Source organism: Arachis hypogaea, chromosome 17, assembly GCF_003086295.3.
Source record: "Arachis hypogaea cultivar Tifrunner chromosome 17, arahy.Tifrunner.gnm2.J5K5, whole genome shotgun sequence".
In the NCBI taxonomy this organism is placed as follows: domain Eukaryota; kingdom Viridiplantae; phylum Streptophyta; class Magnoliopsida; order Fabales; family Fabaceae; genus Arachis; species Arachis hypogaea.
Window position 1 is genome coordinate 125,465,384 of NC_092052.1, and position 144,179 is coordinate 125,609,562.

Genomic DNA, 144,179 nt, shown 5'->3' on the forward strand with positions numbered 1-144,179 from the left:
GTATATGAACTTTTGGGTTTTGGATATGTATGTATATATGCGTAAATATTCTCCAGCCAGTCTTGACTTCGCGGGCTGAGTTAGGAGCTTGTTATTTTGTATCTTTGGCACTCTATTCCTACTTCTATTATCTTATGTTTAATAAGTTAAGGTTTTCTTAGTACGCAAGTTAACTCGTTCCTTGAGCGTTGCGCTTTTATTTCGCAATTTTTATTTCCTCTATTCTTCAAGGCTCCTAGCATATTATAATTCTTCTGTTATTATATAAACTCATTTTATTTTAGAGGTCGTAATATCACACCACCTCTGTTTTACGACTTAAGCGTAAAGCTTAGTGTGGTAGGATGTTACATGTAGGCTACACGTTAGATCTGATATTCTGTTAGGACACACAAGAGGAAAGGCTACCCATAGAGGTGGAGCCGCCCAAGTGTGGACTTTTGATTTGATTTCTGTATGAGAACTCCCTTATTGATTCACTTATTTATATAAATTATTATCTTCTAACTAAAATTATGTTTATATGGTCTCATGTGAATTATAGATGTACTGTCTAGTCACTGAGTTGCAAAACTTACTCCGTTTTTCTAAAAATATTTTTCAGGAATAAATATTTGATTATGTGAGCCTTTCTATTCAAGAGTAATGATCTGCAATAGGTACCTATTCGTTGTTGAGTTTTTAGATGTTATTTGCTCCATATGTCACAGGCAGGATCCACTCATATCTATTTTATTTTATTTTTTGTTAAAAATATGTAATTATTCATTTTAGACATTGTAAATTTATTTAAAATATTTGTAATTTTCTTATTCAACTTATATTTGAGTCGGTTAGGCTTGCTTGGAGATTATTTTCCTGAGCGCCGATCATGGCTCATTTTGGGCCGTGACAATATTATTACTATTGCGGATATGAATCAATGTATCAAGTAAAAATAATAATTAAAAATAAATATTTTAATAGTCTAAGATTATTCTCACATTTTTTGTGTCAAGATTATTCTTACATAAAAGTTATGTATTATTTCTCTATATTTATATCTTTTTGCTATTTAGTATATCCAAACTAGAGTTAAGGACTATTTATAGATATAAAAATAGTATTATGCCAACTGTTAAATCATATTTCCAGAAAAAAAAAGTAACAACATGAAAATCAATCCACTATTGATGAAAATTTAAGTCATCTAACATTAAATTTGAATGGTTTGAAACCATAGATTATTATTTCTTATCGTTATGATAATTCTTATATACTTAATTAAGGGTATATAGTAGAGATGTTTACTGAAAGTCTGAAACTACCTAAACACGTTTTGAAAGGATAGGTACTATTCTGCTATTCTTGGCACCACATTATTCCTACTAAGTTTTATTATTTTGTGATTAATGTATAAGTACGGAGCAATGCAAGATGCATTACGCATCAAGTTGCATTCAGACGTGAGATTTGACTATTCAAGTATTCATAGTGAAACCTGATGTATCAAATGCTAGAGGAGGAATCATTAAGGTAGCGTTTGTTTTGAAGTATTGAGACAGAGACTGAGAGATTGTGATTCAGCATTATGTTTGTTAGTTCAGAAACTGGTACTAAAATTTCTGTCTCTGTCTCTAAAATTTTAGTATTTTAGTACCTTCAAAAAGTAGGGACACAAAGGACTAAAATTTTTAGAGATGGAGACTGAAACTTTAATAACATTTTATACTTAAAATACTCTCATTTCAATTAATTAATTCTAATTTTATCCTTTGTGCAAATTAAATTAGAATTTTATTCTTATTTCAATTTTTGTCTCCCATTTTGTACCAAACAGAATACTGAAATTTATTTTAATCTCTGTCTCTTAGTCATTGTCTCTCCGTCTCAGTCTTTCCGTCTTTGTCTCTCCACCAAATACTACCTGATAGCTGTCTTGTTTCCTACATTCTAGTCTTGTGGTGAGGTATGCTTCGATGTTGTGTTCAGTACTATACATAAATATATTTTTTCTCATTGATTGTATTACTTTCAGTTAAGATGTTAGTTTTAACAACACCATAAATAACTTTTAACTGATGTGTATCATTTGTAATATTATTAGGTAATTAAATAAGACTCAAAATTTATCTTAATGTGATATAAATAATTAATATGTGACTGATAAAATTGTTAGTAAAAAAATTTTGGTAATTAACCAAAGAATTGATGTAGAGGCAAAAGTGCTTACTTGAACTAGGTGTTACAGATATATTAAATTCTCTTTAAATTCTCCCCTATTTTTACAAACTAAATCAATACTGTGAGGGGTGGGGTTCGGTTTTTCGAGTCACGCACAAAGGATCTCGGGTTTGGAATAGAGAAGAGTACCATCGCCTGGAACAAGAATCTGTTTCTGTGTTTGTAGATAATTTACCAGAAGATATTTCAAAAAAGGAACTGTATCATTTGTTCTGTTGGACGGGACATATTAACGACATATATCTGGCACGTAAACGTAAGCTAGGCGCGATTTATCTCTTTGCTTTTGTACGATACACCACGAAAGGCGGCGCGTTAAAGGCGATTACGGAGATGAATAATATGAGCCTATGAGGGAAGATCGTATCTGTAGGTGCAGCTAGGTTTCGCACGCAATATCAGGAGAGGGAACTGCGGGTGCAGGTGGAGCAAAGACTCCAACATGAGGGGGGGCCTACGGAATGTGGCAATGGAAAAGAGGTGACGCTGACACAACAGGTGGAGGTGAAGAAGGACGGTAAGCAAGCCACTGACCAACATGTGAATGGGCAGATGAAAAAGGTTGAAGTGTCGCTAGCGACAGAAAATATGGATTGGTTAGTGCGGAGTTTAGTAGGAAGCACTTTAAAACCTTTTGACCTTCAGTCGTTGAGAAGGGTGATTTGTAAAAATGTGCCTCATGTGGTGGACGTAAGCGAGCTAGGTGCTTGTAAGGTTTTAATCCCGTTTGAGTCTGTGGAACACGCAGACGAGACGTTTACTTTCAAGTTGGGTAGGCTACTACAATTTGTTCATAAAGTTTGGAGATGGGAGGAGTCGGAACGGAGTGAGACCAGAAGAGCTTGGTTGGAATGCTATGGGGTGCCTTTACATGTATGGTCATCAGAAAAGTTTAAAACCATAGGAGGCATCTGGGGTGATGTGATTAATTGTGATATAAGCACAGGAGCAGAATCGTCCTTTAGAGCTGGATGGATTCAAATTGACACGAGAACTTTTGACATCATAAGAGATTGGATCCACATTTCAATCGGTGATAGTGGTTTTGAGGTTTATGTTAAAGAAGTGGGGTATGAGGCTTGTGGTGCAGAGAGTACGGTACGGGACCAAGTTGAGTAGTCTGTGAGCAAGAACTCTGGTGCTGGCGGCAGTAGCCATACGCAGGACGGAGTGCCGTGGGATCCGGCTGCAGACATGCAGATTTTCAATGATAAGTTCATCGACGGGGAGGAGGGTAGAAGGGTAATTGATGATGTGCTTATTAATGATTTAAATTTCAAATATCATAATTTGAATCAAGCTGTTATGGTAATTGATTTGGACAGCTGTACGGAGTGTAATGGAAAGGAGGTTTATGCAGGATATGAATTGAATGGGGAGGAAGGTTCGGAGAGAACGGTTACGCAGGAAATTCAGTTGCGTGATGGAGGGTTCCTGCACGAGGCTGGAAGGGTCGGTGGAGTGAAGGGTTTGGGCCTCACTTATAAGGATCTAACGCAGGACGTCAAGGCTGATGGGGGTTTGGGCTTGGTATTAAGTGGCCCAAGTACAAAGGAGCAAGCAAGGGGGCTGAAGCAAAAGGGGATTTGGGTGAATGAAGTTTGGGCTACTAAGGATAGGTTAATGGGCTCTGAGTCTGATGGAGTGTCCAAGGGAATGAGGCTGGCTGGGTTGGGCGCAGAACCGGGTCGGGTAGCAGGAGAGCGAGTCAACACTAATGATGGGGAGGGCACGCTGCAGGTGACGAGGCCGTTGTCTCTTGCCATGCGAAGATGCCCAGGAACGTGCGACTTAGACGCTGATGCTTTGGGAAGGGATGCGGCACGCAAACCGAAACGTTGGACGGCTGATGCCCGTGACTCCATGACCGAGCGGGTAGCTGCAGCCCAGGGAGTGGTAACGCCGGCAAAGGAGGCCAGGCGGTGGTGCGTTTCGAGGAGAGGACAGTCGAGCGGAGGGAACCAGCCGAAGATGGTGAGGCCTATCTCTCTTATGCCAACCATTCTTCGAACCCGATTCAGGAGTTTGAGGAACCGGTTGCAAGGAAGACAGAGGGGCAAGATATGGTTAATGGAGTGACAAGTGTGGTGGCTAACGTGGAATACGAGGCAGTGACAGAGACTAGGCAGGGGATAGTGGAAGGCAAAATTATGGTACAAGATCAGATGAAAGAAAATGAGGAAACATGGGCTATGGCAGTAGAATCGGGTGCTGTTTTATATGATGAAGAGGTGGATATTATGGCGATCTTACAAGAGCAGAATAAAGAATTGGCGGTGAAGAGAAAGATGGCAAAACAAAAAGAAAAGGCACGAAAAAGTCGGCCAAAGAATCTCAATAAGGTGAGTAAAAATGTTGTTAAATGATTTTTAGCTGTTGAAATATTCGGGGGTTGAGGGGAGATGGCAAATTGAGTATGATAAAATTCCTGAAGAACTGTTATAAGCTAAACATGTTAGGTTTGATTGAAACTAAGAGGCAGGTTTTTACTAAATTTGATGTTGCAAGAATCTAGGGTTATAGTTCTGTGGGATGGGAGTATGTGGAGTCGGTAGGGGCCTCGGGGGGGTTTGTTGCTAATGTGGGATGAGGAGGTGTTCAAAGCCAACAACTGTTATAAAGGGGAGAGATGGTTGTGCGTTGAGGGAGTGATGATGAAGAACAATTTTAATTGTGCTTTTTGTTTGGTGTATGGGGCGCATGAGAGGGACGCGAAACAGGTTGTATGGGAGGAGTTGAGTTATGTTGCAGGTCTGTGTCAGGTGCCTTTCTGCTTCTTCGGGGATTTCAATGAGATTCTACATATCGAAGAGCGCAAAGGAGCAAGTAGTTTACTGATGTCAGCAGAAGAGTTTAGAGATTGGGTACATGATATGCAGTTGGTGGACTTGCAACTGAATGATAGGAAGTTCACTTGGTTCAGGGGTCGGTCTTACAGTCGGATTGATAGGGTCTTGGTTAATATCGAGTGGGTTGAGGAATTGCCTGATGTTCGACTAAAAGGTGGGCCTAGAGGGTTGTCTGACCACTGTCCGTTGATTGTGGAGGATAAGAGAATTGATGCTGGACCCCGACCTTTCAGAAGTCTGGATTTCTGGTTTACGCATGAGGGTTTCCTGAGCATGGTTACAAGTGAATGAAGAAATTTGGGAGATGCTCAGTTCACTAGTAAGTTGAAGGCTTTGACGGGTCCTCTACGACTATGGCACAAGAAAAATTTCGGGGACATGGATAAGAGACTGAAGACGTTGGAGGAGGAGATTAAGAAACTGGATGATATGGTTAGTGAGAGAATCTATGATGGTACGACAGAGGCTAGAAGGAAGGCGTTGGTGAGCTATTGCCAGAAGTGGTATGTTAGGAAGGAGCTACACTGGAAGCATATGTCCAGGTCTCAGCATAGTAAGTACATGGATAAGAATATTAGATATTTCCATAACATTGCCTCGGCTAGAAGACGGAACAATAGAATTGATACTCTGATGATTCATGGACGGCTAGTGCGGAATCAAACAAGAATAAAGGTTGCAATTAGAGGGATTTATAAGGAACTGTATCGGCAGGAATCTCTTCCGAGGATTGGCTTTCGGGATGGGTTGGTAAGACAGATTGATGAAGCAGAGGCTGTAGCTTTGGAGATGATGTCGTCTGTGGAGGAAATTAGGGAGGCAGTGTGGGACTGTGAATCCTCTAAAGTCCCGGGTAGTGATGGATACAATCTGAACTTTATCAAACGGTGCTGGGAGGATATTGGCCAGGAATTCACTGCAGTGGTAATGGATTTCTTCCAACGGGCTAAGTTACCAAACGATGCAAATGTCACATGGGTGACGTTAGCTCCAAAGTTTGTGGGTGCTAAAGAGATCAAGGACTTCAGACCGATTAGTATGGTGGGATGTGTGTATAAGGTGATCTCCAAGGTCTTAGTGAGGAGAATGAGAACAATCATGCCAGAGTTGGTAGGCGAGACACAGAGTGCTTTTATTAAGGGTAGGAAGATACATGACGGCGCCCTCATTGCCTGTGAGACAGTTCAATGACTTAAATCCAGGAGAAAGAAGGCGGCAATCATAAAGCTAGACTTTCAGAAATCCAACGATAGAGTTAGATGGAGCTTTGTGGACATTGTGCTTCAGAATATGGGTTTCGGTCAAAGGTGGAGAAATTGGGTGAAAGAGTGTGTCAGTACGACCTCTATGTCGGTCCTGGTGAATGGCTCACCTACCAAGGCGTTTAAAATGGAGAGGGGATTAAGACAAGGGGATCCACTCTCTCCTCTGCTGTTTGTACTCGTGGTTGATGTATTGCATAGAATGGTGGGGGAAGCTGTAAGAAATGAGTGCATTGCTCCGTTGTTGGTCGGGAGAGATCATATTGAATTGTCTCATCTCTAGTTCGCAGATGATACTATCTTGTTTTGCCCTTCAGAGACAGAAACAATTACGAACTACAAGAGGCTATTGCGCTGCTTTGAGTTGATGTCTAGGCTGAGCATCAATTTTGATAAGTCAAATTTGATCCCAGTCAATTGTAAGCAGGAGTGGGTGGAGCAGGTGTGTGGTCTTCTGGGGTGTAAAAAAGCGGCACTACCTATTAGATACCTCGGTATCTCTCTAGGAGCGAATCCTCGATTGGTGAAGACGTAAAAGTCGATCATAGACAAGGTGGAAGAGAAGCTCAGCTTGTGAAAAGCAAAGGTTTTAAACAAATCAGGTAAGCTTGTTCTCATCAAATCGGTCTTGAATAGCTTACCGATTTATTACCTTAGCCTGTACAAGATGCCGAAGGCGGTTACTAACAAGCTAATTGCACTTCAGAGAAGTTTTTTGTGGTGCAAGGAGGATGGCACCTGTGGTATGCCCCTAGTGAAGTGGGAAGTGGTTCAGGCTCCAAAAAAGGTTGGAGGATTGGGGGTGGGAGATGCAGTACTAAGAAACACAGCGCTGTTATTCAAATGGTGGTGGCGTTTCTCAAAGGAGGAGTGCCCGCTGTGGAAGAAAGTTGTGTGTTCGTGTAATAATCTGATTCCTAATGTTATGCTATCTAGTCAGACTCTCCCTGTGAGGGGGGGGCCATGGAAAGACATATGTCAGTTGAATAAAGCAGAACAACAGGTAAAAGAAAAACTTATTAGTGGCCTGGCGATGGAAGTAGGGAATGGAAGAAGGACGCAGTTTTGGGAAGATAATTAGGTGCAAGGTGGTCCTTTGAAAGCCAGCTTTCCAAGGCTCTTCTCTATTTCAAACCAACAAGGATCAGTGATTAGGAACTGTGGATTCTGGGATGGGATAGAGTGGATTTGGAATTTTCATTGGAGGAGAGAGTTGTTCCAATGGGAGTTGGAATTGGTTCATCAACTTCATGAGAGGTTAAGGCAAGTGAAACTATCAACTGCTAGAGAGGATAATATTGTGTGGAAATATGATAATAAAGGTATTTTTTCTACTAACTCATTCCTGCAGGTGTTGTAATCGGAGACTATCTTGGAAGAGATTACAAGCTACAGTTTCACTAGATCAATTTGGGGAGGGTTGGTACCTTCGAGAATTGAGCTTTTTGGCTAGTTCGTTCTGATTAGCAGGGTGTGGTGCGCTTGGCTCATACGATTAGATAGACCGTGGGTGGTCCCAGGAACAATGAAAGGACCGTATGAGAGTTGGCTTGGCATACATAAAAGAAAGAAAGAGGAGCGATTGTTATTGGTTGGTTTTTTTGCAGTGATTTAGAACATCTAGATGGAGAGAAATGACAGAATCTTCAACAGAAGAGAAGCAAGTGTTGAGGACATACAGGGACGGGCATTTTTGAGCTACAAGGAGTGGTCTGGTATTGATCCTTTTGGTTGTTGATGGCTATGCTGGAGATGACCGGGGTCCCTCCATTTGGATTTTTTTTTGTTTTATTTTATTTTTTCTTGCTGCTCCACTACAATGTGTTGAGCTTTCTTTGTTTCAAAAAAAAAAAAATCAACATACCTCATGCCTATTCGTTTAACCTTGCTTATGCTTAGTGCTTGATGATGATAAAATATTGGATAAAATTGTCAATTTTTATCTATTCTCTGCAATATTGGGTTTTAAATGTAATAATTTTTTTTATGATATAGATTTTCAATTTAGTTTTCTGATTAGCCGAAAAAGAGATTAGCAAAAGTGCAAAAAATTGTTCGAACAGCATAGCCGAAAAAAACATTCCACCAAATGTAGCTAATGAGATTTACGCTAGTTTAGAAGGGAATGATAAGCAGCATGTTGGCATATGTCTGAAGAAGGGTGATACAGTACAGGATTCAAATTTAGAGGATGAGAATAGGGACGGATGTATGTATATAATTGTGGGAGCAATCACCCTCACTACAATTTGAAAATTTTTTTAGTAGTATATGATAATAATATTTATTTGCCCCCACTAAATTATTGAATTTGACCCCACAATAATTTTTTATTCAATTTTTGGTACTTCATAGTCAATTTAAAAATTTCATATTAGATGTCATTAGAATGATCAATTCTCAATTTAAATGAAATTTGTGTTTTTTCTTAGAAATCGACTCAAAAGAGTATTCTTTATATTTTTTTTATATTAGTTTTAATTTTTTTCTATAACAATTGCATTAATTGAAAGAACTTTTTCAACTATGAATATCAATAAGAATTAGCTTATAATTATATGAGAAGTAAATTTCTAAATAAGTATTTACTTATATATATATGTAAGAATAATACTACACATCCAAGTCTTTTTATGAACTAAGTATAACCAAGTTAAACAATAATACTTGAAATAATGTTAGTGATAACTGATTTTTGTTATCTTAGAATAACTTAGGCGGACTTGGTTAACACAAGAACATGAATATGTAGCATTATCCTATATAAAAAGAGATATTTCGATTGTATTGTTAAGAAAAAGATTACTTAATTTTTTTAAAATATGAAACCTAAATAATAAAATTCTAAATTATATGTTATTATTTAAATTACTATTTTAGTATTTTAATTTATAAATTAGATATTTTAAAAACTAACCATGTTATATGTACATAGAAAATAACCACCTGTATATATATATTGAAATAAAAAATATACATTAAAAATAAATTAAACAATACATATATTTATATACAAACACATAATGATTAATGAATAATTTGATAATTAATTTTTATGTGCACATAATATTTTTATTATAAAAATTATTATATATATTGCCCCCACTATTAAAATTTTCTGGATCTGTCACTGGATGAGAATACAGTGGTGGAGGAAATTGGGTTGGAGGATGAAAGAGCTATAAGAACTTAGAAGCTATTTGCCTGCTTCCTTCATCTTTCCTTGGACGAAAGAATACCCCAGAGCTACTGCTTCAACAATCAACTGAGCTCAGGAAGTCAGGTTAGATATCCTCGGGTTCCTTCTCTCTCTTGAAAGTGAAAGCCCTTAGATAGCTTAGAGATTTGATTGGGAAGGCCAGGTGGTAGAACCTGTTTGTTACAAAGATACCTCCGTCTATCCTAATCGTGTTTTCAAGCGTTCTCCTAGGTGAATAAAATTTCACAGCGGAAGAAGTTGGGACTACCTCAAATGGTGCCTATCCCGAAAAAAATGGGATGAAATAGAAAGAACGCGAAGCTTTTTCGGATCCAAACTTCTTTATTCTTTCTAAGTATTCTTCTTGCATAGAATAACGCAACTGTTGTTGCAAAAACCGGCTAAGCCGGAAAGAAAGAGTTAGATCCTCTTTGAGATGTGATTTTGGGAAACTAAAGGAAATGGAGGTTTTTTAGATTCGGCCGGGCTGTCAAACGGGCTAGCCCGTTTAAGTCCGCTTTATTCACGGGCCAAAATTTTCTAGCCCGAACTGTTTATGGTCAGCTCGATGGGTTAAACGGGCCAGCCCATTTATCATTTTATTTTATTTTTTGAAAAATATTTTGACAAAAATACCACTTTTAGGTCAAAAACTATTAAAAAATAAATTTTTTTTAGTTGTTGGGTCAAATTTCGGGTCGGATAGGGAGAAATATTAGTTAAAAGTGCTATTTTTTTAAAAAAATGTAAAAAAAAATTAAACGGGCCACCCGTTTAACCCGTCATTTTTTTCGGGTTAATCGGGCTCAGCCCGTTTAACCCGAAATTTAAACGGGCTTAATTTTAGAGGCAAAGCCCGCCTATTTGAACGGGTAAACGGGATGACCCGATGGGTTTAGCCCATTTTGACGGCCCTAGATTCGGGGGACTCAGAGCAGGATGTAGACCATGAAACTAATCAAGATGAGTACAGAAAAAGTTGGGATAAAGATATAGCTGAAAATAGGGCTGCTTGAGATCTGGCGGTCGAATCAGGAGTTGTTTTATATGACGAGGATGAAGACATTATGGCTATTCTTCAAGTTCAAAATGAAATATTGGCACAAAAAAGAAGGCAAGCAAAATAAAAAGAGAAAGCAAGAAAGAGTCGCCCAAAAATCGGAATAAAGTGTGTAATAAAATTTTTAAATGATTTTAGTTCGTGGAATATGAGGGGTTTATGGGGTGTTGGAAAGTGGAAAATGGTAAAAAAAATTTAAGCGTAAAAATAATGTGAATATGTTAGTATTGATAGAGACAAAGAAGGAGGTGATTACTAAGTTTGATGTAGTGCAATTTTGGGATAATGATGCGGTAGGTTTGGAATTTGTGGGATCGGTAGGTGCTTCTGGAGGTTTATTAATAATGTGGGATGATATGATGTTTAGGTTAAGTAATTGTTACAAAGAAGAGAGATAGTTGTGTATAACAGGGAAATTGACAAACAATAATTTTCATTTCTGCGATTTGCTTGGTGTATGATGCTTATATAAGGGAAGAGAAACTTGCTGTATGGAAAGAGTTGAATTTTTTTATCGGGAATATGTCAAGTTCCTCTTTGTTACATGGGTGTCTTCAATGAGGTTGTGCAGTAGGAAGAAAGGAAAGGCGCTAGTGTGTTAAGAGCAATATAGAACTGGTGGATATAGAGCTGAATGATCATAGGAGTCAATCGTGCAGTCGAATTGATAGAATGTTGGTGAGTTTGATTTTATTGTTATCATTTGGAACACTTGGGTGAAAAGAAATAACAGAATCTTCAGGAATCAAGAAACAGGTGTTGCAGGAATAGTCAACAGGTCGATTAGAAGTTACAAATAGTGGAGTAATTTTTAATTTTTTGAGTTGTTGATGGCTTTTGTCGAAGATGATTAAGAGTTAGTTTATTTTATCTGTTTAATACTTTTTCGTTGATGTTCTACCTTATTGTGTTGAACCTTTTGTTTCAAAAAGAAAAAAGTTTTCTAATTGATTTTTTGATATGCTAAGAGTGTGCAATGAGAGTTCAAATACACACTTAGTATTGTGTATTTAGGGTTCAAATATCTGCACATAAAGTATAAAAATTTAACTGTCTTGAGTATATGCTTTTACAACTTTTAGAATTATTATAAATTCTACATTGTAAACTATGTTGTGGACACTAATACCAATCTTGTGTCTCATAATTTTTTTCTATTTTTTCTAAGTCTCTATCTAAGTATCGTAATAGAAAAGACTACTTAATTTGCTTGCTCCTATATTTTTTGCATTTGATTGTTTTAATGACTAAAGATGAGATAATAAATATACAAGTAAATTTGACAATTGTATAATACAAAAGACTACTTAAAATATTTTATTTTATCAATTATATAGACAAAATATATATTTTTTTAATCTTCTTGTTAGCATAGTTGATTTTAGGTAGTTTCTTAGGCAAATTATGGTAGATTTAGACAAAAATAAATTAATATTAATCACTTTGTATGTCAAACCACATAAATTTATAATGAAAAATGTAACATAATTTTTTAAAGTAATTTTTTGTAGTGAAATAAAAGACATTTAAAAAAAAACAAGAGAAAATAAATCTATCGTTATTGAGGAATTGATAATTACAAAATTGTTTATTCAAATATTTTTATTTGATTAATTTATTATAGTATAAATATTTTAATATTAACTGTACAATATTTTGTGAAAGATAAAAATAGAAAATATTAAATAAATAATTAGAATGTGAAAGTAAAAAATGTATTGAATAAAAAAATTTAATTTAAAATGATATGTTACTGAACTAAATAAAAATATTGAATTATTTTTAGAGATCTTTAGTTGAAATTTTTTCAACTAAAATTCTTAAAAAAACTAATTTTTTTTTTCTTGAGTGTGGGAAAAGAGTTGCATATTCTGATGCAAGAGTCACGCATTTTATTTGTGGGTTTAAGAACTATATATGAGATAGTAAATTTAGAAATGTTACAGAAAAATAACATTTGTGTATAAAGATTAAAGAGGTAAAATTCGTTCTGTTTTTTGCATGGTTGTGAAAATCGGACCGGACCGGCCAGTTTAACCGGAAAAACTGGGAATCGGTCACCTTACCGGTCCGGATAACGCTAATAACCGCCTGGCAAAAAATCGGTCGAACCGGCGGTTAACCGGCGAACCGGAAGAACCGTCCGGTATTTTAGCGGTTCAATAGTTTGCAAATTCATATGCCAAACAACGTCGTTTTGGCATTTAAAAAAAAAAAGAAAAAAGAATAACGTTCGTGAAATGTATCCCTAACCCTAATCTGATACTCCCCCCCCTTTCTTCCCCTTTCTTCCCCAGTTCCCTTTCTTCCCCAGATTCAGCGCCAGCGTCCATAGCCACCGGCCACCCACAGTGCGCCAGCGTCCATAGCCACCCACAGCCATCAAGGCCACCAAGGCCACCATAGCCGAGCCCGCGACCACCACTGGCCGAGCCCGCCTCCTCGTCGCCACCCACAACCATCGAGAGCAACAGCTACCACCACCGGCCGAGCCCGCCTCCTCGTCGCCACCCACAACCATCGACAGCAGCCGACGACCACCGGCCGAGCTCGCCTCCTTCCGAATTAGGTAAGACTCTGTTTTTTCACCTATGCTTCTTGAGTTTGATTTTCTGAGGTTCTGATCTTGTTCTGTGCTCGCCTGTTCTATGCTTGATTTTGGATTTTGATTTTCTGAGCCCCCCTTGATTTTCAGGATTGATGTTTTTTATTTTGAATATGTTTTGCATTGCTGCTTCTGTTAGCTCGCTGCTTCATGAATCATGATGAATATTTTTTGCTGCTTCTGGTAGCTGCTTCTGTTTTGCTGCTTCTGTTACCTGCTTCTATTTTGCATTGCTGCTTGTGTTACCTGCTTCTGTTTGCTGCTTCATTATTTTCATCATTGCTGTTATTGACTTTGAATATGTTTTGTTGTTTCTGTTTGTTGCTTCATGATGAATATTTTGATTATTTTCATGGTTGTCTGAAGTTTTCTGGTCTTTGGTTTTCTGATTGTTATAGATGGAACAATCACAAAGTAACCCACAACCACAAGATTCTCAAACTGGTTCATCCAGAGGTAAATCTGATCCAGCTTGGCAGTATTTTACAGTGAAGTATGACAAAAATAACAAGGCTCAATATACATGTATTTTCTGCTTGAATACTTACAATGGAAGGGGGATATATAGAATGAAATATCATCTTGCAAAGATCCCTGGACAAATTAAAGTTTGTAACAAAGTAACTGAAGATGTTGAACTTCAATTCAAAAGGTTTTTGGAGGAAAACAAAAAAAATAGGGCAGAAAAAAGAAAATATACAGCTGATTGTTATGATGTGGAAAGTGAAACACAAGCGGAAGAAGAGGGTGAAGCACCTAATCCTGTACAACCTCCGGCTCCTGCAACAATGGGAGACAAAGGAAAGAGAAGAGCGATTGCTGCTACTCCAATTGGAAGTTATTTTAAGGAAAGGACTACGCCAGGCTCTCAACCAGCTTTGAAAAGTGTCTTGGCCAGTAAACAAGTTAAACACAATGTTAAGTTGGGGCTTGCAAGATGGATCATTGATGCACGGATTCCATTCAATGCAATTCAATCGCCTTACTTTCAACCTGCCTTGGACGGCGTTGCTGCAATTGGACCTGGTTTCAAGGGACCGTCGTATGATGAAATGAGAGTTCATTTGCTGGCCGATCTTAAGAAGGAGTGTCAGTTGCTTGTTGAAGGTTATAGAAGCTCGTGGAAAAGGACTGGTTGTACACTGATGGCAGATGGCTGGACTGATCAAAGGCAGCGTACGTTAATTAATTTTCTAGTTTATTGTCCTGCTGGTATGTCATTTGTTAAGTCTGTTGATGCTTCTGATATGATAAAAACTGCCGATACCTTGTTTAAATTGTTTGCTGAGGTTATTGAGTGGGTTGGGTCTAGTAACATTGTGCATGTGGTTACTGATAATGCTGCGAATTATGTATCTTCTGGAAAACTCATTCATGAAAAGTATCCAAATATTTTTTGGTCTCCTTGTGCTGCTCATTGCATCAATCTTATCTTGAAAGACATAGCAAGTCTTCCTCACATAGCTGACCTTGCCTCTCGTGCTTCAAAAGTGACTGTCTTTGTTTACAATCATATGATTTTCTTGTCATGGCTTAGAAAAAGAAAAGATTGGAAAGAAATTGTTCGACCAGGAGTAACACGTTTTGCTACTGTTTTCATTACTTTGAAAAGTATGTATGATCATAAACAAGACTTGCAAGCATTGGTGATTGACAAATATTTCACTTCTCATAAATTATCCAAGAGTGTCAATGGGAAGATGGTTAGTTCAATTATCTTGGATAGTAAGTTTTGGGAGGATTGTTTTACTACTGTTATGCTTGTTGGTCCTCTAATTAAGTTATTGAGGCTTGTTGATGCTGATGAGAAACCTTCTCTGGGTATCGTGTATGCGGGCATGCAAAGAGCCAAAATTAATATCAAGACAATGTTTAGAAATAGGAAATCTGCATACACACCTTATACAAGTATCTTGAAAATGCGGTGGGATAAGCATTTGAAGCGTGACCTCCATGCAGCAGCATACTTTTTGAATCCAGATTACTTCTATAGTGAGGGGTTTGTTGAGAAGGCAAATATCTTGAGGTCTTTGCTTGATTTATTTGATATTGAAACTCTTTGCGATGACTCGGTTGCCGCAATGCAAGAGATACAGTTGTATCGAGATCGAAAAGGAAGTTTTGGAAGGGAAAGTGCATTGAAAGCAATTAAGAGACTTGAACCTGGTAAGCATTTATATTTCTATGTTTAATTTACTTTGAATGTTTTTTAAATATTGAATGAGAATTGATGGTTGAATTACATATTCTGGTAGGTGAATTGTGGAGGCTACATGGTGGGAGTGCTCCTAACTTGCAAAAAATGGTAATTCGTCTTCTTCATCAAACATCTTCATCATCCGGCTGCGAGAGGAACTGGAGCCTCTTTGAACAAATCCATTCAAAGAGGAGGAACCGATTAGAGCATCAAAGGCTAAGTGACATTGTTTATGTCACTTATAATCTACGCCTTCAATCTAGAATGCATCGCAAGAAGAAGAATTATGATCCAATTGACATTCAAAGCATTGACACAGTAGATTTTTGGGTAATGCCGGATGAAGGTGATCCTGAATTCACTAATGGAGATATCGAAGGCATTGAAAATTTAATTTATACGGATAATGCTATGCCTTCATATCCTACAGGTGATTGAAATAGCAAAACTTGTTTCATTTCCTCTCAATATCTGATGTAAAGTTGTAACTTTAATTTTTTCTTGGTTTTCTATTTTATTTTATTAGATGGAGGAGATGTGGAACTTGATGTGGATTTCCCTAATGTTGCTGATTCTTCAAATACAGCTTCTTTTGGTGGTACTTCTGATGATGGTGGCTTTGGATTACCTGTTTATGATGGAGATGTTGGAACACTTAATGATAATTATGATTTTTGATGAGTTGCACCTTTGATTAGTTGAAAACTTGCTAGTAATTGTATCTTTTGAATGTAGAACATTATGGGTTTGTCATTATGTACTTTTATTTTTTGTTTACTTATAAACTTTGATGTCTGAAGTTGTTTGTGAACCTCTAATATTAAGTAATGGATAATTTATTATGTGAAATATTAAATTTTATTAAGTTAGAGATCATTGAATTTATATACTTAAAGATTATTTTAAGTTTTTTAATAATTTTATTTAATATTTAATTAAACCGATTGAACCCCGGTCGAACCAGTAAACCATTGAACTAGTGACCTCACCGGTTTATTGACCGGTCTGGTTCTCGCAACCTTGGTTTTTTGACAGAAAACTTTAAAAGACCTTATGTATATACATCTCACCTTGCTTATACTTATGACTTATCGTTGAGAAAATGAATGTTCAAGAATTATTTTATACATTAAAAAAAAAACTTTACCATTTTATATAATTTAAATAGAAAAATATATTTTTTTATTTAATAACTCTAATACTATATTTAACTTTGAAAAATATTAGAGGATCATTATAATTTATTATTTTTGGCTATTACTTTTAGCCAATAACTCAATTTTTTTTACTTTAGTAATCCAACAATATATTTTAACTTATATTTTTAAACATTGATGGTTAACTAATAGTAAAAACTAATAAATTTTAATAATTTTTTATTTTTTTATTAACTTTTTAAAATAATTTTTTTATTCTTTAAAAAAAGGGTTAACCACAAAAAATATTTCCGAATTATTCAAACGCTGAAAATAATGACCTCCACTTTTCTTATCAACAAAAATATTGAATAATTTAAAAACGTGCACGAAATGCACCACCATCAAATGATGCGTTCTCTATAAATGGAAGTGTCTGAACTCTGAAGTGACAAACAGAAAAACTTATGTGGCAAACGAAGATGCCTACCTGGACCATTCCCGAATTTCCCAATTCATTAACCTTAATTCCAATTTCAAATCAGAACGTGATGCATTTGAAGAGAGGTTTAACCATGGATGGAGATGGAATGAAGCGAAGGTTTGCATCAATGGCAGAAAAATGCAACGATAGGTGCGAAGAGTATGCTTCGAAGCGGTATGATGGTACATGTCTCTGCTCTGTTGCTGTTATTGCTCTGAAATCGAAGACAAATACTAATCCAGGGAGGTGATTCTTTCGGTGCCTACTATAAAAGGTAATCATGACTTAGTTTTTTCTCTCTAATGGGTATTCGTTGTTGTTCCTATTTTAATATTTTTTCGTACCTTTTGATTTATCACTGTCCTTCATCACTTTTTTGTTTGTGTTATTAGCAGAATAAAAACCAGAATTGTAAATATTTTCAATTGATTGATGGATTGGAAGAGCAATATATGGTTGAAGAGGAGGAATGTTCTTGGAACAACAAATTCATGCTCTCTTCACGTAGAAAACTAAAAAAGAAGAGTATCAGAAAGCTGTCTGAATCAATGGAGTATAAAGACATAGTCCCCATGGTACTACATGTTTTTACTAAAGAATTGAAAAAGAAATTGAAGAGGATTGAAATTCTTCTAATCATGATGTGCATTGGAGTTGTAGTTGGTATTTTTATCAATTTCATTGCTCTGTTTAAGAACTAATTTGTACTAATGCTAAATAGTGAATGAAGAATAAATATCAATTATTAGAGTGTATTTTGATAACTGTGGATGTATCAAATTCGGTTGAAACATTGAATGACAACTCTTGTATTGTGTTACCTGATGTGTATTAAAAATGTACTATTTATTAGAGTGTAGTTTGATGAGAACCTAATGTGTGTTGTGTTTTTCAGAGTGTAGTATAAACTTTGTAATTAACATTTAAATATAGTGTAGGTTACATTGATCATATAACAAGTTACATGACAGTTATTAGTAATTCCCAAAAAGTAAATTAACATTCCTTGTAATTCAAACATAACCTATGATCAAGTGACACTATCTAAATGATATACCCTAAATAAGTAATGTACCATAATAAGTACTAAACAGAGTCAAACACAACATAGTCCAATAACTTCCAAAACAACTTAAACAATTTATCTAAAAAATTCATTAACATAAAAAAAAAAATGCTAAAACAGTTCCACAATATCAAAAGGCTCATTAACACCTTGTCAATGTTGCTCACAGTATCCCTCAGAATATTGCATTCTACTTTTTTAATTTCTCTCTAACCTACCCATATGGTGCATCAAGAATATTATGAGTGTTGACATCTGAAATTTCAAGCAAAAAAAGACACATTTTAATACTAACAGAATTTTAATTAACTATTAAAATTATTCTTCTAAAATAGAAAAAAAAATGAAACTAACTAAACCCTAACCAATGCAATGCATCAAACAACTCATATAGCAAAAAGCAAAATTTTAACGAACAAAAATCAACATTATCATATACTTAGTTGCGATTTTTTTCATCAAAGACCATATAACAACAATAATATGAACTACACAAAGTTTCTAAATCCTAATGGAGAAGATAATATGTGTACCTTGTCAGATAAACAACTACCAAGATACGACAATGCCTCTTTAAACCATCGATGCAGTGACGGTGGATAGATGATGATCTTTGATGGTGACTCGATAAGAAGGAGAAGATAGAGAGACAACAATGATTACAGTATTAACTCTTTTATTCCTTTTGACCCTCTTTTATAGTGTTAGAATGTTTTAACTTCTCAATATATTATTGGAAATTAGATTATTAATTGAAGATTAGAGTTAATGAATTGGAGAATTTGAAAATGGGTCCAACTAGGCATATTTGTTTGTCATATAAACTTTTCTGTTTGTCAGCTCAGACACTTTTTGTTAATACTAATAGAGAATGAGAATACATCATTTGATGGCATTTTGTGTACATTTTTAAATTATTTAAGATTATTTTTGTCAATAATAAAAATGAAAGTCATTATTATAAGCGTTTGAATAGTTTGGGAGGGATTTGAATCTTTTAAATTTTGAATTTTATTTTAGAGAATAAGGTGTGATCTCTCACCATTTATTTCATAGGTGAGACTAAGAATAAATATGAGAGAGAAACCATTCAAGAATAGAAGATGACACTTTATCCTTTAAATTACAAATTTAAAATTTAGAGAATCTAAATCCATTTGAGAGTATATTTGGAGAAATAAATCTTCTCAATTTTTTTTACAAAAATTATATTTGTACACCAAAATTAGCCACTAAAATTAACCATATATAAATATATGTGTGGTTTAATTATTTTCAATGTTATTTGTATTCCAACATGTATTTTATACTGGTAGCCAACTTTAGTGACTGATTTTAGTGTATATGTAGCATTACTTGTTTTTTAATAATTAATGGACTAAAGTGCGATATCTCACTATTAATTTTATAAATGAGATAAAAAATAAATATGAAAGAGATGATAATAAAAAATTAGAAATTACACTTTACACTCTCAATCTTTTTTAATAATGTATGATCCATTCGAATATTTGGTAGTTAACCCTATTTTTTTCCAATAGCCAATCCAAAAGTGACCTTTCCCTTCCCTTCCCTTAGTTTTATGTTTTCAAAACAATTTCAAGTCCCGGGATTGAGTGAAGAATTGCTATACTAATTGTGAAAAGCTCAGCAATCCAAGCATGGATAAGAAGAAGAAGCTGAAGCATATCGGGAACAAAGCAAAGGAGGAATCCACCATGGAGAAGAAGAAGAATCACAAGAGCAAGAACATTCACGAGATCCTCCCTGTTGAGCTTATTCACAGAATCCTACTGCAGGTGCCGATCAGACATCTCGCTCGCCTCAGGTGCGTTTCCAAGCTGTGGTGCTCTCTAATTTCTGATCCTGACTTTGCGGAGTTTCATTTTCACCACTCTCCCGCTGCCACCAACGCATGCTTCTTCATGAAAAACGACACTATGGCTTACTTCGTTTACTTAGACTGCATCCCAAAAAGAGATGTGTCCGCCTTTCAAAAAGAAACCACCTTCTGATTTTGCTGTCTTGGGATCCTGCAGAGGTTTTATTCTCTTGCATCGACACCCACATTTTCTTGTGGTATGGAACCCACTCACTGGATTCAGCAAAAGAATATCCTATTCTCATGGTGTTCATCGTCGTATGTTCTATGGCTTTAGGCTTCCCTATGGCTTTAGGCTTCCCTACAGTGCCCGCCTGTATGGATTTGGTTATGATGCATCCCGGGATGATTACTTAGTTGTTGTAGCTTGGATCGAGTGGGAAAGGCGAGATCACTTGGATTGCTTGTCCTTGAGAACCAATTCATGGATTAATCTTGATGTTGCACTTCCCGAATCCTTGCGTGTTTTTGAGTACCCGTCTTGTGGGTTGTTCTTGAATGGTGCTATTCATTGGGTGCCTTTCCCTGTTAAAGCTTACAGTGATGCTATTCTTATCTTTGATCTGAAGGAAAGGACCTTTTCAACCATATCTGCGCCGGAACACCTGCCATGCTCCTATCCAGGTCTCGCCCTACTAGGAGGCTGCCTAGCCTTATATTATTACAATAATGATAGCGATAAAACTGAGATATGGGTGATGAAAGAATATAAAGTGCATTCATCTTGGACTCTCTATCAGATTCCTTGTGGAAACTTCCGGCCTTTGTGCTTATCCAATAATGGTGATATTATTGGAGAACAATTTATTTTGGATAAAGAAGAAAAGAAAAAGTTTCTCATATATAATGTGGGAGGACAGCTGCTCCCACGTGTTAAATATCCTTGTTTTGTACATAACATCAGTGTAACCGATGCTATGTATACAGAGAGTCTCTTGACACTTCCAAGTGACATTAAGGATAACAAGAAGAAGAAAAGGAAAACGGTAGGTAACTATTCTCGTATGCTTTCTACCAAGCTATTCTCCTATGCATTATGCACCAAGCTATTTCTGTTAGTTTTCATTGCATTTTGACTCTTACCAGTTCTGTTTTTTTTGCAGAACATCAAGTTCACCATCAAGTTTAGCATCACCAAAGATCCAAACAAAGAAAGAAGATGAGGAGCCAACATACAACTGAACAACTTGGGGAGAACATTTGAGAAGTGCAAATGAAGTTTAGTCTCTTTTTAAATCCAGTATATCTTTTGAATCAAATCTAATAGTAATATTTCTTAGTTGGTTATGCAAAACTTTATAGGTTTTATTTTGCAGATTACATAATATACTTCTTTTAATCTTACCTTTATCGTGGTTGTTTTTAGAAGTTCACTAGCAAATGATGGCAAACCCAGAAACAGAAAATTACAGTATGAGAGTTGTTTTATTTTGAGTATATAAACTTGCTGCACCTTGTATGTCAAACCAGTAATCGACGGCATTTGGTGCCTCCAGAGGGGCTTACTTGAACATGTTTTGAAAGGATAAGTACTCTATAAATAGTTTCGCCTGCACTCTCTGTCTCTCTATTTGATATAAAGATGAAGTACCTTTTTCGGCATTTATTCATTTTGTTGTCTTATGTTACTTTAGCCTCAATTTTATCATTTCAAAATCTTATGAACCCAATCCAAAACTTTTTAAATATAGATTCTTTTATTGATAATACGTTTCTCGTACAGACTTAAGATGCAAAGTGTGGAGTTTCTTATAAAATCCCTGGTTGCCTCTTATTTATCAAGCAATATGTGCTTATTTCATTAATCTTGTATCTAATTTAGCTTTAAACTACTGGGAGTAAAATGAATAGTGAATAGCTTTTGAGGAGAAGCAGATTTAGCATCAATAATTTTAGCCATGAAAATCTTTCACACGCTATATTATTGTGTTGAACTGCCGATTACTATACATAAATGTACTTTTCTCATTGATTACTGCCTCCAGTTAACACCTAGATTTAGCAGCATGCACAAGGGATGCCATAAATATGAGAAAGAGAATTAGGAGCTAACATTCAATTGAGCAACTTAAACATGTGATTTTGCTGTAAATAAAATTAAGGGTTCGCAAGTTGAGTGGGAAGAAGCTTCAAGAAACTCAAGTTTTATTTTGTTTTGAATTATGATCTTCTTTCCAAATATGAAGGGAAAATAACTCAAGAACATCTGAAAATTGAAAATAGAGTTTAACATCTTGTTAATCCAATATATCTTGAGTTTAATCTGATAGTAATATTTCTTATATTATCTGTTTTATTTTTCCGTTTTTTCATCTTCTATATATGTTGAAAATTTTCGTTTGCTTTTTATGTTTTATCTGTGTAATTTTTTTTTCTTTTGCTGCATTATCATGATTCATGAGTTATCTATCATTAAGTTACTGGTTTTGTTTTCTTAGTACTAACCCGTCTGTTTAGATGATTATAAAGGGTTTACATAATTAATTGCCTTTTTATTCTATGTTGTGGTTGGTAGAAACAATGTAATAATTGATATATTTTCTAAACAGAATATCACATCTCCCTATGAGATTTGTGATGTGAACTGCACTTTAAAATAGTCAATTTGCATGTATTCTCTACAATATTCTTTCATTGATTTTTGAATGTATAAGTTGTAAATTTTTAATTCAGATTTCTATTTCAATTTTCTGGTTAATTTTCTATGTGCTAAAAGTGTGTAAGGAGAAATTTAGTATTGCCTTTTTAAAATTTTTCTGTACATAAATAAAGTTTAAAAATTTTTTACACATGAATTATAACTTCTAAAAAATAATATTTTTTATTTTTTAAATATTTTTATTTTTACTATTAAAATTTTTTTAAATATACTAAAAGATAAAAAATAATTTTTTAAATACTCATACAATTTCATAACAGATGTATTTACTAGAACTACTTAAACACACTTTAAAAAGATATGTTATAATATCATATTTTAAACATGATTTTAGAATATAAATAGAATAAAAAAAACAAAAATTAATCAACGTAATTTTAAAAAGATTAGAGACTAAATTTGTGTAACAAAAATGCTAATCAAATATAAAAAATAGTCACTAAATTAGTGATGATATATTTGTATATAAAATAAATACACGTGTTTTTTAACTTTTTTAATATTTATTTTATATTTTAATATGTATTATATTTAAATAATTAATTTAATAATTGATTTTTAGTATATACATACTTACTATTGTTTTACATTTTTGAAAAGCAATATATCTAATATAAAAATTTAAAAATGAGAAACTAATTTCTCCCTTTTATATCCTAAAAAACCAATTTTTTTTATTATTATCCATAAATTTACAAAATAACAATTTAGGGTTAATACCTTGAGTTTTATCTAATAATCCCGTGTTTTAAGTTTTAACCTAAATAGAAGAACAAAGCCAAAGAGGCGTCGAGCATAGAGAAGAAGCAGAAGAGCATTCACGACATCCTCCCTCATGACCTGATTCACACAATCTTAGTGCCGGCCAACCATCTCGTTCGCCTCAGGTGCGTTTCGAACCTCTGGTATTCTCTTATTTCCGATCCACACTTTGCGGAATTGCATTTTCAATATTCTCCTGCAGCCACCAACGCATTCATCTTCACAATAAACTACACTCAGGCTTACTTGGCACTATTTATTGACGAGTAGGGGTGTGCATGGGCCGGGTGAAACCGGGTTTAATGTGACCCAGACCCGGCCCGAAATATATACCGGGTCTATTTGTTAGACCCGAACCCGACCCTAGACCTGATAAAACCTATACATTTTCGGGCCACGATTATACCGGGTAAAAATCGGGTGAAAACCGGGCCGTTAACATTATATTACATTGATACCTTCTTGTAAGTTAGCATGTAAAAATATCCAAATTTCTAAGACTCCAACCATTATTTGACATGGTAAAATTTACTTAGAAAAATATAATAAGAAGTAACTCTTCTCTAAAATTAAAGTATAACCATAATCAATACTAATATTGCCTAATAACACCAAATATTTAAATCAATACAAATAACACAAAATTATGCATTAGTCTAAAGTCTTATGCATTTTAAACATAAAACATTAACTTATAGTCTTATATATAATGACTAATAACACAAAATATTAAGGTTTACAATACTTAAATTTCACATAATAATAGCCATCATCCATCACTAATAACACAAAATATTAATTGTGTATGATGACCGGGCCACCGGGCCGATTTCGGGTGACCCGAGCTATGACCCGGACCCGACCCGAAATAATGACCGGGTCTACTTTTGAGACCCATACCCGGTCCTAGACCCGATGAAATCACACCAAATTAGTCCCTAAAGTGTTCGGGACCGGGCCGGGTCTTCGGGTTGGGCCGGGCCATGCACACCCCTATTGACGACAATGATGCATCACGCATAAAAGTGGTGTATCCCCCTTTCAAGAATAAAAACTTAGTTTGTGATTTTAAGGTCCTGGGATCGTGCAGAGGCTATGTTCTCTTACATGGAAACCTACATTTTCTTGTGGTATGGAACCCACTGACTGGATCCAACAAAAGAATATCCTACTCTCATATTGTTTCTGGTTGTAAGCACAAGGGCGTTAGCCTTCCCAAGAAGTTCCATCTCTATGGATTTGGTTATGATGTTTCACAGGATGACTACTTAGTTGTTGTAGCTTGGCAGGATAAGGATGACCATTATCACTTTGATTGCTTTTCCTTGAGAACCAATTCATGGATTAATCTTGATGCTGCACTCCCCAAATCATTGGGTCTTATGGAGTGGCAACCTCATGGATTGCTCTTGAATGGTGCTATTCATTGGCTGCCTTTGTCTCAAAGCTTACAGGGATGCTATTCTTATCTTTGATCTGAAGGAGAGAACTTTCTCAATGATATCTGCCCCGGAACAACCTGTAATGAGTGCATGCTCCTATTCAAGGCTCGCCTTACTAGGAGGCTGCCTAGCCTTGTATTATCCCAATCATGATAGCTGTAACACTCACATATGGGTGATGAAAGAATATAAAGTGCATTCATCTTGGACTCTCTATCAGATTCCTTGTGTAAACTTCTGGCCTTTGTCCTTATCCAGGAATGGTGATATTATTGGAATAGGTTATATTTTCTCTCATAAAGTACGGTACTTCATATATAATGTCAGAGGAGACTTCCTCAAGCATATTAAAAATCTTCCTTGTCGGCTTCCCTTCCGTGAACCCGTTACTGTGTATACAGAGAGTCTCTTGCCACTCCCTACTGACGTTAAGGATAAGATAATCGGTATGTAACTATTCTCCTATGCTTTGCACCAAGCTATTCCTGTTAGTTTTCATTGCATTGTGACTAATGAATAAGTAATGAGTAATATGCATTATGCATCAAGTTCCAATCAAATGCCACTTTTGTCTATGGATGGTGAAATTGGAATTTATCAATACTTAGGAAATCATTGATCACACTGTCTTGCTTCCTAAAGCCTAGTCTTGTGGTGAGGGATTTTAACTTTTATTCTTTTTTCATGTGTAATGCAATGGTGATCTTTTCTGTAGGCCATCAGAATCAGAAAGATGTCAAACAAGGAAAGAGAATTAGAAGAGAATGACTGCATGACAAAGACACTTAATTCTGTTGTAAATAAAGTGTAGGATTGACAAATTGAGCTGGAAGAAGCTTCTAGAGAATTTTATTTTATTTTGGCTTTGCTTTAAATTATGATTTTCCTTCCAACTATGAATGTTAAAAACTGGAACATTTGAAAGTGCAAATATAGCTTCTTCTAGTTGAATCCAATCTGTTATATTAAATGCTTTATCTTTTTCAATATTTCTTTGGTTGCATTATCATGTCTACACAGAATATCACACATCAATATGAGATTTAACATGTAAACAAATTGTTAATTTGTCAATTCAGTTTGGTCTTAGTAGTAAGTATTTCAGTATTTTGTTTGTTGGGATTACAGTTAGGATCTTTGTGTTAGTCGCTTGAATTCTTAATTGTTCATAGAATATGTGCTCGTAGCTAGGACTTTCTATCATGGTAGGTTAATTGAACCACGTTAAGTTTTCTGTTTTCATCTTATATTTTGTTGTATTGGTAATGAAACGTTGTAGCATGTTGATATAGTTGCTATGGTGGTGTAAATTTTACATTTTTATGTATGACTTTCAACGTTATTTTGTTAGGTACTTCCTAGTTTTAGGATTAACTTTTAGATATATTTTTATTAAATGCAATTCTGAACTTTTAAGCTGGGGTGTGGACACTTAAAACAGTCTTGTGTCTCTTTGTTCTTCTTTGCCCTGTTTTTCGTAGATCTCTATAGAAGTATCATAGCAAAATGAAGACATAACTTGCTAGCTTCCGTCTTCTTTTAACCCGTTTCTGAATGTATAACAAAAGATGAAAGCTATTGCACTCTGAAATTAAAAGAAAAAAAAAGGAAATTTATGAGCAGATCTAGATACAAATAAATGTTTAAAACTGAAATGTTAAATATGCCTTTCTTAAGTAGGCATAATTTTATATTTGATTCTTCTTCAATTTTTTTCTTGGCCATTTAAGATTATATGGATCAACAGCATAGAGCTATCATTGTTATATCTAGTTTAAGGGCTCCATATTATGATGAAAAAGTCAAGCAAGTTATTCTGGTATTGAAGAGCTGGAGATGAGGTGATGAATGCTGAAATATTCGAGAAGAATAATATCTTGGACTATGCTGCTAAGTGCTTAACGTACACTTTATTGGCTTGTTTAATTTAACGTGCGTTTTATTTTCACCTTTCTTCTATAGAAAGCGACTAACAGAATTTTGGGGGTAAACATAAAGCACGGTCCCATTCATGTATTAAGTACTCAATGAATACGTTTTTGCTTGTTTTGTTTATTTGTTATTCATGTTTCTTCATTTCACTTTGAAACTTATGGTAGTGTCCAGAAAAAGCTAACCATATAGGAATGTCTTAAATTCACACTGTTTAATACTTTGTCCAAAATGCAAAATAGAGGAATCCTTTGAAACATAGGTGTATTTTATATATTTTAGAGTTTAGATTGATCAAGAGTACAAATTTTGATGACCTAATACTTTACTCGATGCAGCAAAAGACAGAGAAAAAACTTGCAGCAAGATAAAAAAAAAAAAAAAAAAAAAACAGCCACATCTACCACCATTACAAAATCACTTAACTGCAACATAACCAGAAATTTCATTATGAACAACTATAGTTATTCTCAAATGCACTTATTTTGGCTGGTAATTTTGCCTGCATCTCTCGGGAACCTAGACATAGGAGTATCTTATTTTTGGCTACTTCGGTAGTTTTTTAGAGAAAATGATAAATAGGTCCCTAACCTTTTGTCGCGCGGACATTTTCGTCTCTGACCATTGAAAATACTTTTAAGTCCCTGACCTTCACAAAATTTGGACAGATCCGTCCCTCCGTCTAAATGCCTCCGTCAGGGACTGATCCGTCCAAATCCCTCCGTCAGGGACTGATCCGTCCAAGTTTTGTGAAGGTCAAGGACTTAAAAGTATTTTTCAATGGTTAAGGACGAAAATGTCCGCGGGGCAAAAGGTCAAGGACCTATTTGTCCTTTTCTCTTTTTTATTTAGTTGTATAGGTCTAACACTAATAAGTAGTCATTGTATGGTATTGTTGCTGTGTCAATAACTCAATGCTACCATTAGGAGTAAAGACTCAATTCAGCCTTTGTCTACAATTACTCAACTTTTTTATTTTAGGATAATGCGCCTCTGATAAAATATCAGTTAAATAGTAACGAAAATTAGTTTTGTGAGAGTTTTATTTGTAATTTGTGGAGTTCTAAATCTCACAAAGTTCTTTTCAACAATATAACCAACTATGACCACTATCTTCTTCATCCTCATCATTATCACTTCTATCTCTATTTTTTTATTGTGTAACCAGATTTTATCACCATCGTTATCTTCTCTACTATTAACATCATCAATACAAATATCATCAACATTAATGTTATCTAATTTCATTTCTTGTTCGATGCTATTTTTTTCCTTTAAAAAGCTTTCATAGTGCAATTATTTTTTGTCTGCAATATCATTTCAAGTAATGGTCTTTCTCCATTTAACCACCACCGATGAAAGAATTTTTCAAAAATAAACTTATTAATAGTTTGTGCGAGTTTAAAACCTCCACAAAATAAAAATAAAATCTCCCACAAAACTAATTTTCGTTACTATTTAATATATTTTTTAATAGAAAAATTGTATTATCCTAAAATAAAAAAATTGAGGCCCGAAGTATCTCTTTTTTTTTTTAGCAAGGCTCTTGTCCTTCGTAAAAATGAACAAGGACCAAATTGAGTCTTTATTCCTACAATTAACTACTAAATCATTTATCATATAATGTATATTTTTATACATATTATTTTTATATTTTACACATTTTATTAATAAAAAATAATCTATTACAAAAATACAAAATGCATATAAAAAATTAATTACTATGTATATGTGTTTAAATACATATATTATTTAATTTATTTTTAATTTTTATTTTGTATTTTGACATATATTTTATACAATTAGCTGATTTGATAGTTAATTTTTTATTTACATGTAACATAATTATTGTTATTTTATTATTTTAAAAAATAATATATCTAATATAACAGTTTAAAAAAATTAGAGACTAATTTCTCACTTTTATATTCTTAAAAACAATCTTTTTATTATTAGATATCACACATAAATTTACAAAAATAACATTTTGGGGTTTAATTGCTAAGTTTAACTAATAAATTAGGGTAAACTGTAAAAAATGTACTCAAATAATTTTGTTGTTGACAAAATGTATCCTAATTTTTTTATTGACAAAAATGTTCTCATATAATTTTAAAACGCTACAAAAATATCGAATATTAAATATGTATTTCTCAAAAAATGCCTTAAAGATTGAATTTTGATGTGATTTTTTGCAAGCATGATTAGAAAAATGAGATATTCTTATTCTTAAAATTTGGTAATTTTTTGCTAATTCTATATTTTTTGTGATTTATTAAAATTATTGGTTGTTGACAAAAATATATATACTTAGTAAAATTCACCAAATTTTAAGGATAAAAATATATTATTTTTTAATCATGCTAGCAAAACATCAAAATTCAACCTCTAAAATATCTTTTGAGAATATGTATTTAATGTTAGTATTTTGTTGCATTTTTAAATTATTTGAGGACATTTTTATCAATAACAAAATTTGAGTGTATTTTTGTCAACGAATATATTTTTGGTGGTTTATCCAATTAATAATCCCTTGTGTTCAAAAGCAAATTCAAATCTCCTATTGTAACAAAAAAAAAATCAAATCTTCTATTTTTTCTTTAAAGACAAAATTGTCGTGTACATTTTAGCTTTATGTCACGGTCAATTTTAAAATGTTTTATTTAACTGTGTTTGTATAATATTTTAGAGTATTTGAGAATGTTTGGAATAGTTTAAAAAGTTTTGAAAGATTTTAAAAAATTCTAAAAGACTCTAAAAAGTTATAGATTATTTTAAAAGAGTGTGAATATATATAAAAATATGAAAAGTATGGTAAAATAATAAAAAAATATTTAAAAAAATGTTATAGATTAGATATTTATAATAAAATTTTAGATATTTAATCTAAACCCTTAATTAGATTTAATTCTAATTATTCATTGAAGATGTGAATGACTATAAATAAAGATAAAAATTATAAAGATTAGAATGGGTGTTTGTATGTGAGTCATTTATAACGTTTGAGTAAAAAAATATTTTTCCTACAAAAGTTTTCTTTCTCTAGTGTTTCTTAATTTTCTTGCTCAATATTGGAGTAAATTCCCATAGTCGTCTCTGAGATTCGCATAAATACCCAATGCAGTCCTCAAAACCCAAATTTTTCCATTGTAGTTCTCCAGATAAAGCTCCGAGCACTCATAGTGGTCCCTGGACATATTTCTGGTGATAAGTCATCACCGGAACGCTGACGTGGCGATGTTTTGCCACGCTGGAGGGCTCCAAAACGTCGTCGTTTTGGTTTGGCGCTCTTGAGTGCAAAAAACGACGCCGTTTAGATGTTATTTAACATGAAAAACAGTTTTCTCTCCAATACAAACACTTCATTCGTCTCTTCTTCCACCCTCTCACTTCATCTTTATCTCTTCATCAGTGGCATTACGGTAGAGTTGTATTTGCTGGGTTGAAAAAGTTGAGAGAAGAAGTAATCTGATTGAAGGTTCTTTTCGTTGTTCTCCTCCTCCATCAGAAACACAAGGTTTCGACATTGTGATCAGAATCAAGGTAACCTTCTTTTTTTTTCCTTGGATTTTCAATACAGTATTGATTGATGATATGCAAGTTATTAGTGTGGTTGAAGTTTACTCGTTTTGTTGTCATTGTAGTGTCTAGGGTTTGAAGGTTGGTTGAGATTTTGTGGGATTGCTCTATTTTACTCGAATGAAACAGGGATATGATAAATGATATATGTAGAAGTGAAAAAATATGTGTTGTTGTGGTGTTGATTTTGTTTTTTTTTTTTTATAATGCATTAATAGGCCAACAAAATCTGCTTGTATTAAGTGAAAATTTTGAATTTCTTGTAGAGGGAAGAGAGGTTGGACATCATGTTTCATCATGGGGGTGACTTCAAAAAAAAATGTAGAAGGGATTATGGTATATTCTCCGGACAACAAGGCATGTTTAGGTGATCTAGATATTGATACTCTAGATGTATTCTTCATACGGAACTACCATAAGGAGCTTGGGTACAATAACATAAAGCATTGCTGGTGGCATGTTCCTAGAAAATGCTTGGATAATGGGTTGAGAAACGTAAACAGTGACAAAGAGATAAGAGAGTTGGTGAATTATGCTAGGACAAATGACGGGGTGATTGATGTGTATTTCGAGCATGGAGTGTCAGTGCCAGAGGAATTAGAGGGAGATAACACAGTTGTATATCTGGATGATGATGGTGGAGAGGGTGTAATACTACTACAGATGCTGATGTGAGTCCTCCACTCAATGAGACTAGTGCACTCATAGTTGCTCCCACAGGAAATTCTGTACCCAATAGTTCTTGCAAATTCAGCCCCAACAAAAATAAGACATCCCCACGGCAAACACAACCATCACACTCCAAAACCAAAGTTCACACCACATCTAAAGTCACACAGCCACCACCAATGTCAAGAACTCTAAACCAAGACAAAACCTGAAAAACTCAAGATGAAGAGGAGGATGGATGCAGATGAGAAGAGTGGTTTAGAAACTAAAAAGCCTAAAGTTGATCCAAAATTGTTGAGTAACAGTGGAGACGGTGTACATCTAAAAAGGTAGTTGAAGACCTTTACCTGCAGCTTCTGTGGTGAAAAGGGGCATACAAAGAGGGGCTGCAAAAAGAAGAGGGTGGCTGATGCTGCCGAAGCGGCTGAGAAGAAGAAAAAAAATGAAGGACATCCTACGCTTGAGCAGCAAGTTGAGCAGCCCCAAAATGATGGTGACCAAGGTGATGGGAAAAGCAATCCCGTTTCACAACCTGTAGAGATCGAGATATCTCAGCCAACTGCTTCTGAGGCAGAAGATTCTCAACAGGTAGCTTAATATTTATATATTTATGCTTTCATGATTTAAGTGAACTACTCAATTATATTTAATGTCAACTTTTTTTCATATAGGATCCTAGTATGAAAAGGCCTTCGAAGCTGTCACCAAAAAGAAAATCCTCTCTACCGGCAACCTCTCCAACAGTGAATCCCTTGCAGGGTGCGTCTTTAGCAACATCAACAAAATTTGCCAATTTGATGAAGTTCATCCCAACTCTAGTGTTTAAGCCTCCAAGAAAGAAGAATTGAAGACTTTAGATAAATCTGTATAGGGTTCTGTTTTGTGTAATTAGGCTTTTTCAACAGACAATGACTAGATGATGAATTGTGATCCTTTATGCTTCTTTTGTGATGTTTTACTTTTGAGAAAATTACTCATAGCAGCTTCATGTTCTTTAGTTGCCTTTTATCTTTGTCATTTGCTGTTTTTTACCAAACAATAAAATTTATCTTAATACACTATGCTTTGTGATTTTTCAATCACTTTTATTGCCTTCTTCATCATTTATTGATTTTGGTTCATTCCATGAACAAACATAAATAACAATAATTTCATAGTAAACAACATTTTCATTTCATCAACAGGAGCTTTTTTTACATTTATTGTTCACAGAAAATCTACCACCAACTCTTTATCATTTACAATACAGAATAACCACCAAACACTATCAATATAGATACAACTAACACTAACAACTGGGTAATCACTTTTTGCATCCGGACATCTTCCTCCAACCTCCGAAACCTCCAATCAAAGTTCACCTTCACTTCATAATCAGCACCACAAGATTCTGTCTTATCAATCTGTTCATCATTTTCAGAATCTGCCCAAACAAAAAGTCCACACCATCTCTTCTCACTTGTCTGTAACGAAGAAACGATCAAACTTCAGACAAGAACAACAGAAGAACAATGAGGTAAGGACAATTATAACAACACAAGTAATTTTTCTAACCCACATTATAATTGGGGCAACCATAAAATGGTTTGTTTGGATTTAAATTTGTGCCAAACCATCTGAGAACCGGCCAGCTAAGGGTGTCCGCGGATCGGATCGGATCGGATATGGCCGAAAATTCGATCCGATCTGCACAATTTCCATCGGATCGGATCGGATATGATATCCGCGCTTTTTAGTGCCGGATCCGATCCGATCCGATCCGCAAATGTGCGGATCGGATATCGGATATATCCGCATGATTAAACCTTCTCATTTTAATCATATTTTTATGTAAAAAGATTCAATAAAAATATTTTTTTTATACTTTTAAACTTATTTATTCCTAAAATATTTTTAATCAAACTCTTTCTAAATAACAAAAATAAAATAATACAATATATGAATAATAATTACTAACTAAAACATACAAACAAGTAAATATAATACCAAACATATATATTTATTTATTTTTTAATTATTATTGTGCGAATCTGCGGATCCGCGGATCGGATACGCGGATATCCGCGATCCGATCCGCAAAGAGTGCGGATCGGATCGTATCCGCAATTTTCGGATCGGATGCGGATATTTACCGCGGATCTGCGGATACGATCCGATCCATGGACACCCCTACGGCCAGCAGCCATAACCGCACCATTCTGGCGGCCCCGATCTTCTACTCTTGCTTGGCATTCTCGTTCGGCTCCAATTAGATAAGGAACGAACAGAACTTTCACCTGCAGTGTTACCACCACCAACAAAAAATAGTTACTAAATTAATTGTTATATATTTGTCTATAAATACATGTATTTTTTTAAACCAAATTGAGTTGGTCGAGTGGTCAGCTCACTCGCTAGCAACTCATTGACCAGACCCTTAAATGAAACTCAGATTCGCGACAAATTATTTAGTATACACATAATATGATTATTGTTATTTTATATTTAAAAAAAAGTTTAATTACTCTGTTGGTCTTTATGTTTTATCGAATTCGCAATTTGGTTATTATATTTGTTTTCTTTCAATTGGATCTTTATATAGGACTTTTCTGTATCAAAAGCGTTAAAATTATTGGAATATTCCTTCTAAAAAATATGTGTTCAAAGATCTCATTAGATTCTTCCTTATGAGTATTTTCAATTCGTAAAAAAATATTTCGTTAACTTTACTATTTTTTCCTTCACAAATACATAATTACAAAATTAAAAGCAAAGATGAATAGAGTAATTAAATATTTAAAAATCAATGTTTTATTACTAGGCTATTTTTTTTACAATTCAACTAGGTATCCTTTAAAAGTTGTACAATATTTAGCCTTTTATTACAATAATTAAAAAAAAAGTAAAACAAACACATCTAAAAATTATAAATAGATTTAATGTCTTTTTAAAATTAAATACACCTTCAAAATACAAACTAAATAAAACTAAAATTTAAAATTTAAATTTCAATTTTAAATTTCTATTTTAGATTTAATATATTTAATTATTAATATATTACAATTTAAATACACATCTAAAAATAAAATTAGTTAGAATTCAAAATTTTGAATTTAAAATTTTAAAATAAATCTTAAATCATCTTAAATCAATAGTAAAATCTTCGCTCCGTAAAGATCTAGAGATGCAGCGCCTCCCCCTCCTCATCTGTGGCCACTTTCGTCTTCTCCCGCGTTGCGCACTCCTCTGCGACGATCTCTTCCTTCGACGACGCGCTCCTCCCCGCAAAGCGCACTTCCCTTGCGCATGCCCCGCGCCTCCTCCATCGATGGACTCCTCTCTGTCCCTGGTCTCCTCCCTCGCACCACGCACAACCGCCCCCTTCTCCCGCGCCTCCTTCTGTCTCTTCCCCCACGTCGCACTCCTTCTGTCTCTAATATTTCTGCTTGCAAAATTCTAAAAAATTTTGGTTGAGTTCATTCATGAAGATATGTTATCCTTTTTTTGCTTAATAAAAAGTTCTATTTTTTTAAATTTATGTATAATATTGCAAGTGTCTGTGTTTTTTTTTCTTTTTTTTTTAAATGTATTTGTGATTATAATTTTCTTTTGCACTCATATGTTTGATTTGGTAGTTGTAATAGTAACCTAATTTGGATGTGTCAATACTTAATTTTGGATGTGTTTATATTGTTCATTATATTCTTATGTACATATATAAGTTTTTTCACATGAGTTTTGGATGTGTTGATAAAATATTTAGAATGCATTCTTATAATTTTGGATGTGTATTTGAGTTTAATTTTTTCTGTATTCAATATGTAATTTAGAACTACAATGAGAATAATTTAGATGTGTTAATACATAAATTTAAATGTGTTTATGTTGTTTATTTAATTTTAGATGTGTTTTTGACATGAGTTTTAAATGTTTTGAATAAAAAAAATAATTGGAGTTTAATTAATTTTGAAAACTTCATTGATTTTTTAAAACTTAGTATACGAAAGTTGTTATGAGTTTTATGGTTTAGTTTGAAAAAAATTAATATATTACAAGTGGTTACAAATTTTACGGTGATAAGTATTCAAAATAAAAGTGGTTCCTTAAAAATAGGAAATATAATTAATTAAAAAATTAAAATAATAAAATATTAGATTTAAAGGCTAAATAAAGGATGAATTTTATTGTACAAGTAGCATTTTCCTTTTTTTATATGATTCACAAATGTGAGTTACACTGGAGTTATGGAGTTTTAGAGTGATATACAATATACCCTGTTTAGGGGGGAAGAAATCAAACCGTCCTTTTTCTTTAGGAAGTGAGGGGGTGACAATCAAATAGGATATAGATGCAACAAAGCCAACCACAAAAGTAGCTGCATGCGCACCAAGTGGAAGTAGTAAGAAAATGACACTCAAATAAGATATAAATGCAACGAAGCCAACCACAAAAGCTGCTGGATGTGCACCACGTAGAAGCAGTACGTGTGTACTGTCTGATTACTAAAATCGGACCGTCTGATTACCGTCATTCCAATTGGTCCATCCAATTTGTTCTGCATAGCCATCACAACCCTATAAAACACCATATACCTTCATAATCATATTATACTATATACACCAACAATCACTCCATATCAAAATTAAAAAACTCTTTATATCCCCATAAATTTACAAAGATGAGAACTAGGTGCATGCACCTGAGTTTCCACATAACAATTTGGGGTTAATGCTTTATAAGTTTATCTAATAATCCCGTGTTCAGAAGCAGATTCAAATCCCGTGTTGTACCAAGGCAGAAACCCTAACAAAAGAACAAAGCTGAAGAGTGATCGATCATGGAGGAGAACAAGCAGAAGAGCATTCACGACATCCTCCCTCTTGACCTGATTCACATAATCTTACTGAGGATTCCGGTCAAACACCTTGGTCGCCTCAGGTGCGTTTCGAAGCTTTGGCACTCTCTCATTTCCGATCCAGACTTTGCGGAATCGCATCTTCACCTCTCTCTCGCACCCACCCATGCGTGCATCTACAGAAAAGTCTCCACGAAGTCTTACCTTGTTCACGTTGAAGAAGTATTTAATGGCGACAATTACCAAGTAAAAGAGGTATCTTTCCCTTTCAAGAAGCAGCCACCTTCTAAGTTTCGTGTAATGGGATCCTGCAGAGGGTTTGTTCTCTTACACCAAGAGCCACACTTTTTTGTAGTATGGAACCCACTCACCGGATTCAGCAAAAGAGTATCTTACTCTTGGTTAAATATTCTTCATCGTAGTAAGGGCAGGTACTTTTATTTTCCCGGTAATGCGATTCTGTATGGATTTGGTTACGATGCAACACAGGATGACTACTTAGTTGTTGTAGCTTGGAAGGATAGTAACTGCCAACTCTTAGATTGCTTGTCCTTGAGAACCAATTCATGGATTAATCTTGATGCTGCACTCCCCAAACGATTCGGTTTTTGTTTGTGGGAATCTGAGGGGTTGTTCTTGAATGGCTCTATTCATTGGTTGCCTTACTCTCTCAAACATTACAGTGAAGGTCTTCTTATATTTGATTTGAAGGAAAGAAGTTTCTCAAAGATGTCTTTGCCTGAACAACTCATAATGGGTGGTCCTGCCACATTTGTCATACTAGGAGGGTGCCTAGCCTTGTATTTTCAGGACTATGTTGAAGGTAACACACACATATGGGTGATGAAACAATACAGAGTGCACTCATCTTGGACTTTGTATGTGATTCCTTGTTTAGAGTTTGAGCCTCTATGCTTATCCAATGGTTGTGACATTATTGCACTAGATTCTATTCTTGCTAGACCATTAAAGTTTGCCAAATATAATATCAGAGGAGAGCTGCTCCAACATTTTACATGTCCTGCTCATCTTCCACACGATATTTACAAATATGGCAGTTACCATGTATATACAGAGAGTCTCTTGCTGCTCCCTAGTGATAATAAGCATAAGGATAAGAAGAATAATGTTATTTAACTCTTCTGCTATGCGTTGCACCACATTATCCCTGCTAGTTTTTATTGTTTTGTGATTAATGTAAAGTGATGAGCAAGATGCATGTGCATCAAGTTGCATTCAGATGTGAATTTTGTCTATTCATGGTGAAACTTGATGTATCAGATGCTTGGGGGATTATTAATCAGTGTCTTGCTTTCTAAAGTCTAGTCTTGTGGTGAGGTTTTAGGGTTTAGCTCTTTTTCAGTTCTAAAGCTTGTGACCTTTACCATGAAAATCTTATATATGCTTCCTTATTGTGCTGATTGCTATAGATAAATATACTTTTCTCATTGATTGTATACTTGTATACTCTGTTCGATGTTAGCTTTGACAAATATGTGACTGATAAAACCCTTGGGCAAAAAAGTATTGGTAATTAACCAAGAACTGAAGTTATAGCTGCTATATGCCAAATGGAAGAAGTTCACGACAGTTTCTTATTTGGTGGTATAGGACATGACAGTAATCATAACTTTGATGAATTTACTTGATCTAGCAACAGCAATATAGGATGCTTTTCTTGTTAAATCAAAACCAATATCAAGATTATTGTTGATATATGCACCAGTAATATGTTCTCTAGTAATTAGACACAAAAGTAACCTTTTAACCTTTTCTTGCTCTATATGATGGCTTTGGGTCGACAACAAGCACATCTTGCAAGTTGGGCAAGGACCACAATCGCTCTAGAAGCTCACCCAAGCGACAATATTTGATCAAGCTCCAACAGTTTCTTGAGCCTCCATATTCCATGGGGGAGTTTATAACAGTGGAAATGTTCTTCAACAATTAGAGTTTCTAGGTTCGGAAGGGTGCAGATTGGATCAGGATGATCCTCTGTTGGGCAGTGTGCACCCCGATTTAGTCTCAAGTATCTTAAATGGATGAACATACTCAAATCCTGTGCCATTGATGATATAACATAATCATTACATCCAAAGTCCAAAATGCGAGCTGAATCGAAACCCATTTGATCAAGATTTTGCCGTCTTGGAATGCAATTCTCCCTAAAGGACATTAAAGAATGGATGCAGGAGTGATCACACTGCTTAAATGAATCCCAATCGGTGTCTCGAAGGGACAATCTACAGGATTTCACATTGCCAAGGGATCTAATGTCCTTCACCGTGCATATATCTATACCATTTTCAGCTCTACTCTCTGATATGCAAAGATCAAGAAGCGGGTCATGAATCCGGCAGCTTTTGACCCCTCCATCACTCCTTCTTTTTGCCACCATCACCAAGCTGCGATCCACCAACTCATTTAAGTACTCTTCAGCAATATCTTCTACTTCTGGTGCATCTAATATTCCTGTTTTTGGTGGCTGTATTAACCCTTCAACAGTCCATAATAGTATTAATCGTTTCACAGGAATTGCATAGTCTTCGGGAAACATCCCAAAGTATAGAAAACATGGTTTTAATCGATGAGGCAAGCTGTTATAACTAAGCTTCAACACCTCAGTGACTCTACTGTTATCTGTAGCAAGATACCAAATGACATTGCTCATGATTCTCATCCACTCAACTGTCAGTTGCTTCTTCTTCGCAACCACCCTGGCCAAGGTGATAATAGCAAGTGGTAAGCCTCTACATTTTTCAACCATTGATCTACCAATTGGTTCTAGAACAAATGGGCACTCTCCTCCCCTAAAGACCTTCTTGCAAAATAGTTTCCAACTTTCATCCTTATCTAGGAATGGAAGGGAGTGGGACTTTGATGCTGTATAATTCGCCACCTCTCCGGAAATAAACATTGTACCTCATCCCAAACTTTAGGTTCCCAGAAGTCATCAAGCACTATCAAATACTTCTTCTCCTTTAAGTATTCTTGCACCTTCCGCTTCTGTCCCTCCTCGCCCAAATGTTCAGTAGACTTGGACAAGTTGCAACCACTGAGAAGGCTTCGAAGAAATTCCCTGGCTTTGTAGTCCATAGAAACAGTGATACATACATAATAAGAGAACAACTTCTCCACCTCATTATCATTGTAAATTTTTTTAGCAAGGGTAGTCTTACCCAAACCACCCATGCCTATTATGGAGATAACATTAAGACATGACTCATTTTCTTTCAATTGCTTAGTTACATGGTTGAAGATATTCACAAAGCCCACCATATCTTCCTGGATGACCATATCTCGTTTCTGATTTGATCTAGCACCTTCCATTCCTTCAAATTCACCTTCATTAATGCAATATTTCTCAATCTTGAATCCATTTAACACTTGATTATTTAGGAAATTGGCATCCCTTGTTGTTATAATAATTCTACTACCAGGACAAAACCAATCACTTCACCCTGCCAGTGAATCCAACTGTTCTGTACTATCAACATCGTCGAGAATCAGAAGGACTCTTTTATTGTGAAGATTTTGTTTTATATCAGAAGATCCTGTTAATGTGCTTCCCAACTTTAGCTTTTTATGCACACCCATTTCATACAAAAGTGTTTCTTGGAGATTTTCTAGACCATCGGCACTTCTCACTGATTTTTCAGATACTTTGTCAAGAAAACTCGCAGCTTCAAATTGATGCCTGAACTTGTTAAACAACTCTCCAACAAGTGTGGTCTTGTTACCATCTCCATAAATGACCAGCATGCAAATGGTATTGTCAGATTCAATATTCCAAAGAGATTCCACTACTTCAAAGTGAGAATCAAAACCAATTGGATGCTTAATGTATAGTGGTTCAGGAGGAAGCTTCTCTGAGACCTCTTCAACAATTTTCTTTATAATCTCACTTTCATAGCTGCAAGAAATACATACCTCTTCAATATGTACTCAAATTTATATAAAGATATATATACATACACCATCAAAAAAATGAAGCAAAGTTGCTATGAACCACTATACATTAACTAAATCTTCATGCTTCATCATGTCTTTTTCATATTGGTTCCTCTGGCGCCTCACATCTGATGGTTCCACTTGATAAAAGATTGGCAAAACCGGTTGATTTTTTCCATTATTCCAGCACTTCATGATCTGTACTAGTTCATCCAAACACCATGTGGAAGAAGCATAGTCCTTACACAGCACAGCAATAGACATCCTGTTATTATGATCCATAAGTAAATTAATTAGTTAGTTAAACTTGTTAGTAGTTAGGTCATGATGATGTAAGCAGTTACTTATTTTCAGTTTTCAGTTAGGTGATACCTGGATCTTTCAATGGCTTCAAGAAGAGTATCTCTGATTCTATCACCAACTCTGACGTTCTCATCATCTCTGAAGGTGGTGATTCCTCTCTCATGCAGAGCATGATAGAGGCGATCCGTGAATCCGTATCGGGTGAAGCCTCTAAAGCTCAGAAAAACATCATATATGAAATGTGAGGAGGAAGATTCTGCATCATGATCTGCCATGAGACCAATTTTTAGTGGATCTTACAATTGTGATAGCATAGTTATTCAACCAGTGAGCTCTGACTCAATGAACCAAGAAAGCATAGGTGAAAAAACACAGTGCTTGATAGAAAAACTTTTGCCATTTGCCACTTCCAGTGTTGCCGCCAAGTCAAGAACAAGCGAGGGAGAGAGATCCGTCGCCGTCGATGCTGTTTAGTGAGGAAGGTAGAACTGCGACGAAGAAGGGGAGCAGGAGCCGTCACGGTGGTCGTCTTCATCGCTGTTGGGTAGCAGTGGTCAGAGCCACCGGTGATGGAGTGCGCCAGAGCTTCTGTATGAGAAAATGTGAAAAGAGGAAGAAGATGTGAGAAGAGAAAGAAGAGAACGATATTTATATAATTTACTATTTTATTTTATAATTTTTTTTTATACCACCAAAAATTTAAATATACTTTTCCCCGTCTAAAACAAAGCCTTTTTTTAACCTTTTTTTGAATGCGTTACAGAAGATGGAAGTTACTGCACTTTGAAATTAAAAGGAAAGAAAAACAAGGGATGGCTGGGATTCATGGACAGAACTATATAGGAATAAATGTTTAGGATCTGAACATTAAATATACCTTTTTTAATAGTAATGATAATTTTATATTTGATTTTTCTTCAATTTCTTCTTGACCATTTAAGATTATATGGATCAAGAGTATGGAGCTATCATTATTATATCTAGCTTAAGGGCTCCATTGTTATGATAAAAAAGTCAAGTATGCTATTCTACTGTTGAAGAGTTAGAGATGAGATGAGAGTTAATATCTAAAATGGTTTCTAAAATTTGATTTTCAATTTAATTTAGGTGTTTAATTTTTAATTGATCCAAATTGTATCTTTAAATTTTAAAACATGACTCAAGTTGGTTCTTTCGTCTATTTTTGTCATTTAAAAAATAACGTGACACATTTAGTTGAACAGAAAGTAGAGATATGTTCGTCAATGATAACTGAATGGTCAAAAGGTCAAACTATTCATGTTAACCTCCAAATGAATGACAAAGTCTCGTCTCAATAACTTCAACTTCTTCCCCAAAACACTCTTTTCCCCACTCTTTCTTCATCTTAAGTCACATTTTAAAATTTTAGATATATTAAATGCTAAATGAATACATTTTTGCTTGTTTTGTTTATTTGTTATGCATGTTCCTTCATTTCACTTTAAAACTGTTATGGCAGTGTCCAGAAATTAAAAAAACTAAGGATGCGAGAAAGAAGATCATGCTTTAAATCCACACTATAGGATAAATGGTTTAGTAGTTAATTATAAGGAAAAGTATATGGAACCAAAAGGTTACCAGCCAAAGACTAAACAAAATCACATTAATTTATATTAATAATTAATTTTAAATTTTTTAAATTCAAAATTTAAAATTGATTAAGTAAACCTAATTAAAACTTATAAAAACCTTCCTCTTTTTTCTCACATTAACCTACCCACCTCCAACAATCACACACAGACCCCTCTCTCTTTCTCTCACCGTTAGACCATCTCCACCTCCCCACTGCGACCCACTCCTCTTTTATCACCGACATCTAATTCGTCGGATTCGCCACCGTCGACAAGAATCCATACTCAACACGTGGATTAGACAAGTTTTGGGAACTTCTAGCTGAACTCAATGAGAGAAGGAAGAAGGTTTATTCCAAGTCGTTCGACTCGCGTATTCCAACAATGATGATTTCGTCCCCATCGTCATTATGATATTGATTTTGGTGTTCTTGACGGTGTTTGGTAGATCGGTGGCGACACTTTGTACGTGTGTTTTGTGGTATGTAATTCTAGTGATGAGTGATACCTCTTTTTCTTCTTCTTCAAGTTCAAAGCCAATAAGAAAAACTGTGAGGAATACAAATAAAAAGGAATATGTGAGAGGGTTGAGTGAAAAGAAGATGGTGGTGATGAATGAGGGTTTAAATTCTCCATCAAAGTACAATGGTTTACCGAAACAAGGCACGGTAGCAGCATCGTCACGATGTTACTCTTTGCGTTTTGGGATATTAGGTGTCGTTTTGATGATTAAAGAGACGACAAATTACATAATTACAGAAATAAAAAAAACATTCATTTAATATGAAAAAAAAAACATCCTAATATTTAACAAAAGAAACATCCAATTATATTTTAGTAAAAATAATTAAATATCTATAAAACTTAAAAAAATATGAAATTCTTAAAGAAATAGAGACATTCACATTTGCAATACAAAAAAAATTCAAAAAATATATAAAAGAACATCCATTTAGTATGAAAAAAAAACATTCTGATACTTAATAGAAGAAACATTCATATTTATTAACTCGTTGAGATTTTGAATTCACCAAAAGTATTTTGGCTGATTTTTGGCTAATACCCTTTTGGTTCCCTAGCATTGCTCTTATAATTAACTACTAAGGGCCGTTTGGATAGGTTCATAAGTGACTTTTTTTTAACTTTTAACTTATGAAAATGTGTAGTATTAATGTCTAGTACAATTTTTTCAAAGCAAAATTATAACTTTCTAAAAAGCTATTTTGGTGCTTAAGGAGAAGTTAAAAAAATGACTTCTCTCATAATAAATTTTTTTTTATCACTTTTATCATAAAATACGTACTTTTAGAATTAAAAAATCAAACACAAAATAACTTTTTTAATTTCTAGACACTGCCATAACAGTTTTAAAGTGAAATGAAGGAACATGCATAACAAATAAACAAATGGTTTTGTTTAGTTTTTGGCTGGTAACCTTTTGGTTTCATATACTTTTCCATTATAATTAGGAAAAGTATATGGAACCAAGAGGTTACCAGCCAAAAACTAAACAAAACCACATTAATTTATATTAATAATTAATTTTAAATTTATGAAATTCAAAATTTAAAAAATTTAAAATTAATTAAGTAAACCTAATTAAAACCTATAAAAACCTTCCTCTTCTTTCTCACATTAACCTACCCACCTCTAACAATCACACACACACTTCTCTCTCTCACCAATACTGCTGGAAGCGCCGGCGACTTCCATGCTCTCCAGGACGCCCTCAATAAGCGTATCCAAGACAACTGCTTCAACACGAAGTCCACCTTCGACTTCGTCACCGACAAAACCTTCTCCTCTTCCCTTCTCAACCACCTCCTTCAAACACTATCCACCCTCAACCGCAGCGTCACTTGCAAGAACGCGTTCGAAGCAGTTGAAAGCTCCATGAAACAAAGCTAGCTGTTGGGGCAGTGAGGATAAGGATTGGATTTGCCTAACACTCCTCTCATGATTGATTATTTGTTGCTGACATAGCTTATTCTCTTGAATCCACAGGCTCTTGAGGGTTATAGTGCGGTCCATGAGCCAAATTATCTGTGAGTGCAACTGCTTGTTGCTTATCATCACTACGGTAATATAAAATCTTGGGCAAATTTGTATATGTAATGTATATTATTTTATACTTTATAGATAGAAATGCTTCATTATGGTATAATATGGGACATGATTGTCTCAAGATTTTCTGTTGATCATGAGCCGTATAATCAAATTGATGCCTACAGGAAAGCCGATATCGATATGTTCTCAGAATATGATAAGTTTCGAGATAGTTATGGCAGCATTGAAAATTATGGTGATCGAGGATATGATAAACCTGCCAGGTTTAGAGGACATGACCGTGATGATTATGCATATGATGACTATGGCTACAAGTCCCGTACTTCTCATCATCATAGGGAGGATAGCCATGAGAGGAATTATAAAAAAAATATTTGTTTAATATAAAAAAAAAATTAATATATAAGGTATTCATATAAGGTATATATTTCTGTATAAAAAATTAATTATTAAATTAATTATTGTATATTTATTTATAAATATATATTTTTTATTTTTTAAATATATATTTTATATTTTAAATATGTATAAAATGTGAATAACTAATTAAATAATTAATTTTACATAGTAGTATCTAGTATGATTATTTTTATTTTATATTTAAAAATTAATATATTTAATAATATAACAGTTCAAAAAATTATACTAATTTCTCACTTTTATATTCTTAAAAATCAATCTTTTATTACTATCCATAAATTTACAAAATAACAATTTGGAGTTAATGCTTTATAAGTTTTAGAGTATATATCTAGAAAATCTTAAAAATCCTAAAAAATTCTAAAAATTCCTAAAAATTTTAGAAAATTCTAAAAAATTTAAAAAATCCTAAAAAACTATAAAAAATTCTTAAAAATTCTAGAAAATCCTAAAAAATCCTAAAATTCATAGAAAACTATAAATATCCTAGAAAACTTTTACCTAGAGTAAAGTGATAATTAGATTTTCGAAGATATTGACTTTAGACTAATTAATCCTTGAAAAAAGAAAAATATCAATTAGGTCTTCTAAAATAATAAATGGTAAACATGTATGTCTTTCTGTTTATAAACAATGTAAAACAAAACTGAATTTTCTATGTATTTTATTATTTACAGTGATGCATATCTCGTTATTGTTACATGAACAGAAAAATGATGAGTTCTAGATAATAAAACATTTATTATCTTTTCAGTTTTCATATACCTCTATTTATCACAAATTCTATCAAAACAGTGAAGTTTCATTTCAAAAATTATTATCTACATGACTATCCTTTATAGGTAGATATGCCAGAATAATTACCAGTACATATAAACACTATCATTAAGTTTTAATTGATGAATTAATAAAAAGATATCATGTGTTTACGATCCTAGAAGACTAAATTGGTTTTTTTTTTAGGAATTAATTAGTGCAAATTCAAAATCTTCAAAAAGACCTAATTGTTAGGTTACTCTTTTAAGTTTTAACTAATAATCCCTTGTGTTTTAAGTTTTAAGTTTTAACCCTAAAGAGAAGAACAAAGCCAAAGAGGCATGAGCATGGACAAGTAGCACGACTGCATGGATGACATCCTCCCTGTTGAGTTGATTCACAGAATCTTACTGAGAGTGCCGACCTAACATCTCGCTCGCCTCAGGTGCGTTTTGAAGCTCTGGTACTCTCTCACCGATCCACACTTTGCGGAACTACATTTTCACCACTCTCCCGCTTCCTCCAACGCACTCATCTTCATACCAAAAGGCAGTGTGCCATGCTTCGTTTACTTAGACGCACTATTTAGTGACAACAGTGATGCATTACAAGTGAAAAGGGTGTCTTCCCCTTTAAGATGAAATCCTGCAGAGGCTTTGTTCTCTTACGTCGACGGTAAAATTTTCTTATGCTATGGAATCCACTGACTGGATCCAGCAAAGAAATATCCTAGCCCCGTATTGTTTCTTGTTGTAAGGGCAAGGGCTATAGGATTCCTTGTGGAAACTTCCGGCCTTTGTGCTTATCCAATAATGGTGATATTATTGGAGAACAATTTATTTTGGATAAAGAAGAAAAGAAAAAGTTTCTCATATATAATGTGGGAGGACAGTTACTCCCACGTGTTAAATATCTTTGTTTTGCGCATTGTCTCAGTGTAACCGATGCTATGTATACAGAGAGTCTCTTGCCACTCCCAAGTGACATTAAGGATAAGAAGAAGAAGGAAAATGGTACGTAACTATTCTCTTATGCTTTGTACCAAGCTATTCCTGTTAGTTTTGATTGCATTGTGATTAATGAAAAACTAACAAGTAGTATGCATTATGCATCAGGTTCCAATCAACTGTGACTTTTGTCTATGGATGGTGAAATTTGAATTTATCAATGCTTAGGGAATCACTAATCACTGTCTTGTTTCCAATAGTCCGGTCTTGTGGAGATGTTTTGAAGTTTAGATCATTTTCATATCTAAAAGCTTGTCTTTTTACCAGTTGAGCCTTTTTGCAAAACATCAAGTTCGCCATGAATGTTTTGAACAACTTGATGTTGCTAAATATTAGAATCACAAATGAGTCAAACAACAAAGAAAGAGAATCGGGAACGAACATTCAAGTGAACAACTCAGACGTGTGATTTTGTTGTAAATAAAGCACAGGGTTTGCAAGTTGAGTGGAATTAAGCTTCAAGAAACTTAAGTTTTATTTTGCTTTGGATTATGATTTTCTTTCCGAATATGAAGGGGATAAAACTCATACACCTGAAAAGTGAAAATGGAATTTAGGACCTTGTTAATCCAACATATCTTTTGGTTTAGTCTGAGAGTAATATTCTTAGATTATCTGCTTTATTTTTCATCTTCTATATATGTTAAAAAATTTCTTCTGCTTTGAGTGATCTATCATTAACTTATTGGTTTTTTTCCCTCAGCACTAACCCCTCTGTTTAGATGATTGTAAAGAGTTTACATAATAAAATTGCCTTTTGTTCTCTGCTGTGATTGGTAGAAACAATGTAATACTTGGTGTATTGTTTAAACAGAATATCACATTTCAATGAGATTTGACATGTGAAACTTCACTTTGAAATTTTCAATTTTTATGTATTCTCTACAATATTCTTTCATTGATATTAAAAGAGAAAGTTTAGGAGCCAGCAATTTTTGTGTTTTGTAGCCAGCACTTAATCATAAAAAAGAAAAAGTGAATGATCTCTTACCATTAGATGTAATCTCACACTATTAAAAACACTATTGATGGCCAATTGATGGTTACAAAACACAAAAGCTGCTGGCTCTCTAGTACTCCTCGATATTTAAATGTACAGGCAGTAGATTTTCACTTCAGTTTTCTGATTGATTTACTATGTGTTAAGAGGGATTCAGTCTGTACGTATTTAAGCTCAATTTTCTTCACATAAAATACAAAAATTTATCCATCTTGGTATAAGCTTTTACAACTTTTAAGATTGTGTTACAAATTCTGCATTGAAAGCTATGTTATAGATACTAATAATAGTCTTGTGTCTCTGTTCCTTTCCTTTTTTTTTCTTGGCATCTATCCAATTACTCTAACAAAAAAATATTACTTAACTTGCTAAGTTGATAGCTCCTTCCAATTTTTTTCCCATTTGGTTGCTTAATAACTCTTGTTACATACATATAGTGATTGAAATGCAGTGTGCTATCTTGTTAGAATAACCTTTTTTTTTCTTTAAACAGCTGTATTGTAATATGCTATCTTAGTATATATATATATATAGATTTAGGATGGTAAGCTAGATTTATTATGGATGATAATGGTTACGTAATAGTGAAGATGTAAGGAAGAACGTCGAACTTGGTTTTTGCAAAAAATTTCAAACGATGTTTGATTTAGAAAACTCCAAACTAACAAAACAGAAATATGCTTCAGTAGAAAAGAAAGTAAAAAGCACCTTAGTCTTATATGTCAAAAGAAGATGTTGTTGATAGTCTAGTCATGGTAATTGGCATGTAAAGGGCTTCATCTAAACTTTAGTCAAATTAATATTTATAAGGGGTATTGGTTTTGTTATTTAAACAAATTGGGAGCATCAAGTAAACTTAGTTATGCAAATTTTAGATGTTTCGTTGTGCTGATTGATTATAGAGAAGATAGCAAGAATAAGGCTCAATTTGAGTAAACAGCTTAATTAAACTTTTTTTTAAAAAATAGCTTAAACAATAAATGATTATATTAAAAGTAACTTATAAATAAGTTATTTTGTATTTGGAATTTTAGTTTTTAAAGTGCTTATTTTATAAAAATGTGATAAAAAGTAGTAGTATTACGAGAGAAGTCATTTCTTTAAATTTCTTTATATGTTCTTAAATAATTTTTTAGAAAAGTGCAATTTGGTTTTGAAAATTGCACCAAACATTAATACTACTACTTTTTATAAGTCAAAAACTAAAAAAAAAATTATTTTTAAAACTTTTCAAATGGACTCTAAAATCTATTCTAAAAAATAATTTGCATAAAAATAAGTGAGAATAAGAATTACAAATAATTGAATTAGGAAATAAAAATAATAATATTTATAATTTATAATTTATTATTGATAAACGGTATTTATTAATTAATTAATTTAAAATAGAGAAGATTAGCTAGCAATCTAGCATTATAATAAATTTAATTATTATCTAAAATTAGTGAATTAAATAGAAAAATTGAAACCACAAAATTATTTTTGATGAGCTTACTATCTATTTTGTTCACCTTTTGCTTTTTCTTTCTCTTTGAACCCTAACCTAAAAATTGTTTTTGATCAGATTGTTATCTAGTCAGTTACTAAAGATTTTTATTTTATATTTTTACATTAAATAACATGTTATACTTAAACTAATATGTAAAAGCCAATGAATTATAACTCAAATGATATAGTCTTCTAATACTCAATTAAAAAATTACAAATTTAAATCTCTTTATCTTTAGTTAAAAAAAAACTAATATGTAAAAAAAGCTACCATCCAAGACAGACAAATTAAACTAAAATAATTAACAAGATTTCAGAATATACTTAATGCAAACTCAAAATAAAATTAAATAGAAATAAAGCAAGTAATTAAAAAATTCACGTGGTCTTAATCACTATAATAGTGATTGAAGTAAAATGTAAATATTTTATATTAAAAAGTAAATTATGTTTGCTAAATCACATGAGTGTCATAAAAAAGCTATAGGTATATTATATGCCAAATGGAACAAGTTAACGGCAATTTCGTATTTGGTAGTATAGGATATGACAGTAATTATAACTTGGATGAATTTACTTGCTCAGCAATAGAGGATGCTTGTACTCTTGTGTTTCTTTACTCTTCTTTGCCTTCTTTTTCTTAGACCTCTAAAAAAAATCATAGTAAATGAAGACTTAACTTGTTAGCTTTTATTTTGAAGGATTATTTTGAGATTTAATTTTTGTATACACTTAAGAAAAACTTTATTATTTTACATAATTTAAATAAAAAAAATAAAATTTTGTATATAATAAATCTAAAAATATTATATTTAATTTTTTTAAATAAATTAAACATTTTTATTAATTTAAAAAAGAAGTAATTGTTTTTTCAATTTCCAATCTAAAGCTGATCCTTTTCCTTCCTTTATGTTTCCAAAGCAATTTGAAGTCCCGGTGTTGAGTGAATTGTTATATGGATAAGATGAACAAGAAGCTGAAAGGCGCTAAAGAGCAAAAGCATTCTCGAGATTCTCCTCTTGAGCTGATTCACAGAATTTTACTGCGGGTGCCGATCAGACAAAAATATACAAGACAAAATATATATTTTTTTAATCACAAAATATACATTTTTTTAATCCTGCTGCTAGTGCGGTTGATTTTTTTAAGAAGTTCTCTGGCAAATTATAGTAAATCCAGACAAAAATAAATTAATACTTAATTACCTTTTATATCAAATCACAAAAGTTTAAAATGAAAAATATAATATAATTTCTTAAGATAATTTTTTGCATATCAAATGTAATGAAAATGTGCAACAAAAAGACAATTTATTTAAAAAAAAAAGAAAAAATATAACTATCGCGGTTTAGGAATTAATTAAAAGAATTGTTTATTCTAATATTTTTATTTGATTAATTTATTATAGTATAAATATTTTGGTGTTAATTGTACAATATTTTGTGGTGGAAGATAAAAGTAGAAAATATTAAATAAATAATTGAAATATGAGAGTGAAAAATATATCGAATTAAAAAGTTTAATTCAGAGTGATATATTACGAACTAAATAGGAATATTAAATAAATCTAACTTTACTATTTTATACAATTTTAATTTTTTTATTATTGTATAAAATTTAAATAGCAAAAAAACCTTTTTCTATTTAATAAATCTAAAAATACTATATTTAATTTTTTTTAAATAAATTAAACTTTTTATTAATTAATAAAAATGTATATATTCAAATAAATTTCTGAAAAATTTTACATCAAACTTATATATTTTAATGTTATAAAATTAAAAAATCTTAATATAATAAAATTTGCTTGAGACGAAAATCTTCTATCCAAAATTTTTTATTGAACTATTTAAAAGATATAACTTATCTTTTTCCAATAGCCAATCCAAAACTAGCCCTTCCCCTTCCTTTAAAAGATAAGTCTCGGGACCGCAGTTGACAGTGAATTTGTATTTGAATTGCGAAAAGCTCAGCAATCCAAGCTTGGATAAGAAGAAGCTGAAGCACACAGTGAACAAAGTAAAAGAGGAATCTACCATGGAGAAGATGAATCACAAGAGCAAGAGCATTCACGACATCCTCCCTATTGACCTGATTCACATAATCCTACTGCGGGTGCCGATCAGACATGTAGCTCGCCTCAAGTGCGTTTCCAAGCTCTGGTGCTCTCTAATTTCTGATCCTGACTTTGCGGAATTGCATTTTCGCCACTCTCCCGCTGCTACCAAAATCTTCCTGAAAAACGGCGGTATGACTTACTTGGTTAATTTAGACGAAAATGATGCATCACAAAAAGAAATGTCTCCACCACATTCTGATTTTGAGGTATTGGGATCCTGCAGGATTCAGCAAAAGAATATCCTATTCTCATATTGTTCGTCGTCTTAAATACCATGGCTTTGGGCTTTCCTACAGTAGGAATCTGCATGGATTTGGTTATGATGCATCACAGGATGATTACTTATTTGTCGTAGCTTATAGGGATTATGAAAGGCAAGAAGATTACTTGGAATGCTTGTCCTTGAGAACCAATTCATGGATTAATCTTGATGCTGTACTCCCCAGTCCATTGGATTGGTTTGACCACAATTCTCGTGGGTTGTTCTTGAATGGCGCTATTCATTGGGTGCCTTTCTGTCTTGAAGATTACAGGGATGCTATTCTTATCTTTGATCTCAAGGAAAAGACTTTCTCAAGGATATCTGCACCGGAACAACTGCTAATCGGTGAATGCCCCTTTCCATGTCTCGCCCTACTAGGAGACTGCCTATCTTTGTATTGTGACAATTATGGTAGCCATACAACTCAGATATGGGTGATGAAAGAATATAAAGTGCACTCATCTTGGACTCTCTGTCAGATTCCTTGCAAAGCCTTTCAGCCATTGTGCTTATCCAGTAATGGTGATATTATTGGAAAATGTCATGCTTTCTCTGATAAGAGAGGGTACTTAATCTATAATGTCAGAGGAGATCTGCTCAAGCATTTTAAAAATCTTTATTGTCCCATTCGTGAAGCGGATGCTGTTTATACAGAGAGTCTCTTGTCCCTTCCTAGCAACATCAAGGATAAGGACAAGAAGAGAAAGAGGAAAAAAATTTGTATGTAACTATTCTCCTTGCTTTGCATCGAGATATTCCTGTTAAGGAATGTGTAACATGCATTATGCATCAAGGTGCAATCAAATGTCACTTTAGTCTATGGATATTGAAATTTGAATGCATCAATGCACGGAATCATTAATCATTGTCTTGCTTCTTAATTCTTATAGTCTGGTCTTGTAGTGAGGTTTTGAAGTTTAGATATTTTTCATGTCTAAAGCTTTTGGCTTTTTAGATGATTATAAAGCGTTTACATAATTAATTGTCTTTTTTTTGTGTGTTGTGGTTGGTAGAAAGTAGAAACAATGTAATAATTGGTATGTTTTCTAAACAGAATATCACATCTCTGTATGAGATTTGTGATGTGAACTGCACTTTGAAATGGTGACTTTGTTCTTATTCTCTTCATTATTCTTTCCTTAATTTTTGAATGTATAAGCGTAGATTTTTAATTCAGATTTCTGTCAATTTTCTGATTAATTTTCTATGTGCTTAAAGTGTGCAAGGAAAAACTCAATATTGCCTTTTTTGTTAGTTTTCTTTTTGCACATGAATTATAAGTTTATAACTTCTAAAAAAAAATTTATTTTTTATCTTTTAACATTTTTATTTTTTCCATTAAAATTTTTTCAAATATACTAAAAGATAAAAAAATAATCTTTTAAAAAAGTTATTTTTTAATAACTAATACTACTCAAAAAATTTCATAATTGAGGTGTTTACTAAAACTACTTAAACATGCTTTAAAAAGATAAGTTATAAAATTGTATTTTAAACATCATTTTAGAATATAAATAGGATACACAGTAAAATGACGATAGATTATCGAAGATACAATAGTAAATCTTGTATGTCCTTCCATTAATAAATAATGTGAAACGAAATAGAATTGTTCATATATTTCATTATCTACAGTGGTGTGGATCTAGTTACCGACACATTAATATGTAAATCATATAGTTTTGGACAGTGAAATATTCATTATCTTTTAAGTTTTTATATATCTTTTTATCAACTTCTTTCTATTTATCACAAATTTTACTAAAAATAAGTGAAATTTCATTCTAAAAATTATTATCTATATGACAATCTTTCATAAATATACAGGACTAAATTAGTATTTTTTTTCTTCAAAAACTAATTAGTTTGAGATCGAAATTTTTAAAAATCTAATTGTCATTTTACTCTAAGATAAAAAAAACAAAAATTAATCATTATAATTTTAAAAAGTCTAGAGACTAAATTGATGTAACAAAAATGTTAATCGAATATAAAAAATAGTTACTAAATTAATTATTACACATTTATGTATGAATACACGTATTTTTTAACTTATTTTTAATATTTATTTTGTAATGTAATATATATTCTATTCAAATAAATAAAATAACTAATTTGATAACTTATTTTTAGTATACACATAATATATTTATTATTGTTTTATATTTTTGAAAAGCAATATATTTAATATAAAAGTTTAAAATATTAGAGACTAATTTCTCACTTTTATATCCTACAAAAACAATTTCTTTTTATTATTACTCATAAATTTACAAAATAACAATTTGGGGTTAATACCTTAAGTTTAACTAATAATCCCTTGTGTTTTTAATATTACCTTTCTCGTTAGTTTTCTTTCTGTACATGAATTATAACTTCTAAAAGAAATATTTTTTATTTCTACCATTAAAATTTTTTCAAATATACTAAAAAAAAATTTAAAAAGTTTTTTAATAACTTAATACTGGTCAAACAATTTCATAATAGAGATATTTATTAGAACTACTTAAATACGTTTTAAAAAGATAAGTTATAAGATCGTATTTTGAACATCATTTTAGAATATAAATAGGATTAAAAATAAAGTGATAATTAGATTTTTGAGAATTTCGATCTCATATATATTAGTCATTAAAAAAATATCAACTAAATTTTTTATGGTATCAAATTTTGTATGTCCTTCCATTAATAAATAGTGTGAAACAAAACAGAATTATCCATATATTTCATTATCTAAAGTGGTGTGAATCTAGTTGCTAACATAATAGTATGTAAACAATGTAGTTTTGAGCCAATGAGTAATAGCTCAAATGGCATAATCTCCCCATACTCAATTAAGAGGTTACGGGTTCGAGTCTCCTGTCTTTGATAAAAAAAAAAAAACAATGTAGTTTTGAACCGTGAAATATTCATTATTTTTTAAGCTTTTATATATCATTTATCAACTACTCTCTATTTATCACAAATTCTACAAAAAATAAGTAAAGTTTTGCTCAAAAAAATATTATCTACATGACAATCTTTCTTACATATACAAGACCAAATTGGTTTTTTTTTTTTTCAAAAATTAATTATTCCGAGACCAAAATTTGTAGGGACCTAATTGTCATTTTACTTTAGGATAAAAAACAAAAATTAATTATTATAGTTTTTAGTTATTACATATTTATGTATAAATACACATATTTTTTAAATTATTTTTAATATTTATTTTATATTTTAGTATATGTTCTATTCAAATAAGTGAAATAATTAATTTGATAACTTATTTTTAGTATAAACTAGTATTTTACGTGTAATACTATTACGGGAATATAAATCTTTTAAAATTATGTCGGTTCTGGTATTATAGATTATGACACGAAAAATTTATAGCATTAAATTATTTTTATAAAATGGTCGTAAAGGACAAAAGTTCCCGTTGGCTAAGAAGACTAGAGTCTTAAACAAAATTAAATAATAAATTTTTTAGTTATTATTTTCAAATGAAAGAGTTTAATTTTTTTCACTTTATTTTAACATTTGTTATCTAAAATTTAAAAGAATTTAACATGTATATTTTTATATTTAATTAGATATTAAATTTGTTGCACAAATAGAGATAATTAATTTTTATACTTACTATTTAAAAATAATATTTTTTTCTAGATATATAAAAATATAATTAGATATTAATATAAAAAAATTTCTATTGATAATTATAAAATTAACTCATTTTTTTAAAAATAATTGAATATTGATTCTAACTTCTAATCATATCATTAGTATTTTTTTAAATTATATGTAATTTTAAAAGAAAAGAAGTGAAAATATATATTAAAAATATAAGCAGTAAAAATTTAAAATTAAATAAAAAATACGTATATAATAATATTTTTATTTAAATTATATTATGTTGTTAATTTTATTTTTTGTAGAACATAAAGGTAGAGAAAAATAGAGAACGAGATAAAAGAGAGAGAAAGATAAAGAAGAAAGACGAGAGATGGAGTTTGTTAATTTTGGAAGTTAAGAAAATTTTTTATTTTAATTATAATGAAAATATCTGGTAACATATTTTGATTTGTCAAATTACTAATATAAAATATGAATTATAAATTATATATAGAGTAAGAAAGATAGAGACACTTAATTCTGTTGTAACTAAGGTGTAGGATTGACAAGTTGAACTGGAAAAAGCTTCTAGAGATTTTTTTTTCCTTTGCTTTAAAGTATGATTTCCCTTCCAACAATGAATGTGAAAAACTGGAACATTTGAAAGTGCAAATAGAGCTTCATCAAGTTGAATCCAATTTGTTATTACTTTGTGATTAATGTACAAGTACTGAGCAAGATGCATTATGCATCGTGTTGCATTTAGATGTGACTTTTGACTATCCGTGGTGAAACTTGATTTATCAAATACCTTAGGAATCATTAATCACTGTCTTGCTTTCTATAGTCTAGTCTTGTGCTTAGGTTTTATGGTTTAGCTCTTTTTCATTTCAAAAGCTGTGATCGTTACCATGTAAATCTTGTATCAGTTCTGCTATGTTACCAACAGCATATCTGCCAACTTCTGCCAACTCTTATTTATAATTGTATTTCATGGAAGTATGTTCGTAGATGTGTCTAATAAAAATATCTTTTTTATAGCTGTGTTTAATAGAAGTGTCTTTGTAGATATATTTTCTAGATGTGTCTCTTTATATATGTATTTAAAATATATTAATTATTAGACACATCCACAAACACACTTCCATGAAACACAATTATAAATAAGAGTTGGCAGAAGTTGGCAGATAATATGTTGGTAACCTATACTTTTCCATCTTGTATATACTTTGTATACTTTCAGTTTCAATGTTAGCTTTGACAACACCATAAATAATGATGTGGATCGTTATAATGTTAGGCACATCACAATGCAATAAAAACTCATGAGATTTATCTTAATGTCATACAAGTAATCAATATGTGGCTGATAAAACCAGTCAAAAAAGTATTGGTAATTAACCAAAAACTTATGTAGAGGCAGCGGTGCGATGAAATTTGTCTTAGTAACCATGGGTATCAGTAAATTATTTGGGGAACGTAAATGCTGGTTTAACAACAGTTTAAGCGAAATTCAACGGCCCTAGTTCATTGGACATGCCGGTAGAGTTTCATAACAAACACTTAGTCAAAGCGAAATGTGTAAAAGTATTACAAATACATTGAATTCTTCTCAAATTTCCCTGTTTTCACAAACAAAATCAACAGATGTCATGCATGCTGGAAAGCTATCAGGATGCCTACAACTTGTTGTCGTCAATACAAGTAAAAAGGTATTAGATGGGGAGGCGGTTGGATAAAATGTATAAGCAATTTTTTCTTATATGAAATACATCAAACACATTATTATTGAATATTGACCCTCACTCCCAGTAGCAAGTAGCAACAAATTTTAGTAGTGTAAATAAAGCTTTCAAGGAGGTGACGCTTCTTGAGTGCTTAATGTACACTTTTTGGCATGTCTGTTTTTTTTTTTAACCACAAAATTGTCCTGGATGAGTTTGCTATCTATTTTGTTCATCGTCATCTTCTGCTTCTTCTCTCTCTTTGAACCCTAATCCAAAAGATTATTCTTGATCAAATTGTTATCTACTCAGTTACTAAGGATTTTTATTTTATATCCTTACATCAATATGCTACACTTAAACTAATAGGCTAAAATACGTAAACAAGCCAAAGGGAGAACAATTTGACACAAATAAGCCAAACCAAAATCTGATTCATCAATCCACCAAAGCACATTTCTATGTAGTTCGAACCAATATGGTTCGAACTCACTTTCCAAGTAATTCGAATACACTCCTCAAGTAATTCGAACTAGCTTGGTTCGAATTACACAGACCATATTTCGTTCTAGGCTGGTTCGAATTAGTGAGGACCAGAGCTATATATATATGGTGTGAACGTGAGTTGCTATCATTAGAGGGGGTAATATGGCTAGTGAGGAGAGTTTAGCAGTGTTGGTTCACCACAGAGGATCCATTAAGAGAAAAACTCATTCCAGTGTGAAATTCACTGATAAGGATCCTCTCTGTATTATCGTCAGCCCTACGACAAGGTATGAAGACCTTGTTAGCTCTGTACTGCTGAAACTTGGTCTGGAAGGTGTGAAACGGGTTAAGAAATTTTTTTTATCAATTTCCAATCACGGTGCTCCAGGAAACCGTAAAGTACGATTGTTTCACGATCGGGAGTGATGAGGACTTGCAGGTCATGTTTCATTTTCGCCGGCAGTTTCCAGAGGTGAGGACATCAGAACTGTTGGCAAAGTTGGTTGACGCAGTGTTCAGCTCGGGGAGTTCGAACCGGAATACCACCACTTTAGCCACGGTAGCCGGTTCTAGCTCCAGACCTGCCGTTGCATCTTCCTCCGTCCCTGCGTATGAGCCACCCGTCCAACCTGTCGCCTCTCCTTCGTTCGCTGTTGATCTCAACGGCAGTGTAGGCGACGAGGTCGGAGAAGGGGAATATCTGCGGACCTCTTTACAGTGTGCTGCACCGGCTGGGGTTGGAGATGGATTCTTGGATGATCCAGAGGACGATGATGTCGAGCCGGATATGATTGCTGATGACAGTGGCGATGATGTTGGAGCAAGTGAGCCTGCTGGGGCGGGCGGTGGTTCTAGCTCTGGCACGCAGCAGTACCCTCCACATTTTTTCTCTTTGGACTTGGATGCCATGAGGCAGGAGGGGGTTCCTGGGCAATCGGCTGGATTTGGCGCTAGAGATGCTGAAGGGTCTGCAGGTCTGACAGAGTTTCAGGTTGGTCAGCAATTTCCAGATAAAGAAGAGGCCCTGTTAAGTGTCAAGACTTACAGCATCCGACGAGGGGAAAGTACAAGGTCGTGGAGTCTGACTATCGCCGGTATGTGGGCAAGTGTTCTGAGTTCGGCAATGGGTGCACATGGTTGATTCGGCTTAGTCTCCGATAGCGCAAGGGGATTTGGGAGGTCAAACGTTACAACGGACCACATACTTGTCTCGCCACCTCCATTTCCAGCGACCACAGGAGTTTGGATTACCATGTGATATCGGCATTCATTATGCCAATGGTTAGGGCTGATGCATCCGTCAGCATCAAGGTGCTCCTAAATGCCACCGCCGCACACTTTGGGTTTAGGCCGACTTACAGGAGGGTCTGGTTGGCGAAGCAGAAGGCTGTTGCCCTCATCTATGGTGACTGGGATGAGTCGTACAACGAGCTCCCAAGGTGGGTGTTAGGAGTCCAGTTGACGATGCCTGGTACTGTTGCAGTGCTAAGGACGAGCCCTGTTCGTGTCGGTGGACAGTTGGACGAGTCTCGAGCTTATTTTCACAAACTATTCTGGACGTTTCCACCATGTATCAAGGCATTCCATCATTGCAAGCCCCTAGTTAGTATTGACGGCACCCATCTGTATGGCAAGTATGGGGGAACGTTGCTTGTCGCGATTGCACAGGACGGGAACTCCAACATACTCCCTGTTGCATTCGCATTAGTCGAGGGTGAGAATGCTGAGTCGTGGTCCTTCTTTCTTTCCCACCTGCGTGAGCATGTGACACCGCAGCTGGGTCTGCTGGTTATCTCGGACAGGCATAACGGCATCAAGGCCACGCTTGAGGCTCCTGATGGAGGCTGGTTACCTCCGTCTGCATACCGGGCATTCTGCATTCGACATGTTGCGGCAAATTTCGCCCTCACCTTTAGGGGCAAAGACGCAAGGAGGCTACTTGTGAATGCGGCGTACGCTAAGACCGAGGTCGAGTTCTATTACTGGTTTGATATTCTTAGGTCCGAAGACCCGGCGATGTGTGATTGGGCAAACCGGATTGAGTATTTGTTGTGGACACAACATTGTGATGAGGGGCGTAGATTCGGACACATGACGACGAATATATCTGAGTGTGTGAACTCGATCCTTAAGGGTGTCAGAAACCTTCCTGTGTGCTCGCTAGTGAAGGCAACATACGAAAGGTTGGCCGAATTATTTGTTTGCAAAGGGAGAGAGGCTGAGGCGCAGATGGGAACCGGACAACAATTTAGTCAGCACTTGGTGAAGTGTATAGAGGCCAACTTGAAGACGGCTAGGTGCTTCACGGTTACTGTGTACGACAGGGATAACTCCGAGTTCACTGTCGCATAGACAACTCCGACTAGTTCTTTCTCACTGGGTAGCTACAGAGTCTCGCTTGCATCTCACACATGTGACTGCGGATACTTCCAGGCACTTCATTTTCCGTGTTCCCACGCACTGGCATGCTGTGCCTACTCACAGCTTACATGGGAGCCTTACGTCCACCAGGTGTATCGTCTTAGTTCGGTCTTCAGTGTGTATCAGATGGGTTTCACACCTCCCATTCCGGAGGGTTTCTGGCCACCATATGACGGGCCGACTGTCATCCCTGACCCCAATAAGAGGCGTGCGAGAGAGGGTCGTCCCAGGTCCACTCGGATACGGACCAATATGGACGAGGCAGATTCGAACCGGCCAAAGAGATGTGGGCTTTGTCGGCAGCCCGGCCACACACGTCGGAGTTGCCCACAGCTCGGAGGAGCAGAGCACACACGGGGACATGATTAGGTGTATTGGTGGCTTTGGTACTTTTGTTATTTCAATTTCGCGTTTAGATTCCACTATTATCGGTTTTCTTACTTGTAGTTGGTGACTGATAGAATTTGTTAACGTTAGTGCGATGTACTTTGAATGGAATTTTAGTTAATGAATATGTTCTGTCTCCGCAGTTTTAAACGAAATGTATGTCTAATGCACACCGGAATAAATAACTGTACGAGTTTTATTAAGACATGATGCGGAAACTATGTTCGTAACTTAAATTGCTGTGTGGAACGAATTCTGAGTAATTCGAACCATGTTAGTTCGAATTACTTGGTGACTATTTCTTCAGTGTAATTCGAACCTATTTGGTTCGAATTATGAAGTTAGAGTTCGAACCAAATTGGTTCGAATTATGTGGCTATGGGTTATATTGGTTCGAATTACTTGGAAAGTGAATTCGAACCACATTGGTTCGAACTACGTAAAAATGTACTTTGGTTGATTGATGAATCAGATTTTACTTTGGTTTATTCGTGTTAAATTATTCTTCCTTTGGCTTGTTTACGTTTTTTACCCAACTAATATGTAAAAGAAACTACCATCCAAAACAGACAAATCAGACTAGAATAATTAGCAAGATTTTAGAATATGCTTAATGAAAACTCAAAATAGAATTAAACAGAAATAAACCAACTAATTAAAAAATTCACTTGGTCTTAATCACTTTAATGGTGATTGTAGTAAAATGCAACTATATTAAAAGGCAAATTATGTTTACTACATCACATCAGAATGCCAAAAACAGCTATATGCCAAATGGAACAAGTTAACAGCAGTTTCTTATTTAGGGTGTGTTTGGATTTGCTTTGGAGAAGAGAGAAGCTCGTTTGAGTTTCTTGAAAGCTTCATCTTTATGTTTGACAATATTTTTATGCTGTAAACGTAGAAGTGATTTCTGCTTTCAACCCAGGTTTACCAAAAGCTAAAAATTCTAGCTTTTCCGTTCACCTTTTCACGTTAGATTGAACTTTAGGTTCTATGTACCAATTATGTCCTTCATTATTCATATGTTTATTTTTTTTATAGTACTTTTTTCTAATACTCTCTTATGTATATTATTATTTTTTATAAAATTTCTGTTTTTTTATATGAGTTCTTTTACTGTTATTGTTATTTCTTTTTTGTATGGAATATTTTTTTTATTTTGTATTATAATTCTATTAATTCTATTAGAGTACTAAAAAATATTGAGAGTACTAAAAAAATATTAAAATTTATTTAAATATTTAAAATAAAATTATAAGATAACATAAAATAATTATTTAAATTCATGTCCTTTTTTGTAATTTTTTATCTAAAAATGATTTTGAATAATGTAATCCAAACAATATTTAGTTTACTATAATCCATTTTAAATAAGAATTACCAAACATAAACCACGTTAATACTAACTCACTTTTGATCAAAATCAATTCTACAAAATCAATTTTATACAAACCTCAGTTTGCAAACCGTAATCCAAACACACACTTAGTAGCATAGGACATGACAGCAATCAAAACTTGGATGAATTTACTTGCTCTAGAAACAGCAATATAGGATGCTTTTAACTTGTGTGGACACAAGAACGGTCTTGTGTATCTTTACTCTTCTTTGCCCCTTCTTTTTTTTAGTAATTACTCAAATCAGTCCCAACGATTTTAAAATCGAACATTTTAGTCCCTAAGAAAAATTAATACACATATCAATCCCCAAGATTTTACTCCGACAAACAAATCAGTCCCCAATTCATTTTTCAGCAAAGTAATTACTCAGATCAGTCCCAAAGATTTTAAAAATGAACATTTTAATCCTAAAAAAAAAATTAATGTACAAATCAAAGTAATTACACAATAATATTGTATTATATTTTTTGTATTTTTTAGACAAAAATAATGATAAATTTATTTATTAAATTCTTATATATATATATAGTCACTCAATAATAATAATAATAACAATAATAATAAAATTATTAGATATTATTCTACAAAAAATTCAAGATTAAAACCATTTGATATTTTTGTATTTAATATAATTAAAAGATGTGCTATGTAAAAAAATATGTTTATATTAAAAAATATGTATTAAAAAAATATTTTAATTTGAATTTATATTAAATAGATTTTTTTAATACAAACATATTTTTTAAAATAGTACATCTTTTGATTATATTAAATACAAAAATATCAAATGATTTTAACTTTGAACTTCTTGTAAAATAATCTCTAATAATTTTATTTATTATTATTATTATTATTATTATTGAGTGAGTATATATATATATATATATATATATATATATTTAATGAATAAATTTATTATTATTTTTGTCCAAAAAATACAAAAGATATAGTATAATATTATTGTGCAATTAATAATAAAAAAAATTTTTTGGACGGAAGACTATTATGTCTAACAGAGAGAAACGTTGATTTGTACATTAGTTTTTTTTATTTGGGGATTGATTTGGGTAATTATTCTGCCAGAAAATAAACTAGAGACTGATTTGTCTGCCGGAGTAAAACTTTAGGGATTGATCTGTGTATTAATTTTCTTTAAAGACTAAAATGTCAAATTCTAAAATCTTTGGGACTGGTTTACGTAATTACTCCTTTTTTTTTTTTTTTCTGACCTTTGAAAAAATCATAGCAAATGAAGGCTTAACTTGTTAGCTTCCATTTTGAGGGATAATTTTGAGACTTCTTTATACACTCTCAAAAAAAAAAAAATGGTATTGTTTTTTCAATTTCCTATCCAAAACTGACCCTACCCTTCCCTTATGTTTCCAAAGCAATTTGAAGTCCCTGGGGTTGAGTCAATTGTTATATGAATTGCAAAAAGCTCATCAATCCAAGCATGGATAAGAAGAAGAAGCAGCTGAAGCACACGGTGAACAAAGCAAAAGAGCAATCGAGCATGGAGAAGAGGAATCAGAATGACAAGAGCAAGACCATTCACGACATCCTCCCTCTTGATCTGATTCACAGAATCCTTCTGCTGGTGCCGATCAGACATCTGGCTCGCCTCAGATGCGTTTCCAAGCTGTGGTACTCTCTAATTTCCGAACCTGACTTTGCGGAATTGCATTTTCACCACTCTCCCGCTGCCACCAACGCATGCTTCTTCATGAAAAACTACACTATGGCTTACTTGGTTTACTTAGACGACAATGATGCATCAAAAAAAGTGGTGTGTCCCCCTTTCAAGAAGAAACCACCTTCTGATTTTGAGGTATTGGGATCCTGCAGAGGATTTATTCTCTTGCATCGATACCCACATTTTCTTGTGGTATGGAACCCACTGACTGGAGTCAGCAAAAGAATATCCTATTCTCATATTGTTAGTCGTCCTAAATACCATAGCTTTAGGCTTCCCTACAGTACGCATCTGCATGGATTTGGTTATGATGCATCACAGGATGATTACTTAGTTGTTGCAGCTTGTAGGGATTATGAAAGGCAAGAAGATCATTTGGAATGCTTGTCCTTGAGAACCAATTCATGGATTAATCTTGATGCTGTACTCCCCAGTCCATTGGATTGGTTTGACCACAATTCTTGTGGGTTGTTCTTGAATGGCGCTATTCATTGGGTGCCTTCCTTTCTTAAAGATTACAGGGATGCTATTCTTTGCTTTGATCTGAAGGAAAGGACTTTCTCAAGGATATCTGCACCGGAACAACTGCTAATCATTGCATGCCCCTTTCGAAGGCTCGCCCTACTAGGAGACTGCCTATCTTTGTATGGTCACAATTATAGTAGCGGTACAACTGAGATATGGGTGATGAAAGAATATAAAGTGCACTCATCCTGGACTCTCTATGAGATTCCTTGCAAAATCTTTCAGCCATTGTGCTTATCCAGTAATGGTGATATTATTGGAAGAGGTTATGATAAAATAGGGTACTTCATATACAATGTCAGAGGAGACATGCTCAAGCGTTTTAAAAATCTTCCTTGTCCGCCTCCCATCCGATACTGTGTATACAGAGAGTCTCTTGCCGTGTTGCCACTCCCTAGCGGCATTAAGGATAAGGATAAGAAGAAGAAGGAAAACTGTATGTAACTATTTTCCTATGCTTTGAAATCTATTCTCATTCGTTTTCAATGCATTGTGATTAATGAATAAGTAATGTGCAATATGCATTATGCATCAAGTTTCAATCAAATGTCACTTTATTCCATGGATATTGAAATTTGAATTTATCAATGCTTAGGGAATCATTAATCATTGTCTTGGCTTCCTATAGTCTGGTCTTGTGGTGGAGTTTCAAAGTTTAGATCTTTTTCATGACTAAAGTTTTGACTTTTACCAGTTCTGCTTTTTGGCAGGCCATCAAGTTCACCATCAAGTTTAGGCTCTTTAGAATCACCCAAGATTCAAACAGAGAGAGAATGAGGAGCCAACATATGAGTGGACAACTTGCCACTTGGAGAAGAACATTTGAAAAGTGCAAATGAAGTTTAGTCTCTTTTTCAATCCAATATATATTTTGAATCAAATCTAATAGTAATATTTCTTAGTTGGTTATGCAAAACTTATAGGTTTTATTTTGCAGATTACATAATATACTCCTTCTTTTAATCTTACCTTTAGCGTTGTTGTTTTTAGAAGTTCACTAGCAAATGATGGCAAACCCAGAAACAAAAAGTTACAGTATACCAGAGTTGTTTTATTTTGAGTCTTGCTTCCTACACTCTAGTCTTGTGGTGAGGTATGTTTCGTTATTGTGCTGAGTGCTATACATAAGTATATTTTTTCTCATTGATTGTATCTGGTAATGAAACCTTGTAGCATGTTGATATAATTGTTATAGTGGTGTAAATTTTACATTTTATGTATGCCTTTCAACATTATTTTATTAGGTACTTTGTAGTTTTAGGATTAGCTTTTAGATATATTTTTATTAAATGCAATTCTGAACTTTTAAGCTGAGGTGTATGTGGAATATGATAGCAAATGAAGACTTAAATATTGGATAGCAAATGAAGACTTAACTTGCTAGCTTCCATTTTCTTTAAACCCCTTTCTGAATGTGTAACAGAAGATGGAAGCTATTGCACTCTAAAATTAATAGGTTAAAAAAAAGGGGATGGCTGAGATTCATGAGCAGAACTAGATACAAATAAATATTTTAGATCGAAATGTTAAATATGCCTTTCTTAATAGTAGGGATAATTTTATATTTGATCCCTCTTCAATTTTGTAGTGCATGTTCTTTCATTTCGCTTTCAAACTATTAAGGCAGTGTCCAGAAACTCAGAGAGTAACCATAGAGGAAAGAAGATTATGCTTTAAATCTACACTATTTAATACTTTGTTCAAAATGCAACATGGAAAAATCCTTTGAAACATAGGCCTATTTTATATATTTTAGAGTTTAGATTGATCTAACAATTTTGATGATCTAATACTTTACTCGATGCAGCAAAAGGCAGAGAAAAAGCTAGCAGCAACGGAAGAAAACAACCACATGTAACACCACCATAAAATCACTTAATTGCAAGATAACTAGAAATTCCAATATGAACAACTATAGTCTATAATTATTCTCAAATGCACTTATTTTGGCAGCTAATTTTGCCTGCATCTCTCAGGGGCCAACACATAGTATCTTATTTTTGGCTACTTCTGTAGTTCTTTATTTGGTTGTATAGGTCTAACACTAGTCCTTGACTCAATTCATTGTAAGTTATTTGTGTGCTATGTTAATAACTCAATACTATAATTAACTACTAAATCATTTATCATATAATGTATATATTTAGCCATATAAAAAATAGTCACTAAATTAATTATTATATATTTGTCTATAAATACATGTATTTTTTTTTAACCAAATTGAGTTGGTCGAGTGGTCAGTTCACTCGCCAGCAACTCATTGGCCAGACCTTTAAATGAAACTCAGATCCACGATAGATTATTTAGTATACACATAATATAATTATTGTTATTTTATATTTAAAAAAAAGTTTAATTACTTTGTTAGTCTTTATGTTTTATCGAATTCGCAATTTATTATATTCGTTTTCTTTCAATTGGATCTTTATATAGGTCTTTTCTATATCAAAAGCATTAAAATTATTGGAATAATCCTTCTAAAAAATATGTGTTTAAAGATCTCATTAGATTCTTTTTTGTGAGTATTTTTAATTTGTAAAAAAATATTTCATTAACTCTACTATTTTTTTTCTTCACAAATACATAATTACAAAATTAAAAGAAAAGACGAATAGAGTAATTAAATATTTAAAAATCAATCTTTTATTACTAGGCTATATTTTATTTTATATGATTCACACATGTGAGTTACGCTGGGGTTATGGAGTTTTAGGGTGATATATAGTATATCCTGAATCCTGTTTAGGGGGAAGAAATCGGACTGCCCGATTTCTTTAAAGAGAGAGAGGGTGACACTCGAATAGGATATAGATGCAACGAAGTCAACCACGGAAGCAGCTGCATGCGCACCACGTGGAAGCAGTACGAAGGTGACACTCAGCACCACGTGGAAGCCCGATTTCTTTAAAGAGAGAAGGGGTGACGCTCGAATAGGATATTTAGATGCAACGAAGTCAACCACGGAAGCAGCTGCATGCGCACCACGTGGAAGCAGTACGAAGGTGACACTCAGCACCACGTGGAAGCGTGGAAGTAGTACGAAGATGACACTCGCACCACGTAGAAGCAGTATGAAGGTGACACTCAAATGAGATATAGATGCAACGAAGCCAATCATAGAAGTAGCTGCATGCACCCCACGTGGAAGCAGTCAAGCAGTACATGTGTATTGTTCGATTACTAAAATCGGACCGCCCAATTATAGTCCTTTCAATCGGTCCGTCCGATTTATTCTGCGTAATCATCACAATCCAATAAAACACCATATACCTCTGTAACCATATTATATACCAATAATCACTCCATATCAAAATTAAAAAAACTCTTTATATACCCATAAATTTACAAAGATGAAAACTAGGTGCATGCACCTGAGTTTCCACATAACAATTTGGGGTTAATGCTTTATAAGTTTATCTAATAATCCCTTGTGTTCACAAGCAGATTCAAATCCCGTGTTGTACCAAGGCAGAAACCCTAACAAAAGAACAAAGCTGAAGAGTGATCGATCATGGAGGAGAAGAAGCAGAAGAGCATTAACGACATCCTTCCTCTTGACCTGATTCAAAGAATCTTACTGAGGATTCCGGTCAAACATCTCGGCCGCATCAAGTGCGTTTCGAAGCTTTGGCACTCTCTCATTTCCGATCCACACTTTGCGGAATCGCATCTTCACCTCTCTCTTGCATCCACCCATGCGTGCATCCACAAAAAAAACTCCACGGAAGCTTACCTTGTTCACCTAGAAGAAGCATTCAACGACAAAAATTATAAAGTAAGAGAGGTATCTTTCCCTTTCAAGAAGCCGCCACCTTCTGAGTTTCGTTTGATGGGATCCTGCAGAGGGTTTGTTCTCTTACACCAAGAGCCACACTTTTTTGTAGTATGGAACCCACTCACCGGATTCAGCAAAATAGTATCTTACTCTTGGTTAGATATTGTTCATCGTACTAAGGGCAGGTACTTTAAATTTTCCGGTAATGCGATGCTGTATGGATTTGGTTACGATGCGACACTGGATGACTACTTAGTTGTTATAGCTTGGATGGATAGTAACTGCCAACTCTTAGATTGCTTCTCCTTGAAAACCAATTCATGGATTAATCTTGATGCTGCAGTCCCCAAACCATTGGGTCTTACGGAGTGGCGATCTCGTGGGTTGTTCTTGAATGGCTCTATTCATTGGTTGCCTTACTATCTTGAAAAACATCACAGTGATGGTCTTCTTGTATTTGATCTGAAGGAAAGAAGTTTCTCAAAGATATCTTTGCCTGAACAACTCAAAATGCGTGATGCTGCCACATTTCTCATACTAGGAGGGTTCCTAGCCTTGTGTTCTCAGGACTATGTTGGATGTAAAACACACATATGGGTGATGAAAGAATACAAAGTGCATTCATCTTGGACTTTGTATGTGATTCCTTGTTTAGAGTTTGAGCCTCTATGCTTATCCAATGATAGTGACGTTGTTGCAGTAATATATAGATCATTAAAGTTTGCCAAATATAATATCAGAAAAGAACTGCTCCAACGTTTTAGATGTCCTCATTTTCAACTGCAGACTTACAACTGGACATGGTGCACTGTATATACAGAGAGTCTCTTGCCGTTCCCTAGTAATAGTAAGCATAAGGATAGGAAGAAGAAGAAAAATGCTATTTAACTATTCTGCATTGTGCATCAAGTTGTATTCAGATCTGAGTTTTGACTATCCATGGTGAAACTTGATTTATCAAGTGCTTGGGGAATCATTAATCACTGCCTTGCTTTCTAGAGTCTAGTCTTGTGGTGAGGTTTTAGGGTTTAGCTCTTTTTCATATCTAAAGCTGTGACATTTTACTATGAAAATCTTATACATGCTTCGTTGTTTCTGCTGATTGCTATAGATAAATATACTTTTCTCATTAATTTGATTGTATACTTTCAGCTGCCATGTTAGCTTTGGCAACGCCACAAATATTTTTTAGCTGATGTGTATCCTTATAATGTTAGGCACATCAGAATGAAATCAAACACATAAGATCTATCTTAATGTCATACAAGTAATCAATATGTGACTGATGAAATCGTTAGTCAAAAAAGCATTGGTAATTAACCAAGAATTGATGTAGAGACTGAGTTGGTTACTTGAACTAGGTGTTACCAAAGGGCAACTACATAACCTAATTTATAACTGAAGAAATAAAGAAGAAAAACTGGCAATGAAACTGGACATGCCAGTGGAGTTTCATAACAAACACTTGGTCAAAGCGAAATGTGTATGCGTATTACAAATATATTGAGTTTTTCTCAAATTCCCGTTTAGTAAAGCAACTCTCAAAGACTCAAATACATCAAACACATTATTATTGAATATTGACCCTCACCCACCAAGTAGCAACAAATTTCAGTGTAAGGCTTCAAAGGAGCTGACACTTGAAACAACACATACGCATATAGTGACATGGCGTTTACACTTCTTGACCTGTCTTCTTCTTCGAAACCAAGAAATTGTTTTTTTTCGTTGAAACAAAAAAATTGTTCTTGATCAGATTTTTATCTAGTCAGTTACTAAGGATTTTTATTTTATATCCTTACTTTAACTTAATACATTTAAACTAATATGTAAAAGAAACTACCAATCTAGGACAGATACATCAGACTAAAGTAGCTAGCAATATATGGATGCTTTTCTTGTTCAGTCAAAATCAATATCAAGATTATTGTTGATATAGTCAAGGACCACAACTCTGAAAGTTCATCCCAGTTGCAGTCTTTGATGATCAGATGTTGGAGAGATGACATTGCACCTTTCTCTAGTATCCATTCTTTGACACCCATCCCTTTCAAATGAAACACTTCAAGATTTGGGAAGCTTTTAGCGGCAAGGCTAAGAGAGTCTTCACTGAACATCCCTCGTGAGGTTACTTTGAGAACACAGAGGCTGGTAAGTTCTCCCAGACTGTTCAAGAAACTGTAGCTAAAGTTAAGCTCATCAAGATCATACATCTTTATATTTATCTGGGGAATCTTTGAAGGAAATTCATGTGCCTTTAATGTCAATTTCTTAAAGTCCACTAGTTTTAGTTTTTCTAAATTTTTAAGGTGATGCAAGCCTTGTAATAGTTCATGCTCTGTACACTTACTTTTGATATTCCACTCTAATCCCAATTTTCTTAGTTTGGAGAATCTTCCATTAACAATGGAGGACATTATCACTCCTTTAACATTGACAAGTTGGAGGATTTGGAGATTCGGCAAACAATCTTTTCCTGATGTATCAGGTGGAATGGTTTTACTAGTCACACATAACATCATTTCAAGATGTTTCAGTTTCTTGAGCCTCCATATTCCATACGAGAGGTTATAATGGGAAGCAAGCTCAACAGTTAAAGTCTCTAGATTCCGAAGGGTGCAGATTGGATCAGGATGATCCTCTTTTGGACAGTCTACACCCCGATTGAGTCTCAAGTATCTTAAATAGATGCACATACTCATATCCTTGTGTATAAGCTTTTGCAATTTTCAGGATTGTGTTACAAATTTTGAATTCTAAACTATGTTGTGGACACTGTAACAGTCTTGTATCTCTGTTTCTTTCCCCTCTAGGCGGCTCTATAACAAAAAAAAAACTACTTTTTTTAATAGAATAGACACCAAAAAATATGGTTTTTTAATAGCTAAAGATTAGGTAAAGAATGTTGTAATGTTAGAATAATCATATCTGTCTCATATTTTTTTTATAGAATTATTTTTAATTTTATATCATAAAAATTACTCCTATATCATAAAAACTACTCCTACCCAATTATAAGAAAGAAAATTAATTTTATACTATTCGGTATAATGGGCATTACCTTTTGTGCTTTATAATGGATTAAGCATCAAATTATGCAAATTTTAAGATGTTTTATTTTACTAATTATATAGACAAAATATACATTTTTTTTTTAATCTTACTCATTGTTAACTCGATTGATTCTAAGTATTTACAAGCAAATTATTGCAAACTCAAAGAAGAAAAAAAACTCTAAACGTTATATCCCACAAAATTAATGCTTAATTACTTTGTCCGTCAAACTATAAAAATTTATTATGAAAAATGTAATAAAGCTTCTTAAGGCAGCTTTTTTGCACACACAATAATGTACTGGAATAGAAGACAATTTAAGCTTCTCACTGTGTATATAAATATATATTCTTTAACTTATTTTTAGTATATATTTTATATTTTGATATATATTTTATCTAGATAAATAATTTCATAATTAATTTTTAATATACACTTAACATAATTATTATTATGTTACATTTTTAAAAAATAATATATCTAAAATAAAATAATAATTAAATTTTTAAAAGTGTTAATCTTAGACAAATTATTTTTTTTAAATATTAATTAATCTAAAATCAAAATCTTCATAAACTTAATTATCACTTTATTCATATATCTAAGAGTTTAAAAAATAGAAAATAATTTATCCTTTTATATCCTTAAAAACCAATCTTTTTATTATTACCCATAAGTTTACAAAATAACGATTTGGGATTTAGTACTTGTTTGAACGTTATTATTTTGATAAAAAAAATATATTTTTTCAATAAAAAAAAGATTTTTTTTATTTTTTAGCGTGTTTGATAAATTTCTAGTAGTAAAAATAAAAACTCTAGAAAAATAAAAAATATCTTTTTTGAGAAGTTACAATTTACATCTTTTTTTAAAAGATTTTTTTCTTTTAAAAAAAATATGTTTTTCATCTAATAAATAAGCAAAAAAAAAAATACTTTTATATTATTATACTCAAACATAATTGATAGATAAAAAAATCTTTTTGTATGAGATATCCAAACATAAAATTACTTTTACTTTTCCATAAGATCTTTTAAAAAAAGATAACTCGAAAAAGATCTTTTTTTAAGCTCGTCCAAACAAGCCCTTAATACTTTTTAGAGTAAAGTGATAATTAGGTTCATGAGGATTTCGCGTTCGGACAATTTAGCCCCTGAAAAAAAAAAGTAACAAATAGATCCCTCAGGAAACGAAACATGGACACATTACATCCTTCCGTCAGTCCATGTGTCAAAACAGAACGAAATTGCCTTGCTATTCCGTTACGTGAACTGATGTGTCCGTTACTGCCACATATGCAATGAGACGGCGTCGTTTTTTTGGTTTCCTTCGTTTATATTCGTTTCACTTTGCCCTTAACCTTCAGTTATCCACTGTGATTGTTAACCCTAAGGAGAAGCTGGAGTGAAAGAGTGATGGTTGTGCAGTAACAAAAGAGACGATCCTTCTTCAACGTACCAGCAAGGAAGAAGACGCCGTCAAGGGAATCGGTGTTAGCGGGGGCATCCTCGAGTAAGGTAAAAAATGGTTATACTTTTATCAGTTAGTGTAACCCTTTATCAGTTACTTTCATGGTGGTCCCATTTTTTTCAACTTGTTTAGTCTTCTACAAAGAATAGTAGTCTCATATTTTTCAACTTGTTTGCATAACACATTTTGTCACTTACTCAAATTTTCATGCATTTATTGAAACTAATGATTAGCAAAAAAAGACATACATGTTCCTGATTTTTTAGTTAACTGTTTGTATTGAACAGATGGAGAAATTCACTATTTCTGTGTTCCACCATAGGGGAAAATTTGTGAGGAACAAACGGAGAGAGTTGAGTTACCGAGATGGGTTAGTTGAGAGGTTTCCAGAGATGGACATGGACCTTATGAACTTCTTTGACTTGAAAAAATTGTTCAAGAGTCTGTGATACGATGATTATAAAGCAATGATGTGATTTGATACGAAAGCTGCTAATTTTGAAGCCGATTTGCATCCTATTTTTAGAGATTCAGAGATCAATGCTTTAAGAAAATACAAAATATAAAATAAAGACTGTGAGGAGTTTTATATATATTTTGAGCATAATATTCTTGGTGGCAAAAAAACTATAGAGTGTGATGAATCTGGAGATCCTTCCCTTTCTAATGATGACAGTAGTGACGAGGAGTTCTATATATATTTTCTTTTCCGTTTTTCTAGGCGACTCTATCCAAGTATCACAACAAAAAAGACTATTTAACTTACTTGTTCCTATTTTTTCTTGATTTGATTGTTTAATAGCTAAAGATTAGATAATGAATGCTGTAATGTTAGAGAAGAATCATATCTGCCTCAGATCCTTGTATCTAAGTCTTTTCATAGAACAATTTTTAATTCTATATCATAAAAGCTATTCGTACGTTATTATAAAAAAGATTTAAGTTGATTTTATACTATTTGATATAATAGACATTATTTTTTTGTGATATATAGTAGATTGAGCATCAAATTATGAAAAACGACTGGTTTTTAGGTGTTTACAAGCAAATTATGGCAAATAAAAAAAAATTTCTAAATACAATATCACCAACTAAATTTAGACTTGCGCAATGAGCAAAAACTAATATTATAATTTTTTAGTTTATAATTTTTTATATAATTAAAATAATAGATATGTTTTTTATTTTATAATTAACTCTTATAATAAAAAATTTTATCATAATAAATTATATGACAATAATTATAATAAAAACTGATTTAACAATCTATATGTTTTATTGATCGAAGTATTTACTTTAGTAAATGTTTGAATTTGTAAAGTATATTTTTTTTGCACAATCATATGATAACAAAATTTGTCATACGTAATTTTGTTAGCTATTTTTTTAGTATATATCATTGTATTTGATTATTTTGTACATATAACATCAAACAAATAAGTTATTAAAGGAAATACAAAGTTGGCTAGTTTATTAAATGATGCTCTATATTATAATTTTGATTTTGTACCAAAGTTAAAAGTAGTTAAAGTACGTAGCTAGGTTTTGGCAATTCATGAGAGACTATGAGATGGATGAAATAATACTGTAATAATAATAAGAGTGTTGTTGATTATATATATAAGTAGACCATAATAATACATAATTTGAATATTTATAATTAAAAATTATTATTATTATTACAATGGAGGGTAGTAGGACTTTGATCTTGTATATTTTGCCACACTATCATTACGACTAGTTATCAATATTGCACTCCCATTTTTGTTATCCGGAAAAAAGAATTCTACCTCATCCCAAACTTCAAGCTCTCATATGTCATCAAGCACTATCAAATACTTCTTCATCGCTAAGAATTTTTGGACCTTGCTCTTTTGATAGTCCTCGCTTATGGCTTCGCCTTTAGTCGACTCGGACAACCCTTCAGAAGGCTTTGAAGAAGCTCCTTGGCTTTGTAGTCCTTAGAAACAGTAACCCATACACAACAAGGGAACTAAATTTTTTAGCAGTAGTCTTACCCAAACCACCCATGCCTATTATGGAGAGAACATCAACACATGAGTCATTTCCCTTTGATTGCTTAGTTACATCGTTGAAGATATTCACAAAGCCCACCATATCTTCCTCGACGACTTTGTCTTGCTTCTGATTGGATCTAGCACCTTCCATTCCTTCAAATTCACCTTCATTAATGCAATATTTCTTAATCTTAAATCCATGTAACACTTGATTATTTAGGAAATTGTCATCTCTTGTTGTTATAACAATTCTACTACCAGGACAAAACCAATGGCCTCCTCCCGCCAATGAATCCAATTGTTCTGTACTATCAACATCATCAAGAACTAGAAGGATTCTTTTATTGCGGAGACTGTGTTATATGAGAAGATCCTTTTAAGGTGCTTCCCAGCTTAGATTTTTTGTGCACACCCATCTCATACAAAAGTATGTTTTGGAGATTTTCTAGGTCATCAGCACTTCTTGATTTTTCAGAGACTTTATCAAGAAAACTCGCAGCTTCAAATTGATGCTGAAACTTGTTAAACAACTCCCAAACAAATGTGGTCTTGTTACCATCTCCATAAATGACCAGCATGCAAATGGTATTGTCAAATTCCATATTCCAAAGTGATTCTACTGCTTCAAAGTGAGAATCAAAATCAATTGGATGCTTAATATATATAGTGGTTCAGGAGTTAGCTTTTGCGAGACCTCTTGAACAATATTCTTGATAATCTCACTTTCATAGCTGCAAGAACACACCACTCCATTGCAATGACCATTCTATTTTAAATGCAATAATAATAAATGGCAGAAAATTGTTGCAAATGTTTAAAATCTTGTTACGAAGCTACGAATAGAAAATTTATCAATAAAAGATTTTTCTAAATATTTAAAAAAATATATATAAATATATAGAATAAAATCTTAGATCCAGTTTAGATAAATAACTTGAATAAATTCTTTTGGAAAAAGAGCTTAACGTATAAGAATTTTTATTAATAGCATCTTGTAAATAAGTTATTTTGTGTTTGGATTTTTAATTATAAAATTATTTATTTTAAAGTTGTAGCGTTTGGATAAATAACTCAATAACTTGTTATAACTAATTATAAAAATAGTAGCAAGCTATATAAAAATAAAATCACATGTGAAAAAAATAAAATTAAAACTACGATTTTATATCACACACAATAATATTAAATACAAATTTAATAATAAAAATAGAGTGGTAAAATGATAAAAAAAAATAACTGAAAGAAATATATGAAGTAGGTGATTCAGATGGAACATTATTTTAAAATGGTGTTGGAAGGTCAATACTTTTAGCAGATGAATCATTACGTGATAATGGTAGTGGAGAACCAATACTTCCAACAGATGGAACATTGCGTGAAAATGATCAGTGTTTCTAACAGATGAAATCTTGCGTATAAATGGTGATAGAGGGTCAGTATTTCCAGTAGAAACAGAAAACATTTTCATAGAATCAAAAATAAAAGTATATTTTTTTATTTTAAAGTCAATTATTTTAAGAAAATGATAAAATGACTTATCACAAAGGAAAAATAATATATTTCTACTTTTTTAAAAAGCTGCGAATTAACTTTTCATAATTCAAAAAAACTTCTGCTGTTTTTTTTTTGAAATGCCAATCCAAATCGACCCTTCCTTTCTTTTAGTATTTTGCTCTCAAAGTAATTTGAAATTCCAAACTCAAAGAAATTTTTAACTTTTTTTTTTATCAAAAATATCTTTAGAAAGTAAGATAGCGATTAATAATCCCCCAAGCATTTGATAAATCAAGTTTGAACATAAATAGTCAGAAGTCACATCTGAATGCAACAAGATGTATAATATATCTTGCTCAGTTACATCAATTACAAAATAGTAATAAAAACTAGCAGAAATAATGAAATTTAGATTTTTCAAATTTTGAATTTTCTTTTAAAGGTATTTTTTTGAAATAAAGAAAGCTCAACACATTAGAGTGGAGCAAAACATACCAGACAACATGCAGTATTACATACAAAATTCATAAATCTCCTATCATTTTTAGCATTGCCATCAACAACCAAAAGGATCACTGCCAATCCATTTTTTGTAGCTCAAAAACATGATCTTAACACCTGCTTTCTTATTATTGAAAATTCTGTCATTACGTTCCAATCAGATGTTCCAAATCACTGCAAAAAATCCAGTCAACCATATCTTCTATTCTTGTTTTTGAATGTGCATACCAGTCCAACTCTCAAACAGTTCTCTCATGATTCCAAGAATAGCCCAAACTCTACCAAAAAGACCTCAACCAAGTGCATTACATCTGTCATGTTAGTTCACATAGAAGAAATAAATAATGAATAGATTCTATCTCCTTCTTGCACAGTACACATATATTATCACTGTGAATAATAACGCCTAATCTACTCAACCTGTCTTTGGTATTAACTCTACCAACTAGCACAAACCATCCAAAAATTCTCAGAAGTACCACTTCTCTCCAAATTGAACTTGTGAAATTATAGCTCGTTACCATTTATTTTATAGGTGGATATAAAAAAAACATAACAGAAAAAGTATTTAATGGTAAGAGATTTCACTCTATTTTCTAAAATTAAAAACTAAAATTTAAAAAATTCAAATTCGGAATAATGTGGTGCGAAGCATAGCAGAAGAGCTAAATAACATTATTGTTCTTCTTATCCTTATACTTACTATATATCACTAGGGAGTAGCAAGAGACTCTTTGTATAAACAGTGCAACTTGCAAAGAAGTATGTATCTTGTCGAAGATGAGGACATGTAAAATGTTGGAGCAGCTCTTCTCTGATATTATATTTGGCAAACTTTAATGGTCCAGATACCGAAGTAGGATCTAGTGCCATAATGTCACTACCATTGGATAAGCATAGAGGCTCAAACTTTAAACAAGGAATCTCATACAAAGTCCAAGATGAGTTCACTTTGTATTCTTTCATCACCCATATGCGTGTTTTATGTTTAACAACATAGTCCTGATACTACAAGGCTAGGCACCCTCCTAGTGTGACAATTGTGACAGGACCATGCATTATGAGTTGCTCGGGCAAAGATATCCTTGAGAAACTTCTTTCCTTCAAATCAAATATAAGATGACTTTCACTGTAATGTTCTTGAAGAGAGTAAGACAACCAATGAATAGAGCCATTCAAGAACAACCCAGGAGATCGCCGCTTCATAAAACCCAATGATTCGGGGAGTGCAGCATCAAGATTAATCCATGAATTGGTTCTCAAGGACAAGCAATCTAAGTGTTGGCAGTCACTATCCTGCGAAGCTACAACAACTAAGTAGTCATCCCGTGACGCATCATAACCAAATCCATACAGACGCACATCACGGAAAAAATTTAAGCGTCTGAGCTTACTACGATGAACCAGACAAGAGTAAGATATTCTTTTTCTGAATTTCGTGAGTGGATTCCATACTACAAAAAAATATGGCTGTCCGTTTAAGAGAACAAACCCTCTGCAGGATCCCATGACACAGAACTTAGAAGGTGGCTTCTTCTTGAAAGGGAAAGATACATCTTTCACTTGGTAATTGTCGCCATTAAATACTTCTTCTAGGTGAACAAGGTAAGCTTTCGTGGAGTCTTTTAGGTGAACAAGGAGGCATGCATGGGTGAGTGGGTGCGAGAGAGAGGTGAAGATGCGATTCCGCAAAGTCTGGATCGGAAATTAGAGAGCACCAGAGCTTGGAAACGCACTTGAGGCGAGCGAGATGTCTGATCGGCACCCGCAATAGGATTCTGTGAATCAGGTCAAGAGAAAATATGTCGTGAATGCTCTTGCTCTTGTCATTCTTCTTCTTCTCCATGGTGGATTCCTCTTTTGCTTTGTTCACTATGTACTTCAACCTCTTCTTCTTATCCATGCTTGGATTGCTAAGCTATTCGCAATTCATATACCAATTCACTTAACCCGAACTTGAAATTGCTTTGAAAACATAAAACTAGCGAAGGGAAGGAAAGGGAAGGGAAGGGAAGGGCTTTTGGATTGGGATTTTGATCCTCTAAAGTTTGAATTTCACTTTAGAAAATAAAGTGTCATCTTCTACCCTTGAATAGTTTCTCTCTCATATTTATTATTGGTCCCACCTATAAAATTAATGGTCAGAGATCACACTTTACTCTTTAAAATAAAATTCAAACTTTAGAGGATCCAAATCCTTTGGATTGACTATTCGAAAAATGATATTTATTTCATCGATGAACTTTTTAAGAAACCTTTTTAAATATTAAAAATATTTATTTTTATTTAGATTGAGAAAAAAGAACTTTTTAAATTAAATTATATAAAACGACATGTGTAAAAAGAAAACTTGCATCATTTCAATTCTTTTAAAGCTTTTAACTTATATTCATAATTTTACCGGGATATGATATTTTTGTTGCAATTATAAATGGCTGAAAAAAAATCTTATTACAATTGTCAACCGTGAACGAAACAAAGAAAGAGAAGTTTTAGAATTAGAATAAAAGTAAAACTCATCATTGATCACAAATAATAAGAAAATAAAGTTTTATTTTTGAATGAAAATAAGCTCAACACACTAATATGGAGCAACGAAAGAAAACACAAACAATTCATAAAAGCCATAAAATTCCTGTTACTTCCGGCAACACCATCAACTACCAAACGAATCACTCTTGGTCCATTCGTTGTAGCTCAGAACCGTTTTCTTGATGACGAACTCCACACTTGTTTCCTGATTATTAAAGATCCTAGCATTACGTTCCACTCAAATGTTCCAAATTACTGCAAAAAATCCCGGCAACCATTTCTTCTGATCTTGTTTTCGCTTATAAAGTTTCAAAATTAAATTTGAAAAGAATAAAAATATATATGTGAAAAATGTGTTATATATTAGTGGAATTCAGTATTGGAAAGTGTTTTTTTTTTTAAATTTAAATAATGATGAGACTAAAAAACTTTGAAAAATTGTGAAAATATAAATGTGGAGAGAAATTAAAATTTGGAAATAAATGAAAATTTAGAGGAATAATTAAATCTTTAGATGAAAAATTAGAATTAAGGATATATAAAAAAAATTTTCAATCGATAATTTTCAGAACACAGCTTAACAAATTTTTTTTTAAAAAAGATAAATTTGCTATTATGTAGAAGTGAAGTTGACTATTAAAATTGTTTCTATTATATATTAATAAACTATTATGTAAAGATGTCAATTATTAATCGCTTAAAGATTTAAAAAGAAAAAGTGTTTTAATTAATACAATTTTAAAAATGCATTCAACTTTGATAGTCCTAATCTATTTTATTATTCCATGTATTTCTTACAAAACTGTGCAAAGTTCAATTTAAATAAAGAAAACACAATAAATAAATAATAATAATTTGCCATCCAATAATAAATTGAACAGATCTTACTATTCAAATAGAGATATTTGTGAAGATTCTATTTTCTGATATAAATAGTACTTAGAAGAAGTCTATATATATTCTGATAAAAATATGTAAGTCATCTTATTTGATTGTGTTTTAGATATGGAAAGCAAAGATTTAAAACTGAGAGTCTATCATGAAATTGATGCTTGTTGATAATATGATAGTTATGCGAAAAAAAGTTGGCCCCATTCATACTCATTCAACTTTTATACTTTAGCAAATTATATGATAAGTGTTTGATGCGTATTTATGAGCAAGTGTTATTTTCCATAACAAAAGGCATTGAAGTTGTCTACAAACATTGTGATTAAATTTCCATTTGCAAGCTATGAATTTTTATACAACAAAGTATTTTATTTCAAAATCAAATACTATATGTTTTCTTAATTCTTTTCTATTTTTTTCATTTTCTTATAAAAAATAAAATAATAAATTTTAAATTAATCTTCCATCTGGATATAATTAGACATTTTGTTCATGGTAGCTACGGCTTCATTTACTTTAAAAGGTGTTGAGTTTAAAGAAATAACAAAAAATTAATTAATGATCACTAAATATTATTTTTGGGTTAAAAATTTAATTAAATGTATAATTAATTTATTAAAGTGTACAGAAAATTAATATAAAATAAATTGGTCCAACAACAAATTTCAAGATTACATAAATTTATAGCTCAAAGGAATATTTATTATTTATACTAACAATTTTTTTATCAAAAATAAAAGCAAACATCAGGCCAAATCAAGCAAAAAGAAAAGAATCATGACTAGCCAAAAAATAAGTTTAAAGCCTAATTAATGATCCAAGTCCATTCACTTACTCCAAAGGGTGCTAACTAAGAATTGAAACTCCATTTACATTTGAACTAAACACAAGCCACCAAATCAAATTCTCTCTTCTCTCTCTTTTCTCTTACCCACGTTAAGTTCAAAAAGAAAGGCAAGAAAGAAAAAACCTGATTAGAGTTCAAATCAGAAGTGAAAAAGTAGATTACTATTTTCAAACAAAGAAGAAAAAGCTAAAGAAGCTAGAGGTCAAAAATAAAGATCACATCCAAAGGCTAAATCAGAAAAATCTTTCCTTATTTGAGTTTCATTGAATATTGTTGAAAAAAAATCTTCCTTTTGCAAGCATAGAATAGAAAATCCGATTCAAATGAAGGTTATGGAGCTTTGCAAGAAATCAATGGTCAGAAAAGAAACTTGAAGCCAAAGCACAAACAAAGGGCTCGGATTCAAGAAGCAATATGAAAATGATAACAGAGAAGATGGAAGTTATAGATGCATGTACTGTTCAATCACTATTGCTACTCTATCTGTCTTCTATGTCACTGCTGCTGCTGATATTGGGGAAGAAGAAGTCAAACAAGTTGCTGAAGACAAGTTTCAAGCTTTTGAAACTTTACTCATCTATTAAAGGGGTAAATGGCCAAGGATTGGAGTAAGGAGTGATAGCATGAAGTTTGTGTTTCTATAGCTTACAGAGCTATACCTTTTTCTCTTTCATGGTTCTCAATTTAATATTCTGTTTTCTCAGTTTAATCTTTCTTTGTTACAATGAAAAAGGCATTGCAGTGAGGAATTTAAAAAAAAAATCATTGAGTGAAAAAAAAAGGCAGAGAGAGATAGATTTGGAGAAAAACCAAATGTTTATTTCAGAAATCCTTTGGGTAACAACCCTATTTCCAGCATGTCATGACCAATACCAGTCGTAAGATATTACCCTCTTGTTAAACCCTAAGACTCTAAACTACATAGTATTTATATTAATATGAACCTGTGGCGTGAGCTAAACACGCGTGTTTAAGCGTGAGTTATATTAGATTATTTTCTATGATGATAGGTGTATAATACAATTATAAAATAAAAAGCGGAAATCACAGATAGATATATCACATAGATAAGCCAAGGGCTGAGTTTTGTAGAAAAGGTTTGTCATAGACTATATAATAGACTGATAATATATATATATATATATATATATATATATATATATAAAGCCACCCTAGGCTGGAGTCGGGCTACTAGTACAAAAGATTTTAACCCCTTATAAAATATACTAAAAACGAGGAAATTATCCTATACTACTATCTAGCTATGCTCCTCCAATGCGGCAAACTCCTACAGACTCGAAGTCGGGTCGATGATCATCGCATCCTTCCAAGATAGAGTAGTATCAGATAGTGTCTCATCAGAAGGAGTCGACATGAAACTATCACACTGGATCAATATGACGTCCTCTCCATAGGAACCAAACTGAGCATCCATCAGCTCTAAAGGCTAATAGTCCGGCACAGGCTCCACCGGTGTCAAAGGCTTAGGTGCAGGGTCAAACCAATCATGATAGATAGACGGGTGTCAAAAGGCATCTCTAGCTCTATCTGATAGAAATGTTGTAGCGGAAAAGGGGGGATGAAGATCGCCAGGTTGTAACTCAGATAGTAGAAAGTCGTAAGGAAAATCAGAATCAAACTCCTAAAAGAGAAAGAGGATGAGAGAAAGATCACTCCGGGAGCATGTATATCCATGTATTCAACTCGCCCCATAGGAAGGTGCTGCTCCATGAGGGATCATCGTAGCAGGCTAGTAGAGGATAATCAAAGAAGATGACTCCTGATTTTATATGCGAATTGGGAAAGAAAGGGGATGAGAATCAAAGGTTCCCATCAAAGAGATAACGTAGAATAAAGATATTTTTCGTGCTAACCTAAGTTTTATGGGAAACTAGTGGTGTTTCGTACTAATTTTTTATTACCACAGTTGATAAAAGCACAAACAAAGAAGGAGCACAATGTAAAGCACAAGTAGAAATAAAAAGCACGCACAATCAATCACATAAAAATACGCAAATAGGTATGATGCATGTTTCATCCTAGTGTAGGTCATGAGCTCATGTGTCGATTTTCTACTCACTCCCGACATTATCTGCGGACACAAGTCCCGAATATAGTTTTTTCAGCCGGTGAGTATCATAAAAAAAGGGTATTTGATCGCCATGTCAAATACCAAAGCAAACATCTGATCGCCATGTCAGAATGTTTCTTTGCACTGGAAAACAGCTCAATTGGTGTTACGTATTATCGTCTCCATCGAGTAACTCTTAAGTTGGCGTTCCCATCTCACTGGCTAGGCAGTTTTAACTCCGCACTACCAGGTGGTCATCTCGCAATCTTGGATCTTTTACTTCTCTTTGGGACACAATACAGCGATTTTTTGTTTATCTCACTCTCTCATATACTACCATAGTATAACTCAAGAGATTCTCTATTCTTAGCTTTACATTCTCTGATACCATGTTGCCCAAGCTTTTTAAGTCTTTTATATTCTTAATGACTCTACCATTTTATTATTACATCTTCTCATAAAGACCTTTGTATTCTCAGACTTACTTATTGACTAACTTAGATCACACTTCTCCTAATAAGCATCATTATTATTTAACTCAAAAGTAATTATTAATCAAGTTATTAGCTTCACTCTAATTTATCTTTTTAACCCATCTCTTTTTATTTGTTATCTAATTATCTCTTATTAATCTAAACTGTACCTTTTTTATAGGTCTTTGAGTTATTATTCTAATTTTTATCTCTTATTTTTCTAATTCTTTATTAAGATCCTTTCCTAGACTTAACCTTCTCTTTTTATTCCAAATTAAACCTAGATAGCTTATGTAGTATTTTATTTTCTAACCTTAGGACTCCTACTTAATGTTTCTTATCCTAAACTCCATTACTTACAAGATTAACCCTATTATTTATCTAACTTTTCTAAGTGTTACTCTTCACATATTTTTCCTAGACTCATACTCTAAGTTTAAACCTCTTTTACTTATCTCTTTCCTTTTTCATTTTTCTAATTATTCACTTACGTTATATTTTGGTGTCTTTTAGAATTATGAAGCTTCACCCTAAATGCATTTCAATGTTTGACCAAATATATACATTTGGGCATAGCCCTCTTGTCTCTAGTAGCATTCATTCTCAATCAAGAATGCAATTCATCACATAATCAATATACATATAATTTATGTATCATTCTCTTTCAAAAAAAGCATATAGACATCAATCATCAAACATAGAAGTCACACACAATAATATCCTCTTACCTTAGCTTTGTTATTCACTCTAGAATACATTATGATGGTTTTCAGTGGCTAAGAGAAGGGAGGTTGAATCTTAGCCACCTTTTTTACTTGATAACACTTGCTGGCCTTTGAAACAACTTTTGGAGACTTTTTGATTTTTGTCTTGTACCCAGTCACAAGACTTTTTCTTTTTATCTCGTGACCCGGCACGAGATATTTTTCAGTTTTATCTCCTGTGCAGCAGAAACAGAAATGGAGTAGAAGAGAGAGAAAATTACACCCAGATATATCCTGGTTCAGCTGCTAAGTGCAGTGCAGCCTACATCCAGTCTCCACCACAATGATGATGGAATTTCACTATAATCATTCTTGATTACAAACACCAATTCTCCCTAGGAACTACCCTTCCTATCCGGGACAAGTTCAGAATCTAAACCCCAATCCTGAACTTGACTTGGTTACTGCCAAGCTTTCAACTGCTAAGTACTAACCCAACTTGCAAGGGAATTCTCGCAGAATCATGAAACACAACACAGATGTACAAAGAACCTCTAAGGACATCTATGGCTTTTTTTTTTAATTTTGCACTCTCTGCCTTTTTCCGCTCTATGGCTTTTTCATACAAATCTCACTGTTTGCCTTTTTTTCATGAGACTCAAGACAGACAAAATTAAACAGAAAAATACAAAACAGAAAATATTGAAGGAGAAGAACTTCTGTTAGCTTAGGTAGATACAAGAATCCTGTGCCTTGCACTCTCACTCCTTGCTTCAAGCCCTGGCTGTTCACCCTTATATATAGGGAGAAGCATCCACGGTTGAAACCAAACAAACCAAGCTAATCTTCTTCTTCTTCATGTAAACCGGTTCGGCCAGAGAGAGAAAAGGAAACTGAATGTAAAATCCAACATGTAATTACCTCTGGTCCTTCCTTGGTCACCAATCTTCATCAATCCGAGCCCTCCAGCTTGCCTTGCACTCCAAGATGGACTCCTAGCCCTTGATGCTTCATGATGATGACAGCTTCATCTGCTCCAACTTCTGCCTCTTTCATCACGTAGCCACTGTAGCTACCTCTTGTGGTGGTTGAGTAAAATCAGAGTCAAGCCATCCCTCCAAGGATCTTACTCCTCTGACCGAAATCTTCTTCCTCTATTTTTGGGTATGGAGAAGCCAAGATCTCTTCACCAAATCTTACCATAAGTGATGAGAATCTCAGCCACAGCATACTTTTTGTTTTCTTTTTCTTGCCATCATTGTGATGGTCTTGTAACTTGCTTCTCCTTCTCTTCGGTGGCTAGGCTTAGCTTCCATGATTTTCTCTGTGATATGACCGAAAGAAGAAAAAAGAGTAGAGAGAGAAGAAAGAAAAAAGCAAAGCTATGAGTGTTAGATAAATTAATTAGGTGCAACTCTCCATGCTTTGTGTAGTAGTATGTAAGCTACACTAAATGCCATCAAATCACTTTGACATTTTCTCTTTCATGTTTCCAAGGTAATTAACTCAAGCAATTAATCATATTAATAATGTTTAGTCATCACTAATATTAACTTAGAGTTTTCCAAACTCATCAATCTCCCCCTTGATGACAAACATTATTAAAAATTAAAATGAAAAGAAATTAGAGATTAGAGTATTGAGTTCTCCCTTTGAAGATTAATATTTATCCCTTTTTTCAATTGTCAAAAGGCTCCCCCTTAATGTATGCTATTTCACCAAGGGAAGCTTTATACCTGTAACAATTTGTATCAAGCCTAAGGCAACAATGTTATTCAATATATTATATGTAAGATGTTGAATGACTTGATTTATGAGCAGAATTGGAGTGATAAACAAAACTCATTTGTTATCATAAAATTGATTTTCTGCTCAAGCATACACAAAGCAATTTAGTACATATCAAAAGGATTTTGATGTTTCAAGACACTACTGTTCAAGATGTTTGAAAATATTTTCCAATTAACATATCAGAGCACAGTAATCATAGCAAGGAAAATATTTCTGATCTCAAACCATAGCAACTATCACAAATTATTTTCATATCACACCTTAAAAGAACTACCAAAAATAAAGTATTCAGCAAGCATATTTACCAAGGTAAATCAAATGTATATTCCTAATCCAAAGCAACAAACATATTTACCAAGGTAAAATAATTGCATCCTCAAAAAGAATCAAATGCATATTTCTAATAAAAAAAACCAGCAGGCATATCTATAAAGCAAATGCACCACATGCATTCAGCATATCATACCAACAAAACAGCAAATAATTAAAACAAGGGTGATCATAAATCCACAAGGATTTTATTCCTTGTTTTCTCTCAATTTCAATTTTCATCCATTTCTCCCTCTTTTGGCATCAAGGGGCACCTGCAAAAAATGACATTGGAAGCAAAATATCCAAAATATAATCAAAATACCAAGAGTATATCACAATGTCATAGGTATAAAGTATCCAAGCATACTAGTACAGTATCAAATTGAGCCAAAACAAGCCAATATCAAATATAAGAAAAACTGATTAATCATCAGATAAGTTGAACTCAGATTCATCTGCCTCATCATCACTGGCCGTGCCCATCTCCTCCTCAAGACTCTGCAGCATCAGACCCACCCTCTCTTGGCACTTCCGCCATGCCCTTTCATTTTCAAACGCTTGTTTTCGTGCAGCCTTGTATGAATCCACCATTAGTTTAGACATATTAGAGAACTCAGTAAGGATATCTCTCATGGATTCGGCTGTCTTGGAATGCTTAGGTGGCCTGCTCTCAAAGTTGCTGTCAGAGGGAATAGACTTTTTTCCTTTGTTTCCTTTCATACATCCTCCTCCCTTGATGAGGGAAACCTTATTTTCTACAGCTTCATTGATTAAATCAACTTTAAAATACTCAAAAATACTGGTGAGAAACATGCCATAAGGTAAATTAGCCTTTTTTGTACTTTTAACAGATTCTCACATGTGCCTTATCATAAGGTATCCAAAGGAGATAGGAGAGAAAGTGACAATAGCAAAAAGTATGAGAGTCAGAAACAGTTACTCTGTTATGTGAACCACTTTGAGGAGTTAGGATATGAGTGATGATCCTGTGGAGCAGTGAGTTTGTGGGGCCGAGTGCTTTGTGAGTCGGAATGGTGCCGTCTAGGCCAGAAAAGTTCTCGCAAATATGTTGAAGGGCAACCTTGGATGTGACTCCAACCTGCGAGTCCCATTTGTCAGTCATGTAAGCTCTTGCTCCTTCATCTGTGTAGCCTAGGGTAGCCTCGATTGCCTCTGAGTTCAGGGTCATGTATACCCTCTTGACATAGGAGTGAATGGTGCTATCAATCAGCCGCATGTTAGCATAAAACTCACGAACCAATCCTGGATAAACTGGTTTCTGAATATGGAGCAGAGGAGTCCATTTCAGATTTGCAAACAGATGGGAAAAGTTCATTCCTTTGGCTGCCAGTGAGTCTAGATTCACTAAGTATGTAGCGCATAAGTGTCGTTTCTCCAACACTTCCTTGTGAAACTCATAGGATGCACATGAATTGAACCTGGCCAGATCAAAGTGTGAATGTGATTTGTTGAACTTGTTTTTGAAATCCAACGATTCCAAATTTGCAGGCTCCCTGGTGTTGTGCAACACAAAGCTTTTTGTCTTTTGTGAACTGCATCCGGTGTGGTCTTCTTTGGTGGTGACGGCGGCAGTAATGGAGGAGGTGAGGTGTGGGATTCTTCTTCTTCAGCCACGGGTACCTTCTCTTTCTTTTTTTTGGATGAGGTCTTTGTTGCTATTACTTTTCACCTCATGGTTTCGGTTTGCTTGGAAGGTGGTGAAAGTGATGATGAAGAGGTAGAATGAATGTGTATGTGAGTGTGGGTTTGAGGTGTGGAGGGTTTTTTCGGAGAAGAGAATGCGTTCACTTTTTCTTGGAGCGGTTTTCTTTTTCATGATAATGAAAATGGAGAAGTGGAGGGGAGGAAGATGAAGAGAACCGAATTGAGTGGAGAGAGGAGGGAGGTTAGGGACGCATTAAATGTTGAGTGGAGAGAGAGAATTGGAGGGAGCTAATACTCATTAATGGGCGGTTATTAACCAAGGGGAGTTTCCTTTTATTTGAAATGAAAACTGAAAAGTGGTTTCCTAGAATCAAGGGATGAGAAGAGGGAAAAGATTTGATTTGACAATATCCTCTTCCAACAAGATTTGATGAGACAACAAAAAGAGATTGTGATTTACACAAAGAGGAACTAACAGAACGGTCAAGGTAGGGTCAAAGAAGTTTGGTGGGGCCCAAAAGAGTTAAAGTCTGCGCAGTCTCCCCCTTGATCATAGCCCTTTCAACACATCTTGATTTTTTATCTCCTGTTTTCCTACGAGACAAAACTTAACAGAATCAAAAATTTTACAAGTTATCAATAGAGCTTAAATCTATCATTCCCAAACTTTTTCTCAAGGTGCAGAATCTGTCTTCACAGAGGGGTTTTGTAAAAATGTCAGCAAGTTGGTCTTCAGATTTTACAAATTGAATATCAATAGTACCCTTTTGTACATGTTCTCTAATGAAATGATATTTTATTTCAATGTGCTTGGTTCTTGAGTGCAGAACAGGATTTTTAGAAATGTTTATAGCACTCATGTTATCACAAAATAAAGGTATACTATTGATTTTTAATTTGTAATCTTCCAACTGCATTTTTAACTAAATTAGTTGTGAACAACATGCAGATGCAGAAATATATTCAGCTTCAGCTGTGGATAGAGTCATTGTGGCTTATTTTTTGCTTGACCACATGTTGAGTGAGCTTCCAAGGAAGCAACACATGCCGGATGTGCTCCTTCTATCCACCCTATCTCCCGCATAATCTGCATCACAAAACTCTACTGCACAAAAATCATCAGATTTTGGATACCACAAGCCATAATCACTAGTTCCCTTAATGTATCTAATGATGCGCTTAACGGCCGAAAGATGGGATTCTTTTGGGTGAGATTGAAATCTTGAACATACACCCACACTTTGAACAATATCCGGTCTAGAGGAGGTAAGGTACATGAGAGATCCTATCATTCCTCTATACCATGTTTCATCCACATCTTTCCCATTATCATCCTTTTCTAGTTTAGTGTTTGGATGCATTGGTGTTCCCATTGGTTTAGAATTTTCTAGGCCAAATTTCTTGATTAGTTCTTGTGCATACTTTTCTTGGTGAATAAAGGTACCACTAGGAGTTTGTTTAATTTGGAAGCCAAGAAAGAAAGTTAGCTCTCCCATTAAACTCATCTCAAACTTACTAGTCATGAGTTTTCCAAAGTCTTCACACAAAGACTCATTGGCCGATCCAAACACAATGTCATCCACGTAAACTTGAACTAGGAGAATATCATCATTAGATGCTTTAATAAATAAAGTAGTGTCGGTGGTACCCCTTTGAAATTTATTTTCTAATAAGAAGGCACTAAGCCTTTCATACCAAGCTCTTGGAGCTTGTCTAAGGCCATAAAGAGCCTTTGAGAGTTTGAAAACATGGTTTGGAAATTCTTTATCTTCAAAATCAGGGGGTTGTGCCACAAACACTTCTCTATCAATAAAGCCATTAAGAAAAGTACATTTTACATCCATTTGAAATATTTTAAAACCCTTATGGGCAGCATAGGCAAGAAGCAACCTAATTGCTTCCATTCTTGCTACCGGAGCAAAAGACTCATCAAAATCTATACCCTTTTCTTGATCGTAACCTTGGGCCACTAATCTAGCCTTGTTACGAACAACTTTTCCATCCTCACCTAATTTATTTTTGAACACCCACTTAGTACCCGTAACTTTCTTACCATCCGGATGAGGTACTAGTGTCCAAACCTCATTCTTGTCGAATTGAGCAAGCTCTTCTTGCATGACTTTGACCCATGATGGATCTTCAAGAGCTTGTTTCACATTGTTGGGCTCCATTTGTGACAAGAGTGCAAAATTGCTTGGTTCGGATTGCCTTTTGGTTGAGGATCTTGTTGTTACACCTTGAAAGGGATCACCAATGATAAAGTCATAAGGATAACCCCTCATGGACTTCCATTCTCTTGACTTCCGAAGTGATGTTGAGCTTTAATGAGCTTCAGTGGGTCTTATTGTTTTAGATTCTCTTGTTGGCTCAGGAGACAAAATGGAAATATCTCCTTCATTCTGACGAGACAAAACTGGACTGACAGATTCTTCATTTTGAGCAAACTTGAGATTTTCTTCACTAGTTTCCTTGTTGACAATATCTTCAAAATCTGTATCATCTTCAATCACAGCACTGAAAATTGAATTAGAATCACAAAAAGAGACATGTATGGATTCCTCTATGGTCCTATGTTCCTTGAGGTAAATTCTATAGGCCTTGTTAGTGGTGGAGTATCCAACAGACATCCCTTCATAGGATTTTGGATCAAATTTACCAAGGTTTTCTTTATTATTAAGTACAAAGCATTTGCATCCAAAAACATGGAAATACTTAAGATTTGGAGGGGTTCTTTTCCATAGCTCATAAGGAGTTTTCTTCAACCCTTTTCTAATAATGGTCCTATTCAAAATGTAACAAGCTGTATTTACAACTTCAGCCAATAAAAATTTTGGAATCTCATTCTCACAAAGCATGGCCCTAGTCATCTCTTGAAGGCTTCTATTCCTTCTCTCAACCACCCTATTTTGTTGAGGAGTTCTAGGGCATGAAAAGTTATGAGCAATTCCAAAGTCATCACAGAATTTTTCAAAGTCTTGGTTTTCAAATTCTCTTCCGTGATCACTTCTCAAATGGGCAATTTTTAAATCTTTTTCATTCTGAATTTTTTTGCAAAGGGTTGAGAAAGCATGAAAAGCATCATTTCTTATGAGCAAGAAAAAGTACTCAACCAAATCTAGAGTAATCATCTACCACCACTAGACCATAGTGTTTACCTCCTAAACTTTGAGTTCTTGTTGGACCAAAAAGATCAATGTGTAACATCTCTAATGGCCTTTTGGTTGAAATTCCATCTTTTGGTTTAAAAGAGGATTTTACTTATTTTCCCAATTGGCAAGCATTACAAGTAAGATCCTTATCAAATTTGATATTTAGAATTCCTTTAACCAAATTTTTCTTGACTAACTTAGAAATTTGGTACATGCTAGCATGACCCAACTTTCTATGCCACAGCCATTTTTCAGATTCAAAAGAAGTGAAACATGTTATATTTTGTTCTTTCAAGTCCTCAAGAGTCAATCCATACACATTATTACATCTTTTAGCCTCAAGCAAAATATTCCCAGTTTTTTCACAAACAACTAAGCACATGAACTTTCTAAAAATAACTTCATATCCTAAATCACACAATTGGCTTACACTAAGTAAATTATGTTTCAAACCATTTACAAGAAGGACATCATTTATACAAGATGAAAAGCTTTTACCAACTTTTCCAACGGCCACTATTTTTCCTTTACCATCATCACCGAAAGTGACAAATCCTCCATCATACTCATCAAGCTTTATGAAGAAGGTTGTCTTTCCGGTCATATACCTAGAACACCCGCTGTCCATGTACCACATATTCTCCTTCCGTTTGGATGTTAGGCACACCTGTTCAACGTGGTCAACCATAAGACATGGTTGAGACTTGGTTTCGGACTCTTCATCATCTTCAGAATCATTTTCTAAGTCCTCCCAAGAAGCCATCAGCCCTTTCTTCTTTCCCTTCTTTGGCTTCTCTTCTTTCTTCTACTTAGGGAAATCTGACTTGAAATGCCTAGTTTCTTTGCAGTTGTAACATGTCACTTTGCTGAGATCTTTCCTTTGTTTCCTGGAGCTGCTTCCCTTGCTTCTCTCCTTGAACTTTACCATTTTTTTGAATTTTTTGGCAAACAACACAAATTCATTTTCAGAGGAATTATCACTGGGTTCATCATCCATGGGGTTAGTAATAGAAGTAAAAGCAATTCCTTTCTTTTTTGAATCTTTTTTCAAATAAGTATTTTCAAAAGCAAGTAGGTTTCCTCTCAGGTCATCATATGTCATGGAATCTAGACCACTACTCTCAGATATGATTAAAGTTTTTGTTTCCCACTCTTTAGTAAGACATCTAAGAACTCTCCTCACAAGCACAAAATCAGGATACGTAATTCCCATAGCATCCAAGCCAACAATGATGATGCTGAATCTTTCAAATATTTCATCTATTGATTCTCCTTCCTTCATTGAGAACATTTCATATTCTCTGTTCAACATGTCTATCCTTGTCTTCTTTACTATAGTGGTTCCTTCATGAGTGATTTGAAGTTTGTCCCAGATTTTCTTTGCCGTTGTGCATCTTGATACCCGTCGGTACTCCTCGAAGCTGATAGCATAGTTGATAGCTTTGGCATTGAACTCCACCTTCTTTCTGTCTTCTTCGGTCCAGCTGGCTTCTGGTTTGAGTGAGATTACTCCTTCTGCACTTGTAGTGGTTGGAAACTGAGGACCCTCAAGGATGATCTTCCATAGTCTGTAATCTACTGCTTGCACAAAAATCTTCATTCTCTCCTTCCAATAGGTGTAGTTTTTACCATTGAAAAGAGGAGGTCTGTTGCTTGACTGTCCTTCTGTCAGATTGTAGGACACTAGAGTTGAGCCACTGTTCTCTGCCATCTGGATCTTTTCTCCAAGCTGCAAAGCTTGATCTCTTTGAGACCAAGTTCTGATACCAATTGATGGTTTTCAGTGGCTAAGAGAAGAGGGGTTGAATCATAGCCACTTTTTTTACTTGATAACACTTGCTGGCATTTGAAACAACTTCTGGAGACTTTTTTATTTTTGTCTCGTACCCAGCCACGAGACTTTTCTTTTTATCTCGTGACCCGGCACGAAATATTTTTCAGTTTTATCTCCTGTGTAGCAGAAACAGAAATGGAGTAGAAGAGAGAGAAAATTACACCCAGATATATACTGGTTCAGCTGCTAAGTGCAGTGCAGCCTACATCCAGTCTCCACCACAATGATGATGGAATTTCACTATAATCATTCTTGATTACAAACACCAATTCTCCCTAGGAACTACCCTTCCTATCCGGGACAAGTTCAGAATCTAAATCCCAATCCTGAACTTGACTTGGTTACTGCCAAGCTTTCAACTGCTAACTGCTAACCCAACTTGCAAGGGGATTCCCGCAGAATCATGAAACACAACACAAATGTACAAAGGACCTCTAAGAACATCTATGGCTTTTTCTTTTAATTTTGTACTCTCTGCCTTTTTCCGCTCTATGACTTTTTCATACAAACCTCATTGTTTGCCTTTTCCATAAGACTCAAGACAGACAAAATTAAACAGAAAAATATAAAACAGAAAACATTGAAGGAGAAGAACTTCTGTTAGTTTAGGTAGCTATGAGAACCCTGTGCCTTGCACTCTCACTCCTTGCTTCAAGCCCTGGCTGTTCACCCTTATATATAGGGAGAAGCCTCCACGGTTGAAACCAAACAAACCAAGCTAATCTTCTTCTTCTTCATGCAAACCGGTTCGGCCAGAGAGAGAAGAGGAAACTGAATGTAAAACCCAACATGCAATTACCTCTGGTCCTTCCTTGGTCACCAATCTTCATCAATCCGAGCCCTCCATCTTGCCTTGCACTCCAAGATGGACTCCTAGCCCTTGATGCTTCATGATGATGACAGTTTCATCTGCTCCAACTTCTGCCTCTTCCATCATGTAGCCATTGTAGCTACCTCCTGTGGTGGTTGAGTAAAATCAGAGTCAAGCCATCCCTCCAAGAATCTTACTCCTCTGACCGAAATCTTCTTCCTCCATTTTTGGGTATGGAGAAGCCAAGATCTCTTCACCAAATCTTACCATAAGTGATGAGAATCTCAGCCACAGCATACTTTTTATTTTCTTTTTCTTGCCATCATTGTGATGGTCTTGTAACTTGCTTCTCCTTCTCTTCGGTGGCTAGGCCTAGCTTCCATAGTTTCCTCTGTGATATGACCGAAAGAAGAAGAAAGAGTAGAGAGAGAAGAAAGAAAAAAGCAAAGCTATGAGTGTTAGATAAATTAATTAGGTGCAACTCTCCATGCTTTGTGTAGTAGCGTGTAAGCTATACTAAATGCCATCAAATCACTTTGACATTTTCTCTTTCATGTTTTCAAGGTAATTAACTCAAGCAAAAAAAAAAATTGAAATCCACCACATGATGGAAATGGGATCCGTTGGAAGCATGAAGCAAAAATATTTGCTTTCTCTCTCAATTGGTTTCGGACCAAGTATTGGGTCTTTAGTTAAATATGGGCTAATAATAATGTGAATACAATCTGGCCCATTTAAGCAATTCATTGTTTCAGTCACAACAAAAAATCTGTAACAATGCTGAAAACAATTTAAATGGACTTGCTGTATATTTCTTTTCTTTTTGGCCCATTAACAAAACCTGCATAGCAAAATTATTTAATTAACATATTTGAATTGGAATCAAATTAATAATTTTGTAATTAATCATATTAATAATATTTAGTCATCACTAATATTAACTTAGGGTTTTCCAAACTCATCACATTAGAGACACTAGATTTTTAAAATAAGGACAAATTGACAATTAATGAAAAAAAAGGCTTATGGCCGTGACTTTAGAGCAATGGAGGATTCGAGACACAAATCCTTCTAGCCCTTGAAACGCTAGATTCCAACCGTGATCTTTAAGGTTCTTAAGGATAATTATCTAAACCAAAGAGAACAAAATGACCTCTCATGAAGGCTCTTCAAAACCGAAAAGAGAGGATAGAAAATGAGAGTGGTTTATACACTTTATCTTGTTGGATATTCGGAAAAAAAAAGAAGAAAAATAGAGGATCAAACTGAAAATCTTGATTCTTGAAAGAATGGTGAAATGCTCCTTGATTTAGTGAAGTGAAAGTGTATGGAATCAATACAAGATCACTTTTTCTTCTCTCAAGGCTTCGGCCTCTCTTTTTCTCTAATTTCTTTTCTTTTTCACTTGCTAAATGTATTTAGGGCCCATTTGAAAAGTTTTAAAAGTAATTTTTTGGTTTAATTACTCTGTTGGTCTCTATAATTTCACAAAATTTTTAATTAGGTCCCTATACTTTTTTTCCTTTTAATTGGTCCCTGCACTAAATTTTTTTTCAATTGAGTTCCTATACTTTTTTTTCTTTTATTTGAGTCCCTGCACCAGTTTTTTTATTTTAGTTGAGTCTCTATACAATTAAGTTAATTACTACTAAGAGGATCTTAATTGAAAAAAAAATTGGTACAGGAACCCAATTAAAAGAAAAAAAAATATAGGGACCTAATTGAAAATTTCACGAAACTATAGGGACCAACAGAGTAATTAAACCTAATTTTTTTTTAGCTTTTGACTTATGAAAAGTAGTTGTATTAATGTCTGGTGTAATTTTCAAAACCAAATTGCAGTTTTTTAAGAAGTTATTTAGGAGCTTATAGAGAAGTTAAAAAAATGACTTCCTCATGATACTACTACTTTTTATCACATATCTATAAAATAAGCACTTTTAGAATTAAAAACCCAAACACAAAATAACTTATTTATAAGTTACTTTTAATATAGCCATTTATTATTTAAGCTATTTTTTCAAAAGTAGTTTAATTAAGCTGTTTACCCAAACTGAATCTTAGTGTAGTGTGAAGAGTGATTAACGAAGCAGTGGTAAGAAGTACTTTATTAAAGAAAGGTTTAATTATTCTGTTGGTCCCTATAGTTTCGTGAAATTTTCAATTAGGTTTCTATACTTTTTTTTTTAATTGGGTCCTTGCACCAATTTTTTTTTCAATTAAGTCCCTCTTAATAGTAATTGGCTTAATTTTATAGGGATCCAACTAAAAAAAAAAGAATTGGTACAGGGACCTAAATAAAAGGAAAAAAAAGTGTAGGGACTCAATTAAAAAAAATTTTGATGTAAGGACTCAATTAAAAAAAAAAATATAGGAATCTAATTAAAAATTGTGCAAAACTATAGGGACTAGTAGAGTAATTAAACCTTAAAAAAAACAAGAGTGGATAAGATGGTATTAATTGTGCTTAGTCACTATCCAATCATATCCTATTAGTTGATCTTATCCTAAAGTCTAGAGATATTACCTAAGATAAATATAGATAAGAAGGTAATTAATGATCATCACATCTTGTCATGACTTAGTTGTAGGTTTTATCTCTAATGACCATGAGTAATTTTTTAAAGTAAAATAGATAAGATGGTAATAAATTATCCTAGTCATAATTAGTAATTGATCTTATCCTAATCATTATAGATAATTATCTAAGGTGAAAATTAATTAATAAATAGGTGTAGAGAGAGGATTCGGTTGAGAGAGAGAAAAAGGATAAAGATTGATAAGTTTAGGAATATCCTACTAGAATTAGGAGCATGTTTACCACATGGTAAAAATATAAGTCGTAGAGAATTACTTTAGAAAATAGTGCATAAATATGAGGCTTAGATTCTTTGTTAAAAAAGAAGAAAGAGAATCATAAAAATTCACTAACTAGCTTCTATGATTTTTTACAAAGATCATAATTAATCCGATTGACTTTTTTACTTAATTTTGACCGGAATTAATTACATTTTCTCTTCTAAAATATTACTAGAATATTATAGAGAGAATAACAGATAAAATTATCTGTGACATAGAAATCATCTAATTAATTATTATTTTTAGATTTTTTTTGAAAGAGTGGATTCTTACACTTTGTATATATTTCTGTTTTGTTATTATGATCTTGAGAAAATTTTCTTGTTAAGTTGGGTGAGTATTTAGTGGTTATAAATCTATTGTGAGGTAAGTCACCAAAAAAAATCTATTGTAAGGTTTTAGTCAAAGTTGACTTGGATAGAAGTTGGGTTTGTCCTAAATAGGATTTGGTTGAATCCTAGAAAAATTGGTGAATGTAATCTTGATTAAAGATAGTGAAATTTTATTATTGTTGTGATAAAGACATGATGTAGGCTGCATTGCACAAAGTAGTCGAACCAGGATATATCGCTTGTTACTTCTTTCTCTGTTCTGATTTTGGTTTTCTTTTCTAAAAGATAAAATAAAATTATCTCCTGCTTTTTATAATCAGAAATACTTTACAGCATCTATCTGATCCTTTTTTAAAATTCTATTTTGACTCCTCCATCGACAAGAGACAAATTAAAAGTATCTCCTGCTTTTTAACTTGAGGTAACTCAACAGATAGTCAGATACTACAAGATTCATCCAGTTAAAAAAAGTAAATAAAAGACTTAGATTCAACCTTCTTTTTCTAAACTACTGATAGTCTAATATCCATAAAAAATTTTACTTGACAAATCAGCAATAAAAATGCAATATTTTAAAATTTTTGTGTCAAATGTAATGGATACCTCTTCTTAACTGCTATAAACTAGAAGATTTAGGAGTTTTTTAATTATTAAAACTAAACATTTTAAAATTTAAAATACTATTAATATAACTATTTAAATCTATTTTCACATATTAAAGAACACTCAATTGATTTTTTTTTGAAAAAATCAAATAAAAAATAACTTTAAAAAAATTATTTAGTTAATCATTCTTATAAAAATAGTAGTGCAAATAATAATAATAATAATAATGTCTTAAGAGTTGTATCTTACATTTGATTTTGTTTTTCGTGGCTGTATTTGGAAAAATTATAATTATAATAAAAATTTACATACATAATAAATTAGGGTAAAATACCTAAATAAATCAAAGAGCCACTAATATTATCTAATATTCTCAAAATAAAAAACGTTATGTAGATGTTATTATACATATATTTATGTAAATCGAATTGATTTAATTCGAATTACACATTCTAGTACTAAATCGAATCAATTTGAGTCGAATTAGTAGGATTTATTGGTAAATCGAAGTTATTATTCGATTCAAATTGCCAATGATTGATATTTAAAATATAACCCATGAATAGTAAATCGAATCAACTAGATTTGATTTACTACGTATATAGTAAATCGAATCTAATTGATTCGATTTACTACTGAACAACTTAAAACTTTTAATTTAAAGTTTTAAATTACATATTGTAGAAATATAGTTAGTCTTTTTATATTGTATAACTATTTATTACTTTTGATTCTGAAAAAATTCAAGTTTTAACTCTGGAGTTGTCACCTTAGAGGGTTATACTTTATATTAACTTTTTCAATATCAAAAGTCCTATTAATGATTCTTTAGATGCTAATGATTCAAAGAATGACTTTTAGTGAATTTTTAGAAATTGTTTATTGTTCCGTTTTAAATTCATAAGTTAATAAAAATATAGATTTTCTAGAATTTAAACTAAAACACAAATTGAATTTCTATTCTTATTCGTTTTATTTATTTTTTATATTTTATTTGAATTCAAATGAGAGTATTTTCTTTTTGACATTTATGCTTCAAAGTTAATATAGAATAAATAAACAATTAACTTATCAGTAATAAATGTCAATAATCTCTATCAGTACTAAATCAAATTAAGCTGATTCGATTTACTAATTACTATATATAGGTTGTTTAGTAGTAAATCGAATCAAATTCGATTTACATATAAATGTTGAATTAGTAGTAAATCGAATCTAATTGATTTGATTTATTACTTATGGGCTATATTTCGAATATCAATTTTTTGTAATTCGAATTAAATAACTTTAATTTACCAATAACTCTACTAATTCGACTCAAATTAATTCGATTTAGTACCAGCATGTGTAATTCGAATTAAATCAATTCGATTTATATAAATATATGTATGGAGACATCTACGTAACGTTTTTTCATTTTAAGACTATTGGGTAATATTGGTGGCTCTTTGATTTAGTGAGGTGTTTTACCTATAAACTTAATTACTAAATTAATTATTATATATTTATATATAAATATATGAATTATTTAATTTGAAAAAATCTAGAAGGCAGCAACTTTTATGTTTTGTGGCCAGTACTTAAACATCAAAAGAAAAGTGAGTGATCTCCCACCATTGGATGCATATAATCTCACACCATTAAAAACACTATTGATAGCTAATTGATGGTTATAAAACACAAAAATTACTGCCCTCTAACACTCCTCATTTAATTTATTTTTAATATTTATTTTACATTCGGACGTACTAGCCACATGCGTCCTAATCATTTAGATTATGTACACTAATCACAATTTTGATAAACCAGCATACACTCTATAGATCAATCTGTGGTGGATCGTATCACCAAGTTACTTTCATGGTCAAGTCGTCCCAAGTAACGTTATGTTAATGTTAGCCACTCATCAACCCAAATTGTTTGGTACGTAATTAATTAGTTGAATTGGTCATGCACAATTTTGTTCAAATGGTATTGTCAAATTCAATATTCCAAAGTGATTGTACTGCTTCAAAGTGAGAATCATAACCAATTGGATGCTTAATGTATAGTGGTTCAGGAGGAAGCTTTTGCGAGACCTCTTGAACAATATTCTTGATAATCTCACTTTCATAGCTGCAAGAACACACCACTCCGTTGCAATGACCATTCTATTTTAAATGCAATAATAATAAATGGAAGAAAATTGTTGCAAATGTTTAAAATCTTGTTATGAAGCTATGAACAGAAAAGTTATCAATAAAATTGAAGACATGCCCTAAGCTGTTCAAGCTGTGATGTTGATGGTTTGATGAACCAGAAGGGATTAAGAGAGGAAGAGAAATAAGTTCTTCTCATTGTTGGAGAGAATGAAAAATCCCCTTAGAAAATATTTGTTGAGTTATTACACCTTATATACTATGTACTTTTTATGTACTTTCACTAAAAAATAATTACAATGGTAAACCTATTATTGATAAAGAAATAATCTAGGTAACACCCTCCTGCAAGCTAGAATTGTGTAAATCTAACAATCCTAACTTGGAAACATTAGCAAGAAAAGGACCCGGTGGCAGAGCTTTGGTAAGAAAATCAGCAAGTTGATCCTTGGAACGAACTGGCATAAGATGAATGAGACCAGACAAATGCTTTTCACGAACAATGTGGCAGTCCACTTCAATGTGTTTAGTTCTTTCATGAAAGATGGAATTATTGGCAATGTGAATGGTTGACTGGTTGTCACAGAATATAGTGATAGACTTTTGAAGCGGCAAGCCAATGAAATCCATTAAGAAAGATAACCAACTAGCTTCACAAGTGGCAACAGCAATAGACCTATATTCAGCTTCTGCAGAGGACTTGGCAACTGTGGTTTGCTTCTTACTCTTCCAGCTAATGAGTGAGTTCCCAAGCATGAAGCAATAACCGGAAACGGAGCGACGAGTATCGGCACAGGTAGCCCAGTCAGCGTCGGCAAATCCAGTGAGATGCAGATTAGAAGTAGAGGAGAAGAAGAGACCAGTTGCAGGTCGGCCTTTTAAATATCGGAGTACACGAAAAGCAGCCTGTAGGTGAGAAGTGGTTGCACAATCCAAAAATTGGCTCAAACGTTCCACAGCATAAGAGATATCGGGTCTAGTGTTTGTGAGGTAAAGGAGTCGGCCGATGAGCTGTCTGTAAACAGTGTTGTCTGTTAAAATAGTACCTGATTCCTTTGAGAGTTTCTGACTATAATCAAATGGAGTAGAGAGAGGCTTGCAATCTAGATAACCAAAATCTCTGAGAAGGTCCATGGTGTACTTCCGCTGGTAAATGTGAATTCCAGAGTTAGAGCATGCTACTTCCATTCCCAAGAAGTATTTGAGATCACCAAGATCCTTTATTTTGAATTTGTCATCCAAATCTTGCTTGATGGAATTGATTTCACCAATGTCATTCCCGGTTAAAACCAAGTCATCAACATATACTAGAATGGCAGTGAAGCTTTCAGATTGTTTCTTGATGAAGAGTGAATGATCATCAAAAAACTGCTTATAACCAGCATCCACAAGAGTCTGAGTGAGCTTAATGTTCCATTGCCTGCTTGCTTGCTTAAGCCCATATAGAGATTTTTGCAATTTACAAACCAAACCTGGTTGTGATACAGCCAAACTGGGTGGTAACTTCATATAAACTTCCTTGTCCAAATCTCCATGAAGGAAGGCAGTGTTGACGTCCAGCTGTTTCAAATGGCATTTTTTTGCCGCTGCTAATGCTAACATTACTCGTAGGGTAGTCATTTTGACAACTGGACTAAAAGTATCACCATAATCTACTCCTTGCACTTGAGTGAATCCTTTTGCAACTAGCCTCGCTTTGTGCCTCTCTATGGTGCCATCGGGATTGAATTTTACCCGAAAAACCCATTTGCAACCCACAGCCTTCTTGTCTTTTGGGAGTTCAGTGAGACACCAAGTTCTGTTCTGATCTAGAGCTGTCAATTCATCTTGTATTGCCTTTCTCCAACATTCATGTGCAGCCGCTTCCTCATAAGTGCTAGGTTCTTGATTTGAGGTGATGGCTAGAGAAAGTGACTTATATTTTGGGGTTAGTTTATCATATGACAAGTGTTGTGAGATAGGATATAAAGAGTTAGAGTTGGCAACGTTGCTAGAGTGAGCTGTGTGGGTTGTCATACAATGATAGTCCTTCAAATAAGCAGGCGGTTTCTTGACTCTTTCAGACTTTCTAGTAATGCAGTCATGTGTGATGTCAGAGTGTTGTGATGCAGGTGCATTGTTAGTGTGTGGAGTGGTAATGGGTGCAATGGTGTGTGAGGAAATTGGTGAGTGCATTGAGCTTGAGAAATGTTCATTTGAATCTATGAGTGTGGTATGTATGGGTGATTGCAAATGATGTGTGGATGGTGTATCATATTGAAAAAGATCAATGCATTGTGGAGTACGAATGGGTACCACAGAAATGTCAGTGCTAGTGGAATGTAAAAATGGAAAATGAGTTTCATAAAAAATTACATTTCTGGATATGAAAATTTCCTTTGATTTTAAATCAATAAGTCGAAAATCCTTTGTTCCTAATTTAAAACCAAGAAAAGCTATTTTTCTGGCTCTTGGGTCTAATTTTGTTCTTGAATTTGTTAATGTGGAGGCATATGCAAGAGAACCAAATACTCTTAAATATGAAAGGTCAGGTAAGTTACCATACAAAAGCTTATAAGGACTAGCATTATCCAGGTTAGTGCTGGGCAGCCTATTAATTAGGTGAATGGCGTGAGCAACTGCGTATTGCCAAAAACAATGTGGAATTCCTGATTGAAATAGCAGTGCTCTAGCAACACCTAAAATATGTTGGTGTTTTCTCTCTACAATCCCGTTTTGCTCTGGTGTTTCTACACAAGAAGTTTGGTGTAAAATTCCAGTTGATGCAAAAAAGGATTTTAGAGTGAACTATGGCCTATTGTCAGTCCTTATACACTTAACTTATTTTTCAAATTGTACTCTGACAAAATTCACAAAATTAATAACCAATTGTGATGCTTCAGATTTGGTTTTCATAAAAAAAAATCCAAGTGAATTTGCTCTTGCCATCCACCACAGTCAAAAAATACCTATGTCCTTCATTGGAAGGGACAGAAATAGGACCCCAGATATCCATATGAACTAAGTCAAAACAATCTTTTATTTTAGTTGTACTAAGATTAAAAAATAATTTCTTTTGTTTTGCAAAATGACATGAATCACAAGGAAATTTTGAAGCAATACAATCTATAAAAGGATAATACTTTTTCAGAAAAATCAATTTATGCATGGGTATGTGTCCTAATCTAAGATGCCAAATGTTGTTGTGCTCACTGTGTGAAGGTGTGGTGGGATGAGTAGTAGTCGTAGTTGCCGCCAATGAAGCTTGCTTTGTTGGAAGAGGGGGAAGTGAGAGAATTCTGGTTCTCTACTCATTGTATATAATCCTTCTATACACTCAGCAATGCCAATCATTTTTGATGTGGATCTATCTTGTATCTCACAACACTTATCATTGATTAACAGTTGACAATGTAAGTTTGAGGTTAACTTTGACACAGATATCAGTTTAAAATCAAAAGAAGGAATGTATAAAAATAAAACATTTTTGAGAACAAAATTTTTAGAGAATGTGATTGTGCCAATGATGGTGCTAACAGTTTTGGTCCCATTTGGCAATATCACATTGATTGGATCAATATTTTGAAAACTTGCAAAATCTTTTAAGTCAAAAGTCACATGATCTGTTGCACCGAAATCAATGACCCATAGTGCAGATTTTGGAGTGATAATGCTCATAATTCTTGCATTAAAATATAATGCAATGGTTTTACCTGGAGTGAAAGTTTGAATGGAATTAGTCAAAAGTTGATTTGCATTATGAAGTTGTTGCTGCACACTTTTATCTTTGATCAACTCTAACAAGGCAAATCTTTGCTCTGGAGTGAATCCAGATCTTGATATTTCAGTGTTCTCTTGGAGACAATTGAGCTAGAATTGTTTGTCACTGAGTATATCATCATGCCCCTCAGTGATCACGTGATTGATGGTAGTGTTATGTTGCTGCCATTGATAGAAATGAGAGGAGTACCCATGCTTCTTATAGCATACATCTTCTGTATGGCCTTGCTTGTTGCAATGAGAGCAAGCCAATGTAGCTCCACGACCTCTGCAATGGGAGGATCTGTTTGCCATGTTTGCCATTTTGAGAAATCAATGAATTACAGAGTAATAGGGATTCAGATCTTCTTCCTTCCAACTCGTTGATCGGAACAGCTATGTTCACCAAGAAAGAATCTTGCGAAATAGCTTCTCATCAAACTCTATTGGATGAGTTTGAAGGAAGAGGTAAGAATGGGAGAAAGAAAATGTCGAAAGAAAAATTAGGGATAAAAAGAAAATGGCAAAATTGGATTGATCTCAATTCACAACTTTATTTTTTTTTTTAATAATTTGATTCACAGCTTAGTTGCTCTCCACGCTCACCGCACCATGAAGAAAATCTCATACCCTAAGCTGCTCAAGCTGTGATGTTGATGGTTTGATGAACCAGAAGGGATTAAGAGAGGAAGAGAAATAAGTTCTTCTCATTGTTGGAGAGAATGAAAAATCCCCTTAGAAAATATTTGTTGAGTTATTACACCTTATATACTATGTATTTTTTATGTACTTTCACTAAAAAATAATTACAATGGTAAACCTATTATTGATAAAGAAATAATCTAGGTAACAAAAATATTTATCTAAAACATCATTAAGTAATGGTAACTCACCTATTCATGCTACAATGTTTTCCACTTAGACTGCATACTTCATACAAAGCTAACCTCCATTCTTTTACTTTGTTTAAATCATTGATGTCTCTGTTTTCATGGCTTATCATGTCTTTTTCATAGACTCCTTTGATGCCTCACATCTGATGGTTCCACTTGATAAAAATTGGCAAAACTGGTCGTTTTGTTCCTTTGTCAGAGCATTTCATGATCTGCACAAGTTCATCTAAGCACCATGAGGAGGAAGCATAGTTCTGACACAGCACAGCAATGGACATCCTGGATCTTTCAATGGCTTCAAGAAGACTATCTCTAATTCTATCACCAACTCTGAAGGTGGCGATTCCTCTCTTACACAAACCATGATAGAGACGATAAGTGAATCCATATCGGGTGAAGCCTTTAAAGCTCAGAAAAACATCATATATGAAATGTGAGGAGGAAGATTCTGCATCTGCCATGAGACCAATTTTTAGTGGATCTTACAATTTTGATAGCATAGTTATTCATCCGGGGAGCTCTGACTGAATGAACCAAAAAGGATAGATAATAAAACACGAATGTGGCGGAGCTTAGTTCAGACAAGGGAGCATGGCCCTCAAAATTTTTACAAAAAAATTAATAGTACTTTCTCAAAAAATAAAAAATAGCCCCCCAAAATTTTTATAAAAAAATTAGTAGTACTTTTTCAAAAAATAAAAAATAGTTCAATTGACTTAAATATTTTATTATGACTTAAAGTATCTAATAAATTCAATAAGCAACTCTCTTTTTATCTTTAAGTTTAAATATAAAAAATTAGATATTTTTTATTTATTTAATCTAATATTATTTTATATTTTACTGTTTATTTAATTTAATTTTTTATATGATAAAAAATAATAGAATATTCAATAAGTATTAATATTATTGTATTTGTATAAATTGATTAAAAAAATTCAATAAATATTATAAATTTTAATATTTGTCCTTCTAACTTCTTCTTTACATATTTTACAGGATATATATTCAAATTTTATATAAAATAATAATGAAAAATCAAAGAATGGATGCATTTTTTAAGAGGAAGGATAATATTTAAGAAAGAGAACATATAACTTTTATAATATCAACACATGTAGATAGTTCTTCTACTTTAATGAATCACGAAAAAAGTGAGATACAACTTTTAAAAGTTCAAAAAGTTACATCTGATGAGTTTGACCTTAATTTTTTGGAACGAGACCCTGGAAAACGGCTTTAAATTTGGCAATATCACCCAAACCAGAGAGATGAGATTAGACGAGCTTATTTTAAATGGGGTCCATATCAAAAATATCTTTACAATTATCCTCTGTCTGACCCCCCAAAATTTTGTTTCAAGTTCCGCCACTCGATGCTTGATAGTTAAAATTCTAAAGTCACATAAATGGAGCTTTGAGCTGAAAATCTTTCACAAGTCGTTAGTCCTATTAAATATTTTAGTCATTCTCCAATCTCCATTACCTTGCTTTATCTTAAAGTTGCACATCATGATTCATGTGGGTACATTATTAACCTGGATAAATATAAACACACAAAAAAGACATTATTAATAAAGCCAACTTGTTTCTTTTTTCCAGTGTCAACTCTTTTTTTTTTTAATTTAATTAGATAAATATCAAACTATAAGAAGACAACAAATTTAATAAGTAACAACACTCAATATATCTAAGCTAGTTTTCCTCCATCCCCATGTCCCAGATTTAAACTTCAGCTGTATCAAACAAACAAAAAAAAAAGTCTAACAAGCAACAATGCAATACAACAATACACTATAGTTAATAGGATACTCTATAATTCATTAATTTAAAAATAGCAAAACCAACCAAGAACGTGAACTGAATTTTACACATAGGTAACAAATTAAAAATAAAAATTGAATTAGCAAGCAATGACTTAATCCATTAGCTAATGTAATTGTCAGCAACAGCAAATAGGATAAGGTTTAACTGTTTAAGCATAGCACCTAATAGATTTCTTGTTTGGGGAGAATGTTACAAAACTGTTTCCCTATAGAATGAAATCCATAGTCCTGATTTTGAAAGCTGAGTTAACTAATAAGAAAAGTCATGTAGCATACAACATACCCAAGAATCATAGTTAGTCCAGTTTCAGACAAACCCAGTAGAGCATTTCCCCTATATCATGAGAGAAGAGATGAGTAAAAACAAATTGAAAGAGCATAAGCATTGACTAAACGGTCACGCACACATGATACAAGATCTAAAGACTAAAGAACATAAGCATTCTTTCCCAACATCTTATGATGAGTATTCTGCAATTTGAGAAGAAAACAAATATTCACACTGCAAAAATTATTCAAAAGGAAGATAGCTAAATGACTAGCAATTTATGAAATAACATGACGAAACAAAAGTGACATTGAATTTTTTAGACTAATTCTGCATAACCAAATTTTCTTCATTTATTAAATACACGTGTATTTTCACATATTTTCAATGTATATTTTGTTTTCTAATATATATTATATAAGGGTGATTGATTTTGTTGTAAATTCAGCACATTATTCGCAAGTAGAGTGGGATGAAGCTTCAAGAAATTTAAGTTTATTTTGCTTTGAATTAAGATTTTCTATCAAAATATGAATAGGAAAAACCCAATATGTCTTTTGAAAAATTTCATTTGTTTTTTTTATAGGGTAAAGTATACTTTTTGTCCCTGAAGTTTGACAAAAGTTTCAAAAATATTCCTAAGTTTTATTTTACTTCAATTTTGTCCCAAAAGTTTTCAATTTGCATCAAATATATCCTCGACGGCTAAATTTTTAAAAAATTTAAGACCAATTTAACAATAATGCATGAAAATTATGCTTGATTTGTTTGTGTTAAGGGTTGTTCTTATGAAATTGTTGTTGAATTGGTCTTAAATTTTTTGAAAAATTAGCCGTCAATGGTATATTTGATGCAAATCGAAAACTTTCAGGACAAAATTGAAACAAAATAAAACTTAGGAATATTTTTAAAACTTTTATCAAATTTCAGAGACAAAAAATATTCTTTACCTTTTTTATATTATCTATGTACATTCTTTTTCTCCCTTGTGTTGCATTATCTTGGAGTGATCTATCATTAAGTGACTGGTTTGTGTTTTTTTTTTTAGTATTAACCCCTCTTCTTATAATATAAAAGGGCTTACATAATTAATTGCCTTTTGTTCTTTGCTGTGGTTGGTAGAATCAATTTAATAATTGGTGTATTGTCTTTTTTTTTTTTTTTGGACTTGAATAATTGGTGTATTGTCTAAACAGAATATGACGTTAATTCAAAAATTGGGGTATATCTAAAACGAGCTCAACAATTATGTGCTTATTGAATGAACCACATTTATATAGGCCATTAGATTTTATTAGATGAAAATCAAAGACTAATATAAAAGAAGAACATTGATGGACTCTAATAAATATAGAATATCCTAGTACATAAATAAATGCTTTAAATGATAATACTTTAATACACAATACTTTAAACGACAACAGAATCTTTTATTCTTAAATAATTAAATATAAAATATATAAATATAAAATATATGAATATTTTTTATTTAATAAAATTAATTATTATGCCAAACTTTTTTATAATATTAAAAAATTATATTAAAATAATATTTTAAGCTGTAACATAAAAATATAAAATCATTAAAATTTTATTTTATATTACTTGATAAATAATTAAATTATTATATTCAAAATTTATTAACTAACTATTTTTATTAAAGATATTATTATATAATATCATTTTTCATAAAAATATTTTTAAAAAATAATTTACTTAAAATATTATATATAATACACTAAAATATTAATTTTTTATTTTTTTAATTTTTTTTAAAAAATAAAATAAATAATATAATTTTAAATACATACCTAAATAAAAAAATTAATATTTTCATGTATTATATATAACGTTTTAAATAAATTTTATTTTTATAAATATTTTGATAAAAAATTATATTATATAATAATATATTTAACAAAGTAATTAGTTAATAAATTTTAAATATAATAAACTAATTATTTGTTAAGTAATATAAAATAACTTTATTTATTTTATATTTTTATGTTGTAGTTTAAAATATTATTTTAATATTATAAAAAAATTTGTATAATAATTAATCTTAATGAATAAAAAAACTTATATTTTTTGTATTTATTTATTTTATATTTTTTAGAACAAAAAATTTTCTATTTTTATATAATAAAATATGTGATAATCTTCTTTTATATATATTAAGGGTGGTAAAACGGGCCGAATCCGTCGGGTCGACCCGCCGAATCTGCTAAAAAAGGTGGGTTGGGCTAGAATTTGAAACCTGTCAAATTAAAAAAATTTGCCAAATTATGTATATATGTTTCAATTATGTGACTTTATTTATTTTATTTTATTTTACAATTTCGTATATATGTTCAAATTATGTGACTTATTTTTTAAAATAAAGATGGTTCTATTGACAAATATTATTTTGAACAATTTTATTGAAGTTAAAAATTAAAAAATAAAAGATAGTAAAAAAATTATATTATAATTTGATTATTTTTTAATTAATTTTAATTAATTTTATTTTCAAAAAAGAAAAACAAAGTCAAATGGCTAGCATTTTGTACCCACTTTAGTTGGCAGGGCGGGCCGGCCCGTTCCGCTTATGGTGCGGGCCTAGGAGAGGCAGGGCACGTTGGGGCGGGCCGGCCCGCATTGCCACCCCTAATATATATATACTATCTAGTAATTTTTTATATATTAAATAATTATAATCATATAATAACATTGAAATCAGAAAACATTAAATCTGTTATCGTATAACTATTTAAAATATCATTTTAATATAATTTTTTAATATTATAAAAAAATTTTGCATAAAAATTTTGTGGGTTGGATGAATTTTTTTAATTTGGCAGGTTTCAAATTTTAGTCCGACCCACCTTTTTTAGCGAGTTTAGCGGGTCAACCCGACGGACTCGACCCGTTTTCCCACCCCTGATATATATATTAAGATTATCACATATTTTACTATATAAAGGTAGAAACTTTTTGTTCTAAAAAATATAAATTAAATAAATACAAAAAATTAAATTTTTTTATTCATTAAGATTAATCATTATTAAAATTTTTTTATAATATTAAAATGATATTTTAAATTACAATATAAAAATATAAAATAATTAAATTTATTTTATATTACTTGACAAATAATTAGATTATTATATTTAAAATTTATTAATTAATTACTTTATTAAATATATTATTATATCATATAATTTTTTATCAAAATATTTGCAAAAATAAAATTTATTTAAAAATTTATATATAATACATAAAAATATTAACTTTTTTATTTAGGTATGTATTTAAAATTATATTATTTATTCTATTTTTTTAAAAAAATTAAAAAAAATAAAAAAATTTAATATTTTCATGTATTATATATAATATTTTAAATAAATTATATTTTTATAAAAAATTATATTATATAATAATATCTTTAATAAACATAATTAGTTAATAAATTTTAAATATAATAATCTAATTATTTGTCAAGTAATATAAAATAAAATTTTAAGTATTTTATATTTTTATGTTAGTTATAGTTTAAAATATTATTTTAATATAATTTTTTAATATTATAAAAAAATTTTGCATAATAATTAATTTTATAAATAAAAAATACTCATATATTTTATATTTAATTATTTAAGAATAAAAAATTTTGTTACCGTTTAAAGTATTGTGTATTAAAGTATTGTCATTTAAAGCATTTATTTATATACTAGCATTTATTTATATACTAGAATATTCTATATTTATTAGAGTTCATCAATGTTCTTCTTTTATATTAGCCTTTGATTTTCATCTAATAAAATCTAATGACCTATATAAATGTGGCTCATTTAATAAGCACATAATTGTTGAGCTCGTTTTAGACATACCCGTCTAAAACGAGCACAACAATTAGGTGCTTATTGGATGCCCCACATCTATATAGACAATTAGATTTGATTAAATGAAAATCAAAAGCTAATATAAAAGAAGAGCATTGATGGACTCTAATAAATACAGAATATCCTAGTACATAAATAAATGTTTTAAATGGCAATACTTTAATACACAATACTTTAAAGGATAATAGAATCTTTTATTCTTAAATAATTAAATATAAAACATATAAATACAAAAATATAAGTATATTTTATTCAATAAGATTAATTATTATGCAAGAAATTTTTATGATATTAAAAAATTATATTAAAATAAAATTTTAAACTGTAACATAAAAATATAAAATAATTAAAATTTTATTTTACATTACTTGACAAATAATTAGATTATTATATTTAAAATTTATTAACTAACTAATTTTATTAAAGATATTATTATATAATATAATTTTTCATCAAAATATTTCAAAAATATAATTTATTTAAAATATTATATATAATATATGAAAATATTAACCTTTTTATTTTTCTTTTATTTTAAAAATAAAATAAATAATATAATTCTAAAAATATGCCTAACATATTACATATTTACTTATATTAGTAAAACCTAAACTAATCAAGCTTACGTAATTAAAAATATAAAATATATACATAAAAAAATAAAAGTATTTTAAAAATATTATGACATTTACACTAATTTTTCATATATATATATATATATATAAATTTAATTTGGTTGAGTTACAGAATAAAAAATTTAACTAAAAAAACAAAAAAATACTTGAAAATAATAAAAATAAAAAATAATCTTATTATAAATATATAATTTTAAATATTATATATATGAAACTTTAAATGTTAATTTTCATAAATAAAAAATATTTATTTTTTGTATTTATATGTTTTATATTTTTAATTACGTGAGTTTGATTAGTTTAGGTCTTACTAATATAAGTAAATATATAATGTGATAGGCATGTATTTAGAATTATATTATTTTTATTCCGGTTTTATAAAAATAAATTGAAAAAAATGAAAAAAGTTAATATTTTCATATATTATATATAATATTTTAAATAAATTATATTTTCAAAATATTTTGATGAAAAATTATTTTATATAATAATATCTTTAACAAAATTAGTTAATTAATAATTTTTTAATATAATAATCTAATTATTTGTCAAGTAATATAAAATAAATTTTAATTATTTTATATTTTTATGTTACATTTTAACATTTTATTTTAATATAATTTTTTAATATTATAAAAATTTATTGTATAATAATTAATTTTATTGAATAAAAAATACTCATATTTTTGTATTTATATGTTTTATATTTAATTATTTAAAAATAAAAGATTGTGTTGCCATTTAAAGTATTGCGTATTAAAGTATTGTCATCTAAAGCATTTATTTATGTACTAGGATATTCTGTATTATTATATTAGAATTTATCAATACTCTTCTTTCATATTAGCTTTTGATTTTTATCTAATTAAATCTAATAGTCTATATAAATGTGACGCATTCAATAAATACATAATTATTGTGCTCATTTTAGAGATACCTTATTACTAATCCTTGTACCTAAGGGTTTTTATATAGAACTATTTTTAATTCTATATCATAAGAACTATTCCTAAATTGTTATAAAAAGAATCTAAGTTAATTTTATATTAGCTATGTGGTGTAATAGGCATTACTTTTTGGGATATATAGTAGAATGAGCATCAAGTTATGTAAAATTTAAAATGTTTCATTTTGCCAATTATATACATTTTTCTTTTTAATCTTATTCATTGTTAAACACGATTAATTTTAGGCGTTTACAAGCAAATCATGGCAAATCAAGAAAAAAAAAATTTAGACCCAATATCACCAACTAGATTTAGACTTGTGCAATGCGTGAAAAATAATATTATAAATCTTTTGTTTATAATTTTTATATAATTAAAAATAATAAATATATTTTTATTTTATAATTAACTCTTATAACAAAGAATTATATTATAATAAATTCTATGACAATAATTATAATAAAAACTAATTTAGTAATCTATGTTTTATGAGAAAGTATTGGAAATCAATATTAATTGTGTATAATGTGTACAATGAAAAAAAAAAGTAAAATGATAATTAAAAATTAGATCATTAATTAATTATTTAATTTCAAATTTTAAAATTTGAAAAATTAGAATTAACATTTAAACCCATTCACACTACGTATGGTTATTTCTAATCTTACCGTAACATCCAATACACATCCAAAATTTACCGTCATCTTTTTCGATCCTCACCTCGTGTCACTGAATTCCTCGCCGACCATACCGACGCTGCCGCACCCTCCCACCGACACCGTCCTCACCTCCGCCGATCAGCCCAACGTGCCTCGCCCTCCGACGCTCAGCCTAACGTTGCTACCGCTGTTTTCGCACTTCTCTTCCGAATTTCTTCCATTCCTTCATGCCTCTTCTCACTAATGATACCACCATGCTCTTCTTCTTTTTCGGATCCAAACATGGTTTAGCTTCTTTCATGATTTGAGCCATATGCTTCATAACAGTGCCGCTTTCGTCATGCCTAGTCTTTCAAAATTATGTTTCACCACAATAGTCGTTTTTTCTGTTTATTCATCATCATCTTCTTCTTCTTCTATTTTAATGGTCAATTTATGATGGTCATTTCAGTAGGTATGCAGATGGTTATTTTAATTTTTATGTAAATGATTATTTTGATTGGATTGGATTTAATTATATATAATTAAAATATGTTAGATGTTCAATTCATTAAGTATATGGATGATTATTTTATCCTTAAGTGGATAGTTAATAAGGATTAAGTACGATTTTGGTCCCTACAATAGGGGTTGAAAATTTTTTTCATCCCTAACTTTTTTTTTCTTACAAAATCATTCTTAAGATTTACCCTAATTTTAAAATCATCATTTTTATAAAATTTTAATTTTTATTATTAAAATACCCTTAATTAAAAAAATATAAAATTAAAAAAATAAAGGGATTAATTGGGGGAAGGGATCAAGGGCGGGGGAAGAGGAAAGAGGAAAGGGGAAGGGATTACGAGAGGGAAGGGAGAAAGGAGGGGGGAGGGAGCCACCGTCGTACTGGGTTTGTCGCCACCATCGCTAACCCCGAAGAGAGAGAGGGATGCGCGAGTCAAAGGGATTCGCGTCCACCAATGCCGCCGGTCCTCGCCCCTAACCGCTCGATGTTGTTCCTCCCGCGCTCCTTGATGCTCTCTTCACGCGCTCATCCTTGCTCCCCGCATCCTATCCACGACCCTCTTCTTTTTCTTCTTCTTTGTGAACTGAATTTTTTATTTGTTTTACATAATCTAAATTTGTTGTGAAATTTGTTGTGAAATATCTGAATTTTTTACTTAGTGATTCTGATTTGGAATATCTGAATTTTTTGTTGTGGAATTTTTTTGTTTGTGGAATATCGATTTTGTCTATTGATGATATGGGTTTTGGATATGTTGATGTTGCTGCAATGTCATGCTATGTTGATTGGGTGAATTTCTACTTTTGATTTGGCTTGAATCTGGAATCTTGATGCTGCTGAAGATGAAGAAGCAAGGATGAAGAAGCAGAGCAAGAAAGGAAATGACACCTTAGGGACAATTTTGTAAGCAAAAAAAAGTTGGGTACGAAAAAATTTTTCAACCCCTACTTTAGGGACTGAAATCCCCCTTATTTTTATTAAGGGTGAGTGGCGTGTGGCAAATCAAGTAGCGACGGTGAAATGGGATGATTATTGATGAAGGTGGGGTGGCCGCCAATTGAAAAAGAAGAGAATATTGGAGTGAAATGTTTTAGTAAGTTAGGATTTCAGATGGTTATTTTTTTTTGAAATAATTAACTGAATTTTTTAAAAATTTAAAAAAATTGAGAGATTTAAAATTTAATGTGAAATAATTGAATGAGAGTTTTTTAATTTATTATTTATCTCTATTGGACTAAATAACTAATCCATTGTATACATTATCAAGATTTTTTATTCATGTCCCTAGCGGGATTTATATAGATTGAAGTATTTGCTTTAGTAAATGTTTGAATTTGTAAGTGTATTTTTTTGCACAATCACATTATAACAACATTTGTCATACGTAATTTTTTTAGTATAATTGTATTGGATTTGAATTTTTTATATTTTAAATTTTATTTTAGAGAGATTTTTCACTATTTATTTTATAGGTGGGACAAAAAATAATATGAAAGAAAAACTATTCAAAGAGTGAAAGATCATACTTTACACTATAAAATAAAAATTCAAAATTTAGAGAATGTAAATTCAAAAAATAATTTTCTTTTTTATTTGAACAAATCTAAAAAAACTTTCAGTATTTTTTTTTTAAAAAAAATCTAAATATATAGAATAAAATATCTCTTTTTTTTTGGAATTGCCAATCCAAAACTAACCCTTCCCTTCTTTTAGTCTTTTGTTTTCAAAGCAATTTCAAATTGCAAGCTTAAGTAAAAGAAAGTAGAAGCAAAAGAAATTTTTAATTTTTTTTTACCAAAAATATCTTTAGAAAGTAAGATAGCGACTAATAATCCCCCAAGCATTTGATAAATCAAGTTTCAACATGGATAGTCAAAAGTCACATCTAAATGCAACAAAATGCATAATGCATCTTGCTCAGTACTTTACATTAATCACAAAACAGTAATAAAATCTAGCAGGAATAATGTGGTGCAAAGCATAGCAGAAGAGTTAAATAACATTATTGTTCTTGTTCTTATCCTTATGCTTACTATTATCACTAGGGAGTAGCAAGAAACTCTCTTTATACACAGTACAACTTGGAAAGAAGTATCTTTCTTGTCAAAAATCACGAGGACATGTAAAATGTTGGAGCAGCTCTTCTCTGATATTATATTTGGCAAACTTTAATGGTCCAAATACTGGAGTAGTAGGATCTAGTGCGATAATATCACTATCATTGGATAAGCATAGAGGCTCAAACCTTAAACAAGGAATCTCATACAAAGTCCAAGATGAGTTCACTTTGTATTCCTTCATCACCCATATGTGTGTTTTACGTTCAACAAAGTCCTGATAATACAAGGCTAGGTATCCTCCTAGTGTGACAATTGTGGTAAGACCATGCCTACTGAGTTGCTCGGGCAAAGATATCTTTGAGAAACGTCTTTCCTTCAAATCAAATGTAAGAATACTTTCACGGTAATGTTCTTTATGAGAGTAATACAACCAATGAATAGAGCCATTCAAGAACAACCTAGGAGGTCGCCGCTTCATAAAACCCAATGGTTTGAGGAGTGCAGCATCAAGATTAATCCATGAATTGGTTCTCAAGGACAACTAGACAAACAATCTAAGTGTTGGCAGCCATCATCCTCCTCAGAAGCTACAACAATGAAGTAGTCATCCCGTAAGGCATCATAACCAAATCCATACAGAAGTGCATCACGGGGAAACTTTAAGCACCTGAGCTTACTACGATGAAACATACAAGAGTAAGATATTCTTTTTCTGAATCCGATGAGTGGGTTCCATACTACAAAAAAATATGGCTCTCGACTTAAGAGAACAAACTCTCTGCAGGATCCCATGACACAGAACGTAGAAGGTGGCTTCTTCTTGAAAGGGAAAGATACCTTTTTCAATTGGTAATTGTCGCCATTAAATACTTCTTCTAGGTAAATAAAGTAAGCTTCCGTGGAGTCTCCTAGCTGAACAAGGCATCCATGGGTGGGTGCGAGAGAGAGGTGAAGATGCGATTCCGCAGATCGGAAATTAGAGAGCACCAGAGCTTGGAAACGCACCTGAGGCGAGCGAGATGTCTGATCGGCACCCGCAGTAGAATTATGTGAATCAAGTCAAGAGGGAGGATATCGTGAATGTTCTTGCTCTTGTCATTCTTCTTCTTCTCCATGGTGGATTGCTTTTTTGCCTTGTGCTTCAGCCTTTTCTTCTTATCTATGATTGCTGAGCTTTTCGCAATTCATATACCAATTCACTCAACCCGGAACTTGAAATTGCTTTGAAAACATATCTTATCTTATTTATTTCATCTTTTTTTTTAAATTAAATAGAAAAAGTTAGTTCATCGATGAACTTTTTAAGAAACCTTTTTAAATATTAAAAATATTTAGTTTTATTTTGATTGAGAAAAAAGAACTTTTTAAATTAAATTATATAAAACGACATCTGTAAAAAGAAAACTTGCATCATTTCAATTCTTTTAAAGCTTTAATTTTAAGTTATATTCATAATTTTACCGTGATATGATATTTTTATTGCAATTATACCTAGCTAAAAAAAAACTTATGACAATCGTGAACGAAACAAAGAAAGAGAAGTTTTAGAATCAGAATAAAACTCATCATTGATCACAAATAATAAGAAAATAAAGTTTCAAAATTAAATTTGAAAAAAATAAAAATATATATGTGAAAAATGCGCTATATATTAGTGGAATTCAGTATTGGAAAGTGTTTTTTTTTCTAAATTTAAATAATGATAAGATTAAAATACTTTGAGAAATTGTGAAAATATAAATGTGGAAAGTAACAAACCACACCACAAAGCCAGTACAAGACAAAAAGAAAGAATCACCCAAAACCAACCTACAACTCAGCAACACAATTCCAACCTTATCATAAACTGTACCACCATAATTCTAGAAACATCTTTTTTGCCTTGCTGTAAAAGATGTTGCCAATCATAGAATTACCCAAGTTTCACCACTCAATAATGAGCTGTAGTTTTAGCCCTATTGTATATATATAGCTACCATTTTTATTTGTAATGCAAGAAGAATATAACATTCTTTTCACTCATTGGTCATTGTCTTTTGCTCTCTCTATTTTTCTGCACTTTTAGTGTTCTGTCTTTGATGGTATCAGAGCTCCAATAGGGGCCTGCTGCACATCCACACCATGTCTCAGAACAACCAAGAAAAAAATTGATGTTACCCAATCACCATCCAGTCCATACTATATTCACCCAAGTGAAACACCCTCTACTGTCCTCGTCTCTCCGCCACTCACCGGCGACAACTACCATCAATGGTCTCGTGTTTTCTCCATTGCACTTATCTCAAAGAACAAGATAGGTTTTCTGGATGGAACCATCCCAACTCCAGCCACCGATGACCCGCTCTTCCCTTCCTGGGGTAGATGCAACACATTGGTCTCCTCCTGGATTTTCAATTCCCTCTCAGCGCCCATTGCTCAGAGCGTCATTTATTTCGACTATGCAGAAGCAATTTGGGAAGATCTTCGCAACAGATTCTCACAAGGAGACTTGCTCCGTGTTGCTGAGCTACAAGAACAAATTTATTGCCTCAAGCAAGGATCTCTCTCCGTCACTCAATACCACACCGCCCTCCGAGCACTATGGGAAGAGCACGACACGTACCGCCCCGTCAAACCCTGCATATGCCCGGCACGGTCTTACCACGACCAAAACTTCATCATTCGGTTCCTCAAAGGCCTAGACGACCGCTTCACTGTTGTTCGATCCCAAATCTTGCTCATTGACCCCCTTCCACCGGAAAGCAAAGTCTTCAACATGGTGATTCAACACGAGCGCCAACTCCAAGGAGGCGGTAGTGTTCTCGACGAGCCCATCTCCCTCACCAACGCCGTCATCACGCCACAACGGCGCCTAAATCCCGGGCGCGGCCGCGAACGCATCACCAATGGTGGACGCAGTGGAGCCGAAAAAGTATGCGTCTACTGTGGGCGAACCGGCCACACCGTCGACGAGTGCTACGGCAAGCATGGCTATCCACTTGGCCACCCACGCTACCCCGGCCGTCCTCGGTTCAATGATTGCAGCAACTCCACCGCCTCCTACACCAATGCCGCTGCCGCCAACCCTAATTCCTCATATCAACAACAACTCAGCAAAACCGGATCAAGCAAAGAAGAGACCTACCCAACTTCTGGGCCTAGTTTGTCACAAGCCCAATATCAATCTCTCTTAGCTCTTCTCCACAATGTTCATGGGTAGCAGTTGCAGACAAACCCACACCACAAAGTCAAAATGGGCCATCTGAGGCCAAGTCTGGTATCACTGTTACACATACAAACACTGCATATTGTTCTTTTCATTTCTCATCCCATTTATCACCTAACACACCTTCTATAAGCTCACACAACAATGGCAAATGGATACTAGATTCAGGAGCCACTGACCATATCTGTTCTTCATTATCATATTTTCAAATGCACCACAAGATCAAACCGATACATGTTTACCTTCCAAATAATTCCATTATCACTGCACACTATTGTGGGTCAATAAATTTCTCACCACACCTAACTTTGCACAACGTTTTATATATTCCTGGTTTCACCTTCAATATTTTATCTATCTCTAAACTAATCACAACTCTCTCATGTCAATTGCTCTTCTCTGAATTTTTCTGCCAAATACAGGATGCGAAATCCTTGAAGATGATTGGTTCGGCTGAATTGAGAGATGGATTGTACTACCTAGCCGACAAGTTGCAACCACAAAAACCCATTAGGACCAACAGTTCCACCAACTTAGCCAATGTTAACAACTTCATCACAACCCCAATCACAGATAGCAATGTATGGCATTGTAGGCTAGGCCACCTCTTGGACCAAAGATTAAGAGAACTCCACCATCAATTTCCTTTTATTAATCCACATGTCAATGAATCTTGTGATGTCTGTCATATGGCAAAACAAAAGCGATTGTCTTTTCCTTTGAGTACAAATAATGCATCCAAACCTTTTGAATTAATACATTTAGACATTTGGGGCCTTTTTCCAAAATATCAATACATGGGCACAAATATTTTTTAACTATTATTGATGATTTTAGTAGATTTACTTGGATAATCTTACTAAAATCAAAAGGAGAAGTTGGCACAAAAATTCAGAACTTCATCGCCTTAGTCAAAAATCAATTTGGCACCAATGTCAAAACCATTAGATCCGACAATGGCCTTGAATTCCTTCTTAATGATTTTTATGCCAAAAAAAGGCATTCACCACCAAAAGTCTTGTGTCGAAACACCACAACAAAACGGAAGGGTAGAACGCAAACACCAACACATACTCAATGTCGCTAGAGCTTTAATGTTCCAATCAAACCTCCCCCCATCCTTTTGGTCCTATGCTGTAAACCATGTTGTCTTCTTAATAAACAGAGTTCCCTCACCAATCATTCAAAACAAAACTCCATTTCAACTTCTCTTCCACAAACCACCTGATTTTCACTCACTCAAAGTTTTTGGATGCTTATGCTATGCCTCCACCCTCACCAACCACCGTTCAAAGTTTGATCCCCGAGCTAGAAGAGGTGTTTTCATAGGTTTCAAAACCGGCACAAAAGGCTTCATCATACTAGACTTAGACACCCGTGAGATTTTCATCTCCAGAAATGTCCAATTCATTGAGTCATGCCTCCCTTTTTACAAACAAACTCAACCTGACCAAAACCCTTCCAACCCTCCCAACATCCTTCCCCAATCACCCACCATCTTTGAAGAACCCAATCCACAACCACCACACTTAGCAACATCCCAACCTTCATCAAGCACAATTCAAACACCCACAACGGCTCAAACCAACAACGATGGAACTCCCCTCCCCCACACAAACATAAGTCCAATTCCTTCTTCTATCACTTCCCCAGCCCAAACCACCTCGTCCACTCTTCCCACAACCCCAACCACACTACCCATTCCCGCTGCACCCCGCCGCTCCAATAGAACCCATGCCCCACCGCGCAACTTGGCAGACTACTATTGCAATCTCTCTCTCACAACGCCGCACCAACCATCTTCAAGATGCCAGCATCCAATCTCACACTCACTCTCGTATACACGAGTCTCACCCCATCACCGACGCTTCCTCTTCTCCGTCTCCACAGAAGCCGAGCCACGAACATTCGCAGATGCCAAAACTCAGCCATGTTGGCGTGACGCCATGCGAGCTGAAATTTTGGCCCTAGAACAAAATCAAACTTGGGACATTGTCGACACTCCCACTGATGTGAAGCCCATAGGTTGTCGCTGGGTCTATCGCATCAAACGCCAGCCCGACGGCAGCATTGAACGCCACAAAGCGCGACTGGTGGCAAAAGGATATGCACAAATTGAAGGGGTGGATTACCTTGAAACCTTTTCTCCGGTGGTAAAGATCACCACCATTCGAGTCCTCCTTGCTCTGGCCTCCATCAATAATTGGACACTGCACCAGTTAGACGTCCACAACGCCTACCTCCATGGTGACCTCCTTGAAACTGTGTACATGAGCTTGCCACCTGGTTTAACACCTTCCAAGCCTGGTCAGTGTTGTCGTTTAAGGAAGTCTTTGTATGGCCTTAAACAATCAGGAAGACAATGGTATGAGAAGCTCAGCTCCTTTTTACTCTCGTGTGGATACCAGCAGACCCTGACGGATTACAGCCTATTCTTCAAAAAATCTGGTAAAGCATTTACTGCCCTCCTTGTCTATGTCGATGATATAGTTGTCACTGGTAGCTCTGTTTCTGAGATTGAATCCATTAAGGCTGCCTTAGATTCTAAGTTCAAAATTAAGGATCTTGGCACACTTAAATATTTTCTTGGCATTGAGGTAGCGCATTCAGCTGCTGGCCTCTACCTTTGCCAACGAAAATACTATTTGGACATTATCATTGATGCTGGTCTTACCGCTGCCAAACCCTCGTCTACCCCAATGGATGACTCCATTCGCCTCAGCCAAAACACCGGAGAACCCCTTGATGATATCACTGCCTACCGACGGCTCATTGGCCGCCTCATTTACCTCACCACAACCAGGCCTGACATTACCTTTGCTACTCAACAATTGAGCCAATTTGTCCATAACCCAAGCAAAATTCACTTTAATGCAACCCTCCGCATTCTCAAATACTTAAAAGGATCGCCAGGCAAAGGCATCTTTTTTCCAAGGGACTCCCCCCTCCAAATCTCTGGTTTTATTGATGCCGATTGGGGACGCTGTCCCGACACTCGCCGATCTACCACTGGATATTGTTTCTTCCTTGAAAAATCTCTCATATCCTGGAAAACCAAGAAACAGGACACAGTATCTTGTTCCTCAGCCGAAGCAGAGTATCGAGCTCTCTCTACAACTACCAAGGAATTACTATGGCTACTCAACTTGTTTCAGGCTCTCAACATCAATTGCATCCGCCCACCCGCGCTATACTGTGATAATCAAAGCGCCCTCCACATCGCTGCCAACCCTGTCTTCCATGAGAGAACTAAACATCTCGAAGTGGATTGCCACTTAGTTCGCGAAAAAGTTCAAGCTGGACTTTTGCACCTCCTTCCCGTTTCCTCCTCCAACCAACTTGCGGATGTCTTCACCAAAGCACTGCCACCCCGCCTTTTTACTGTCAACATATCCAAGCTGGGATTGAAAGACATCTTTCAATCTTCAGCTTGCGGGGGGCTAACAAACCACACCACAAAGCCAGTACAAGACAAAAAGAAAGAATCACCCAAAACCAACCTACAATTCAGCAACACAATTCCAACCTTATCAGAAACTGTACCACCATAATTCTAGAAACATCTTTTTTGCCTTGCTGTAAAAGATGTTGCCAATCATAGAATTATCCAAGTTTCACCACTCAATAATGAGCTATAGTTTCAACCCTATTGTATATATATAGCTACCATTTTCATTTGTAATGCAAGAAGAATATAACATTTTTTTCACTCATTGGTCATTGTCTTTTGCTCTCTCTATTTTCCTGCACTTTTAGTGTTCTGTCTTTGAGAAAGAAATTAAAATTTGGAAGTAACTGAAAATTTAGAGAAATAATTAAATTCTTAATTAGATGAAAAATTAAGATTAAGGATATATATTTTTTTTTCAATCGATAATTTTCAGAACACATCTTAACAAAATTTAAAAAAAAAAACAGATAAATTTGCTATTATGTAAAACTGTAGAATTTAAGAAAAAAAGATAAATTTGTTATTATGTAGAGGAGACCACTTACATGAAAATGTTCAAAACATCTTTTTTTATGAATTTTTATTTTCAACCAATCAAATTATAGCATATAAAACCGGTTAAACCATATATTTTTGTTAAAATTAAACCAAATAAATTAATTTAAATCAAAAATCAAATAAACCAAATTTTAAACCAATTTAAATTAATTTTTTATTATATATATATATATATATATATAAAATAATTATCATATTTTTATTATACAAAATGATTAAAATATATCTATTACTTTTTCTATAATATTAGTTACCAAAAATACCCTAACTCCTAACCCTCCATTCTCTCTGCCGTCGCTCTCCTTTTCTCCGCCAACCTCCTCCACTCTCATCGCCGTCCGCCACCCTCCCCCTCTCACTCTTCCACGTCTAACTCTCAAGGTCACCGCGCCGTCGTCGCGCGCATGACACTCACCCGAGGGGAACAGTCGTCCCCGGAGGCAGAATCATCCACCATCCTGCTCCCCTCTCCGCCGCTCTGGCTCTTTGGCTCTGCAACTACATGTTTCTCTACCTCTAACTATCTGCGACAGTGTAACTGCATCTCTTCCTCTCTGGTCTCTGGTTCGCTGTTGCTCTTCTTCTCGCCTTCGCCGCCAGTTCAGGTAAGACCTCCCCTTTATCCTCTTCAAAGTTCAATCTGTTGTATTTGTGCTATATTGTTTTCTTCTGTGGTTTATTCTGAATATGCTTATGGTGTATTATTGATGATTCTGTTAAGTTTTGAGTTATTAATTTACTGAATTTTTATTTGAATTCAGTTTATTGATATTGAATTAATGCTGTTGAGATTGATTTATAAATCCAATCTGTTGTACTTATGCTGTATCGAATTTTTCTTCCGAGTTACTAATCTGTATGATTGAATCTTTTCTGTTGCATTGAACTGAATTCATTTATTTATTAAATTTTTCAGTTGAATTTTGCTAAGCTGCATCTTGTTTTACTTGAATTTTGTTGTTGTTGAATCTTGAATTCTTATTATTGAGTTCTGATTTTAACTACTTTCAGTTATTATAGCAGATAAATCATCAAAAAACAACTGATATTGTTTAGATATTTAAAGCAACATGTTGTGCAACAACTAGAAAAGAGAGAAGCACAAGTAATTGAGAAGGAACAACAGCAGGCAACGGTGGTGGCACCACGAGAGAAAAAGGAACCACCGGCTACTGTGTTGGCAGAATCTGTGGAAACGGAAACAGAGCAGGCACTAGTGGTGATAACTGATAAGAATAGAGGAATGGAACCACATCAGACATTAGTAGTTAGTGGGAAAAAAACTAAGTGGAAAATAATGGTGTGCTTGCTTATCTACTGCATTAGCTAAACAAAAATAATTAAGCAGCACTTTCTTGATTATCCCTGACCCTATTATGTAGTCAATTCGATGCACAAATAGAATTGAAGTTAGTCCACAAGTTGGAACATGAAGCCATATTTTTTTTCCCTTTGCTCTCTCCCTCTCTCTCCTCTCCCTCTTGTCTTTCAAACACATCTTATTTTGGATGATGTATTATAGTAGTGTATCAATTGTTACAAAGTAGAGACCCAAGATACATAAATAGAATAACTTTTATAACAGAAATGATAAGCGTATTTTTTCATTTACGTTTAGTTGTCAAAAATATTTTGCTTTTATAAATATCATACTATCTCTTATTATTAAGGTAATTTTTAAATTTTCATTCTACAAATATGAATATTTTACACACCAAAAATCAACTATTATATTTTAATGTGTATTTATATGTTTAACTTTATATAATTTAAATTTATATTTTGTGTTAGCATGTATTAAATAATACTTATACAAAATTGCATATAATTTTAATTACATAGAATATTTAACGTTTTATTGTTTCATCACAAGTGCATAAGGCACCCCAATGACAAAAAAAGAACGCGAAGAAGAAACGTGCAATGCTGCTAAGAGTTAGAGTGTATCTACACCTTCTCACTAATGAAATTGGTTTTTGTTAAGTTTAAACCAATTTAGTTGAACTTAGTTGCCAAAAAGACTTGGAAATATAGCGGGACTGAAAAAAATAATACAAAAATCATAAAATGGCATTTGTATTTCATTCCTCCAAAGTGAATACAAAAGGCATATGCATCCAGGTGCAGTGTCAAGTTGAAGCGCACCATAGCTAATAATACCACCAACCGCCTCAGCATTCTCTGAGAAAACTGAACACAACAAAATACACAACAAATCACTGTTTTCACTTCTATCAATGTTGCTCTCAGTTGAGCACATGCATAAGGCTTCCTGTAGTTTGAAGCAGGCACATACTTCCGTGACCTTTTTGCAATAGCACTTGTACTACTGCTTCTAAAATGATCTGACATGAAAAGTGCAAGCTACGAAGCAATCCTCAAGTTATCAACAACAGCTTGATTTTCAAGAATGTTCAAGTCATTTAAGTGCTTCAGATGTAAGATTGCTGTACAAGCAGAGAGTATAATAGCATCCAACTCCTCATCCCTGTAAGATAGCTGAAATAGAAAAACAATTCAATCACTGTATGTGTTAATAATTGGAAGATATGTGTCCACACACACACCCTTTACCATTGGATAGATCCTTCATCCAATCCAATGGTGAAGAAGGGTTGTTTGTTTAGGGTTGGAAGGAAAATGAGTACAAAGAGTTTCTTCTCTAAAAGACAGCACAAACTAAGTTTATTGACAGCACACAATTTTCATGCAACATCAGCAAACATAGCGTTTCATCAATAACCAAAATCACAGGGGAAGACGTTGGCTCATATAGATCATTAACTGCTATACAGGAAATTGAAGTCAAGAATACATTATACATTGAATGAAGAATGAACCAATTTCGCATACACAAAGGTAAAATGAGACCCAAGTTTTGCACCTTTGCAACTAGCAGAAAAAAACTGATAAAAAACACTAAAGCTATAACTCCTATGAAAAAAAGAAAAACCTTTTTCTATTTAGACGAAATTAAATCCATAACAACAAAATCAAATTTACATTGTCACAAGGCAAGCAATGGGAAAGAAATGTTTGTTTTGTTTCTTTCTTTCTTCCTTCCTTCCCATTCCCTTGATCACACTAATTGTCCAATCAATTGTTCAACCTAGTAAGTAATAACTAATAACACTGCCAAATCAAAATGCTACACAAAGAAAAAAGGACACAAAGTGATAAAAGAAGGGAGCAGGGTGTGGAACTAATAAAATCAGAACGGCTAAAAGTACAGCATGATTGGTAATCCTTCCCAGAAGCCTTGCATTGCAGTGCCATAACATATCATATTATCAAATCTGAGTTAACTCCACCAACCAAAAGTTCAATTGAAGCGCCTAGCATGATCATCAATGTGCATAAAGACAAATTAGTTGTTCCACACAAGAGAAAACCCCCCAATGTAATGTCATTTGTCTTCTCATTTGTTTACATAGGATGAAGCTTTGGCAAATAAGTTTCAATATCAATAATGCATTCACAACCAGACTAGTTTTCTTTCTTTTTTTTAATTCTATATACGTAAAAGTGAAAAAATTATTCCATAAAAATTCTATAATCAGTACCATATTCATCTCAATGATTATTTTCAGCAACAAAAAATTAGCTTAGTGATAGTTTCAACAACAAATTATTCAGGGTTCAGTGATAATCAGTGACGAATTGACAGTCGGTGATTATTTTCAGCAACAAAAGGGTGACTAGTTCAGTGATATTTTCAGCACCAAAATCAAAGGCAGCAACAAAACAGAAAAGGAAAGAACTGGGGAATTTGTAGGAACTCACCAAATTGGGACCAGCTTCTGGTTGTTCGAAGGAAGCTGGCGGCAAGGAGGAATCCCCGGCAACGAGCGCAACGTAGGTGCGGGACTGACTGCGAGACGGTGACGAGACAGGGTACGACAAAGACGACCAGTCCCAGGACCAGCTGCTTCTGCCTCCGGCGACGACGAGGGTAGGGAAGGCGCGCGAGCGCGACTGAGTGCGAGACCAGAGACCGTGATAGAGACCGGAGCCAAGAGAGCGACGACGAGTTGAGTGTGACACCAGACAGTGAGAGACTGGAGCCGAGAGAGGGAGAGAGCTTGGTGCGAGAGCAATGAGCCACAGTGAGAGATGAGAGGACTCGAGCTTCAGAGAGAGAGAGAGAGAGAGAGACGGTGAGGGAGGAGAAGGTCGCTTAAGAACGCTGAGTGACGTCGTATCAGAAATTTAATAAAAAAAATAATTAAGCATGATCCGGTCCGGTTTATTTAAACCAACCAGATCGAACCGGGTTTAAATGCACCAATCACAATGTGATACATTAGCAACTTTAAAAAAAGATGTTTTGAACATCTTTATGGGAGTATCCCCTTATGTAGAATTGTAGAAGTAGTGAAGTTGACTATTGAAATTGTTTCTATTATATATAAATAAACTATTATGTAAAGGTGTCAATTATTAATAGCTTAAAAATTAAAAAAAAGGTGCTTTAATTAATACAATTTTAAAAATGCATTCAATTTTGATAGTTCTATTTTATTTTATCATTCCATGTATTTCTTACAAAACTGTGCAAGTTCAATTAAAATAAAGAAAACACAAAGAATAAATCATAATGATTTGTCATCCAATAATAAATTGAACAGATCTTACTATTTAAATACAGGTATTTGTGAAGATTCTATTTTCTAATATAAGTAGTACTTAGAAGAAGTCTCTATATATTTTGATAAAAATATGTAAGTCATCTTATTTGGTTATATTTTAGATATAGAAAGCAAAGATTTAAAATTGAGAGTCTATCATAAAATTGATGCTTGTTGATAATATGATACCTATGCGAAAAAAAGTTGGCCCCATTCATACTCATTCAACTTTTATACTTTAGCAAATTATATGATAAGTGTTTTATACGTATTTATGACCAAGTGTTATTTTCCATAAGAAAAGGCATTGAACTTGTCTACGAACATTGTCATTAAATTTCCATTTGCAAGCTATGAATTTTTATACAACAAAGTATTTTATTTCAAAATCAAATACTATATGTTTTCTTAATTCTTTTCTGTCTTTATCATTTTCTCATAAAAAATAAAATAATAAATTACAGATTAATCTTCCATCTAAATATAATTAGACATTTTGTTCATTGTAGTTACGGCTTCATTTATTTCAAAAATTGTTGAGTTTAAAGAAATAACAAAAAATTAATTAATAATCACTAAATATTATTTTTGGGTTAAAAATCTAATTAAATATATAATTAGTTTGCTAAAGTGTACAGAAAATTAATATAAAACAAACTGATCCAACAACAAACTTTAGACCTACATAAATTTATGGCTCAAGAGAATATTTATTATTTATACCAACAAACTGATCCAACAACAAACTTTAGACCTACATAAATTTATTATTTATACCAACAATTTTTTTTTTATCAAAAATGAAAGCAGGCCAAATCAAGCAAAAAGAGAAGAATCATAACTAGCCAAAAAATAAGTTTAAAGCCTAATTAATGATCCAAGCCCATTCACTTACTCAAAGGGGTGCTAACTAAGAATTAAAACTCCATTTACATCTGAACTAAACACAAGTCACCAAACCAAATTTTCTCTTCTCTCTCTTTTCTCTCACCCACGTTAAGTTAAAAAAGAAGACAAGAAAGAAGAAACCTGATTAGAGCTCAAATCAGAAGTGAAAAAGTAAATTACTATTTTCAAGCAAAGAAGAAGAAAGCTAAAGAAGCTAGAGTTCAAAAATAAATATCACATCCAAAGGCAAAATCAAAAAAATCTTTCCTTATTTGAGTTTCATTAAATATTGTTGAAAAAAATCCTCCTTTTGCAAGCATATAATAGGAAGTCCGATTCAAATGAAGGTTATGGAGTTTTGCAAGAAATCAATAGTCAGAAAAGAAATTTGAAGGCAAAGCACAAACAAAGCGATCGGATTTAAGAAGCAATATGAAAATAATGAAAGAGAAGATGGAAAGTATGGATACATTATTCAATCACTACTGTTACTCTATCTCTCTTCTGTGTCATTGCTGCTGATATTGGGGAAGAAGTCAAACAAGTTGTTGAAACCAAGTTTCAAGCTTTTGAAATTTTACTCTTCTATTAAAGGGGTAAACAGTCAAGGATTGGAGTAAGGAGTGATAGTACGAAGTTTGTATTTCTATAGCTTACAGAGCTATACCTTTTTCTCTTTCATGGTTCTCAATTGAATATTCTATTTTCTCAATTTAATCTTTCTTTGTTACAATGAAAAAAACATTGCAGTGAGGAATTTAAAAAAAAAAGTCATTGAGTGAAAAAAAGGCAGAGAGAGTTAGATTTGGAGAAAAGTCAAATCTTTATTTCAGAAATTTTTTTGTGAAACAACCCAATTTCCAGCATGTCATGACCAATACCAGTCGTCAGATGTTACCCTCTTGTTAAACCCTAAGACTCTAAACTACATAGTATTTATATTAATATGAGCCTGTAGAGTGATCTAAACGTGCATGTTTAAGCGTGAGTTATATTAGATTATTTTCTATGATGATAGGTGTATAATACAATTATAAAATGAAAAGCGAAAATCACAGATAGATATATCACATAGATAAGCCAAGAGTTGAGTTTCGTAGAAAAGATTTGTCATAGACTACATAATAGACTGATAATATATAATATATATACATACTCATATACTAAGCACCGAACTCCGGCTTCGCAAAAGCCACCCTAGACTGGAGTTGGACTACTAGTACAAAAGATACTAACCCCTCATAAGATATACTAAAAGCGAGAAAAATATCCTATATTATTATCTGTCTATGTTCCCCCAATGCGGCAAACTCCTACAGACTCGAAGTCAGGTCGATGATCATCGCATCCTCCCAAGATAGAGTAGTATCAGGTAGTGTCTCATTAGAAGGAGTCGACACGAAGCTATCACACTGGATCAATATGACGTCCTCTCCATAGAAACCGAACTGAGCATCGATCAGCTCCAAAGGCTGATAGTCCGGCACAGCCTCCACCGGTGTCAAAGGCTCAGGTGCGGGGTCAAACCAATCAGGATAGATAGACGCGTGTCAAAAAGCGTCTCTGGCTCTATCTGATAAAAATGCTGTGGCGGAAAAGGAGAGATGAAGATAATCAGGTTGTAACTCAGATAGTAGAAGGTCGTAAGGAAAATCAGAATCAAACTCCTAAGAGAGAAAGAGGATGAGAGAAAGATCGCTCTGGGAGCATGTATATCCGCGTACTCAACTCACCTCATAGGAAGGTGCTGCTCCATGAGAGGTCATCGTAGCGGGCTAGTAGAGGATACTCAAAGAAGATGACTCTCGAATCTATCTGTGAGTTGGGGAAGAAAGGGGGATGAGAAACAAAGGTTCCCATCAAGAAAATAATGTAGAATAAAAAAATTTTTCGTGCTAACCTAAGTTTTATGGGAAATTAGTGGTGTTGCCTACTAATAAGTTTTTATTACCACATTTGATAAAAGCACAAACAAAGAAAGAACAAACATAATGTAAAGCATAAGTAGAAATGAAAAACACACAATCAATCACATAAAAATGCACAAACAGGTATGATGCATGCCTCATCTTAGTGTAGGCCATGAGCTCATGTGTCGATTTTCTACTCACTTTTATAGAATTATAGATTATGTATTTATATTTCTATTATTTGAGTCAGCTCGTGAGCTCGAGCCAACTCGTGAGCTTAAGAAATAGGCTCGATTGTTAATGAGTCGAACCGTGAGCCAAGCTCAATTTTTGTGAGTCAAGCTTGAGCTTGGTCTAGCTCGGCTTAACTCGGCTCACTTTCAGCCCTAGTCTCCACACTCACTGGCTAGGCAGTCTCAACTCCGCACTACCAGGTGGCCATCTCGCAATCTTAGGTCTTTTACTTTTCTTTGGGACACCGTGCAGCAATCTTTTGCTTATCTCACTTATTCGTATACTACCATGATATATCTCAAGAAATTCTCTATTCTTAGCTTCACATTCTCTGATACTATGTTGCCTAAATTTTTTAAGTCTTTTATATTTTTAGTGACTCTCTACTATTTTATTATTACATTTTCTCATAGAGACCTTTGTATTATCAGGACTTACTTATTGACTAACTTAGATCACACTTCTCCTAATAAGCATCATTATTATTTAACTCATAGGTAATTATTAATCAATTTATTAGCTTCACTCTAATTTACCTTTTTAACCCTAATCTCTTTTTATTTGTTATCTAATTTTCTCTTATTAATCTAAAGTGTTACCTTTCCTATAGGTCTTTGAGTTATTATCCTAATTTTTATCTCTTATTTTTCTAATCCTTTATTAGGATCCTTTTCTAGACTTAACCTTCTCTTTTTATTCCAAATTAAACCTAGATAACTTATGTAGTATTTTATTTTCTAACCTTAGGACTCCTATTTAATGTTTCTTATCCTAAACTTCATTACTTACAAGATTAATCCTATTATTTATCTAACTTGTTTAAGTGTTACTCTTCACATATTCTCCTTAGACTCATATTCTAGATTTAAACCTCTTTTACTTATCTTTTTTTTTTCATTCTTTTAATTATTCACTTATGTTATATCTTGGTGTCTTTTTGAATTATGAAGCTTCACCCCAAATACATTTCAATGTTTGACCAAATATATACATTTGGACATAGCCCTCATGTCTCAAGTAGCATTCATTATCAATCAAGAATGCAATTCATTACATAATCAATATACATATAATTTATGCATCATTCTCTTTCAAAGAAAGCACATAAACATCAATCATCAAACATAGAAGTCACACAATAATATCCTCTTACTTTAGCCTTGTTATTCACTTTAGAATACGTTAGAGACACTATATTTCTAAAATAAGGACAACTTGACAATTAATGAAAAAGAAGGATTATGACCGCGACTTTAGAGTAATGGAAGATTCGAGGCGGAACTCTTTCTAGCCCTTGAAATACTAGACTCCAACTTTGCTCTTTAAAGTTTCTAAGGATGATTATCTAAACCAAAGAGAATAAGATGACCTCTCATGAAGATTCTTCAAAACCGAAAAGAGAGGATAAGAAATAAGAGTGATTTATGCACTTTACCTTGTTGGATATTCGGAAAAAAAAAGGAAGACGAAAAATGGAGGATCAAACTAAAAATCTCGATTCTTGAAAGAATGGCGAAATGCTCCTTGATTTACTGAAGTGAAAGTGTATGGAATCAACACAAGATCACTTTTTTTTCTTCTCTTAAGGCTTCAACCTCTCTTTCTCTCTAATTTCTTTTCTTTTTCACTTACTAAATGTACTTAGGGTCCATTTAGGAAACTCCAAAAGTTACTTTTTATTTTTTACTTTTGACTTATAAAAAGTTATATTAATAGTATTTGATACAATTTTTTAGATAAACTTTTAACTTTCAAAAAGTTATTTTAAAGATCTCATTCCTCAAATCATCTCAGGCTCACAAGCCCCTTTTTTTCAAAGCAAGTTCCTTTTTTTTTAAAACAAAGCCACTCTCGGCATCCTCTTTCCAAAACTTCCATAACCATGGCAAGTTAAAGATTTATTTTGAAATATTCTAAATCATCCATCCAACAACGGGATTTTATAACAAAGATTCCTCGGCATAGTCTCAAGTCTTTAGGGGAGATTAACATAACTCATTTCCTCAAATTCACTTAAAATCATTAAAACATTGGCTTCCTGATTTGAGTAACAAAAATAGGATCTAAGCCAAACCGAGTCATGTACTCAATTACTCTTTTCAAAGCCATTTCCTTTACTTAAACAAAAACCAGCTTCAACCCCATGAGAAATTCTAAAGCGTTTCAAACTGCTCAAAAATTGTTTTAGTCTTGCAAAAATTCAGGACTCAAGGAGTACTTAAAATTTTTCCAAAACATTTTAGAATGAGACTTGTCAATAGACGCTCGGGTTCTTTCAAATTCATTGAAACTTCTCTAATTGAAACCCCCAAGTCAAATTCAAAGGCATAAACCCTTTTCACATTCAAACAGCCTTAAAGCATAAGTTTCATCTAAATAACTTGTTCACAAGGGAAATGTAATACTTTGCTTAAGAAATAAGACTAAATCACAATTTTCTTTTTAATAATTCATTTCAAAAGCATTAGTCATCCCTTTCTTAATAATTTAGATAAAATAGTAGAAGTCGTTAACTCGTAAGTTTCCGAATAACATTTTAGTAAAGTCCCGGATTCTATCGGAATTTCGGCAGCACCTACCCTAAAACTTGGACTTTGCTACCCGGTTCGGGTCCCAACAAAACCGTTCCACAATCCTTTTCAACAGTCCAAAATCCAAAATCAGTTCAAAGGCAAGCCAAATCTAACAGTCACCTCATTTCCCTATTTCAAGGAAACCATTTCAAAATCAAATCATCATCAGCCGAATAAACTCATTTCTAAAGCTTTAAAGAAACCGTTCAACAACAATTCGTTTATCAAAACTGAATCAATTAAAGCAAACCAGGCTGAATCCAAAAGAGTATTATATTTTCCACATTTTCAAGAAAATCAACTCAACTCAAATCGATTTCCAACGGATTAAACTCGATCTCAAATCTTTAAAAGAATTCAACTTCAAAAACATTCCATTTCACAAAACCGCACAACAATCCAACCAAACAACATTCATAATCATTCGAGACAATCAAACAATATATAAGGCTGATACAATCACCAAATACACATTGTCTCACATCAGTATCCATATGTAATAATTTTAATATATAAAACATATAGTTTTCGGAAGAAGCCCCTACCTCAAAACGCAAAACCCTAGCCCAAACGCCTCATAAAGTTCTTTTCGTCTCAACCCAAAATTACCGGCAATCAAAACCTCGGCTCTGCTTGCTCTCTCAAAAGCAGAAACAGCTACAAGCGGCATAAGCAAACCAGATTCTAACTCCTAACACATTAATACTGCAAAGACCTTAATATACATAACAAGACATTGACGCGGATATTTTCGAAACGTAAAATAATTACTGTAATACGAAAATGAAACAGCAACAGCCTCTGAACCGGTTTGGCGGTAGCTCCGGCAGCCACCTCCAGCGGCAGCGGCGACCCGACTCCGAAGACGGTGACTGAAACCAACATGCCGTGACAATAAAACTCCCATAATCTCACAAGAAACGAAAACCAAGTTCGAAACCCTTACCGGCATACTTTTCCGGCGACGGTAATGGCGTTTCCCAGTGGCCAGGCACAGCGGCGCGAGTCAACACGGAACCAGATAGAGCGGCGGCAGCTCGTCAGTGGCAGCGGCTTCCTCTGGCGGCGCAGGCAATGGCGCACTGGTAGCGGCAAAGCATGACGGCGCTTCTCTTCCTCGCGTTGTCAGCGACCGTAGCGACCTCTCCCTGGTGCGTCCTTGACTTGCACGCTTTCTTCCTCCGTCGATCGGCATCGGCGAGCGGCAGGGCATGACGGAAGCCCCGACGACGGCGACCCACGACCACCCTCTTCCTCGCGTAGCTATCTATCTCGACATCTCTCTTTCCTCTGTTCGCAGTTCATGGCATCGGCGAGGGCGGCTTCTACGGCGACGGCAAGGAGGCTCGCGACGGTAACAGGCGGCGTCAGACCCTAGCACTGGCGGTGGCGACTCAGCAGGACGCGTTGGCGGTGGTGGTACCACGCCGCAGTAGCGCGCGATGGAGATGGCGACAAAGGCCCCCTCCCCTCCTTCTCCTCCGATCTCCTCTATTTCCCCTCAGATCTCTCTTTATTTGTTTGTTTCTTTCTTTCAGGGAAAACAAAGGAAACTCTATTAATTATTTAGTCCAAAATCATATAAAAATCTTTATTATTTCACAACTACTAATTTTATGATTTAAATATAGAAAATAATCTAACAATTATAAAATTGGATAATAATCATAACTTATCTCAAATTCAATAAATCAAAGCTTGCCTTAATTATCTTTAATAAAATAATTTATGAAATTAAAGCTATAAATAACTATATGATTTGAGACTTGATCATAATAAGACTTTTCAAAAATTCTGGGTCTTACATTCTACCCACCTTACAAAAATTTTCATCCTCGAAAATTGATACAAAACGAAGGAAATTTCATGACAGTTCACCCTTGAACACGTTTAAGAAAGGAGCAAAAATATCTCAATATATAAACATATATATACGATTTTCAAATACTTGGGTTGTCGTATGCATAAAGATGCAAAGGTATGAGTGTGATTGCCAGGCAAACGTTACAAGATAGGCTCAATGCAAAAGATGACATGGTTCAAACATGTGATAGTAAGGCAAGGCTTTGAAGGCTATAAAACATGATGGGGTTAAAACGACGTGCTTAACATCCTCACACTAATCTCATATCAACCTCAAAGCTTCTACTTTCCAACTCCATCAAGCACTTTACAATCCCCGTATTCGATCATAAGCCTGACGACCGCAAACCCGTTCGCAAGGAACAAAACACCCACAACTCATAACGTTGCACACCTACCGCTTTAACTTCCGTATACACATATCACGTCTTAAAGAACTAACGCATCGTATTATTACGTCTACAAGTCGCACTTGATAGCAAAACAATTCTCAAGTCTACTCAGAAGGATACAAGATTTAGAAAAGAGAAACAATTGTCAAGGATATTACTCATAGATTTGAGGGAACGTATCCAATTCCAGGTAAACAAAGATGCTCGAGCAATAAAGTTTGCTAGAAATAAGTCAATTGACAACTTCCAAGATAACCCTTGGATAAAAAAAATTCAATAGGATCGATAAGAAGAAAACCAGCGCCTCAGTTCGAAACAAATTCTAGCTGAGTCAAAGTATGAGGTTTACATAAAAGAATATCTCAAACCCAAGACAAAGCTCACAGAACTCAAGAGCATGATTAAAATACTTCCGAATACATTGTCCATAGAAGAGTCGAAAACTTGCGGAAAAATCACTTCGCAGTCCAAAAGAAAAGTCAAGTAACAAGCATTCTTCAAGAGAGTAACAAAAGCATAAACGTTGCTTTGCTCTAAATCAATTTCACGTTGAAGTAGATTATGTAGAGTTTTAAAAACAACATGTACACAGGTTTGGTTAAGCGCTAAAATATTTTCCTAAATATTTTAGAAAGATAGTTAGGTGCACAACTTAACCAAAAGTAATTCATAAAACTCGGAAGAAACTCAAATGCTTGTTCAAAAATTCTCAAAGTTCATATTCAAACAAGCGTGTATAAAAATTATAGCAAGGACGAAAGAGAAAATTAAACTCTATTTAGAAAGGAAATCCGAGGTAGAAATTTGCTTACAAATTGGTAAAGGAAATAAGTGGTGCGTTACAAACGAACAGGTTTCCACTAAACAAGGAAGTTCTTCAAAACTTTATTTAAAATAGCCCGTGCCAACTTTAAAACAACTTTGTCAAAATGGAACAATGGTTTCACTCTCAATCAAGCAACAGAAAATAAATTCCGTTTAAAATTTCTTACAAGAGAATTCAAAACTTCTTTAAACAGAGTTTGAAACAAGACTTCCAAAAGTGTACTTAGAATCACCATCTCAGAAGGACATTCAAGGAGATTAGGATATACTTAAAAAGGAGTCAAGCCATACAAGAAAGGATCTTAAATCAAGGGAGTTCAAACAAGATCCACTAGGCATGAGATTCACAAGAGAGTGAAAACTGAGATTGATTGTAGTGCTCACAAGAGGTAGAAGAATAATCAAAACAGAACCAAGTATGACCTTCATGGAGATGAAAAGCTTAAAAGAGAATGAGTCCATTCATAAGAAGAAAGCTATGAGTCCAACAATTTCAAAAGAACAACAATGGCATAAACAATGTAATATGCTAAACCAAACTCAAATCAAAATAAATTAAGTGAAGTTTATCAAACGAAACTCAATTGGAATAAGAGCAAAAAATCCTTTCTTCCCAGAATTTTGAAAATTTCCAAATACATAATCAAATAAAGATGTGCATTGAAACTATAGTAAAATTACTAGAAAGTCAATTTGTTTTTAAGGTAAATGCAGTTCCGTATACCAGTAAAAGTATAGGCGAGGTATTAGAAATAAATAGTTATTAAACTGTATAAGTAATTTCAAAGTTTCATATATAGATAAGTATATATCTAATCAACAGCAATTTTTTTTATAAAATCTTAAAATTGGCTGTGATCATTATCAAATAAGAGAAAAACTGAATCAACAATTTCTCTAATAATGGACTCGGAATCAGGAGTTAAAATGCACAACGCAATAGGACAAATTCAAAGCTATATCAAATAATACATGAATCAAGAACTCAAACAGAGGAAGATATATGCAACAAGGATTTCAAATAATCATATGCACTTAAGATCAAATAAGAATGCATACGAATAGAAGAATAGAGTTGAAAAATCAAACTACTTTTCAAAAGGATTAGCAAACAAGAACTGCAAGTTAGGACATGAAAGAACAAGTTGACTCGAACAAAATTCAAGACACACAACTGAATAGCCTCAAGAAATAGTTTCTAACGTTTTCAAAACCCGCGATTTGCTTTACCCCAAAACTCGCATATAATCTATGATAACCCATTAGTGCTTTCATATACATAATTCATTAGTATTAAGCCGGCCAAACTTAATACCAAGAATTATGCAATGCAAGACTAACAGCGTTAATCAATAGATCGTCATGTGCATAAAGCTCTAATTCTCGTCATTCGACAAGACTATTGCATGACAGACACTCAGAGTATGCAACTGAAGCATAGTCGGTCCATTCCTCAGGCTCTACAGGAGAGACCGCTCTGATACCATAATGTAACACTCTAACTACCAAAGCTCACGCTTCCGGCTGCGCAACTCTGATAGCTCAGACATTACGACGACTTTTATACTATTTAATACTAAAATATGAGCCTGTTTAAAATTTTAAAACTTTAAAACTTCCGTTTGATAACTTACATCCATATATACCATACAACTTACAAAAAAACTCATAAAGAGTGTATATATATATATATATTACAAGCATTAGCCAATACAATCCCTATCCCTCTTACAGAATATATCAAATTAGAGGCGAGGGTACAATAAATAATCTAAAGCAATACAGAGCATTTCAACAACAACTAAATAAACTCTTCGTGACTTCTGCATCCATATCCTGAAAGGAAAAAATTATAGGGGATGAGAACATCATCTTCGAAAGGGTTCTCAGTAGAGGGTTTTTGGGAATTACTGTAATAGGATACGTGAAGATAAACCGTACCAGTGATTAATAACCGTCTTATGCCTCTTTTAAAAAACAACGATTTACATTAAAAGTAAAGTCAAAAATCTCTTTTGAAAGAGGAACCGTTCAATTCTCAAAAACTCAAAAGCCTTTCAAAAAGGTTTATCTGTGCTGAACCAAAATAGCCTTTCATATTTTTCCAAACCAGAAACACAAAACCAAAACTAACTATCGGTCCATCTCATTTCAACCACGGCCCTAGGCCCAAACACTCTAACCAACAAATCACCACAGTCCAACAGAGTCTCAGTCGCAAACACAAATAGGAAGATTCAAACACAAACAAACAGTTATTGCAAATAGAACAATTAGCAGTTAACCTCAAGTAGTCACAAAGGCAAACCAAGTACAAAATGCACACTCAAACAATGTCACATAGATGCATATAATACATGCCTGTCCTAGTGGCTGATGATGTCGGTTATAAAGCCAGCCCAACAAGTCCTGGTAGCTAACCATTGGACTGTCCCTCTGTCGTGCATCCCCAACTCGAGTTATATCTCGATCATCGTCATGATTATAATCATAATTCATATCCAACACCCTCACTGGTGTATATTCACGGGGGCGAGCTCATCCGGGACTTTCACAGTGTCCGGCCACCCTTACGACATAGGGTAAATAGAGTCTCGAGTCTCTACCTGGAGCACGTGGTGGCTAGCCACTGCTTTCTTTCAGGGAACTCGTGTCTCAGATAGTGGAAGTGCAAAATCACAATTATCAATATCTCAGCATATATGCATTTATTCTCAGCCATGCATCAACATCCATCTCTGTAAGACCTGGTTAATTAACGGCTAATTAACCCATATATGAGAATTTATTCTAGAAAGCCAAAAATGATATTTTTATGGCTTAATATGATAGAGGAAATTGAGACGAGAATTTTGGTACCAATTTTATGGAAATCGGACCAAGATTGGACCGAACGGGCCAAACCGGTCCAACCGGACCCAAAGTGGGCCCTTGGCCCAACATAACTAAACCAAAACCCTAGTTTTCAGCACTCTCTCTCCTCACACAACACTAATACACGCTGAAAAAAAGAGGCCATGGAGGGAAGAACACTCTCTCAAGTTCTATCTCTCACTTGATCTTCAAACCACCATAACTTTTGATCTAGAGCTCCGATTGCCGCTCCGTTTGCGGCAACGCGTTCACCGCGGAGAGCTCTACAAAACCCATACAATTAATCTTGAGGTAAGCCACGTTTTACTGTTCGAAATTCCAGCCCTTGATTTCGAGTTTCATGAGTAAAAATGTTGAGATTTTGGGTTCTTTGATGTTATAGGACCCAACTCTCTTGAAGGAGAAGGTTAATCTTGTCTCCTTGGACCTTGGGTGTGGTAAGATTCTCAACCCTAGTGTAATTTGTTGTTCTATGAGGTTTGGGCATTGAGATGTTGTGTATGGGTATGATGATTGTGGCTTAGGTTGTGTATATGTGAATATTGGAGCTTGATTGGTGATTTTAGAAAGATTGGAAGAGGGTTTTGTGTGATAAAATCTGTTCTTGGAGGTGTTGATACCTTGAGAGCTTGTGGACAAGTGGTTTGGAAGTTCTCCGGTTGAGCTTGGGAAATTGGCTAAGGTATGGTTTCGGTTTCCCGTATCTAATGTGTAATGTGGTAGGAAATACTTAGGCTAGAGGCCGTAAGATAGGCATTGAATTGATGATGTTGTGGAATGGTTGAGATATATGATGTGATCATATGTGTGATTATGAATATTGATGCCTTGATTGTGTGATATGTGAGAAAATGCATGTTGTGATATATGCTTGATGAATGATTGAGGTTGAATTGATGGGTGGTGCCATATTGTTGGTGAGTATGATGATTATGTATAATGATGGTTGATTGGAAATTGATATTGTTAGAAATTGGGATGAGAAGGATGTATGACATAATATTGTGTTTATCCTTTGGCCTTTTGATTGAGAAGTGTTAAAATGGTTGGAGGTAGTTTTGAAAATTTTGGTAAAATGTCAATGCGTGAGTTGAGGATGGCTTGTTGTTGAATTTGGTACACTTTGATTGATTTCAAAGAAAAGGGATGAAATTGGCATGTTTTAATTGATTTTGAAAAGAGTTGAAAGTGGCTTGTTTTGAAAATGGCACTTTGTGGTTTTGAATGAAAATATGGTTTTTGGGCATACTTTGACGGGACATAACTTGGACTACGGATCTTTGATTTGTGCCAAATCTATTTAGAAATAAAATTGGATCCGGAATGTCCATGCCGTTCGAAGAACGGGTGAAAATGATTTAAAATGAGAGAGTTATGACCGTCGGAAGATTGGGGGTTGAATCTGTGAATTCTGCAGCTTTTAACTTAGAAAATTTTTAGCAGAATAACTCCTCACGCGTAGGCGCACTTGGCGCGTATGCGCCGTTCTTCGAGAAAGCATCATCCACGCGTGCGCGTGGAGTGCGTGTACGCGTGGCCCTGTTTTCATCCCAAAGTTGATTTTTGAGTTTTAAAAGCCAAACTTCATACTTCTAAGCCTCCGATCTCACCACTTATGTCTTAAATCATTATGATATGCCTAGCATGAGGAAAAGGGCTAGTGAATGTGGTAACTTGTGAGTGAAGCAAGGGAAAAATGAATGATCCATGAGGATCAAAGATGATTATGTGAGATGTGGAGGATGGCGGTGGAAGTGCTTGTTATGCCATGGGCCGAATGACCGTAATTGTTAATGAATTGGCTGGTTATGGATTTAACCCTGAGCCGGATGGCTGGATTATGCCGTGTGGCGGCGGAGCCATGTTTATGGCTAAGTATAAATGCATATATGATGTTGAATGAATTGTGAATGTTTGCACTTCCACCATTGGAGATGAGGGTTTCCCTGGGTAGTAGCAGTGGCTAGCCACCACGTGCTCCAGGTTGAGACTCGAAGCTCTTTTGACCCTATGTCGTAAGTGTGGCCGGGCACTGTGAAGGCCCGGATGAGCTCGCCCCCGTAAATATTCACCAGTGAGGGTGATGGATATGGATCATGTTTATGATCAAGTTTATGATGAGTATAACTCGAGTTGGGGATGCACAACACAGGGACAGTCCAATGATTAGCTACCAGGACTTGTCGGGTTGGCTCTATAACCGACAGATGATATCATCAGCCACTAGGGACAGGCATGCATCATAAGCATACTACATGAATTGTTTGAGATTGCCTATTTGACTGCATATTACTTGCTAATTGTCTAAATGCCTTATCTGTTCCTATTTGTAAATCTCTTGTCTGATATAACTGTGTTTGCTATATTATACTCCTGCTGGTGGTTGGGAGGTCTGAAGGAATTGGAAAGGGAAGTATTAGTTAGACTGAAGAATCTTTAGTCAGTTGCCACTTACGGTTTAGCTTGTTTATAAGCTTTGATATTATCTGGAGGAAGCTCTAGGATTGCCTTCGGCTTTCCTCTATTATTATGTATTATATATGTGGAAGCTGTTACCGTGCTGGGGACCTCTGGTTCTCACCCATGCGGATTTTGTGGTTTTCAGATGCAGGACGCGAGGCTTCTCGTTGAGGCATGCTGGAGACTTCTGGATTAGCGAAGATCCTTTGTTCTCGGTACTCTGTTTTGGGTTATATATCTTGTTTAGATACTTTTATCTCCATTAAATAATACAAACTGTGATGACTCCTTCTAGAGGGGATTTATGGAGAATAGGTTTTCTGTATTTGTGTCCCTTTGGGTTTCCTTTGGGGTTTCCTTATTTTATCATATGTATATATTGCTATGCTCGGACCGGTTCTCTTCGCAGCCGGATTTTGAGTCTTGATATTCTTGTTTTTGACACTCTTTATATATATGACCTCGCGTTAGCTTATCCCGGTTCGTTACGTTATCGATCGGAGTGTTGCGCGTTCGAGTTACGGTTTTTGTTTACCCCCTTTTTCTACAAAGGCTCCTAGTTATAATCAATTATTCATACTACTATACGTACTAAATTTTTGTTTTAGAGGTCGTAATACCTTGCCATCTCTGAATTATGACTTAAGCATAAGACTTTGTATGGTAGGGTGTTACATTATGGTATCAGAGCAGTTCGTTCCTGTAGAGCCTGAGGAATGGACTGACTATGCTTCTGTGCATTCTCTGTGTGTGTGTTATGTGCTACTAGTATATCTGCTTGATATAATTGGCATAAACGTTCATGAGCATGCATTTGGGACTTTGAAGCACTAGACTTCCGATATTGAGACTGATCAACTTAATATTGATTGTTTGGTGTGTATAGGAACCAGATGGCGCCTCATGGACGCGGTAGAGGCCGTGGGAGAGGACATACGAATGCTCGTGCGCCAGAGACTAATCCTAATGACCCGGTGAACTTTATGACTGCGTTGGAGAACATGGCTGCTACTATGCAAGCCACTGCTGAGGCTCTTGGTCAACAGATGAACAACCATGGTAATGACGGAGGTGGAGTTCAGGGTCCGATGACACTGGCGAACTTTTTGAAGGTTAATCCACCGAAGTTCAAGGGAACTACTAGCCCGACTGAAGCCGATACGTGGTTTCAAGCCATGGAACGAGCACTGCAAGCGCAGGTGGTACCTGAAGGGCAGCGTGTAGAGTTCGCTACCTATTTGCTCACTGGGGAAGCGTCACATTGGTGGCAAGGAATCCGACGCCTCCTGCAGCAGGGTGATGATTATATCACCTGGAATGTCTTCCAAGAGGAGTTCTATAAGAAGTACTTTCCGACTTCTGCTAGGACGGCCAAGGAGCTTGAATTGTTGCAGCTGAAGCACGGTACTATGTCCGTATCTGAGTATACTGACAAGTTTGAGGAGCTGTTCAGATTCTCTCGTATGTGTCAAGGGACTCCGGTGGAATATGAGGAATGGAAGTGTGTTAAGTACGAAGGAGGACTCCAGAGCGATATTTTCAGTTCAGTGGGACCAATGGAGATTAGGACTTTCTCCGAATTGGTGAACAAGTGTAGGGTTGCTGAAGAGTGTGTGAAGAGGGCAACCGCTGAGAAAGAAAGTCACAAAGGATCATTTTTACAGAACCGAGGGAAGAGCTTTGCACCTAGAGGTCCGCCTTTCAAGAGGGGAGGTTCTTTTAGGAGGCCCAACAACAACTACTCCCAAGGGAAAAGGTTTGGGAAGCAGCCTCAGAATGATCAAGCTTGTACTAGGTGTGGGAGTCACCATCCGGGAGTACCATGCAAGGCCGGATGGGGTTTGTGCTACAATTGTGGAAAGGCGGGGCATAAAGCCGCAAGTTGTCCAGAGAAGCAAAAGCAAGGTGCTGGGAAAGCACAACAGACTGGTCGGGTGTTCACCACCTCAGCTGTGGGTGCAGAGGGATCCGAGACACTCATTCGAGGTAACTGTGAAATGGCTGGTCAAACTTTAAATGCTTTATTTGATTCGGGAGCATCGCATTCATTCATTGCATTTGAGAAAGCCCATGAGTTAGGGTTGAAGATCGTAACCTTAGGTTATGACTTAAAAGTGTATAATGCTACCCATGAAGCCATGGTAACTAGACTAGGATGCCCGAAAGTTTCGTTTAGGTTCAAGCAGCGTGATTTTGTCCATAATCTAATTTGCTTACCGATGATCGGTCTTGATCTTATCTTGGGATTGGACTGGTTATCCGAAAACCATGTCCTGCTTGAATGTTCTACCAAGTCGGTGTACTTTATGCCGGAGGATACAGAAGGGCCGGTTGTGGTGAATAATTATTACTTGAATTCAATGATGGTGAACTGTTCTGGAACCGAATGTCAGGGTATCCTGTTGTTAACCGCGGGTGTTTCGGGTGATAATCAAAGGTTGGATCAGATTCCGGTAGTGTGTGAGTTTCCGGAAGTGTTTCCCGATGATATTGAGGAATTTCCACCTAACCGAGAGGTCGAGTTTGCTATTGAATTGGTGCCTGGAGCGGGACCAATCTCAAGTGCTCCTTATAGGATGTCACCGTTAGAGATGGCCGAGCTAAAGTCTCAGTTAGAGGAATTGTTGGGTAAGAACTTTATCCGACCAAGTGTTTCCCCGTGGGGTGCTCCAGTGTTACTGGTAAAGAAGAAAGATGGAAGTATGCGACTCTGTGTGGATTACAGGCAGCTGAACAAGGTCACCATAAAGAATAAGTACCCATTGCCGAGGATTGATGATCTCATGGATCAGTTACAAGGAGCTGGGGTTTTCTCTAAGATCGATTTGCGATCCGGTTATCACCAGATAAGGGTGAGGGGTGAGGATATCCCTAAGACCGCTTTCAGGACTCGTTATGGTCATTACGAGTACACTGTAATGTCCTTTGGGTTGACGAACGCTCCTGCAGTATTCATGGATTACATGAATAGAGTGTTCCGTCCGTTTCTGGATAAATTCGTGGTTGTCTTCATTGACGATATACTAATTTACTCCAAGACTGAAGAAGAGCATGCGGAACACTTGCGGACCGTGTTGCAGATTTTAAAGGAGAAGAAACTCTATGCGAAACTGTCTAAGTGTGAGTTCTGGAAGAGTGAGGTGAAGTTTTTGGGTCACGTGGTGAGTAAGAAGGGAATAGCCGTAGATCCAACCAAGGTAGAAGCTGTGATGGATTGGAAGCAACCAACCACAGTAACTGAGATAAGGAGTTTTCTGGATTTAGCTGGCTATTACCGAAGGTTCATCAAAGGCTTTTCGCAATTAGCTTTGCCGTTGACAAAGTTAACTCGCAAAGACACTCCGTTTGTTTGGACTCCTGAGTGCGAGGAGAGCTTTCAGACATTGAAGAAAAAGTTGACCACTGCACCTGTGTTAGTGTTACCTGAGCCGAACGAGCCTTTTGAGGTGTACTGTGATGCATCGTTAAAGGGCCTAGGGTGCATGCTGATGCAGCATCATAATGTGGTGGCGTATGCCTCACGACAGTTGAGACCTCACGAAGTTAGTTATCCTACGCACGATTTGGAACTCGCTGCGGTTGTGTTTGCCTTGAAGGTGTGGAGGCATTATCTCTATGGGGTTAAGTTCCAAGTCTTCTCCGATCACAAGAGCTTGAAATACCTCTTTGATCAGAAAGAGCTTAATATGAGGCAAAGGAGGTGGATGGAATTGTTGAAAGACTATGACTTTGAGTTAAATTACCATCCTGAAAAGGCGAATATAGTGGCGGATGCGTTAAGTCGGAAGTCGTTATATGCATCTTGGATGATGCTTCAAGAGGAGAAGTTGCTCAAGGGATTCAAGAGTCTAAAAATTGGTGCTCGAGAAGTATTTGGAACCTTGTGTTTGAGCCGATTAGAAATCTCGAGTGACTTTAAGTCCGAACTCCTAAAGGCTCATGAAAATGATGAAGCGTTATGGAAGGTGTTACCGGCTATCGAGCAAGGAAAACAGTGGAGAGTGTCGGAAGAAAAAGATGGGTTATGGAGATTCAAGGGTAGGATCATTGTGCCGGATGTTGGCACTTTGAGGCAAGATATCTTAAAGGAGGCACACAAAAGCGGATTCTCCATTCACCCGGGGAGTACTAAGATGTACCATGATTTAAAGGCGATGTTTTGGTGGCCGGGTATGAAGAATGACGTGGCGGAATATGTTTCAAAGTGCTTAACTTGTCAAAAGGTAAAGATTGAACATCAAAGACCTTCCGGGATGTTGCAACCCTTAGAGGTTCCGCAATGGAAGTGGAAAAGTATTGCAATGGACTTTGTGTCGGGATTGCCAAGGACTAGGACTGGTTTTGATGCTATCTGGGTGATCGTGGACCGACTGACGAAGTCAACTCACTTTTTACCCGTTCGGATGACTTACACCCTTGAGGAGCTAGCTCGGTTATACATAAAGGAGATTGTGAGACTCCATGGTGTACCTGCTACTATAATCTCTGATAGAGATCCTCGTTTCACTTCGAGGTTCTGGGGTGCATTTCAGAAAGCTTTTG

The 144,179-nt window shown here is 33.9% G+C and overlaps 11 protein-coding genes and 2 long non-coding RNA genes across 14 annotated transcripts; 9 read left to right on the top strand and 4 right to left on the bottom strand.

Annotated features, from left to right (window-relative positions):
• The first annotated feature begins 7,001 nt into the window (after positions 1-7,001).
• On the top strand, positions 7,002-16,073 carry LOC112763884 (uncharacterized). Its single transcript, XM_025809433.2, has 4 exons — positions 7,002-7,337; positions 13,597-15,364; positions 15,454-15,825; positions 15,922-16,073. The coding sequence occupies exons 1-4, from the start codon at positions 7,002-7,004 to the stop codon at positions 16,071-16,073; spliced, it is 2,628 nt and encodes an 875-aa protein (XP_025665218.2).
• Positions 16,074-19,565: 3,492 nt separating this feature from the next.
• LOC112765608 (F-box protein CPR1-like) lies at positions 19,566-21,567 on the top strand. The gene is made up of 2 exons (XM_025811500.3): positions 19,566-20,949; positions 21,067-21,567. The coding sequence occupies exons 1-2, from the start codon at positions 20,062-20,064 to the stop codon at positions 21,124-21,126; spliced, it is 948 nt and encodes a 315-aa protein (XP_025667285.1). The 5' UTR covers positions 19,566-20,061; the 3' UTR covers positions 21,127-21,567.
• Positions 21,568-23,362: 1,795 nt separating this feature from the next.
• LOC112766926 (uncharacterized) lies at positions 23,363-25,813 on the top strand. Its single transcript, XR_011875662.1, has 2 exons — positions 23,363-25,272; positions 25,542-25,813. It is a non-coding gene; the product is annotated as an uncharacterized lncRNA (long non-coding RNA).
• A 10,009-nt stretch (positions 25,814-35,822) lies between these two features.
• LOC112765643 (F-box protein CPR1-like) lies at positions 35,823-37,299 on the top strand. Its single transcript, XM_025811524.3, has one exon. It carries the CDS (start codon positions 35,823-35,825, stop codon positions 36,975-36,977), a length of 1,155 nt encoding a protein of 384 aa, XP_025667309.1. The 3' UTR covers positions 36,978-37,299.
• A 192-nt stretch (positions 37,300-37,491) lies between these two features.
• Positions 37,492-40,771, bottom strand: LOC112765642 (putative late blight resistance protein homolog R1B-16). The gene is given in 3 exon segments (XM_072223554.1): positions 37,492-38,744; positions 38,747-40,056; positions 40,164-40,771. Coding segments are annotated over 2 exon segments (1,476 nt in total). The 5' UTR covers positions 39,171-40,056; positions 40,164-40,771; the 3' UTR covers positions 37,492-37,692.
• On the bottom strand, positions 39,297-40,369 carry LOC114925663 (TMV resistance protein N). The gene is made up of 3 exons (XM_029294315.1): positions 40,164-40,369; positions 39,853-40,056; positions 39,297-39,753 (listed from the first exon to the last, which is right to left on the bottom strand). The coding sequence occupies exons 1-3, from the start codon at positions 40,367-40,369 to the stop codon at positions 39,297-39,299; spliced, it is 867 nt and encodes a 288-aa protein (XP_029150148.1).
• A 9,531-nt stretch (positions 40,772-50,302) lies between the features above and the next one.
• On the top strand, positions 50,303-51,670 carry LOC112762499 (F-box protein CPR1-like). The gene is made up of 2 exons (XM_025808347.3): positions 50,303-50,672; positions 50,767-51,670. Exons 1-2 carry the CDS (start codon positions 50,462-50,464, stop codon positions 51,531-51,533), a joined length of 978 nt encoding a protein of 325 aa, XP_025664132.1. The 5' UTR covers positions 50,303-50,461; the 3' UTR covers positions 51,534-51,670.
• Positions 51,671-62,094: 10,424 nt separating this feature from the next.
• Positions 62,095-65,172, top strand: LOC112766729 (F-box protein CPR1). Of its 2 annotated transcripts, XR_011875663.1 has the most exons (3): positions 62,102-63,474; positions 63,749-64,131; positions 64,846-65,172. XR_011875663.1 is itself a non-coding variant. In XM_025812620.3 (2 exons), the coding sequence occupies exons 1-2, from the start codon at positions 62,244-62,246 to the stop codon at positions 63,772-63,774; spliced, it is 1,257 nt and encodes a 418-aa protein (XP_025668405.1). In that variant the 5' UTR covers positions 62,095-62,243; the 3' UTR covers positions 63,775-64,254. The 2 variants fall into 2 exon arrangements, 1 of the variants encoding a protein (XP_025668405.1); XM_025812620.3 differs by lacking the exon at positions 64,846-65,172 and having other exon boundaries at positions 62,095-63,474; positions 63,749-64,254.
• Positions 65,173-66,354: 1,182 nt separating this feature from the next.
• LOC112767399 (F-box protein CPR1-like) lies at positions 66,355-67,946 on the top strand. Its single transcript, XM_025813260.3, has one exon. It carries the CDS (start codon positions 66,550-66,552, stop codon positions 67,699-67,701), a length of 1,152 nt encoding a protein of 383 aa, XP_025669045.1. The 5' UTR covers positions 66,355-66,549; the 3' UTR covers positions 67,702-67,946.
• Positions 67,947-103,133: 35,187 nt separating this feature from the next.
• Positions 103,134-103,457, bottom strand: LOC114925664 (toll/interleukin-1 receptor-like protein). Its single transcript, XM_029294316.1, has one exon. It carries the CDS (start codon positions 103,455-103,457, stop codon positions 103,134-103,136), a length of 324 nt encoding a protein of 107 aa, XP_029150149.1.
• An 8,997-nt stretch (positions 103,458-112,454) lies between these two features.
• Positions 112,455-116,975, top strand: LOC140180746 (uncharacterized). The gene is made up of 2 exons (XM_072222035.1): positions 112,455-112,505; positions 115,842-116,975. Exons 1-2 carry the CDS (start codon positions 112,455-112,457, stop codon positions 116,973-116,975), a joined length of 1,185 nt encoding a protein of 394 aa, XP_072078136.1.
• A 4,219-nt stretch (positions 116,976-121,194) lies between these two features.
• Positions 121,195-122,578, top strand: LOC112766969 (uncharacterized). Its single transcript, XR_003184642.3, has 2 exons — positions 121,195-121,595; positions 122,002-122,578. It is a non-coding gene; the product is annotated as an uncharacterized lncRNA (long non-coding RNA).
• Positions 122,579-123,050: 472 nt separating this feature from the next.
• Positions 123,051-132,418, bottom strand: LOC112766886 (uncharacterized). The gene is made up of 5 exons (XM_072222036.1): positions 132,235-132,418; positions 131,995-132,095; positions 131,769-131,914; positions 124,774-125,176; positions 123,051-123,489 (listed from the first exon to the last, which is right to left on the bottom strand). The coding sequence occupies exons 1-5, from the start codon at positions 132,416-132,418 to the stop codon at positions 123,355-123,357; spliced, it is 969 nt and encodes a 322-aa protein (XP_072078137.1). The 3' UTR covers positions 123,051-123,354.
• Between the last annotated feature and the right edge of the window lie 11,761 nt (positions 132,419-144,179).

Excerpts from the sequence above, each read along its gene's own strand:
- LOC114925663 (XM_029294315.1), bottom strand. The coding sequence starts at position 40,369 with ATGGCAGATCATGATGCAGAATCTTCCTCCTCACATTTCATATATGAT. Across the intron at positions 40,057-40,163 it reads GAAGCCATTGAAAGATCCAG|GATGTCTATTGCTGTGCTGT; the intron begins GTATCACCTAAC and ends TCATAATAACAG. Across the intron at positions 39,754-39,852 it reads GAAGATTTAGTTAATGTATA|CTATGAAAGTGAGATTATAA; the intron begins GTGGTTCATAGC and ends TATTTCTTGCAG.
- LOC112762499 (XM_025808347.3), top strand. The coding sequence starts at position 50,462 with ATGGAGAAGATGAATCACAAGAGCAAGAGCATTCACGACATCCTCCCT. Across the intron at positions 50,673-50,766 it reads AATCTTCCTGAAAAACGGCG|GATTCAGCAAAAGAATATCC; the intron begins GTATGACTTACT and ends GGGATCCTGCAG.
- LOC140180746 (XM_072222035.1), top strand. The coding sequence starts at position 112,455 with ATGGGTTTTGGATATGTTGATGTTGCTGCAATGTCATGCTATGTTGAT. Across the intron at positions 112,506-115,841 it reads TGTCATGCTATGTTGATTGG|TGTTCTGTCTTTGATGGTAT; the intron begins GTGAATTTCTAC and ends CTGCACTTTTAG.
- LOC112766729 (XM_025812620.3), top strand. The coding sequence starts at position 62,244 with ATGAATTGCAAAAAGCTCATCAATCCAAGCATGGATAAGAAGAAGAAG. Across the intron at positions 63,475-63,748 it reads TAAGAAGAAGAAGGAAAACT|GCCATCAAGTTCACCATCAA; the intron begins GTATGTAACTAT and ends GCTTTTTGGCAG.
- LOC112765608 (XM_025811500.3), top strand. The coding sequence starts at position 20,062 with ATGTGTCCGCCTTTCAAAAAGAAACCACCTTCTGATTTTGCTGTCTTG. Across the intron at positions 20,950-21,066 it reads AGAAGAAGAAAAGGAAAACG|AACATCAAGTTCACCATCAA; the intron begins GTAGGTAACTAT and ends TTTTTTTTGCAG.
- LOC114925664 (XM_029294316.1), bottom strand. The coding sequence starts at position 103,457 with ATGGCAGATGCAGAATCTTCCTCCTCACATTTCATATATGATGTTTTT.
- LOC112765643 (XM_025811524.3), top strand. The coding sequence starts at position 35,823 with ATGGAGGAGAACAAGCAGAAGAGCATTCACGACATCCTCCCTCTTGAC.
- LOC112767399 (XM_025813260.3), top strand. The coding sequence starts at position 66,550 with ATGGAGGAGAAGAAGCAGAAGAGCATTAACGACATCCTTCCTCTTGAC.
- LOC112763884 (XM_025809433.2), top strand. The coding sequence starts at position 7,002 with ATGCCGAAGGCGGTTACTAACAAGCTAATTGCACTTCAGAGAAGTTTT. Across the intron at positions 7,338-13,596 it reads TGAATAAAGCAGAACAACAG|ATGGAACAATCACAAAGTAA; the intron begins GTAAAAGAAAAA and ends TGATTGTTATAG. Across the intron at positions 15,365-15,453 it reads AATTAAGAGACTTGAACCTG|GTGAATTGTGGAGGCTACAT; the intron begins GTAAGCATTTAT and ends ATATTCTGGTAG.
- LOC112766886 (XM_072222036.1), bottom strand. The coding sequence starts at position 132,418 with ATGCCGATCGACGGAGGAAGAAAGCGTGCAAGTCAAGGACGCACCAGG. Across the intron at positions 125,177-131,768 it reads CTAGGGTTTTGCGTTTTGAG|CGTTCTTAAGCGACCTTCTC; the intron begins GTAGGGGCTTCT and ends GACGTCACTCAG. Across the intron at positions 123,490-124,773 it reads CAGAAGCTGGTCCCAATTTG|CTATCTTACAGGGATGAGGA; the intron begins GTGAGTTCCTAC and ends TTTCTATTTCAG.